This window comes from Stegostoma tigrinum, unplaced genomic scaffold (assembly GCF_030684315.1).
Source record: "Stegostoma tigrinum isolate sSteTig4 unplaced genomic scaffold, sSteTig4.hap1 scaffold_316, whole genome shotgun sequence".
Lineage (NCBI taxonomy): Eukaryota > Metazoa > Chordata > Chondrichthyes > Orectolobiformes > Stegostomatidae > Stegostoma > Stegostoma tigrinum.
Window position 1 is genome coordinate 1 of NW_026728244.1, and position 101,459 is coordinate 101,459.

Here is a 101,459-nt window from a genome sequence, read left to right on the forward strand (position 1 = left end):
TTCCCGCCAGGCGGTGGGGGGGGCTTGGCGGCGCACGACGGGAAGTGTAGTTCCCTGCGCAGGGTCCGGCTGAAGGAGACCGCCACGCCCGCCGATGGTGAAGGGTCAAGGCCCGAAACGTCAGCTTTCGTGCTCCTGATGTGCTGCCTGGCCTGCTGTGTCCGTCCAGCCCCACGCTTTGTTGTCACGGATACAACGCCCGTCGAGCTCTCTCGCGGGCCCGTGTACCCCAAGCCGGCTGAAGGGACGCTATGTTAGACGTGGATGGGTTGGGCATGACGGGAGGTGTAGTTCGCTCTTCCACTTTCGTCTATTAGAGTCCATCGAATGACCGGGTGAATGGGACGACAACTCCCGTCATGCTCACTTGCGGAACCGCGTCCTAACGCTCGTGTCTTAGGCGTCTGCCGTGACGTCATTGGCGTGGCATGACGGGAGGTGTAGTTCTCTCCCCGACCTTTGCCTATTGGAGTCCGTTTGAAAGAGACTACACCTCCCACCGTGCATCTCCTGGCATAATCTAAACAGACCAACACACGTTGGAGGTACGTGACCTGAACCATTGGAATCCATGAAGGGTCCGGGTGAGCTTCCGTCGGGCTCTCTTCAGGGCCCGTGTCCCAGTGATGACGTCTAGGATGCCATCTTTGACGTTGTTGGCTTGGCATGACGGGAGGTGTAGTTCTCTCCTTCTCCTCCGGGCATGGGGGTCCATTGAAGTTCCGGGTGAATAAGACTACAACTCCCGTCGCGCCCTCTTGCAGGCCCCCTGTCCCAAAGCTAGAGTCTGGGAGGACACCTTTGACATGGTTGACGTGGCACGGCAGGAGGCTTTGTTCTTCCCACATCAGGATCCGGGTGAAGCCGAGTGCAGCTCCAATCGTGATCGTCCTGCCATAAGTTAAACAGAGACGAAAACACGGCTGGCGGTGCACGCATGGATTTGTAGCTCTCCCCTTCGCCCACTGGATTCCACGAAGGGTCCGGGAGGAGGAGACTACAACTCCCATCGGGCTCTCCCTTGCGGACCCCGCGCCCTACCCGGCGTCTGGAAGGCCATCCTTGGCATGCTTGACCCGGTTTTCACTGGAGATGTTATTCACCTCCATTCCCCCCCCGGCTCAATGTTAGCCCACGGAGGTTGGGAGTGAAGGAGACTGTAGCCTTCGCCGGGCTCGCTTGCGGCCCCGTTGCCCCAACATCAGCGTCTAGGAACTGCAGGTGCTGGAGAATCCCGAGATAACAAGGTGTAAGAGCTGGATGAACACAGCAGGCCTAGGAGCAGGAAAGCTAACGTTTCGGGCCTAGACCCTTCTTCTACTAAACCCCTTTTCTGATGAACAGTCTCGGCCCGAAACGTCAGCTTCCCTGCTCCTGAGATGCTGCTTGGCCTGCTGTGTTCATCCAGCTCCACAGCTTGTGATTACCAGTGCCTAGGCGGCCATTTTTGACATGGATGGTGATGCATGACGGGAGATGTAGTTTTCACCTCGCCCATCACCCACCGGAAACGATGGCGAGGTCAGCCTGAGGAAGACTACAACTCCCGTCGTGCTCACCTCGCCATCATCTAAGCAGACCATATGGAGGACCAGTGACCCTCAGACCTGCTGAGCTTTTCCAGCAGCTTTGATGTTGTACACTTTTTATGTGTTCAGTTATTTAGGGAACAGCCGTTTAGCTAGAGTCAAGTGCCCTTTAATCCCCTTGAGCCACAACTCTCATTCGGCTCTTTTTGTTCCCGATTTACAGCATGCGCAGTTCTTTCGTAAAATGTGTGGTCTTTGTCCTTTATTGTAAGGTCTCTGTGCAAAAGACAATGTTTTATTTTCAACGATAATGGGAACTGCTTTTCAATGCGGTTGTTGACTTCAGCAAAGATTTGCAGTCCCCATTGCTTACCCGTAAGACACTGGAACAGAAATTGAGCCACTCGATCATGGTTGATAGGTTTCTCAATCCCACACTTTCTCCCCATTACCTCTGATCCCCTTGTCAATCACGAACCTATCCATCGCTGTCTTAAGTACACGCAACAGCCTTCTGTGGCAGTGAATTCCAGCTGACGGGAGTTCTGGTGGTATCGTCCCCACCTCTGAGGCAGGAGACCCAGGGTCAAGTCTCAGCTGTTCTCAAAGTATCTCACAACCCTGAGAAGGTTGATTAGAAAATGAATAGCAGGATCCAAAAACAAGCTGCTAATCGTTGTGGAGGTGTCAAATGACAAGGGGCCGGGGGGGGGGGGGGGGGGAAGCATCAAATTGGAGACACAGGTTGTCACTTGTGGCAGCGTTGGGGAGGGGAGGGGGAGGAGGTGGACAGAATTGGGTGTCAATAACAGGGTGCCAGATGCTGGTGGAAGGAGCAGTGTCAATAATGGGGTCGCATTTGTTCAGGGAGGGTCATTGTCAATGATAGGGTCCCAGATGTTGTGGTTGGGGGTGGGGGAAGAGTTGGGTGTCAATAACAGGGGTCCCAGTTGTTGGGGGTTGGGTGTGGGAGTTCAGTGTCAATAACAGGGTCCCAGTTGTTGGTTGATTATCAATAGCAGGGTCCCAGTTGGTGGGGGTTGGGTGTCGATAACAGGGGTCCCAGTTGTTGGGGGTTGGGTGTCAATAGCAGGGTCCCAGTTGTTGGAGGTTGGGTATCAATAACAGGGTCCCAGTTGTTGGGTGTCAATAACAGGGGTCCCAGTTGTTGGGGGTTGGGTGTGGGAGTTGGGTGTCAATAACAGGGTCCCAGTTGTTGGCGGTTGGGTGTGGGAGTTGGGTGTCTATAACAGGGTCCCCGTTGTTGGGGGTTGGGTGTCAATAACAGGGTCCCAGTTGTTGAGGGTTGGGTGTGGGAGTTGGGTGTCTATAACAGGGTCCCCGTTGTTGGGGGTTGGGTGTCGATAACAGGGTCCCAGTTGTTGGGGGTTGGGTGTGGGAGTTGTGTCGAAAACAGGGTCCCAGTTGTTGGGTGTGGGAGTTGTGTGTCGATAACAGGGTCCCAGTTGTTGGGGGTTGGGTGTGGGAGTTGGGTATCAATAACAGGGGTCCCAGTTGTTGGGGGTTGGGTGTCGAGAACAGGGTCCCCGTTGTTGGGGGTTGGGTGTCGATAACAGGGGTCCCAGTTGTTGGGGGTTGGGTGTCGATAACAGGGTCCCCGTTGTTGGGGATAATGGGAACTGCAGATGCTGGAGAATCCAAGATAATAAAATGTGAGGCTGGATGAACACAGCAGGCCAAGCAGCATCTCAGGAGGACAAAAGCTGACGTTTCGGGCCTAGACCCTTCATCAGAGAGGGGGATGGGGTGAGGGTTCTGGAATAAATAGGGAGAGAGGGGGAGGCGGACCGAAGATGGAGAGAAAAGAAGATAGGTGGAGAGGAGAGTATAGGTGGGGAGGTAGGGAGGGGATAGGTCAGTCCAGGGAAGACGGACAGGTCAAGGAGGTGGGATGAGGTTAGTAGGTAGATGGGGGTGCGGCTTGGGGTGGGAGGAAGGGATGGGTGAGAGGAAGAACAGGTTAGGGAGGCAGAGACAGGTTGGACTGGTTTTGGGATGCAGTGGGTGGGGGAGGGGAGAGAGCTGGGCTGGTTGTGTGGTGCAGTGAGGGGAGGGGGCGAACTGGGCTGGTTTAGGGATGCACTTGGGGAAGGGGAGATTTTGAAACTGGTGAAGTCCACATTGATACCATTGGGCTGCAGGGTTCCCAGGCGGAATATGAGTTGCTGTTCCTGCAACCTTCGGGTGGCATCATTGTGGCACTGCAGGAGGCCCATGATGGACATGTCATCTAGAGAATGGGAGGGGGAGTGGAAATGGTTTGCGACTGGGAGGTGCAGTTGTTTGTTGCGAACTGAGCGGAGGTGTTCTGCAAAGCGGTCCCCAAGCCTCCGCTTGGTTTCCCCAATGTAGAGGAAGCCACACCGGGTACAGTGGATGCAGTATACCACATTAAGCAGAGGTTCACCTGCACATCTGCCAATGTGGAATGTCATCTTGGGGCCTGGGATAGGGGTGAGGGAGGTGGTGTGGGGGCAAGCGTAGCATTTCCTGCGGTTGCAGGGGAAGGTGCCGGGTGTGGTGGGGTTGGAGGGCAGTGTGGAGCGAACAAGGGAGTCACGGAGAGAGTGGTCTCTCCGGAAAGCAGACAGGGGTGGGGATGGAAAAATGTCTTGGGTGGTGGGGTTGGATTTTTCCAGCCCCACCCCTGTCTGCTTTCCGGAGAGACCACTCTCTCCGTGACTCCCTTGTTCGCTCCACACTGCCCTCCAACCCCACCACACCCGGCACCTTCCCCTGCAACCGCAGGAAATGCTACACTTGCCCCCACACCTCCTCCCTCACCCCCATCCCAGGCCCCAAGATGACATTCCACATTAAGCAGAGGTTCACCTGCACATCTGCAAATGTGGTATACTGCATCCACTGTACCCGGTGTGGCTTCCTCTACATTGGGGAAACCAAGCAGAGGCTTGGAGACCGCTTTGCAGAACACTTCCGCTCAGTTCGCAACAAACAACTGCACCTCCCAGTCGCAAACCGTTTCCACTCCCCCTCCCATTCTCTAGATGACATGTCCATCATGGGCCTCCTGCAGTGCCACAATGATGCCACCCGAAGGTTGCAGGAACAGCAACTCATATTCCGCCTGGGAACCCTGCAGCCCAATGGTATCAATGTGGACTTCATCAGTTTCAAAATCTCCCCTTCCCCCACCGCATCCCAAAACCAGCCCAGTTCGTCCCCTCCCCCCACTGCACCACACAACCAGCCCAGCTCTTCCCCCCCACCCACTGCATCTCAAAACCAGTCCAACCTGTCTCTGCCTCCCTAACCTGTTCTTCCTCTCGCCCATCCCTTCCTCCCACCCCAAGCCGCACCCCCATCTACCTACTAACCTCATCCCACCTCCTTGACCTGTCCGTCTTCCCTGGACTGACCTATCCCCTCCCCACCTACACTCTCTCCACCTATCTTCTTTTCTCCATCTTCGGTCCGCCTCCCCCTCTCTCCCTATTTATTCCAGTTCCCTCCCCCCATCCCCCTCTCTGATGAAGGGTCTAGGCCCGAAACGTCAGCTTTTGTGCTCCTGAGATGCTGCTGGGCCTGCTGTGTTCTTCCAGCCTCACATTTTATTATCCCCGTTGTTGGGGGTTGGGTGTCGATAACAGGGTCCCCGTTGTTGGGGGTTGGGTGTCGATCACATCCTTCCCCTTCATTTGTTACAGTGGTGGATGTGGGCCTGCCCTGACACCTCCCAGCAGGTTTGTGCCACAATGCAGCCAGGAATGGGAGGTTTGAGTAATCTGGATAGGCGGTGACGTTTTCCAGCACAGTGTACGATGTTGAGAGGTGACCATTGTAAAAGTTCCTAAAATAATGAGGGGTATAGATGGCTGATCATTGTCCTTTCCCTCGGGTGAGATTTTAAGACTGAAGGCACATCTTTAAGGTGAGCAGAGAGGATTTTTTTCCCCACACAAGAGTGGTTTCTGTCTGGAATGAACTTCTCGTGGAAGTGGTGGATATGCTCCAGTTACAACATTTAAAAGACTTTTGGATAAGTACATGAATAGGAACAGTTTGGAGGGACACAGGTCAGGAGCAGGCAGGTAGGACTCGTTTAGTTTGGAATTGTGTCTGGCACGGACTGGTTGGGCCGAAGGGTCTGCTTCCATGCTATGTGAAACCAAGAAAACCAGAAAATTGTGGATGGGCTCAGCAATGTTTGGTGGTGTCTGTGGAGAGGGAGGGAGGGAGAAACAGTTTGTGTTTCATGTCCAGTGTCACAGTTGTAAAGCAGAATCAGTGGGGCTCAAAATGTCAACTGTTTCTCTCTCCCCACAGACGCTGCTGAGTTTCTCCAGCATTTTTCTGGGGGTTTTTTTGGCTGGGAGCTAGGATAAAATCCTTCCAGGAGCCCATAGAGCAAATCACGCCCCCCCCCCCCCCCCCCAACACCCCCTTGCCAAGCAGAATCTGCTGCTCTCGCTGTAGCCTCCTCTCCATCAGTGAGACCAAGCAGAGGCTGGGGGACTGTTTTGTACACCACCTGTGCTCTGTTCTGCAACAAGCGACAACATGTTCCAGTGACAAACAATTTCAACTCCCCCTCCCACTTCCTGGGTGACACGTCCATCCTGGGCCTCCTCCAGTGTCACAAGAACGCCACCAGCAAACATATTCCACCTTGGGAGCCAACGCCCAATAGCCTAAACGTGGATTTTACCATTTCAAAATCTCCCCACCCCTGGCTTCATCCCATGACCAACCCAGCCTCTCATCCCCATTTCCTTGACCTGACATACATCTTCCCTCCCACTGAACAATCCCCAACACACTCTAAATAAATTAGAAAGAACTGTGGATGCTGTAAATCAGCTACAAAAGCAAAGTTGCCGGAAAAGTTCACCAGGTCTGGCAGCATCTGTGAGGGGGAAAAAAAAACTTAAATGTTTTGGGTCAGGTGAGCTAAGTCAGCATTGTCTGTCCACCCCTAATTGCCCCAATGGCAGTCAGGATTCAACCACATTGCAGTGGGTCTGGAGTCACATGTGGGCCCACACCGCGTAAGGACAGTGGTTTCCTTCCCTCAAGGGAACTGGTATACCCGACAGGAAACCGAAAGAACTGCGGATGTTGCAAATCAGGAACAAAAACAGAAGTTGCTGGAAATGCTCAGCAAGTGCGGCAGCATCAGCAAAGAAAAAAAAAGTGTTAATGGTTCAGGTCTGGTGACCCTTCCTGAGAACTTTCCTGAACCCACAGGCTTTTCCCCAGCATTGAAAGTGGTTTCAGGGTCACCGCTAGATTCTTAATTCCACCACCTGCTGTGCTGGGATTCGAACTGGGTCCCAGGATTAACAGGCCAACGGTAACCCCAAAGGGCCATCCCTTTTCCTAAATAGACAAAGATGGTCTCTTTTATAGGGGTCAATATCTTTAGAGCTATAAAGAAGAGAATTGGGGCGGGGGGGTGAATTTGAGGGGAAATAAGATTCATCCAAGGCGTTATCGACCCAGAATGTGCTCCAGTTTGCATTGATGTTCGTGTGGACACCTGCCCCGAACCTTTTCATTGACAGCTGAGGTTTTGATTAAAGAAACGCCAACTGTTTTTCTCCGGATTGCTGCCTGAGATTGCATGGTTTCTTTTACCATGCAATAGTTTGAGATAGCTACAGATTGGCGTTGCCTGCAAAGTGACCTGCCGAAGCAGTAAGGGGCAACGCGAGGGAACTTTTTCTATCCCCTGCCTCAAAATGTGGAGCAGGTAGCTCCCACTGAGACACTGGCCGATGGAGTGCAGGGGTAGCAGGGAGAAAGCTGGACGTTGGTGCTAAGCAACTATACTCTGTTTCGAAGAGCAGGGGTGAGCATGATGGGCTGAATAGCCACATTTGCACCCTGAACGAGTGTGAGGGCGTAATCCCGGACGCAAATTAAGACGGCTCGGCTACATCGGTGAGGATACAGCAAGCCCTCCCCTGTGCTGAGTAAATATCTGACAGTAGTCAGACGGCAATGCCAACCACAACCGCCACCCCCGTCCCAAAACCCTGAGCCAGAGAGAGAGAGAGGGGGGTGCAGGAAGAGCTCTGCCTCCTTTCCTGCACACCAACATCAGCGTCTGGCACTGCGTACCCATCTCCAATTGCCCCCAAACTCAAGCTCACCTCTGCGAGGGCTGTTTCAGAGAGGCAGCTGAGTGGAACACATCGCCGTGGGGGTAGGAGATCTGGACTCTCACCTACACCGCCAAGCCAGGACAGCAGATTTCTTCTGCCCAGGACTGAAGAGGATGGGTTTTTATTTCTCACAGGCACCGCCATTCTTAAAGTCTGAGACTCGAATCGGGGTCCCCACGTGGGCTGCTGGATTGTGAACCCAGTGACGTGGCCTCTGCCCCCCAAGTGTCCAGAGTGAAAGTGGGAAGGGAAACTTTAAGTGGGGGGAGGGAGGGGAGAGAGAGAGAGAGAGAGAGAGAATAAAACATACAGGTTTATGGGCAAGTCTGGTACAAAACCTCTGCCCAAACCAGTTGTGGCCAAACTGAAAGGAACAGATCATTAATTTTAAACATCTACAACGGAGGGTGTGAGGTTTAAAAATTACAACTCTCCGACTAAAGATTTGGGGGGGGGGGGGTATTTTTGAGATTGATCTGTGAGTATTATCATACCCAGCAGGGAGTGAAATCTGGGTCATTGGAGGCCAAATTCAATTGTTTTTCAATGAATGAGAGATGCACGGGCAGTTGGGGAGAACAGATGTGGCAACAGAGAAAGCACCGGAGGTTAAAGGACCGCCTCCTGTTTCTAGTTCTCGACCACGTTTAGACTTGTCAATGTGCCCATGTGCTCCTTCTCACTTTTGCATCTGTGTTCCTTGTAAGGACTGAACAAGAGCCAGGTTTGGCCCTCATTCTTTTAATGCATGCTTGTGTGTAATTCTATCTGTAAATAAATCTGACTTGGGGGCTTAGCCTGTCCAGCAGATTGTAACCTGTACCCTGTTTGTTACCAATCGACAAGGGCCTCATCTGCTTTGAAGTCAGGGCCAGCCCACCAGGGCCGATGAAAACTAGGGCAGGTCAGGGAGGAAGCTCCAAAGTGCAAGGTAATGGAACAAGACACGTGTGATGAGGTTCCCATTTGCAGGGGGCAGGTGGAGATGTTGGGAAACCAGCAACTTCCAATGCTCAGACAAACTGAACCAGGAGACAAAAGAAATCAACACCGAGAGTTTTGGTCAGGTTTTTTTTTCTCCTTTCTTCCCCCCACCCCACCTCTAATTTTACAAAGGTACAAAAGTAATCTCCCACATGCAGCTGAAACATTTGAGGAATGTTTTGACTTTCGGACATTTCTTTCCCCCCCTCTCAAACATGAAACAGCCTCTTTTTCTCTGCACCCCCACCCACCGCTAGGCCACCTCTCTGGGGAGAAACGAGGCATTAGTTTATAAACACAGTTTTACTTTCATAGTATATAATCTCTTCCTTTTTCTTTAAAACAAACACAAAATAATGCTCACAGGCAACACAAAAACAAACAGACGAAGAGGGTCGGGGGGGAAAAGAAAGAAATATCACAGTTTTGAGTTTACTGGTAATACTGTTTTAGTTAACCCTCCTCACAAACACCTGCTTGGCTAACACAGGACGACAAATGGAAGATTATCATCACCCCTCCCTGACTGATTCAACAGATGGTGCAGCAGAACCAGCAAATCTAATTGCAGGCTCTGTCTGACCCCCTGCTCCAAACTCCTCTCCACTATACCATGGTGAACATATCATTACTGGTGCGTCCAGTGCTTGTCAGAGTTGGTCAAAGTCGTGCAACAAAGACTGAAGAGTCCCCAAGACCCATCCGAAACACCCAGCCAGTCAGAGATGTCCTTCTCATCTGCCAGCAGCTTCCTTCCACCCCCCCCCCGCTCCACCCCCCAGCCCCCACCCAACCCTCTCAACATACACACTCAAGCTGGAAGCAGTAGAGGGATAGGGGAGTAGCACTGTGTCCCCCCCCAGAAAACAATCCATTCCCCTAGGGCTGGGGGGGAACAAAACTGGAAGGGTTTATTATCAAGGCACTGCGAGTCTGCAGGGGTCTTTTTTTCCCAATATATAAATCAGAAGCACATTTGAGAGGACTGCGCATATACAGTGTTAGAATGCGAGGGTCACAGTTATGACACGGTGTAAGCACTGACGCGGAAATGTCGCTCTCTCGCATGGAAACACGACACAGCACCATCCAGACAGAGCAGCACGGTTCAGCTCTCAGGCGCAAGATTACAGAATGGCTTCTAACCAAAGCTCAGTAAGTGCACTGGCATTCATATTCACATTTACAGTATACATGTCTGCATTATGTTGCATACGCAAAACTCAAATTGTCTCAGTTCAGTGACCTGTCCCCACCAGTACTGTATCCCATCGTTATACAGCAACAGACCCGTCCCCCACCGGTACCGTACCCCAGTGTTATAGAGGGACAGACCTGTACCCCAATGTTATACAGCGACAGACCCATCCCCCACCGGTACCGTACCCCAATGTTATACAGCGACAGACCTGTCCCCACCAGGACTGCAGTCTGTTTAAAAAAAACTCAAAGTGCATTTCTTAAAAGCAGACACAAACAGATTTGCAAAGACAGAAACATGGAGTTACACTGCTGGGTGTCTTTCACAGTTTAAGACAGAATGGTAGAAAATATTGCACACCCTAGCATGGAGGAGCAAATTCCCATCCTGGGGCAGACCAACTTCAGAACAGGGACATAAGCACAGAGTAGGTCCCCCCACATCTCACAGCACATCCCCATCCCCCAGACAAATCTGCCCACTCCCCAGAGAACTGTGATCCAGTAAACAAGTTACAATGCAATACCAGGTAACTTACAGCTTACAATCAAACAACACAGTATTGAAAAAAAACATTAGCAACACAGAACGCTGCAGATAGAATTCTCAAACTGCAACCCTGGACAGAGGTTCCACAGATCGCTCAGTCACCATTGACAGTTTTGCTTCCTGGGGTAAAAAAACAGAAAGAAGAGGTGCAGGATAGTAGCAGAAGCCAGACTGCACTCAGCTGCAGTCACTGGGTTAGTGTAACCACAATGGCAGGCATCACTGAGAAAGAGCAGTCAGACAGAGCTACTTAGGGAAGGAGTGGGTCAGTACCACCCAGAGGGGAGAGGAAATGACAGAGAAATATGATGGGGGGGAAGAGACAAGCAGACAGGGAGAGGGAGAGAGAGAGCGAGACAGGCTGGGGAGGGGGGCGGGGAAGAGAGAGACAGGCAGACAAGGGGAGAGAGAGCATCAAGAGAAAGACAGAGAACAGAAGAGGAGGAGGGGAGAGAGACAGACAGAAAATTATGATGGGGGAAAGAGAGCAAAACTTCAGGTGTCCATTCAGAGAGGATTGACCCAACTGAAGATGCACAAGGCAGCAAGGAAACAGAGCTAGACTCGGAGCCTTTGAGCAGCTGCCTTCCTCTCCCCTGGCCCCATAACACCCAGGCATCAATTTTAGCTTCTCTTTTCACACACCCCTCCAATTGCACCTCCTGACTGTTGATTTAAGCAGAGGCAATGCGCCTGCTAGAACAGCAACATTGTCAGGAAGCAGCTTAAGAAAATACATATCTACAGCTATCCCTCCAGGTAACAAACTCCCAGCAATTAATTACCAAAACATACAGCCTCACATGGACATTTTTGAAAACAACTCTTCGATGAGTGTGAAAAATCTAATATGCCACCAGAGGCTGACAAGAAAAGCACAGAGAAGTTTGTCTTTTCAAAAAAAACATGCACATTTGTAGCACACACACCAGTCACAGTACAACATTGTTTTCAAGTAAGTTATTCACAACACAATGCTGGAGTTGAATATGAGAAAGAACACACCAGGGGGAGGGGAAGAAATGCTGGGAGCATAGGGACAGGGTATCGCTGGGAGAACGGAGCGGGTGCGTGTGTACAGGGTATCGCTGGGAGAACTGGGAGAAGGGAGCGTGTCTGCGTGTACAGGGTATCGCTGGGAGAACGGAGCGTGTCTGCGTGTACAGGGTATCGCTGAGAGAACGGAGCGTGTCTGCGTGTACAGGGTATCGCTGAGAGAACGGAGCGTGTCTGCGTGTACAGGGTATCGCTGAGAGAACGGAGCGTGTCTGCGTGTACAGGGTATCGCTGAGAGAACGGAGCGTGTCTGCGTGTACAGGGTATCGCTGAGAGAACGGAGCGTGTCTGCGTGTACAGGGTATCGCTGAGAGAACGGAGCGTGTCTGCGTGTACAGGGTATCGCTGAGAGAACGGAGCGTGTCTGCGTGTACAGGGTATCGCTGAGAGAACGGAGCGTGTCTGCGTGTACAGGGTATCGCTGAGAGAACGGAGCGTGTCTGCGTGTACAGGGTATCGCTGAGAGAACGGAGCGTGTCTGCGTGTACAGGGTATCGCTGGGAGAAGGGAGCGTGTCTGCGTGTACAGGGTATCGCTGGGAGAAGGGAGCGTGTCTGCGTGTACAGGGTATCGCTGGGAGAAGGGAGCGTGTCTGCGTGTACAGGGTATCGCTGGGAGAAGGGAGCGTGTCTGCGTGTACAGGGTATCGCTGGGAGAAGGGAGCGTGTCTGTGTGTACAGGGTATCGCTGGGAGAAGGGAGCGTGTCTGTGTGTACAGGGTATCGCTGGGAGAACGGAGCGTGTCTGTGTGTACAGGGTATCGCTGGGAGAAGGGAGCGTGTCTGTGTGTACAGGGTATCGCTGGGAGAAGGGAGCGTGTCTGTGTGTACGGGGTATCGCTGGGAGAACGGAGCGTGTCTGTGTGTACGGGGTATCGCTGGGAGAACGGAGCGTGTCTGTGTGTACAGGGTATCGCTGGGAGAAAGGAGCGTGTCTGTGTGTACAGGGTATCGCTGGGAGAAGGGAGCGTGTCTGTGTGTACAGGGTATCGCTGGGAGAAGGGAGCGTGTCTGTGTGTACAGGGTATCGCTGGGAGAACGGAGCGTGTCTGTGTGTACAGGGTATCGCTGGGAGAAAGGAGCGTGTCTGTGTGTACAGGGTATCGCTGGGAGAACGGAGCGTGTCTGTGTGTACAGGGTATCGCTGGGAGAAGGGAGCGTGTCTGTGTGTACGGGGTATCGCTGGGAGAAGGGAGCGTGTCTGTGTGTACAGGGTATCGCTGGGAGAAAGGAGCGTGTCTGTGTGTACAGGGTATCGCTGGGAGAACGGAGCGTGTCTGTGTGTACAGGGTATCGCTGGGAGAAGGGAGCGTGTCTGTGTGTACGGGGTATCGCTGGGAGAAGGGAGCGTGTCTGTGTGTACAGGGTATCGCTGGGAGAAGGGAGCGTGTCTGTGTGTACAGGGTATCGCTGGGAGAAAGGAGCGTGTCTGTGTGTACAGGGTATCGCTGGGAGAAGGGAGCGTGTCTGTGTGTACAGGGTATCGCTGGGAGAAGGGAGCGTGTCTGTGTGTACAGGGTATCGCTGGGAGAAGGGAGCGTGTCTGTGTGTACAGGGTATCGCTGGGAGAAGGGAGCGTGTCTGTGTGTACAGGGTATCGCTGGGAGAAGGGAGCGTGTCTGTGTGTACAGGGTATCGCTGGGAGAACGGAGCGTGTCTGTGTGTACGGGGTATCGCTGGGAGAAAGGAGCGTGTCTGTGTGTACAGGGTATCGCTGGGAGAACGGAGCGTGTCTGAGAGTACTGGGTAACCCCAAGGACAGGGAGAACGAAGCACATCCGTAAGTAGAGTGTGACCCCAGTCCAGTAGGATGATACCAGGCATTGAGCGGAGGTGGAATGGGCAGTCTGAGGAATCCTGGAGTGTTCAACTTCCCAGAAAAGTTAAAATAAAACTCTCAACAACCCTGGGAAATGGAGATGAGTTTTTTTTTTGGGTGGTGGTGGTGTGCAGGAGACAGTCAGTTCCCAGTGTACCAGGGAGATCGCTGATTTGAGCCCCTCACTGCTCACTCTGGTATGGCAAGGAGACAAAGACAAGAGTGGGGATTCAGTGCAAAGGGAATGCCCAGCCTCTGTGAATGGGTTTCAGTTGCACAGAGTGCCCGGAGCTCTCCTGCAGGTTTGGTTTGCGTTTGAGGGGAGGGAGCGGCAATTAGGAACGCTCAAACAACCTCCCATCTCCCCACCTGACTGTGGTATCCTTTCAGCTCCCCTCGCTGAGTCCCTGAGGGTGCAGCCCGCTGCGTTACAGGCCTCCACTCCCTCCCAGTACCCTCACCCAAGCAGGAGACCCTCGACTGGTTCCAGGCTCCCCTCTCTCCATCCAGTGTACCATTTTAGAGCAGGGACGGGGGGAGGAAGGGGATGGGGGTGGTGGTGTGGATGGCAGTTGTTCAGTTGGTGGATGGTCTATCCTCGCTTATCCTCCTCTTCCTCCGCTGCGGAAAACGATGCATCTGCTGACAGCCGGCATCTTCTCTCTCTCCCTCCCTCCCTCTCTCTCTACACCGTCCAGTGTCATGCCTCTCACTTGGAGCGTGGAGTGGCCGCCAGTGATGTCTGAGCAGCTCCCCCCACCCCAGTCAGACATGGGGCCATCGACGGCTGCGTGGGGGCAGGAGGAGGAGGTGGAGCTGCCCCATGAGGAGGGACACTGCAGGCCGAGCCCCCCGACTGCTGAGCATGGTACGCTGCTCTGGCCAGACCCGAGTACGGGCAACGGTGCGGGACGGAGTAGGGAGCCGCGGGGCTGGGGTGACAGTTCGGAGGGGTGATACCAGAGGGCTGCAAACCCTGAGCTTGCGACGTGGGCGCCATCCAGACTGTACACGATTGAGAGACACCCTGAGGGAAAGGAGAGAGAGAGAGAAAGAGATGAAACCCAAAGTGGCCATTCTGCCCCTCCACCCAGCTCACGGATGCAATCACCACCAACTAATAACTTCAAGCCCACTTTCAAAAGTACACCCACATTTCTGACAGGGCAATAACACATCTCAGGAAGTTTCTGTTATGATGTATAATTCTGTTATGATGTATAATTCTGTTATGATGTATAATTCCATTTGACATTTGTGTTTGATTGATCTGGGTACAGTGTCCCAGCAGGGGCTGCCTGTTCCTTCCATGTAATGGTTCTGGAAAGGACCCAGGGAGCTTGTATTTTACAACCATATTGTGCCTGTCCAAGAGGTATTGTACGGGATTGGTGCAAGGAGAATTTTATTTTCTGTTACCCACTTGTCGTTGCTGCCCCAGGAAGGTTTGATGAGGACAGAGCTGAGGGAAGTTTGTTTTATTTTCAGTTGAGGCAACACAGTGCGAGGGCGGGGGGGGGGGGGGGTTGCACAGAGGGGCAAGGCCGAGGTGGGGGGGGGCACGTGCAGAGAGGCAAGGCACGAGGCTGGGGGAGGGAGGTGCACAGAGGGTCAAGGCCAGGGGAAGGGGAGGAGCGCAGCACAGAGGGGCGGAGCCGTGGGGGGGGGGTAAGCACACAGAGGGGCGAGGGCGGGGGAGAGGGCGCTCAGAGGGGCCAGGCCATGCGGTGGGGGGGCGGCGCTCAGAAGGGCCAGGTGGGGGGAAAGAGAGCCACTCAGAGGGGCGAGGGGAGAAGAGAGTGAGGGAGCAGTAAGGGGTGGAGCAGGTGGAATTGGCAGTGTGGGCACACCCCCCCCTCCCGTGCCCCCCCCGTGTGTTTGTGTACCCTGCTATAACATGCTGCTCAGACTCACGTCACACAGCTGCTGCTGCTGTTGCCAGCATTCCAGGTCCTGGCGGTTCTGAATTTCACGGATCTCATTCAGGCTGGGCTTCAGGCAGGCAGCACCGATCCTCTCCTTGGCCCAGTCATCCACCAGCTTGTGCAGGTCATCTGTGAAGGTGCCCTTCTTGGCTCCTGCCACCTGCTGCGGGCTGCATGGAGCTGGGTAACAGAAGGAGCCTGCAGTAGGGGGAGAGCACAATGTGGCACGTCACTGCCCGTCCCCGCTGGGATCACAGCGCAACAGGAGAAACCGGGACATTGAGGAAGTGGAACCAACGTCACAGTTTTACGGCACAGCAGGTGGGCATTCGGCCCAGGCTGGGACTTTCAGACAACTTCCCAACAGGATCCCACTGTCTCAGTCAATTGGGGCTCAGTTTCATGGTCTTGACGGGGCATTAGGTACAAGAGTTGGCAGGTCATGTTACAGCTGTATAGGACTTTGGTTTGACCACATTTGGAATACTGCATTCGGTTCTGGTCGTCACATTGCCAAAAGGATGTGGATGATTTGGAGAGGGTGCAGAGGAGGTTCACCAGGATGTTGCCTGGTATGGAGGGTGCTAGCTATGAGGACAGATTGAGTAGATTAGGATTATTTACATTAGAAAGGCAGAGATTGAGGGGGGACCTGATTGAGGTCTACAAAATCATGAGGGGTATAGATAGGGTGGATAGCAAGAAGCTTTATCCCCCCCCCCCAGAGTGGGGGACTCAATTACTAGTGGTCATGAGTTCAAAGTGAGAGGAGGAAAGTTTAAGGGAGATATGCATGGAAAGTTCTTTCCACAGAGGGTGGTGGGTGCCTGGAACACTTTGCCAGTAGAGGTGATAGAGGTGGGCACGATAGCGTCATTTAAGATGTATCCAGACAGATACATGAATGGGCAGGGAGCAGAGGGATGGAGATCTTTGGAAAATAGGCAACAACAGATAGAGGATCTGGATCGGTGCAGGCTTGGAGGGGCCAACGGGCCTGTTCCTGCACTGTAATTTTCTTTATTCTTTGTCTTCATTATGTCATGCACTGAAAGAGACAAAACCCTCCCAACAAGCCAACATCAGCCTCCTGCAACTCCCCACTTCATCAGGTCACCCCACCAGAGACAGGCATAGGGGTGGGAGCGGGTGATAGAGATGGGAGAGTATGGGGCGGGGGGGGGGGGGGGTGGTGGTGGTGGTGGGCGGGTGACAGATAGGGAGATGGTGTAGGGGGCTAGAGGAGGTGAAGCAGATGGGGAGGGCATGTAGGGTGTTGCACAAGGTGACTGGGATAGGGAAGGGGTGTGGGGGGGCTGGAGGTGGTGACGCAGATGGGGAGGGGGCTGGATTAAATCAGTAGCAGCCTGGCATTGATACACATCCTTTCCTGGGGATGACAGCGCAGCTCAAGCCCTGCGGTGCCCACTGCTCACAGTGTCCTGGACTGTGCCTGGGCACTAGCCTAGTCAACTCACCTGTACTGGTGGGGGTGGTACTCAGAGAGTGAGACTTGAGTGTGCGGCTCTTGGCCTTGGTGGTCTTTTGGCGCCGGCCTGGCAGTGAAGAGGACTGCAGCAAGTCCTCGTACATATCCTTGGGAACCCGGAGTCGTTCGTACAGCTCCTGCAGCTCCTGGTTCTGTTGTGCCTGGAGACACACAACTTCCTTGATGTGCCTGTTTCACAAAGACAGGGAGAGAGGAGGGGTGGGAAGGGAAGAGAGAGAGAGGGGAGAGGGGAGAGAGAGAGAGAGAGAGAGAGAGAGAGATAGGACAGTGCTGAGCCCAGATACGTTCACAGCCTCCTGCCACCCACACCCCGTCCCTGTCCCACCCACTTCCTCTATAACAGCATCCCTCGCCACCTCAATGCGGACAGGAGCTCACCGAACACACTGCCAGCCAGGCATCCCTCAAACTCTGACCAAGTCCTCATCACCGACCTTCTTGCTTACTCACCCTGGCTCAGCGGGTGGCTGAATGACCAATGTCAGCCGTGTGCTCACGGCATTCAGAGCCTGGTTTAAACACGCTGGTGCCTCACACTTCGCGTAAACCCAGCGAGCACATAAACTCCACCACCACCACCAGCAGCCAGGTCCTAAAATTCACAGTCCTGTTCATCCATTACCCCAAGAAGAGAGAGACAAGGGGCAGGAGAGAGAGGAGGGGGAATTGCGAGAGACAAATGGGGGTTGGGGACAAGAGAGAAAGAAAGAAAAGGACAGAACTGTGGGGGGTGGTGAGAGACTGGAATGGGTGTGGGGTAGAGACCAAGAGGAAGGGGCGAGACATTGGGAAAGGGTACGCAAATCGGAAGAGATTTGGGGGTTTCAAGAGGGGAGAGACTGGGGCGGGCTGGTTGTGAGAGAGCTAGAGACTGACCCCAAGGGATGTGAGTGAGTGAGACCCAGACAGCAGCATGAGGTATTCGACAGTCTCACAGTGACCGTTCTCACCCTCCTCGTCCCTTGAGCCCCCAACACCGAGCCACTCACTTCTCCCGGAGGTTCTGTAGTTCCCGTTTCAGGTCATCGTCCTCCACCTCGGACTCATTGTCACTGCTCATGGGCGAGGGGGAAGTGGGCGAATTGCAGGCAGGCAGGTCAGGCTGGACAGCCTCGGTAACATGTAGGGAGCCCACGCACGGCGGCCACTCGCCTGGCTCGGCCAGGGCAGACAGCTCGCTCTCGGTGCTTGGCTGCTTGCAGATGATGCCAGCCCTCCGCACCTCCATCAGCCACTGGCCGGCAGCAGGCCAAGCATTCCCAGTCCCACCATCCTCCCAGCTGATCTGGCCCTCACTGCAGCCCAGCGGCACTGCGTCCTGGTCGCCCCGAGGGTCCAAGGTGCTGCCTGATTGGAAAGACAGCGCTGCCTCCATCTGCACGTAGTCCCCGATGATGCTCCCTGTCCTGGGCTTGCTGTCAGCCCCGGCATCATCCTTCGAGCTGGCTGACGGGGCTTCGAGCCTGGCACAGAGCTCCTGGTCATCCGAAGGAACAGCACCTTCAGGGTGCAGGGCAGCTGCAGAAACCTGAGGGCAGGAGAGACCGAGATGGGGAGGGGCAATGTTAAACCAGTTACCAATACCTGATTTGAAACACAGCTGCACGAGTAGGCCATGCGGCCCTTTGAGCCTGTACGATCATGGCTGATCATGCAAACTCAGTATCCCATTCCCAGCCAATGCCCATACCTCTGATCCCTTTAGCAACGAGGGGCACATCCAGCTCCTTCCTGAATATATCTAAATGAACTGGCCCCAACAGCTTTCTGTGGGAGAGAATTCCACAGGTTCACAGCTCTCTGACTGAAGAAATTCTTCCCCATCTCAGTCCTGAATAGCTTATCCTTTATTCTTAAACTGTGATTCCTTATTCTGGACTTCCCCAATATTGAGAACATTCTTCCCATACCTGGCCTGTCCAGTTCCATCAGGATTTTGTGTTTCCATGAGAACCCCCTCATTCTTCTAAATTGCAGTGAGTACAAGCCCAGGCGATCTGGTCTTTCCTCACCTGTTAGTCCTGCCATCCCTAGAATCAGTCTGGTGAACCTTCACTGGACTCCCTCAATAGGAAGAATGTCCTTCCTCTTGCTATCAAGGCCAACACACCATGAACTTTCCTCACCGCCTGCTGCACCTGCATGCCAACATTCAGCGACTGTTCCACCCTAGCACCCAGGTCTCAGCGAACCTCACCATTTCCTAAGCTTCCCCCGTTCAGATCATAATCTGCCTTCCCGTCTGTTTTTGTCACCAACGTCTAGAATCTTACATTTATTGACATCACATTGCACTTGCCCGCTCTGCCAGTATGCCCCAGTCACCCTGCAGCCTCTGAGCATACTCCTCACAGCACACACATGCCACCCAGCTTAGGGTCATCTGCACATTTGGAGATATTGCATTCAATTCCATTGTCCGAATCATTCATGTATATTGTGAACAGCTGGGGTCAGTACTGAGCTGCGCAGTACCCTACTTGTCATTGCCTGCCACTCTGAAAAGGACCCATTTATTCCAGCTCTCTGCTTCCTGCCTGCTAACAAGTTCTCCCGCTCCACAGCAATACATTACTCTGATACCGTGAGCTATAACTTCCCTTACTAACCTTTTGTGTGGAACCTTGTCAAAAACCTTTTGAAAGCCCAGATATCCAACATCTACTGATTTACCATTGTCTACTCTACTGGTCAAATGCTCAAAAAATTCCAAAAGACATGTTAAGCACGATTTCACTTTCATGAGTCCCTGCTGACTGGGACTGATTCTGTCCCCGAATTCCAAATGCTTAGTTATTACATTCTTAATGATGGACTCCAGCATTATCCCTCCCACTGACGTCAGGCCAACTAGCCTATAATTCCCCATTTTCTCTCGCTCCTTTTTGTTTTCCAAGAAAAGAGTGGAGTTACATTAGCTATCCTCCAGTCCATCGAAACTCTTCCAGAATCTACAGCATGCTGGCAAATGATCACCAATGCATTCTTTATTTTAAGGCTGCTTCCTCAAGTACACCAGGACACAGAACAACAGGCCTTGGGGACTTATTGGGTTTGAATCCCATCAATTTCTCCAATACCATTTCCTGACTAATAAGGATTTCTTTCAGTTCCTCCTTCACACTTTACTCTCTGTCCCCTAACATTCCCTGAAGATTATTGACGTCCTCCTCAGGGAAGAGGAATTCAAACTACTGGTGCAACTAGCCTGCCATCCCTTTGTTGCCCTGATTGTAACTGCAAGGGGCCTACATTTCACTTCACCAGTCTTTTTCTCCTCGCCTATGTAAAGAAGATTTTGCAAACAGTTTTTATGCTTTCTGCAAGCTTAGTTTCATATTCTAATTTCCCTTTCCAAATTAAACCCTTGGTCTCCCTCTGCTGAATTTTAAAGTTCTCTCAGTCCTGTGGTTTGCTGCTTCTTCTGGCTGATTTATATTCCTCTTCATTATCCCTTATTTTCCTTGTTAGCTGTGGTTGAGCCACATTCCCTGCTTTACCTTTACAACAAACAGGGATGTACAATTGTTGAAGTTCATCCACGCACTCTTTAAATGTCTGCCACTGCCAATCTACCGTCAACCCCTGAAGTATCGTCGGCCAGCTTATCCTGGCCAATGCATGCCTCATACCATCAGTTAGTATTGAGTTCAGGGCCCAAGTTCCAAGTTTAATTATGTCACTCTCCATCTTAATAAAGAAATCAACTGCATTGTGGTCACTCTTCTCCAAAGGATTTTGCGCAATGTTGCTAATTTATCCTCCTTAATTACACATTCCTCAGTCTAGGACGGCTTGCTCTCCAGTTGGTTCCTGGACATACTGATCAAGGAAACCACCCCTAATAATCCCAGGAAATCCTTCTCTATTGCATTGCGTCTAGTTTGGTTGGTCCAATCAATGTGTACATTGAAGTCACCCATAACAACTGCTATACCCTGACTGCATGCATCTTTAAATTCCTGTTTGATACAATCCACAACCTTACAACTACTGTTTGGTGACCTGTGCTCAACTCCCACTAATGCAGAACGCCAAAGCAAAAAAGACAACTCCATCCATATTGATTCCACATTGTGCAGGCTAATGTTTCCCTCCCCACCCTTATTATTGTTAATTCCTTCCTTAACTAGCAATGCTATCCCACCTTCCGTTCCTTTCTGTCTGTCTTTCCTGAAAACCAAATACCCCTGGCGACTCAGTTCCCATCCTTGGTCACCCTGGAGCCAGTTCTCTGTGACCCCAATTATATCAGCACAGTGCACACACGCCTCCAGTGCTCCCTCCTCCACATCAGTGCGCACACGCCTCCAGTGCTCCCTCCTCCACATCAGTGCGCACACGCCTCCAGTGCTCCCTCCTCCACATCAGTGCGCACACGCCTCCAGTGCTCCCTCCTCCACCTCAGTGCGCACACGCCTCCAGTGCTCCCTCCTCCACCTCAGCGCGCACACGCCTCCAGTGCTCCCTCCTCATCAGTGCGCACACGCCTCCAGTGCTCCCTCCTCCACATCAGTGCGCACACGCCTCCAGTGCTCCCTCCTCCACCTCAGTGCGCACACGCCTCCAGTGCTCCCTCCTCCACCTCAGTGCGCACACGCCTCCAGTGCTCCCTCCTCCACATCAGTGCGCACACGCCTCCAGTGCTCCCTCCTCCACATCAGTGCGCACACGCCTCCAGTGCTCCCTCCTCATCAGTGCGCACACGCCTCCAGTGCTCCCTCCTCCGCATCAGTGCGCACACGCCTCCAGTGCTCCCTCCTCCGCATCAGTGCACACACGCCTCCAGTGCTCCCTCCTCCACATTGCAGTGCACACACGCCTCCAGTGCTCCCTCCTCCACATCAGTGCTCCCTCCTCCGCATCACTGCGCACACGCCTCCAGTGCTCCCTCCTCCACATCAGTGCGCACACGCCTCCAGTGCTCCCTTCCTCCACATCAGTGCTCCCTCCTCCGCATCACTGCGCACACGCCTCCAGTGCTCCCTCCTCCGCATCAGTGCGCACACGCCTCCAGTGCTCCCTCCAATACATCACAGTGCATACATGCCTCCAGTACTCCCACCTCCACATCACAGTGCATACACGCCTCCAGCGTACACACCCCACACCCCCCCAAACCCCAGATTAAAGTGTAAACATCTCCAGGGCTCACCAGCCAGAGAAAAGAACCAATTGGCTGATGTGATGTTTGTATCAGAATCCAGTCTCCGCAGAGACAAGTTGTGTTCTCCCGGAGTGTGTGTGCGCGCGCATGTATTTAGGGGAACTATTCCTGTACATAATAACCGGTTATTACATTATTGCTGAGATCACGAAACCAGGTGGGATAGTTTGTACTTGAAAAGCCACTGCAGGCAAGTTACTTAGTTTAGTCACCTTGAGAACATGTATGTATTTTGATGCTGAGAACTATGGGCGCAGGGGGATGGCAGCAGCTGGTTCGGTCACAGTGACAGATGTTAAAAACCTCCCATTCCCACCGAGCTTACACACTTCAGTGTCAAGTACAGGTGACAGTCAGGATATGCCCCGGGAAGTTCTCGGAGGTGGGCCAACACTCTTGGGAGAGTTCCAGTGTGCAGCTCCTACCTGAAAGCGCCCGGTCTGCAGCGGCACAGTTGGCTGGCCGTCCGGGAAGACGCTAAACAAGCTGCCTTGCTCCGACGGGCTTGGATCGATGGCTCCTCTGGTGCTCCGACTGTCTCCAGCTGCACCAAGCACAAAGAAATTAAAAGGAGGGCGATGGATGGGCACTAGGAATCAAAGCCTACGGGCAGGCAGGGGGAAGACGGGAAGGGGACAAACGAAAACATGCTCCTGAATGCAGAACAGGCCGAATGACCTTCTTCCATCTCCCACCTCAAGTGAATGATCAGTGTGTTGCAAGTGCTCCCAGCGGCTCTAACCCTCTGGAAGGACGAGCGGCAGCAGACACGAGGGCAGCACCACCCCCTGCAAGTTGACCCCCTCCTAGATGCCTCTGCACACATCATCCTGACTGTTCCTCCAGTGTCAGTGGGGTCAGAATCCTATAGGGAGAGGCTGAAAATTGGTGGGGCAGTGGACAGTGAAGTTTACCTCAGAGCACAATGGGACCCCGATCAGATGGGCCGAGGTGTGGCAGATGGAGTTCCATTTAGATCAATGTGAGGTGCTCCATTTTGGGAAAGACAAACCGGGGCAGGACTCATACACTTAATGGTAAGGTCCGGGGTAGTGCTGCTGAACAGAGAGACCTTGGGGGGCAGGTGCACAGTTCCTTGAAAGTGGAGTTTCAGGCAGACAGGGCGGTGAAGGTGTTTGGTACATTTGCCTTTATTGGTCGGTACATTGAGTATAGGTGTCGGGAGGGTCACATTGTGGCTGTACAGAATATTGGATAGGCCAATTTTGGAAAACTGCCAGCAGTTCTTACCCAGTGACCATAGGAAAGGTGTTGTGAAACTTGAAAGGGTTCAGAAAACATCAGAGGGTTGGAGGATTTGAGCTATTTTCCCTGGAGCATCAGAGCGTGAGAAGTTTATAAAATCATGAGGAACGTGGATAGGATGAACAGTCAAGGTCTTTTCCCCAGAGTAGGGTAGTTCAAAATCAGTGGGTATGGGCTTAAGGTAAGAGGGAAAAGACTTAAAAGGGACCTGAGGGGCAATTTTTTTTTTTTTTTTTTTTTTTTTTTACACACAGAGGGCGATGCGTGTATGGAATGAGCTGCCAGAGGAAGTGGTGGGGGCTGGTACAGTTAGAACATTTAAAGAGTATCCACATGGGTGTATGAATAGGAAGGGTTTAGAGGGATATGGGCCAAATGCTGGGAAATGGGACTCGATTAATTGAGGATATCTAGTCAGCATGGACAAGTTGGGCCAAAGGGCCTTATTCCATGCTGTATGACTGACTACCACTCCCGCCCACCCCAACAAGACACAGAGAGGTGTCCCTACACCGCATGGGGAGGAGACTGCAGCAGGTCAAGGTCGCAGCTCACTCCCCTCTAACCTCTCTGGGGCAATTAGGGACTGGGGTGGTAAAAGCCAGTCTAGCCAGTGACACCACTTTCAGGCCACATGAGCGGTCAGTTGATCCAGAGATGCATCAAATGATTCCTTGGAGACAGACCAGCAGAATCGGTTACAGACACCCCCACTAGTTGGCAAATATACAGACTCATCGCACCAAACCCCACCCTCTCAGTCCACCTAACGAGGCTGGAAATTAGCAGCTCTCCCCCTGGTTCTGCAACCCTGGTCCCCAAACTTTAACCAAACATCGTTTCACACGTTTACATAATTGGAAGACGCGGCCATTTCTTCAATATTCTCTGCTGGCCTGTCATAGCAGTCTGCAGAACAACTCTTCTGCAAACAGAACAAACTAAACAAAGAGATTCAAATTCCATCGTATCTCCTTGTGGACCTTCTGGATGAAACCAGAACTCCGAGTGAGGACTGCAAGGTGGGGGCAACAGCTGGAGGCTGTACCCGCAAACGGAATCAGCCAGCGTCAGTGAATCGCCATGAGGTCCAGAGAAAGGATCTACACTGACCCCCAACAAACACATCCAGTACAGCATTATATATAGAGGAAAGCTTCCTCTACACTGTTGCTCATCAAACACACCCAGGGCAGGGACTACATGGGCTTAGATATAGAGTAATGTTCTCTCTCCACTGACCCCGGCCACCAAACACTCTCAGGGCAGGGACAGCACAGGGTGAGAGACAAAGTAAAGCTCCCTCTACACTGTCTCTCATCAAAAACTCCCAGGATGGGGCAGCACAGGGTTAGATACAGAGTAAAGCTCCCTCCAGACAGTTACCCCCCCCTTAAAATACTCCCAGGACAGGGACAGTTCAATTGGGAGGTGTGTGTGTGCGTGTGCGTGTAAAACTAGAAGAAGAACAGGATGCTGACGCGGTTTCCGTGGCAGCCAGTTCAACACAACAGCCACCCTCTGATAAACCCAGACTATGGCAAGGTCGCTACCTGATGGCTAACTGGGTACTCATCCACCCATGCTGCAGTCCATCTTTTGTGAATGGAAGTGCTAGTTAAAAATAACAATGACAGGTTGCACGGATTAAACCCCATTCCCGCAAGGAGCAGGGATAACAAACCTCAACAGCCAGTCGGATGCTATCGAAGATGAAAAATGATGAAAGCAAAAGAAGTGGACGTTGGAACCTCGATGTACAAGTGGAAGGGGCTGCAGGCTGCAAGTTTAATATGCGACAGGAATGGGTCCTGTGGCCCCATGTGCCTGCTCCATCTTCCAACAAAGTGACACGCTGATGTGTGTGTCATATCAATTCCGATTCTGCCCTGCCCTGTAACCGTCAATCAACGAAGCAGCTAAAAAATAAACTGACTACACTCGAAGACTGAGATAGATTGACACAGCTGCCCCAATCCCCACTGCTCCCTGTGGGGACAGCCCACAGACTCACCGACCCTAGGACAGAAGACATTGCTCCCCATTTCTCTCTCGAGCAGGAGGTGCCTTACTCTGAAGGTGCATGCCCCCTGCTCTGTATTACTCCCATCATCGCGGGGGCAGGTGGGTGGCACATTCCCTCAACACCCACTTTTGTCAAGGTTTCTCAGGGTCTTTAGACACTTCTGTAAGGTTACCTCTCATCGTTCTGAGCTCCCAGCCAGAACCCCGCTTTCTTTCTAGACGCTGCCTGATCTGCCGAGCATTCTGCGACTCGTTCCTTGTGTACGGCCAAGTGTGCACCAAGCTTGAGGCCTCCTGCTAAAATGCCAGGATCAGGTACAGCAGTAGGTGAGGGAAAGGGGAAGAGATATAAAGCGTGCGAATCTCCCCCACTCCCCGTTGCCCTCTGGCCCCTGCCGTTTACTTTTCCTGCTTCATCCCGACAAGGAGTTCAGCCAAATCAGGAGGGAGAGAGAGAACCCATGGTAGGTTTATTTTGAAATCCAGAACACATGATGCCGCAATGCTTTTACATAAGACAACAATTCAAATGTGGAGCCGATGGTGGGTGAGCACGAGCATGCCACAAGCAGACATGAGGTTATCGAGTTGTCAGTCAGCGTGAAGGATCTCTCAGTCTTGCCCAGGCAAGCACTACATCTACAAGCCTCTATTTATCGGCACCTAGCCACCTCCTCCCTGCCTGCTGCATATACACTACCTTTGTGGGCTGACGATTTTTGCAGGGAGGCGACTGGATGGAGCAACTTTTCAGCCCATCTCTTAATTCTGATTGTCCAGGATTTCCTACCCATAGCATTTTGACATTTGAGCGTGTATTATTACTAGAATAAGATATGGCATGATATCCACCTCCACTCTGGTGCTGCGTTGCTCCACCTGGCGGCTGGCAGGCCAGGGCCCCGGGGTCTGATGGCTCACAGATGCTTTTCTCGGCCTGCAGTGGGGGTTGCTGGAAGGAAGCACACACACATACAGAAAAAGAAGAGGGAGATGAGAAAGGTTGTCTGTAAAGTGGGGTACAGGAGAGCATGGCAGCAAATTGAAATCGACAATGGACTAGCAATCCTGGGTAAACGCAGCTGAAAGGTCTGAGACAACGGGATAAAAACACTCGCTCAAAGCGCGCCACAAGCCTGGCACAGGTCACTATTGTCAGGGCACTCTGCAATGAGAGGAAGTGAATGGAAACATCCCTAAGACCACTGCGGGTGGAAGAAGTTCAGTACCTCTCTCACTGTAAGCAGCGAGATGGCTGACAGTTAAACATGCGGGCCATCAGCTGGTCCCTTTACAGTCACTTCAGACTGATGTCATCGGGACTTACCATGGCAGGGTTGGGGGGGGGGGGGGGGGGGGGGAAGAGTTATCAGCCGCCAGAGGATGACAATGCAACTCAGTTCTAGTCTCCCTGCTATAGCAAAGGTTTTGTGAAACTTGAAAGGGTTCAGAAAAGATTGTCAAAATGTTACCAGGGTTGGAGGGTTTGAGCTACAGGGAGAGACTGAAAAGGCTGGGGCTATTTTCCCTGGAACATCAGAGGCTGAGGGGTGACATTATAGAGGTTTATAAAATCAGGAGGGGGCACAGATAGGGTGAATAGTCAAAGTCTTTTCCCCCAGGAAAGGGGAGTCCAAAACTAGAGGGACATAGGTTTAAAGTGAGAGGGGAAAGATTTAAAAGGGTCTTGAGGGGCAACATTTTCATGCAGAGAGTGGTGTGTGTATGGAACGATCCACCAGAGGACATGGTAGAGGCTGGTACAATGACAACATTTATAAAGCGACTGGACGGTTACGTGAATAGAAAGGGTTTACAGGGACATGGGCCAAATGCTGGCAAATGGGACTCGACTCATTCAGGATATCTGGTTAGCATGTACAAGTTGGGCCGAAGGGTCTGTTTCCATGTTGTAGGACTCTGACTCTAACTAATAAAATCTGGAATCAGAAGGCGATGGCAAGAACTGCAGATGCAGGAGCCAGAGTCAATACAGTTGTGGAGGGTCCGGACCCTGGACAGCCCCAGGAGCAGGCCCCCTCCTGCAGTCAGGCAGTATCACAGGAACAGGAAAGTCAACGATTCAGGTTTACATCCTTCATCAGGGTCTGAATCCTGATGAGGGGTGTAAACACAAAACATCAACTTTCCTGCTGTCCTGATACTGCCTAACCTGCTGTGTTACTCCAAGCTCCACACTGTACTGACTCTGAAAGCAGATGGACTGGTTGATAACTACCACCTCAAGCAGAAAACAGCAGTGTCTGGCTGGATCACAGGTTGCTGCCTGAATATTTTTTTTTACAGCAGCCAGAATAGACAGACTGTCGTCACACAATCCTTTGTGTTTGCCAGTGTGCTGCAGGGAGGGGAACTGTGCAGTCCTCAAATATAGTGTCTCCAGGCATCTAAGCCCACCCCGTCCCCCTTACACACAGGGCGATGCGATGGATTTTCCAACAGCCTGGGTGTGACAACTCAGTTCAGGGGGCAGTTAGGGAAAAGCGTCAAATACCACCTGTCCCCTTTCAGGCCCTACAATAGGATTTAAAGAGAAAGAGACGGTGAATGATCTCAAGGAGAAGCATGTGCGCATGATGATCTAACTCTCCCAGGACAGGGTCAGCATGTGGTTAAATGCAGAGTGAAGCTCCCTCTACACTGTTTCTCTCCTCCCCCCTCCCCCCCCATCATACACCCTCAGGGACAGGGGCAGCACGAGGTTAGATACAGAGTAAAGCTCTATATACTGTCCCCCATCGAGCACTCCCAGGGACAGGGACAGCACAGGGTTAGATACAGAGTAAAACTCCGTCTACACTGTCACCCCATCAAACACTCCCAGGGACAGGGACAGTATGGGGGTTGACACAGAGTAAAGCTCCCTCTGACACTTCCCCAGCCTCAGAATTGCAAGTGAGATAAGGGAGATGCTGAATGACCGTGAGGAGGGGGTGTGCACACATGCCTCTCACCTTTTCGGGTAGACTGGCAGATGGACACCCAGCCAAGGGGGTGTCCGCCTCCTGGGCGTTGTGGCTGGTAGGCAGAGGGGAGGCCTGCTCCAGAGGCTGTCCGGGATCTGGACCCTCGCCAGAACAGGCCGGGCGTGGAGAGTCAGAGGCACCGGGCTCCGGGAACAGCAGCGTGCGCAGCTTCTCGTCCAGGGTCCTGATGCGGTTGTCAGCGAAGCCCATCTTGGGAGGCCTCTCACTGTCTGGCTCGGGCGCAGAGGAGGATGAGGAGGACGATGATGAGGTGGAGGTGGTGAGGTCAGCTCCGGGTGGTACAGATGGGCGGCACTCGAGGCTTGGTGTTGGGCAGGGAGTGGTGCTGCAGTCAGCTGCTGGGCAGTCGTCACCGCAGGAGGAGGAAGACGAGGAGGAGGTGCCACAGGACTGCATCACTGACTGGTCCAGCTGGTCTGCGCTGGTCACCGAGCAGTCCAGGGGAATCTGCTTGATGTCCTCCAGGGAGTTGGAGGTTGTCAACTGGCTCATTTCTTGGCTCAGATTGTCAGCATCTGTGTGAACAACGGCAGAACAAAGCAGGAGTTAATTTCCCACTGTAGTTTTAACAATTCCGAACACACTGCTTCACCACCCACCCCAACCATTAACATCTAACACAGGTTGATGGACTTTGGAAGGGTCCCGAGTGTAACCAGATTGGTGCTGTTCTCTGGAAAGATGCTGCTCTGGGAAATACGGATATACTCCCTAGCCTAGGGAAGAGTCTGAGGGAGCTTGACACATCTTTTATTTAATTTTTATTTAACGGACTGAGGGCATCACTGGCTAGGCCAGCATTTATTGTCCATTGCCTAGAAGGAAGTTAAGAGTCAACCACACTGCTGTAGGTCTGGAGTCACCTATAGGCCAGACCAGGCAAGAATGGCAGTTTCCTTCCCTTAAGGACATTAGTGAACAAGATGGGCTTTTCCTGACAATCGACAATGAATTCATGGTTATTAGACTCTTAATTCCAGAAGCATATTGAATTCAAATTCCACCATCTGTCATGGTCGGAGTCAAACCCAGGTTCCCAGAATATTACCTGGGTCTCTGTATTAACAAGTCCAGTGATAATACCACTACGCCAATGCCTCCCCATATCAGTATCTAACCCCATGCTGTCCCTGTCCTGGGAGCATTTCATAGGCACAGCGTAGAGTGAGCTTTATTCTGCATCTAGCCTGATACTGCCCCAGTCCCAAGAATGTCTGATTGTGAGTAACAGTGTAGAGAGAGGTTTACTATGTATCTAAGCTTTGAGAACCTCTGTTAATGAAGGAAGAGAGCTCTAATCCAAAAAATTGTCTTGGCACTGCAAGTGGCCATTCAGCCCAGTGTGTCTAAACTGACTATCCAATGAGCATTATAATTAGCGCCAATCTCCTGCCTTTTCCCCCATACTCCCACACATAGCTCCTATCCCATAATGATGAATGCCTCAGTTGAACCTGGCCCCACCATATTCTCAAGCAGTGCATTCCACATTCAAACCAAACTGGCGAGAAAGGTTTTCTCAGATGAGACTTGCCACTGGTGGAACAGAAAGTCGGATGGTGAACCACAAACAGGAGCTTAATCTTCAGAACTTTAGTTCCCAGGCTTCACTTTATTGGCACACAGCTCCAAACCCAGAAGATCCAGTTTCAGTCTGTCCTGGGACGTTGTGGGAGTAGGAGAGCACTGCAGCAGTGAGAGGGAAGCGGAGTTATCTCCGATACCTGGCTGCTTAACCACTGTTTACTCACGGTGCTTACCCGCCTCTGTCTGGGTCTGGGTTAGTGGGCCCTGGTGTGCCACATCCACCTGCCCATCCGCCTCACGGCTCTTTATCTTCTGGTTGATGAAAAATCGCCAGCGGCCAACAGAAGACGACTGCTGGATTCCTTCACCTGAAACGCACAAGAGATTGACAAGCGAGGCCAGTGGGACTATGAGCATGTGAGACAGAGTAGGCACATGCACAAGGCCGAGGGCGGGCGCGAAAACCTCAGACTGGGATTGGCTGCGAAACACCTCAAGGCCTTCCCAATCTCTCGCCCCTTCCAACAACTATGAACAGGCCCTGCCTCACAGGTCACCCACCCTGCGACAAAAGAAAGACACTGCAGGTTCCCACTCCAGCCATCCTCTGTAAGTTGGACTGTTACACGCCAGTGGAAGGATGTGTTTTCTGAACGCCACACGGTGGCCACTCCTGGGAGGAGCTTTCCAATTTCACACCCCCTCCTCCCAGGTACCACCCCTCTCCCAGGTGACTGCTGGGATCCTTCTGGACCACGCACACGCCATCACTCCAGCGAAGGAGCAGGGAGAACTCAGCGCAGGAACCGGCGTCCCGTTTTTCCACCTCACTAAGGGCCCCAAACGGTCGGAGCAGACAGTAACAGGCCAACTGCCTGTGAAATAGAAAGGAACGGGGCAGGGGGAGGTAGAGGCTGGCGTGCATTTGCAACACTTGCTCACCATTGCAACCATTGTAAACCGTGGAAGAGGGACTAAGCAGGTGCCTGACTCATTGGAAGTTTGATTCCACAGTACTCACCGCACGTCTGAGAGATTGCTTGGTTCATCTGCAGCTGCTCTGCACCCACATGCTAAATCCACAGAAAAAAAACATGAGTTAATATCCAAGCCAGCAGCTGAAATCAAACTCTCGCGCGCTCTCTCCATTTATTTTTCGAAAGACACTCACCTGAAGTGAACGCCGGTTGTATTTTTGAACTTGGGCAGGGACAGAGAGCGCGAGTTGCAGGTGGAGGGACAGTGGTCTTCCCACGTCCCACCCTAAACTGCCTCCTCTCCTGCAAAACTCGGGAATCTGTTCCTCGGTACCATTATACTCAAGATGGTGCCAGGAGCGGTGACTCGTAAGCTTTTCACCGTACTCACGTGAAGACATGACAATATAGCTATTTGGTTCAAAACGGCAGCTGGCCTGAGTGAGCAAGTAGTTGCTGTTTTCAGGTATTGCAAGACGGTAACTCACCCTACTTGCAAGGCCACATAATATACAACCAGATCGATGCTCTTCTGACATAGAGGATGGCCACATGCACGCACAGTGATCGACAGCAGCGACCAGGGCTGGATTCACTGCCGACAAGCCCACCCAGCACCCCACCCCAAACTCATCGTCAGCTGGACACTGTCAACACCAACCTCACTAGCCACCGCACTGGGCAAAACCAGCTGACACGGGCACAGCCAGGTTCAACCAATGCCGCCTGTCAGACCTTGAGCCGAAACCAACTGCACAGCAGCAGAGGTACCAGATGGTGAAATGTTCACTAAGTGTAAGGCTCTTTAGGGAGAGGTGGCTGACGGGGCAGGAGATCGACAATAAAACAAAGAATGATACAAACTAAGCAGTTTGGTTCAGACTGGAAGGTGATGAGTGTGGGGAATGAGCTGCCAGAGGAGGTGGAAGAGGCTGGTACAGTCACAACATTTAAAAGGTAACTGGATAGGTACATGAATAGGAAGGGTTTAGAGGGATATGGGCCAACTGCTGGCAAATGGGACTCGATTAATTTAGGATATTGGGATGGCATTGACAAGCTGCTTCTGTGCTGTATAATTCTATAAAACTAGAAGAGCAAGTAAATCCTCCATCTTGTTGTTTCTTGGAGGAACTGAAGTGAAATAAATGGCTCTGGTTTTGTAATCAAGCGTTTCACTTTACTTTTGTTAAAGTTAAATGAGTCTTTTGCTTTTTGAAGAGAGTAGATGAGAGCAATCTACACGGACATTAGTAAGGCCTTTGGCGAGGTTCCACATGGTAAACTGGTTGGTAAAGTTAGATCACATGGGATCTAAGGACAGATTTCCAACTCGATATAAAACTGGCTTAACAGAAGGAGACCAAGGGTGGTGAAGGAGGGTTGTTGTTCAGACTGGAAGGTAGCAACCAATAGTGTTCCACAGGGATCGGTGCTGGTTCCAACTTTGTTTGTCATTTATATAAACTATTTGGATGAGAACATAGGAGGCATGGTTAGTAGGTTTGCGATGACACCAAAACCGGTGACATAGTTAAGAGTGAGGAAGGCTCTCTAAGATTATGAAGGGATCTTGATCAGTTGGGTCAATGGGCTGAGGAGTGGTAGATGAAGTTTAATTTGGCTAAATGAGAGATGTTGCATTTTAGTAAAACAAACAAAGGCAGGACTTACATAGTAAATGGTAGGGCCCTGGGGAGTATTGTTGAACAGAGAGACCGAGGAGTTCAGGTACATAGTTCAATGAAAGTCGCATCACAGGCAGACACAGTGATCAAGAAGGCGAGCAGCATGCTTGCCTTCATTGTTCAGACCATTGAGTATGGGTGGAATGTCATGTTGTTGGGACCTCTTCTGGAGTTTTGTGTCCAGTTCTGGTCACCATGTTATAGGAAGAATATTAGTAAATTGGACAGGGCTCAAAAAAGATTTCCAAGGATGTTACTGGGAATGGATAGGCTGAAACTTTTATCCCTTGATTGTGGAAAGGATGGCCTTATAGAGGTTTAGAAAATCATGAGGGGCATGGATAAGGTGAATAGCCTGCCATTAGCCATTTACAGTCTCGATTAACAACTAAAAACAAAAAGAACCGTGGATGCTGTAAATCAGGGACAAAAACAAAGTTGCTGGAAAAGCTCAGCAGGTCTGGCTGCATGTGTGAAGGAGAAAACAGAGTTAATGTTTTGGGTCCAGTGACCCTTCCTCAGGACCCGAAACGTTAACTTGGTGTTCCCCTTCACAGATGCTGCCAGACCTGATGAGATTTTCCAGCAACTTTGTTTTTGCTCCGTTAACAACTATTCACCCTTCCAGCCTGATGGTTAGCAACTCCTCTGTCTGTCCAACAGTCCCTCTCTCTCTGGGCTCTGTCCTATCGTTTACTCACCCACCTCCCTATCTTCTGCATATAAACTGACATTTTCACAGCCACTATCATTTCTGAGGAAGGGTCACCGGACCAAAAACATCAACTGTTTTCTCCTTCTCAGATGCTGCTAGGCCTGCTGAGCTTTTCCAGCAACTTTGTTTTTGTTTGTGCTTTACAGCATCTGCAGTTCTTTTGGTTTTGAACTGCAGATGTCTTTTCCCTAAGGTAGGAACGGGTTCAAAACAAAGGAACCTGAGGGACAAATTTTTCAAGCAGAGGGTGCTTGATATGCAGTATGAACTGCCAGAGGAAGTGGTAGATGCAGGTACAGTCACAATGTTTAAACAGGTACCGAGGCAGGTACATGAATAGGAAATGGTTAGAGGAATGCGGCAAACACTGACAAATGGGACTAGTTCATCCTGGGAAATTTGGTGGATAGAGATAAATTGGACCAAAGGTTCTGCTTCGTGCTGTATGACTCTGACTATGACTTCAAAGACAGGACAACATGGGATTAAATCAAGAGTAAAGGTCTCTCTACACACTCCTCCCCCCCCATCAAACATTCCCAGGGCAGGGACAGCTCAGGGTTAGGTACAGTACAGAGACAAAGGGAGAACGTGCAAACTCCACACAGGCAGTCAACTGACGGCAGAATCAAACCCGGGTACCGGGCGCTGTGAGGCAGCAGTGCTAACCACTGAGCCACCGTGCCGCCCTAAATTGATCAATTGAGGGACAAAACAGGTACGGTCCAGTCGCATCCAGAACTTTCTCCCGAGTGAATGCGCAGGATAGAGAGATGGTACTCTTGCCCATTTCAGAAACGTGAGCAGGAGCAAACCATTCTAGCAAAGCCCAGCAAGGTCAGGGTGGCCAAAACGGGCAGGGCAAAAATCCCCTCCCCACTGCAGCAGCATGTCACGTTCACAAGGACGTGGGCCCGGTCTTGGCACTCTATTTTCTGGGGGAGGTGGGGAGGAGATGAACCGATCCAAGAGTGTGCAGGAGAGAAACACAGACGTTCTCTCTCTCTCCACTCTCCTCTTGAAGAGGGTTTAGACCACTCTCAGAGGCCTATTCAGCCGCATGTGCGGCACCTTCCAGAGGAAGATCCCATTGGTAAAGGCAGCCACTGAAGCCTCAACATTCTCCGAATCCCCCGCTAACACACCATCCTGCCTTTCAGCGATGCCATTCCGCTCCTGGTCTCTCGTGCCACATGCTCAGACTTACCGCCCCACTGTCGGACTGACCCAGGTCGGCCGGGGGGTAATGGGCAGCCACGTCTGTACCCCGCTCACCCTCCACCGAGTTTCTCAGCATTTCCTGGGAACTCGTAATGATAGCTCGCATTTCCTCGATGAACTTCGGCTTCTGAACTTCTAGCATGAAGTTATTTTCCACCTGGTAGAAGAAACAGGGAGCCAGTTAGCAGCCGCTCTAGCCAGTTAGCAGCCGCTCTTGGGGGGGTGGGGGGCTTCTCAACACTGGGGAAACAGCAGGGCGGTGGGGGGTACAGGACAGGGATAGAACAGAGATAGGAGATGGGAGAATTGTGGGGTTCGGGGGGGGGGGGGGGCATAAAAGGGCAGGCAAGTGGCAGGGGGAGCACCAGCAGGATAAGACAAACGTAGGGAGGAGTAACGAGGAGGGGAGGCCAAGAGAGACCGAGGCAGAGTGTTGGAGGGGATTATTGGGAGGAGAAAGTAATTGAGGGAGCGAGCGAGCGAGGGAGGGAGCGAGCGAGGGAGGGAGCGAGCGAGGGAGGGAGCGAGCGAGGGAGGGAGCGAGCGAGGGAGGGAGCGAGCGAGAGAGGGAGCGAGCGAGAGAGGGAGGGAGCGAGCGAGAGAGGGAGCGAGCGAGAGAGGGAGGGAGCGAGAGAGGGAGGGAGCGAGAGAGGGAGGGAGCGAGAGAGGGAGGGAGCGAGAGAGGGAGGGAGCGAGAGAGGGAGCGAGCGAGCGAGGGAGCGAGCGAGCGAGGGAGCGAGCGAGCGAGGGAGCGAGCGAGAGAGGGAGCGAGCGAGAGAGGGAGCGAGCGAGAGAGGGAGCGAGCGAGAGAGGGAGCGAGCGAGCGAGGGAGCGAGCGAGAGAGGGAGCGAGCGAGCGAGGGAGGGAGCGAGCGAGGGAGGGAGCGAGCGAGGGAGGGAGCGAGCGAGGGAGCGAGAGAGGGAGGGAGCGAGAGAGGGAGGGAGCGAGAGAGGGAGGGAGCGAGAGAGGGAGGGAGCGAGAGAGGGAGGGAGCGAGAGAGGGAGGGAGCGAGAGAGGGAGGGAGCGAGAGAGGGAGGGAGCGAGAGAGGGAGGGAGCGAGAGAGGGAGGGAGCGAGAGAGGGAGGGAGCGAGAGAGGGAGGGAGCGAGAGAGGGAGGGAGGGAGGGAGCGAGAGAGGGAGGGAGGGAGGGAGGGAGCGAGAGAGGGAGGGAGCGAGAGAGGGAGGGAGCGAGAGAGGGAGGGAGGGAGCGAGAGAGGGAGGGAGGGAGCGAGAGAGGGAGGGAGGGAGCGAGGGAGGGAGGGAGGGAGCGAGGGAGGGAGGGAGCGAGAGAGGGAGGGAGGGAGCGAGAGAGGGAGGGAGGGAGCGAGAGAGGGAGGGAGGGAGCGAGAGAGGGAGGGAGGGAGCGAGAGAGGGAGGGAGGGAGCGAGAGAGGGAGGGAGGGAGGGAGCGAGAGAGGGAGGGAGGGAGCGAGAGAGGGAGGGAGGGAGCGAGAGAGGGAGGGAGGGAGCGAGAGAGGGAGGGAGGGAGCGAGAGAGGGAGGGAGGGAGCGAGAGAGGGAGGGAGGGAGCGAGAGAGGGAGAGAGGGAGCGAGAGAGGGAGCGAGAGAGGGAGCGAGAGAGGGAGCGAGAGAGGGAGCGAGAGAGGGAGGGAGAGAGGGAGGGAGGGAGCGAGAGAGGGAGCGAGAGAGGGAGCGAGAGAGGGAGCGAGAGAGGGAGCGAGAGAGGGAGCGAGAGAGGGAGCGAGAGAGGGAGCGAGAGAGGGAGGGAGGGAGCGAGAGAGGGAGCGAGAGAGGGAGCGAGAGAGGGAGCGAGAGAGGGAGCGAGAGAGGGAGCGAGAGAGGGAGGGAGGGAGCGAGAGAGGGAGGGAGGGAGCGAGAGAGGGAGGGAGGGAGCGAGAGAGGGAGGGAGCGAGAGAGGGAGGGAGCGAGAGAGGGAGGGAGCGAGAGAGGGAGGGAGCGAGAGAGGGAGGGAGCGAGAGAGGGAGGGAGCGAGAGAGGGAGGGAGCGAGAGAGGGAGGGAGGGAGGGAGCGAGAGAGGGAGGGAGGGAGGGAGGGAGCGAGAGAGGGAGGGAGCGAGAGAGGGAGGGAGCGAGAGAGAGAGGGAGGGAGCGAGAGAGGGAGGGAGGGAGCGAGAGAGGGAGGGAGGGAGCGAGAGAGAGAGGGAGGGAGGGAGCGAGGGAGGGAGGGAGCGAGAGAGGGAGGGAGGGAGCGAGAGAGGGAGGGAGGGAGCGAGAGAGGGAGGGAGGGAGCGAGAGAGGGAGGGAGGGAGCGAGAGAGGGAGGGAGGGAGCGAGAGAGGGAGGGAGGGAGCGAGAGAGGGAGGGAGGGAGCGAGAGAGGGAGGGAGGGAGCGAGAGAGGGAGGGAGGGAGGGAGCGAGAGAGGGAGGGAGGGAGCGAGAGAGGGAGGGAGGGAGCGAGAGAGGGAGGGAGGGAGCGAGAGAGGGAGGGAGGGAGCGAGAGAGGGAGGGAGGGAGCGAGAGAGGGAGGGAGGGAGCGAGAGAGGGAGGGAGGGAGCGAGAGAGGGAGGGAGGGAGCGAGAGAGGGAGGGAGGGAGCGAGAGAGGGAGGGAGGGAGCGAGAGAGGGAGGGAGGGAGCGAGAGAGGGAGGGAGGGAGCGAGAGAGGGAGGGAGGGAGCGAGAGAGGGAGGGAGGGAGCGAGGGAGGGAGGGAGGGAGCGAGGGAGGGAGGGAGCGAGAGAGGGAGGGAGGGAGCGAGAGAGGGAGGGAGGGAGCGAGAGAGGGAGGGAGGGAGCGAGAGAGGGAGGGAGGGAGCGAGAGAGGGAGGGAGGGAGCGAGAGAGGGAGGGAGGGAGCGAGAGAGGGAGGGAGGGAGCGAGAGAGGGAGGGAGGGAGGGAGCGAGAGAGGGAGGGAGGGAGCGAGAGAGGGAGGGAGGGAGCGAGAGAGGGAGGGAGGGAGCGAGAGAGGGAGGGAGGGAGCGAGAGAGGGAGGGAGGGAGCGAGAGAGGGAGGGAGAGAGGGAGCGAGAGAGGGAGCGAGAGAGGGAGCGAGAGAGGGAGCGAGAGAGGGAGCGAGAGAGGGAGCGAGAGAGGGAGGGAGGGAGCGAGAGAGGGAGCGAGAGAGGGAGCGAGAGAGGGAGCGAGAGAGGGAGCGAGAGAGGGAGCGAGAGAGGGAGGGAGGGAGCGAGAGAGGGAGCGAGAGAGGGAGCGAGAGAGGGAGGGAGGGAGCGAGAGAGGGAGGGAGGGAGCGAGAGAGGGAGGGAGGGAGCGAGAGAGGGAGGGAGGGAGCGAGAGAGGGAGGGAGGGAGCGAGAGAGGGAGGGAGCGAGAGAGGGAGGGAGCGAGAGAGGGAGGGAGCGAGAGAGGGAGGGAGCGAGAGAGGGAGGGAGCGAGAGAGGGAGGGAGGGAGGGAGCGAGAGAGGGAGGGAGGGAGGGAGGGAGCGAGAGAGGGAGGGAGCGAGAGAGGGAGGGAGCGAGAGAGGGAGGGAGCGAGAGAGGGAGGGAGGGAGCGAGAGAGGGAGGGAGGGAGCGAGAGAGGGAGGGAGGGAGCGAGGGAGGGAGGGAGCGAGAGAGGGAGGGAGGGAGCGAGAGAGGGAGGGAGGGAGCGAGAGAGGGAGGGAGGGAGCGAGAGAGGGAGGGAGGGAGCGAGAGAGGGAGGGAGGGAGCGAGAGAGGGAGGGAGGGAGCGAGAGAGGGAGGGAGGGAGCGAGAGAGGGAGCGAGAGAGGGAGCGAGAGAGGGAGCGAGAGAGGGAGCGAGAGAGGGAGGGAGAGAGGGAGGGAGGGAGCGAGAGAGGGAGCGAGAGAGGGAGCGAGAGAGGGAGCGAGAGAGGGAGCGAGAGAGGGAGGGAGGGAGCGAGAGAGGGAGCGAGAGAGGGAGCGAGAGAGGGAGGGAGGGAGCGAGAGAGGGAGGGAGGGAGCGAGAGAGGGAGGGAGGGAGCGAGAGAGGGAGGGAGGGAGCGAGAGAGGGAGGGAGGGAGCGAGAGAGGGAGGGAGCGAGAGAGGGAGGGAGCGAGAGAGGGAGGGAGCGAGAGAGGGAGGGAGCGAGAGAGGGAGGGAGCGAGAGAGGGAGGGAGCGAGAGAGGGAGGGAGCGAGCGAGAGAGGGAGCGAGCGAGCGAGAGAGGGAGGGAGCGAGCGAGAGAGGGAGGGAGCGAGCGAGAGAGGGAGGGAGCGAGCGAGAGAGGGAGGGAGGGAGCGAGAGAGGGAGGGAGCGAGAGAGGGAGGGAGCGAGAGAGGGAGGGAGCGAGAGAGGGAGGGAGCGAGAGAGGGAGGGAGCGAGAGAGGGAGGGAGCGAGAGAGGGAGGGAGCGAGAGAGGGAGGGAGCGAGAGAGGGAGGGAGCGAGAGAGGGAGGGAGCGAGAGAGGGAGGGAGCGAGAGAGGGAGGGAGCGAGAGAGGGAGGGAGAGAGGGAGGGAGCGAGAGAGGGAGGGAGCGAGAGAGGGAGGGAGCGAGAGAGGGAGGGAGCGAGAGAGGGAGGGAGCGAGGGAGCGAGGGAGCGAGGGAGCGAGGGAGCGAGGGAGCGAGGGAGCGAGGGAGCGAGGGAGCGAGGGAGCGAGGGAGGGAGGGAGCGAGGGAGGGAGGGAGGGAGGGAGCGAGGGAGGGAGGGAGGGAGCGAGGGAGGGAGGGAGGGAGGGAGGGAGGGAGGGAGGGAGGGAGCGAGGGAGGGAGGGAGGGAGGGAGGGAGGGAGGGAGGGAGGGAGAGAGCGAGGGAGAGAGCGAGGGAGAGAGGGAGGGAGAGAGGGAGGGAGAGAGGGAGGGAGAGAGGGAGGGAGGGAGAGAGGGAGGGAGAGGAGGAAAAGGAGGAAGAGCATGTGCTTTCCAGAGAGAGGTGTGCAGAATCAGTATAAGACTTGGTGAGAAAACCACCCAGCCACAGGATGGATGTAGCTAAAGACAGCAGTGAAAAACAGAAGGACACCAACATCTGCTCTGAGCCACATGGCCGATGCACTGACCAATGCATGTGCCGTGCACGAGCCTTGGAAGTGGAGTGTGTTGGTGGTCGGAGGTGAAAGGTCGCCTCAGCTTCTAGGCACTGAGACAGAGCCACCAATGCTTTCTGGTTCACACCCACTCACTCACCATGTAAATAGCTATGTCTTCTGGATCATCGCCGTCCACATCAAACTTGAAAGTGACCATTTTGTTGTTATGGGTCTCGAGCTGACACTCCACCATATTGTCTCCCACATTGGAAACCTGCAGAAGCAGTGCAGGGAAATGCAGGAGTAAATGTGTGTTAGAAAGGTTCTTCGCCTTCCCACATCCAGGAGTATCATCACCCAGCTCAGAATGCACCCTGCTAACTGCTGCTCCAACCAGTAAGGAGACCAGTGCTAAACAGACAGCCACATGGGGGTGAGGGGTTGGGTGGGATGCAGCTCATAGAAGGTTAGAGAGGTGGTGACAGAGACAGGGCAGGGGTGTAGGGGGCTGGGAGGTGTGACAGACATAGGGAGGGGAGTGTAGGGGGCTGGAGGGGATGACAGACATAGGGAGGGGAGTGTAGGGGGCTGGGAGGTGTGACAGACATAGGGAGGGGGGTGTAGGGGGCTGGAGGAGGTGACAGAGAAAGCGAGTTGCAAACAGGGACAAGCTGGGACATGCGACAAATGTTCATCGACTGCAGACAGTGATGGGGAAGGGAAAATGGTAACAAGAGGGCAGAGGAGTTTTGTTTTTGGGTTGGGAATTGAGGTGGGGAGACAGGAGGGGAGATCTGGGGTTCCACCAACACAAGCCCTGCCTCTGCACAACTTTGACTTCCGAGGGGGGTGCAACAAAGCCGAAGGTGTCTGCATGAAGTGAACCAACGAAACAAAGGACAAGGGGGCACCGATTGAAGCCGCGAAAGGAACCGATCACATCGATTAAGAGAAACCAATTCCCTTGAGGCTGGCTCCTTCTGCACCGAATTTACAAAGATGTTGCCTGGTCCGAAAGGTTTCAGTTATAAAGAAAGGCTGGGGACACAGACGTTTTTCACTGGAGCCTAGGAAGTTCAGAGTGACCTTATAGAGGTTTATAAAATCATGAGGGATATAGGTAGCTTTAATGCTGGGTGTCTTTTCCCTAGGGTGGAGGATTTCAAGTCTAGTGGGCACATTTTAAGGTGAGAAGAGAGAGATTTAAAAATGACATGAGGTGCAATTTAATTTTACACACAGAATGGTTCATGTGTGGAACCAAGTTCCAGGGGAAGTGGTGGATCTGGGTGCAGTTACAGCCTTTAAAAGACATTTGACAAAGTACATGGAGAGGAAAGGTTTGGAGGGATATGGGCCAAGCACAGGTAGGTGGGACTAGTTTAGTTTGGGAGCATGGTCAGCACGGACTGGTTGGACCAAAGGGTCTATTTCTGTGCTGTATGATTCTATGTAATACATCCACCGCCACACAGAATAAAAACCTCCTGAATCCAGCTCATCACGTCTTTTAAAGTTAAGGCAGTTACGAGTAGAGGATGAGCAGGTTGGGTACGTCCCCATTGGCATTTAGAAGAACAGGAGGGGTATCAGTCAAGAGGCAGCGGGAAATTTGATAGAGTGGAAGCCAAGAGGATGCTTGCCCCTCATGATGGAGGGACAACAGCCGAAAACAATGGTGGTGGGAGGGGGATGGAGGAGTACTGGCAGTGTCTCAGAATGAGAGGGTCTCCGTCCAAGACAAACATAAGTTGGAACATCTTCCTCCAGAGGATGGCAAGTCTGTGGGATGCTCCCTCCGTCTGGGCAGCAGTGGGGGCTGTGATTATTGATCATGGACAGAGTTGGGGCAACAAACAGGAGAGTGGAGCTAAACCGCACGTGGACTAGCCACAACCTCATCAAATGGCAGGGCAGGCTCGAGGGGCTGAACAGCCTCCCTCTCTGACAGCAGCAGACAGAAGGGTATGTGAACTCAGGGTGGGCCACTCAAGACTTCACCACTAATCCAGCAAAGAAGGTGGACATCCTTAGCCAGTCTGGCCCACATGGACCAAACGGGCTCCTCCTGCACCCAGGATATAGAGTCATATAGCACCGAAATAAACCCTTCGGTCCAACCCATCCATGGTAGCCAGGTATCCTAAATTAATCTAGTCCCATTTGTCAGCATTTGGCCCATATCCCTCTAAACCCTTCTTACTCATGTACCCGTCCAGATGTCTTTTAAATGTTGTCACTGTACCAGCCTCCACCACCTCCTCTGGCAGCTCATTCCGTACACGCACCACCCTGTGTGAGAAAAAGTTGTCCTTTAGGTCCCTTTTATGTCTCTCCTCCCTGTCACCTTAAACCTCACCTCCTCTACTTTTGGCCTTCGCTACCCTGGGGAAAACATCCTTGTCTATTTACTCTAACCAAGCCCCTCAAGATTTTATAAATATCTATGGAGGTCACCCCTCATGCTCTGACTCTCCAGGGAAAACAGCCCCAGCCTATTCAGCCTCTCCCTATCACTCAGACCCTCCAACTCTGGCAGCCGGTTCTGCTTTCTTTTCATTGTGGCAGCCGGGGTAATAAAAGGGAACTGGGGTCAGGGCGGGCAGACAGAGTTGTGACACTGGCCAATCATGATTTCACGGGAATGGTGTGACAGACCTGAATCCAATCCAACACCTCTCCCTCCCTCAGCCACGCCGGGATTACCTGCAGGACAGTCAGTTGGAACTTGGTGGACCTGTCCAGACGGTCGCGAGTGCACGACGTCCTCCGCAGTGGGGGCTTCTGAGCTTTCTCCGGCTTCCCGTTTGCCGGTTCGCTGCCATTGGACCCCTCCTTCACGGCGTCAGGGGTCCCGCTGAGGGGAAACAGAACGCAGCAAAATGAAACAAAATATAAAAATGCTCAGCGTACAGGCCTCCCAGAGATGGCGACCATCTGGCTACCACCAACCGTAGGGGCTAGCAGCATGCGAATTGGCTGCCACGCGTGCATGAAAGGCATTCAGACAAGTCCTCTCTTCACATTGAGCGTAACTCGCTGGAATCTCCAGGGCTCAAAGAGGTGGCAGAAAGGGAATGCAGCTGGAATGCGACGCTTGGAATGTACAGTGTGCCTCTCCCAACCCCCACCCTCCGAAATCTTGTCTCGCAACCCCAGCCACTGTTTGGGAAGCCAGGCAAGTCTTTGCCCACAGCAGCATCCTCCCCTCCACGCCCCCCGACAAGCGAAGGCGAGAGACTTGCGGACTATCAGAGCAACGACGTGTGTGGCTGTCGATAGCAGTCCCTACCCAAGAGGATCCTGCCCGTGTCTTGCCGGTCGCTGTGGCTCGGGGTTCACCTGGTGCGGGGCGGGCTGCAAGGGAGAGCGAGAAGGTGAATGAATGAATGAATGGATCAATTAAAGGATGAATGAATGAATTATTCACACACCGCTGGTGGAATTTAAAATTAATGAATAGAAGCAGAAATCGAGAACTCGTCTCGGCAACGACGACCAGGATAGCCGGCATCACTGTCGGAAAGTCCAGAGTTGGCTCTCATTCTCGTGGGACAGAAATCTGCCCCGTTTTTACCCAGTCTGGCCTAGACAGCTCACCAGAACCCAGGGCTGGCTCTTTAACCATCCCCTCAAATGGTCCAGTGAGACCACCCTCGCCCAGTTCGAGGGGCAATTACAAATGCTGGGCTCACCAAAGGGAAGAATGGCATGGGGAGGACGCTGCCCAAGTGGCAGTGCGTGAGGGGATGCCATGACATCACCAATCCAATAGCACACTCTCAAATGCTGCAGATGATCCACAAAGTTCAGAGTCTCGAATAGCCCAGGTGGCAAGACACACCCAAGAATTAAGCCGGGGTATGTTGAGGAAGCTGCCCATACCCCTCAGTCAGGGAAGAGTGGAGCTGTTCTTACCACAATGGATTGCGGGTAGCTGCCCACCACTTGCTGCTGCTGCTGAGATGGCTGGAGGCTCACAGACGGGGGATGAGACTCCACACTCGAGCCCGAGGACAGGTGCAGTGGGCCCAGGTTTTCCTCTGAGACCATGGTGTGCCCCACAGCTCCTGCCCGAGATTCAGAACAGGCTGCGGGTCCCAGGCCGCTATCAGCAACGGCGTCCACTGGGAAAGTTGGGGGGAGACGGTTAACGGAGAGAGGAAAAGAAAGCGAGCATTAATCAGAGCGAGCGAGTTTTGTGTACAATCCTCACCGACGCAGCAGACCAGAGGCTTGAGGGGCTTCTACTGGGGGCGCAGCCTTGACTGAACGACCTGCAGCCACATCCATCCCACATCCCTGAATACTTTGGAAGATTCTTAGCCAATCTCTCAGATTTTAACAGTAATAATTGATAGAACTTCAAGTGATGACACATCAGTCACGTTTGCAGTAAGGTGTTCCAAATGGAATCACTGGTGCTCTTCTTTCATATTGTGAAATTTGGCCCATCAAGTCTGCACTGACCCTTTGAAGAACACACCACCCAGACCCAGGCTCACGCCCTATCCCTGTAACCCTGCACTGCCCATGGCTAATAGCACATCAATCCACCCCCAAACTATGGGAGGAAACCGGAGCACTTGGAAGAAACCCACGAAGATACAGGGAGAACATGTGACCTCCACAGAGACAGGCACCCGAGACCGGAATCGAATCTGGATCTCCGGCACTGAGAGGCAGCAGCATTGACCACTGAGTCATCGTATTAGTCCCTTACTTCGGGGATGGAAACCCGCCGACCTGACCTGCTCAGACCACTGCAACGTGGTTGGCTCTTATATGCCACACTGAAATGGTACCAGCGGAAGATTCTATACTAGGAGCAATTTAAGTGCTGGACTTGCCAATGACACTGCTATCCATGTGGAGCTATCGCCCTCGGAGTGTGGGTTGGGGAGGGTGCAGGTGAGAGTTGAAGGAGGAAGGAAACTGCTGCAGGCTCACGTGAGGTGGTGCCCTTCAGCAGCTTGCTCTGCTGCGCGTGTTGGTCAACCTCAGGATCCTCAGACTCCGGCAGGCTGGGCTGCCAGCCGGTGGCGGACTGCTCGATCTGGGACCGCTGCCTCTCATGCCCCTCCTGCTCGCGGCGCTCCTCCACCTCCTTTATCTGCTGCGTCCTCTGCCGCTTCCTCTTGATGAATGAGACCCGGTCTCGGATGGACTTGGACAGTAGCTTGGAGTCGTTCTCGTGGAAGAACCCCGACTTGACCTGGAAAGGTTGAGGGTCAGTCGTTTTAGCGCGTTGCAGCACACCCAAACCCCACCTCGCCTACAGCTAAGGAACAGTTGTTGGGAGTGATGAGTAAATATGTCACTCTGAGACAGGCAAGAAAGGGTAAGATTAAGGAACCTTGGATGACGAGAGCGGTGGAGCTTCAAGTGAAAAGGAAGAAGGTAGCTTACATAAGGTGGAGGAAGCTAGGGTCAAGTTCAGCTAGAGAGGATTACACGCAGGCAAGGAAGGAGCTCAAAAATGGTCTGAGGAGAGCCGGGAGGGGGCACGAGAAAGGCTTGGCAGAAGGAATCCGGGAAAACACAAAGGCATTTTACACTTACGTGAGGAATAAGAGAATGGTCAAAGAAAGAGTAGGGCCGATCAGGGATAGCATAGGGAACTTGTGTGTGGAGCCTGAGGAGGTAGGGGAAGCCCTAAATGAGTTTTTTGCTTCTGTCTTTACGAAAGAAACGAACTTTGTAGTGAATGAAACCTTTGAAGAGCAGGTGTGCAAGCTGGAATGGATAGAGATAGACGAAGCTGATGTGCTGAAAATTTTGTCAAACATTACGATTGACAAGTCGCCAGGCCCGGATCAGATTTGTCCTCGGCTGCTTTGGGAAGCGAGAAATGCAATTGCTTCGCCACTTGCGAAGATCTTTGCATCCTCGCTCTCCACTGGAGTCGTACCTGAGGACTGGAGAGAGGCAAATGTAATTCCTCTCTTCAAGAAAGGAAATAGGGAAATCCCCGGCAATTATAGACCGGTAAGTCTCACGTCTGTCGTCTGCAAGGTGTTAGAAAGGATTCTGAGGGATAAGATTTATGACCATCTGGAAGAGCATGGCTTGATCAAATACAGTCAACACGGCTTTGTGAGGGGTAGGTCATGCCTTACAAACCTTATCGAGTTTTTTAGAGGATGTGACTAGAAAGGTTGATGAGGGTCGAGCTGTGGATGTGGTGTATATGGACTTCAGTAAGGCATTTGATAAGGTTCCCCATGGTAGGCTCATTCTGAAGGTCAGGAGGAATGGGATACAGGGGAACTTAGCTGCTTGGATACAGAATTGGCTGGCCAACAGAGGACAGCAAGTGGTAGTAGAAGGAAAATATTCTGCCTGGAAGTCAGTGGTGAGTGGAGTTCCACAGAGCTCTGTCCTTGGGCCTCTACTGTTTGTAATTTTTATTAATGACTTGGACGAGGGAATTGAAGGATGGGTCAGCAAGTTTGCAGACGACACAAAGGTTGACAGTGTAGAGGGCTGTTGTAGGCTGCAGCGGGACATTGACAGGATGCAGAGATGGGCCGAGAGGTGGCAGATGGAGTTCAACCTGGATAAATGCAAGGTGATGCATTTTGGAAGGTCGAATTTGAAAGCTGAGTACAGGATTAAGGATAGGATTCTTGGCAGCGTGGAGGAACAGAGGGATCTTGGTGTGCAGATACATAGATCCCTTAAAATGGCCACCCAAGTGGACAGGGTTGTTAAGAAAGCATATGGTGTTTTGGCTTTCATTAACAGGGGGATTGAGTTTAAGAGTCGTGAGATCTTGTTGCAGCTCTATAAAACTTTGGTTAGACCGCACTTGGAATACTGCGTCCAGTTCTGGGCGCCCTATTATAGGAAAGATGTGGATGCTTTGGAGAGGGTTCAGAGGAGGTTTACCAGGATGCTGCCTGGACTGGAGGGCTTATCTTATGAAGAGAGGTTGACTGAGCTCGGTCTCTTTTCATTGGAGAAAAGGAGGAGGAGAGGGGACCTAATTGAGGTATACAAGATAATGAGAGGCATAGATAGAGTTGATAGCCAGAGACTATTTCCCAGGGCAGAAATGGCTTTCACGAGGGGTCATAGTTTTAAGCTGGTTGGTGGAAAGTATAGAGGGGATGTCAGAGGCAGGTTCTTTACACAGAGAGTTGTGAGAGCATGGAATGCGTTGCCAGCAGCAGTTGTGGAAGCAAGGTCATTGGGGTCATTTAAGAGACTGCTGGACATGTATATGGTCACAGAAATTTGAGGGTGCATACATGAGGATCAATGGTCGGCACAACATTGTGGGCTGAAGGGCCTGTTCTGTGCTGTACTGTTCTATGTTCTATGTTCTGTGTTCTAAACGCAAGCCCTCCCAACCATTCCCCCTCCCCTCTGCATCACCCCTGTCACAGGAAGGTCTTTTGCTCAGGAAGCTCTCCCGTGTTCATCATCAAAGTGGGCCCCGAGTAAAGGAAAATAGGGTAATGCAACCCCAATGAAAAACTTCACCCACACAGCCCTGCCAGAAACAGGGGCTCAGACTCAGTCAAGGGTCCAACCTAGTGCTTTTCCCTGTCATTGAGTCAAACACCACATAAACAGACCTTTCAGCCCAACCAGTCTGCACTGAATATAATCCCTGCCTGCTCCTGGTCCATATCCCTCCAAACCTTTCCTATTCATTTACTTATCCAAACATCTTCTAAACGTAACTGTACCTACATTCACTACTTCCTCCGACAACTCATTCCAAACACACCCACCCTGGGGAAGAGACCCTGGTCATTCAGCTTATCTATACCCCTCACGATCTTATACATTACTATAAGGTCACCCCTCAACCTCGTGCGTTCCAGTGACAATAGTCCCAGTCTTTTGTAGTCTATTTTTATTTCTCAAACCCGCCATTCCCAGCAACACCCTGGCAAATCTTTTCTGAACCATCTTCAGTTTAATAATATCCTTCGCGGATTTGGGCGACCGGAACTGTACAGAATACTCCAGCAGTGACCTGTCATTTTATACAGTTACAACATAACATCCCCCCACTGCTCTTAAACTCTGCACCTCAGCTAATTAAGGCAAGTATCCCAAATACCTTCTTGACCACTTTATCCGCCAAGCAGGGACCTGACTGGATGGATGCTTACTCTTGTAGGACAGTCTTGTACTGGGGATACAGTTTAAAAGCAAGGGGGGGGGGGGGGGGGGTTACAACAGATATGGAGAATTTTCTCAACCTCTGGCTACTCTATGTATCTTTCTTCTCTGGCAAGCACTGGAGATTTAATTTAAGACCGAGGCCTCTTCTGGAATACTGTGTACAGTTCTAGGTCACCCTGCTGTAGGAAAGACATTATTAAACTGGAACGGATTCAGAAAAGATCTATCAGGATCTTGCTGGGAATGGACAGTCTGGGACATTTTTCCTCGCTGGATCAAAGGAGGTTGTTTATACAATCATGCAGGGCATAGTTAAAGTGAATGGCAATGGGCTTTTTCTGAGGGTAGGGGGCATATTTTTAAGGTGAGAGGAGAAAGACATAAAAAAGATATGAGGGGCAACTTTGAGGGTCATGTATGGAATAAATTGCCAGAGGAAGTAGCGGATGCAAATACAGTTCCAACATAAATGCATGAATAGGAAAGGTTTGGAGGGATATGGGCCAAACGCAGGCATATGGGAGTGGTTTAGTTTGGGATTATGGTGGGCGTGGAGTAGTTGGGCCAGAAGGTCTGTTTCTGAACTAAATGATTCTGTGACTGTGTTAGACACATTGGTGATCTACCCCAGAGGAGCTGAAGACCAACAGATTCTGTGTCGTCATGGCCAACTCTGTTCCATCTGCAGATACTGCCCCTTCCCTAAAGAAAAAAATCAAACCTTCTCTCTCTCAAGTGCATTCAGAACTCAGAACACCCATGTACAAGCCAGGCTTTGCAGCCGGGAGGCTGCTTTTTGTTATTTTGTTTACATTAGTTCAGAAAACAGCACAGACTGCACAGGAGGAGAGGGGCACAGAGTCACAAGGTACAAGATGCACAAGACAGGGCGTGAGGCTCCATTAAACACTTGCCATTTCCTGTGCCACCTCCTCAGGGGTGTCCCGCTCCAGGTCGAAGCTGAACTCAATGGCCTCATTATCCTTGTGCTTGCCCTTCAGCTTCTTGGGGTCCTCCACCCAGATCCGCAGGGCCAGCGAGGTGTCCTGCCCACTATCCTCCTTGGCCAGCTCAATCCGCAGGCCGGTGTCCTCGGCAAAGAAGGCATAGCTCAGCAGGTCTTTGATGGCCAGCCTGTGGGAGGGGAGAACACAGGAACATCAGAACCTGGAGGCAGCTCAATGAGCTTCCTTCTTCCTTCCTGACCTTGGGCTCCAACTCCACTTTGCCACCTGTCATCTACTCTCTTGCCTGAAAATTAGCTCAAGCTTCATCTCTCGCTCCTTGGGAAAACGCAGCTCAAGTGCAAACTCAGGGGGATCCTTCTCTAAATTACTCCCCTTCAAACTTTACTCATTCTCAATCTCAATACGCCACACTGACGTCTGAAGCAGGGAAATGCCTCTCTACCCATGGTGGGTAGCGCCACCAACCAGAGGGAGGACAGAACTGCAGCATGACCAATCTTCACCTGACTTGGGTAATGTAGCTCAGTGTGTTTCCTTTCTCAATTAATGGACTGTACTGAGTTGGAAGTACACTAGCAGCCTCTTGCAAAAGTGAGCCTTTACCATTTTCAACAGATCTTGTGGGAGCTGGGATCATAACAGACTGATGGGAGGTTGTGTCATCTTGGCCACCTTGTCCCCGCCAGCCCCTCACATTCTGCAGTTTGAGACATGGGGAGTGGAAGGGGTGGTGGGGAGTTAGTGGGAGGGCAAGGAAAGGTGGGGAGGGAAACAGGGGTTGGTGGGGAGGGAGATGGGGGGGGGGGGGTGAGGGGTAAACGGGAAGGTGAGCATGAGAAAGCACGAAAAGGGAAGTTGGCGGGGGTGGGGGAGAAGTAGTTGTTGCTGTGAGGGTGAACTACCTGAAGGATACTGTGCACACCTACCTTTCCGTCTTGTTCTGCCGGATACATCCTTCGATAATTTCTTTGATTTCGGGGTCACTGACTTTGCTGAAGCTCGCTGGCTTGATGCCCTGGGGAAGGACAGGACACACCAAACCAGGTGATCAAGGGGACACATCAACATTCAACAAAAGTCTTACCCCACCAACACCCCCCCCCCCCCGCCCCGACCTACTCCCCAACACTTGGAGGAAACAAAAGACACTCAAACAGGCTGGAGTTACGAGCAGAGGGCACAGCGGGGCTCCAGTCAGTCCCTTCAGTGGACTGGTAAAAGGTGCTATCCCCTGCTGCAGCAGCAGCTCCTGCCCCCCAACAGCTGAATGGCAGCCTCTCACTTGCAGTAGGAAACAACTGAATTCAGAGCAAGAGTTGCCCATTCAGCCCCTTTCAGCCTGCTCTCTGGCACCCAAGGAATGGGGTTACGTGAAAGCAAAGAATGCTCAGGGTTCAGCGAGGGGCAGGGATGTGACACTCTCTGTCTTGACTCTACTGTCGTGCACGGTACAAACTGCCTGTTGTGAATCCGTCGACCTCACCCCCAAATATATTTAATGATGAGGACCCTGCCGCTCTCTGAGGGAGACAGCTCCAGAACTGCCACCCTCAGAGGGAAAACATCTCCCTCAGGCCGTCTTAAATGGGAGCCCCCCCCCCATATCTTAGGCAATTTGCAGACTGTGTTAACTCTGAGCGGCACGGAGTTCGCCCCTCCACCCTGGGTACAGTTTCGCCATTGTCGTTTCAAGAGGGCATTGCGGAAAATCCCAATGTCAGCTCTACCTCAGCATCTCAAAGGGATGTGAAAACAAAATGATGGGAAGGGAACGGCAGCTCTTTAAGCCAAGCCATGGTGAGATTTTAACAAGTTATTTTGTTCTGTTTTTTTTGTTTGGAGAGACGTTGTAAGGCGGAGGCACGAAGCAGTATACCAGAACCAATGGTTTGGGATGCCCCGGTTTTTTTTTAAAACAGTCTGAATGGGTGTGGCTAGCTATCACAGATCAGGGTTTCTGAGTTTTGGTTTTTTTCCAGTAGCATAAGCAGCTTTTGGGGTCTCAAAAGAGTCAGAAGCTTTAGTGAATGTCACCTAGCCACTATTCTCTCTGAATTTTCTCTATGTTTTTCTCCTCCTGGATTTGAGAACTGCATTTAAGAATCTGTGTCTAAATTTGCCTTTTTGCTAAGGGGTGTGTTCATGGGATTTTATTACTTTGGGACTGTTCATTTGTAATAGTTACGGTATCTATTATTCGGTTAAGTTATGTTTGCATTTTAAGTATAGTGGTTAAATTAAACTGTGCTTCGCTTAATTTCACGTAGTATGACTAGTCACACTGCATCTAGAACATAGCACTTCCCATCTCCCTAGAAAATAAGAAAACATTAGGGTCTAGGCTATCTTCCTAAAATATTTGGAGGGGGTGTGGTCTGATCCCTAACAATGGTTTCCTCTCCCCACTGACCGGTGAGGAGCCACCAGCCCACCAAGAGGTGGGACAGCATTCCTTGTGTTGCTGCTGCTGCGGGGGTGGGGGGGTGGTGGGTGGGTTTGGTGGGTGTCACAGAAACAGAGAAAGCACCGAAACAGAGCGAACGCACTCACGCTGGTGACTTTGCGATAGATCTGGGCAGGGTTCTGGCACTCTGAGTAAGGGTATTCAGAGGTAGCCATCTCCAGCATGCACATTCCAAAGGCGTAAACATCAACCGACTCATCGTAGTGTTCCTCGTACATCTCCGGGGCCATGAACTCTGGAGTGCCTAATGTGGATAAACCAGTGATAGGTGAGCTGCAAAGGAAACTGACAGCCCACTGTTACCCTCCTCTCCCTGTGTCCCTGCAACAGGTACCTTAGCTCTGACTAAGTGAGGAAGCAGCTAAAGACCAGAGAGTCCCGGATTGGGAGCCCCAGAACCATGGGCCAGCAACTCAGGAGATACAGCAGTCAGTAAGGAGGCCCGAGAGTGGAAACCAGGCCAACCCATCTAATTCTGTAACAAGAGAGCGCTGCACAACTGGAAGTGGCCCTCTCTCAGACCAAGATAGTCTGGAGAAGTCCAGTGTGAATTAGGGTCGCCAGACTCCAAAACATCAACTCTCCACACATGCCACCAGACCTGCAGGGCTTTACCAGCCATTTCTGTTTCTGCTCCCCCAGGAGGAATAAAAGGCACGGCACTAGTTTGAAGAGGAGCAGCTCTTCCCCCCCCCGGCACTGCTACTCATCCCTTGGGCAACACTGAAAGCAGATGGCTGATCCTGGGAAGCTCGCTGAGCACAAAGTCAGAGAGTTGTACAGCACGGAAACAGACTCCTTCATCCAACTTGTCCATGCTAACTAGATATCCTAAATTCATCTAGTTCCATTTGCCACAGTGGTTCATATCCCTCTTAAACCCTTCCTAATCATATACCCATGCAGATGCCTTTTAAATGTTGTAACTGTACCAGCCTCCACCACTTACTCTGGCAGCTCATTCCATACATGCACCACCCTCTGTGTGCTAAAGTTGCCCCTTAGGTCCCTTTTAAATTTTTCCCCTTTCACCTTAAACCTATATCCCCTTGTCTAGGACTCCCCTACCTCAGGGAAAGGACCTTGACTATGGATCCTAACCATGCCTCTCAAGATTTTATAAACTTCTGTAAAGCCTCCAATGTTCCAGGGAAAATAGACCCAGCCTATTCAGAGTTTCCCTATTGCTCAAACCCTCCAATCCCTGTAACATCCTTGTCAGTCTTCTCTGAACCCTTTCAAGTTCAGCAACATCGTTCCTAGAGCAGGGAGACCAGAACTGAACACAGCATTCCAAAAGTGGCCTAACCAACATCCTGTACAGTCGCAACATGACCTTTCAACTCCTACACTCAACACACTGACCAATAAAGGCAAGCGTACCAAACACCCTGTCTACCTGCGGCTCCACTTTCATACTGCCTGCCGTGCTCCCTGCTACAACAGCATCTCCTCACTTTGGCAAGTGGGTGACTGTTAACGTTTGAGCACACACCCAACTATGTCCGTAACAGAGATAACAAGGTGCAGAGCTGGATGAACACAGTAGGCCAAGCAGCATCAGAGGAGCAGGAAGGCCGACATTTTGGGCCTAGGCCATACTTCAGAAAATTTTCATCCAGCCCTACACCTTGTTATCTCAGATTCTCCAGTATCTGCAGTTCCTGCTATCTATGTCTGTAACAGTATCGATTACAACTGGGGGGGGGAGTTTGAAACGATAAAAGACCGAAAGCAAAACTTACCAATAACACTTTTGGCAAAGGACGTGCGCATTAAGGTAGCGAGGCCCAGATCGCCGATCTTAACTGATCCGGTGGGTCCAGTGATAAAGATATTGTCGCACTTCAGATCCCGATGGACGATGGGCGGTGTGCGGGTATGGAGGAAGTGCAAGCCCTTCAGGATCTGCCGGCACCAGCTGCGCAACACCTTCGGCTTCATCACCTTGAACCGCTTCAAGTATCTTTAGGAGGAGGAGCAGACAGATCACATCAGTCAGAAGGCACATGGCCAGACCAGCCTATAACCCACCTGTCCACCTATCTGTGAACGTGCCTTTTCCTGCGCATGAGCAAAGTAGAGTATGTGTCGGGATCAACAGGTTTTAACAGTGGTGCCAAGGTAGGAGAAGGCTTTTCGGCCCATTGTTCCAATGCCAGCTCTTTGAAGGAGCCGTGCAATGAGCCGCACTACCCAGTTCTTTCCCAGTTCTGCTGCAGTTGATTTTTTTGCGCCCCCCCCCCCATGTATTTATCAGACTGCCTCCCCCCTCTACTTCGACAAAGTTCCTGTTGAATACTGCCCCACTGCTCTTTCAGGCAAGGCATTGTAGATCTCAACTGCTCAAAAAATGAATGCTTCCCCGTCCGTTACCATCTAGTTCTTTGCTCTCTTGATCTTAAAGTTGTGGCCCTCCGATTACCTGCTGCTAGAAACATTTTTGCTTCGGGTTGCAATTGCTCCCTGTGGAGCAGAGGGCGACGCTGGGACATTGGCCAGGAGTTCAGAGTTAGAGGTGTCCAGAGCCATGACAGCCAATCACCAATCGGGGACACTGTTCTAAATCTGTTCACAGGATGTGCGCATCGCCATTTGTTTCCCATTCCCACTCATCCTTGAGGTGGTCCTGGTGGTGGTGGTGGTGGACAGTATGAAAAGAGGAAGAGTGAATAAACCCCACCGTGGTCCACAGCGTCATTCACTTGCTGCACGGTGGCACAGTGGTTAGCACTGCTGCCTCATGGCACCTAGGCCCCGTGCTAGATTCCAGCTTCAAACTATGCTCTGTGTGGAGTTTGCACATTCTCCCAGCTTCCACTTGGGTCTCTGGTTTCATCCCATAGACCAAAGATGTGTACGGTAGGGTGGACTGGCCGTGCTAAATTGTCCCATGGCGCCCAGGGATGTGCGGGTTAGGGTGGGATTGGCCGTGGTAACTGCAGTACTACAGGGATAGGGTGGGATGCTCTTCGGAGGGTTAGTGCTGACTGGATAGGCTGAATGGCCTCTTTCTGCACTAGGTAGTGAGGAGAAAAGAGAAAAGTAGTAGTAATTAAAAGGATAGCAAGGTTAGTGGGTGGGATAGATACTTTTCTCTGCAGCAGAGGGAGTCAGTGACCCGAAGGCTGTGTTACTGTCCTGTCACCAAGGTACAGTGCATCTCCTACAGGTTGGAGAGGAACTTGGAATGGGACAGAAAGGATTTGGTCATCTTGGTTTCAGTCAGTGCAAATGAGTAGGAAAGCTGAGGAACTGCAGGCATGAAAGACGAGTTAAGGGTAGGAGAGTCATGGTCTTGTTGAGTGGGAGGATAAGCTTGAGGGGCCAAGTGAACCAACGCCAGCTCCTATTTTGTAATGTTCTTGCGGACTGTTGTAGTCCATGCTGTGTACGGACACTCACAGCACTGTCAGGGAAGGAGTTCCAGGAATGCGACATAGTGGCAGTGATAGAAGAGCTGATATTATTGGAGAAACCCAGTCTACACATACCACAGGCCACATTTGACTACTTCTGTGGGGCACCATTCTGGGATGCAATCTTCGAGTAGACTCCCGAAATTAAGCACAGGCTCAGTCGCAAGTGAGAGATTACAAAATCCCAGCCAGTGCCTATGCATCAAACCAGTCACTTAGGGGTGGTGTGGTGGGAAAAGGCTCCGGATGAAGGTGTAAACGAGGCCACAAGAGCTATATTCATTGACAGGCGTGCAAGCAGACGGAAGCAGCTCACTCCTGAGGGTTTATAAAGGCATCTGAACTCAAACAGACCTCTGACTGGGACACTGTTCTCCCCCCGTACTTACTCCTCCACCCCACTCCTCTCTTTCTCAACTCCCCCTCCATTAGAAATAAAAAGCCAGCACTAGACTTTCCAGGCAGCAGCAGATTAAAGCAAAATGTGATGCCAAGTCAAGAGCTATTTCTGACTTGCAGCCTGAAGTCTGACAAGTTAACGCCAATCCTTAAAATCACCCTTGTGAGATTGCTGCACCGAGATTACTGGATTTTTCATGCATATTTTCAAATACTTGGTTGCCTGCCAACATGCGATTTAGGCCCATCACTAGTTATCTACAGCCTCATCTCCAAAGGCCGGAAGAGAAGTTGCAATTTCTGTCAGATAGTGGACTGCAATACCACGAATTTTTGTTTGTTTTGAGAGGGGGGAAAAAGAACACATCTGTTGCAATAAAGCTCACATAAATTTCGCAACTGTGATTCATAAACTCGAAACTGAGTGAAGATGACAGTAATGAGGCCCCCAAATTACACTTCAGAAGGAAACTGAAAGCTGGGAACACGTCTGTTCACACAGAAGTTTCACATCATGCCAGTAAGTGTCACTGGATTATTATTCCAGAGAGCCCTGGCACCTGGAAAGGATCAACTCATACCAAAGCGGAATTTAAACATAATTCATAGAAGTTGAAGCCCGGAGCTCGCCTCAGGGAGTCCGACTGTGACGACAAATATAGAATCCTAGTGTGGAACCAGGCCATTTGGCCCATTGAGTCCACACTGGCCCTCTGAAGAAGATCTCACCAGTCCGACCCCATCCTTGCATTTCTCATGGCTAATCCATCTAAACTGCACATCTTTGAACAATATGGCGCAATTTAACATGGTCAATCCACCCAGCCTGCACATCCTTGAACAGTATGAGGCAATCTAGCATGGCCAATCCACCCTAACCTGCACATCTATGCACTGTGGGAGGAAACCAGAGTACCCGAAGGAAATTCACAGTTTGCACAGTCACACGTGGCTGGAATCAAACACAGGTCCCTGGTGCTGTGAGGCAGCAGGGCTAATCACTGAGCAACCATACTGCCCTTATAGCTCAATGAGAAAACCCATCTGGGTCACTTCGATCTTCAGTGATAATCCACCATCTTTACCTTGCCTGGCCAATGTAACTCTGGACCCACGGTGATGTAATTGGCTTTTAACTGCCCTCTGAACTGGTTCAACAGCTGAAAGAGGCAGTTAGGGATGGAGCAATACTTGCCAGAGACGCCCACCCCACAGAACAAGCAAAAACAAATGAATGCTATACAGGTACGCCCATAGAGCTGATAGCATGAGTAAAACCCAGAGACTTAGAGGACTGTAGGCCCCAGACAAAGTGGAAGTATGGTCATCTATGCCAGGGCAATTAAAATGAAAGATACTCAATATAACAAATATGAGAGGAATACTGATATCTCTGGGGGCTGAAAAAGACTGGACAGTCATGGAGGGCTGGTGGATTGAAGGGATTTGAAAACGAGGATGGTAATTTTAAAGGAAAGAGCACAGAGGTGACAGAGGTAGGAAGGGGCAGTAGGGACTGGAGATGGGGACAGAGATAGGGTGGGGGGTGTAGGGGACTGGAGGAGGTGACAGAGATAGGGAGGGGGTGGGGGGGACAGATAGGGAGGGGGTGGGGGGGACTGGAGGAGGGGACAGAGATGGGGGGGATTGTAGGGGCTGGAGATAGAGAGAGTACATTGAGGTTACAGAGGAATGTGAAAAAAATGAGAATTCTAAAACAAAAGGGATTGCTCAACTGGGAGCACGGATGGGGATGGGGATGGGTTAGGGGTGGGTGACAGGGTAACTACAGCCTTGAATCTCATCATTCCAGGGCAGGAAAAAACAAGATTTTCTTTCTTAAATGGATATTAATGAACCAGACAGGTTTGTTTGCTTTAGTGACCATCAATAATGGCTAGTTTCAGAGTTTCTATTAATGAGACTAGCTTTCAGTTGTAGGTTTTATTTCCACCAGGTGTCTGCGGGGATGCAGCTTGAACCCCTGTACTCAGATCTTCAGCCTGAATGACTAGCTTACTGACGTTACCACTGCCACCTCCAACTTAAGCTGAGGGGGGGCCTCATTGGGTTTGAGCACCTAGGAACCAGCAGCATTCAAGCAGGGAATCGACAGCAGACCAGCATCCAAAACTAATGAAAGCTCACAGCCAAAGTGCTGCAGGGACTCCCAAGCAGAGGAAGGCTGGCTGGCGCAGGGCTCTCACTCACGTCTTTAAGGTTCCTGACGTCATCAGCTCTGTGACCAGCACAATGCATTTCTTCCCTTTCAGTGTTGACTCCCAGGAATCGTAAAACCGCACGATGTTCGGGTGCTGCAAACCCTTCAGCATTTCAGCTTCCTCTTTGAATCGCTGCTGCTCGGCTTTGGTAAGCTTCCTGTCCTGCACAGAGAAAGAGAGAGAGAGAGAGATTTTTCGTTATAAGTGAGGGATGGAGAAGGGGCCAGGAGTTTACCCAGTTGCAAAAAGGTCTTAGCGAGCTACCAAGTTTCTGCAGCATCAGGGAAGGTTCATGCGCTAAATGGTGACACCAACGTGGCCTGAGCTGCTACCCTCTGATCACTGCTGGGTACCGTTTAGATCGAGTGGAGTGTGCGCAGGTAAGAGAGAGACAGGGAGAGAAAGAGACAGAGCACCTCCAAGTTTTTAACCAAGTTACAGTCCAACAGGTTTATCTGAAATCACAAGCTTTCAAATCTCTGCTCCTTTACTTCATCTGACAAAGGAGCACCACTCCGAAAGCTCATGTCAAACTACAACCTCGCGTCATCTCAGGAGCACAAAAGCTGACGTTTCGGGCCTAGACACTTCATCAGAGAGGGGGATGGGGAGAGGGAACTGGAATAAATAGGGAGAGAGGGGGAGGCGGACCGAAGATGGAGAGTAAAGAAGATAGGTGGAGAGAGCGTAGGTGGGGAGGTAGGGAGGGGATAGGTCAGTCCAGGGAAGACGGACAGGTCAAGGAGGTGGGATGAGGTTAGTAGGTAGATGGGGGTGCTGCTTGGGGTGGGAGGAAGGGATGGGTGAGAGGAAGAACCGGTTAGGGAGGCAGAGACAGGTTGGACTGGTTTTGGGATGCAGTGGGTCGGGGGGAAGAGCTGGGCTGGTTGTGTGGTGCAGTGGGGGGAGGGGGCGAACTGGGCTGGTTTAGGGATGCACTTGGGGAAGGGGAGATTTTGAAACTGGTGAAGTCCACATTGATACCAATAGGCTGCAGGGTTCCCAGGCGGAATATGAGTTGCTGTTCCTGCAACCTTCGGGTGGCATCATTGTGGCACTGCAGGAGGCCCATGATGGACATGTCATCTAAAGAATGGGAGGGGGAGTGGAAATGGTTTGCGACTGGGAGGTGCAGTTGTTTGTTGCGAACTGAGCGGAGGTGTTCTGCAAAGCGGTCTCCAAGCCTCCGCTTGGTTTCCCCAATGTAGAGGAAGCCACACCGGGTACAGTGGATGCAGTATACCACATTGGCAGATGTGCAGGTGAACCTCTGCTTAATGTGGAATGACATCTTGGGGCCTGGAATGGGGGTGAGGGAGGTGGTGTGGGGGCAAGTGTAGCATCCCCTGCGGTTGCAGGGGAAGGTGCCGGGTGTGGTGGGGTTGGAGGGCAGTGTGGAGCGAACAAGGGAGTCATGGAGAGAGTGGTCTCTCCGGAAAGCAGACAGGGGTGGGGATGGAAAAATGTCTTGGGTGGTGGGGTCGGATTGTAGATGGCGGAAGTGTCGGAGGATGATGCGTTGTATCCGGAGGTTGGTAGGGTGGTGTGTGAGAACGAGGGGGATCCTCTTTGGGCGGTTGTGGCGGGGGCGGGGTGTGAGGGATGTGTTGCGGGAAATACGGGAGACGCAGTCAAGGGCGTTCTCGATCACTGTGGGGCAAAAGTTGTGGTCCTTGAAGAACTTGGACATCTGGGATGTGCGGGAGTGGAATGTCTTATCGTGGGAGCAGATGCGGCGGAGGCGGAGGAATTGGGAATAGGGGATGGAATTTTTGCAGGAGGGTGGGTGGGAGGAGGTGTATTCTAGGTAGCTGTGGGAGTCGGTGGGCTTGAAATGGACATCAGTTACAAGGTGAAGTGGATGAACTGTTCGAGCTCCTCTGGGGAGCAAGAGGCGGCGCCGATACAGTCAGCAATGTACCGGAGGAAGAGGTGGGGTTTGGAGCCTGTGTAGGTGCGGAAGAGGGACGGGGTGGCCATGGGCACACGCATGGGCCCCAGCTATGCCTGCCTCTTTGTAGTTTACGTGGAACAGACCCTCTTCCGCACCTACACAGGCCCCAAACCCCACCTCTTCCTCCGGTACAGTGATGACTGTATCGGCGCCGCCTTTTGCTCCCCAGAGGAGCTCGAACAGTTCATCCACTTCACCAACACCTTCCACCCCAACCTTCAGTTCACCTGGGCCATCTCCAGCACATCCCTCACCTTCCTGGACCACTCAGTCTCCATCTCAGGCAACCAGCTTGTAAATGATGTCCATTTCAAGAGATGCTGCTTGGCCTGCTGTGTTCATCCAACCTCACATTTTGTTATCTTGGAATTCTCCAGCATCTGCAGTTCCCATTATCTCTCACAACCTACTGTCGAATGACTTTTAACTTTGCCCACCCCAGTCCAACACCGGTGCCTCCATGTCATATCTTGAACCACTCGACCTTGTGGAAGTTAATCTATGCCTTGCAACAAGGCTGGGGCTTTAGAGGTTCTGTTTTAAAAAGAGAGATTTTAAGACAGAGGTATCACGCCGTCTAGTTGGAGAGCCAAAAAACAGCTTGTGAGGACTTGGTTTTTTTTTTAAAGTGGTTTGAACAATAGAAGCAGCCTGGATGGGTGTGGCCAGCTCTCTCAGACCAGGTTTTCTAGTCATTTTTAAGCTTTTCAGTTGAGCAGAAACTGCTGGAGTTTTGAGAAAGTGGAAGTTATCTTTTCCCTCTCTCAATTACAGCTAGAAGCTGGGGTTTCTCTCTGCTGCTAGGTTACCTGTGAGACAAATCTATTTTCTGAATGTAGTGGGGATGAAGATGTTCTTGAATATGTTGTACGTGTGTTTAAGCTTTTGCATCTTCTGCCTGACAGATCAGGTTGGAACAGATTATAATTGGGGTAGGAAGAGTCTTTGACAATGTTGGCAGTCTTTCCAAGGCAGCAAGTAGTCTCGATGGAGTCAATGGATGGAAAGTTGACTTGTGACAGACTGTTTCAGATAGAAAGTCACGACACCACAGACAGAAAGTCAAGGATATCACAGGGTTAGAAACGTACTTCACATGTAAAACCACAGCTGGTTTTCAACACAAATGAACTCAACTGCACATTCGATAATTGGTCTGATGAAAGGTCAGCGACCAGAAATATTAACCCTTTCTCTCACTCTACGGATGTTGCCAGATCCAAGTACTTTCCAAGATAACAAAATGTGAGGCTGGATGAACACAGCAGGCCAAGCAGCATCTCAGGAGCACGAAAGCTGACGTTTCGGGCCTAGACCCTTCATCAGAGAGGGGGATGGGGAGAGGGAACTGGAATAAGTAGGGAGAGAGGGGGAGGCGGACCGAAGATGGAGAGAAAAGAAGATAGGTGGAGAGAGTATAGGTGGGGAGGTAGGGAGGGGATAGGTCAGTCCAGGGAAGACGGACAGGTCAAGGAGGTGGGATGAGGTTAGTGGGTAGATGGGGGTACGGCTAGGGGTGGGAGGGAGGGATGGGTGAGAGGAAGAACAGGTTAGGGAGGCAGAGACAGGTTGGACTGGTTTTGGGATGCAGTGGGTGAAGGGGAAGAACTGGGCTGGTTGTGTGGTGCAGTGGGGGGAGGGGGCGAACTGGGCTGGTTTAGGGATGCACTTGGGGAAGGGGAGATTTTGAAACTGGTGAAGTCCACATTGATACCAATAGGCTGCAGGGTTCCCAGGCGGAATATGAGTTGCTGTTCCTGCAACCTTCGGGTGGCATCATTGTGGCACTGCAGGAGGCCCATGATGGACATGTCATCTAAAGAATGGGAGGGGGAGTGGAAATGGTTTGCGACTGGGAGGTGCAGTTGTTTGTTGCGAACTGAGCGGAGGTGTTCTGCAAAGCGGTCTCCAAGCCTCCGCTTGGTTTCCCCAATGTAGAGGAAGCCACACCGGGTACAGTGGATGCAGTATACCACATTGGCAGATGTGCAGGTGAACCTCTGCTTAATGTGGAATGACATCTTGGGGCCTGGAATGGGGGTGAGGGAGGTGGTGTGGGGGCAAGTGTAGCATCCCCTGCGGTTGCAGGGGAAGGTGCCGGGTGTGGTGGGGTTGGAGGGCAGTGTGGAGCGAACAAGGGAGTCATGGAGAGAGTGGTCTCTCCGGAAAGCAGACAGGGGTGGGGATGGAAAAATGTCTTGGGTGGTGGGGTCGGATTGTAGATGGCGGAAGTGTCGGAGGATGATGCGTTGTATCCGGAGGTTGGTAGGGTGGTGTGTGAGAACGAGGGGGATCCTCTTTGGGCGGTTGTGGCGGGGGCGGGGTGTGAGGGATGTGTTGCGGGAAATACGGGAGACGCAGTCAAGGGCGTTCTCGATCACTGTGGGGCAAAAGTTGTGGTCCTTGAAGAACTTGGACATCTGGGATGTGCGGGAGTGGAATGTCTTATCGTGGGAGCAGATGCGGCGGAGGCGGAGGAATTGGGAATAGGGGATGGAATTTTTGCAGGAGGGTGGGTGGGAGGAGGTGTATTCTAGGTAGCTGTGGGAGTCGGTGGGCTTGAAATGGACATCAGTTACAAGGTGAAGTGGATGAACTGTTCGAGCTCCTCTGGGGAGCAAGAGGCGGCGCCGATACAGTCAGCAATGTACCGGAGGAAGAGGTGGGGTTTGGAGCCTGTGTAGGTGCGGAAGAGGGACGGGGTGGCCATGGGCACACGCATGGGCCCCAGCTATGCCTGCCTCTTTGTAGTTTACGTGGAACAGACCCTCTTCCGCACCTACACAGGCCCCAAACCCCACCTCTTCCTCCGGTACAGTGATGACTGTATCGGCGCCGCCTTTTGCTCCCCAGAGGAGCTCGAACAGTTCATCCACTTCACCAACACCTTCCACCCCAACCTTCAGTTCACCTGGGCCATCTCCAGCACATCCCTCACCTTCCTGGACCACTCAGTCTCCATCTCAGGCAACCAGCTTGTAAATGATGTCCATTTCAAGAGATGCTGCTTGGCCTGCTGTGTTCATCCAACCTCACATTTTGTTATCTTGGAATTCTCCAGCATCTGCAGTTCCCATTATCTCTCACAACCTACTGTCGAATGACTTTTAACTTTGCCCACCCCAGTCCAACACCGGTGCCTCCATGTCATATCTTGAACCACTCGACCTTGTGGAAGTTAATCTATGCCTTGCAACAAGGCTGGGGCTTTAGAGGTTCTGTTTTAAAAAGAGAGATTTTAAGACAGAGGTATCACGCCGTCTAGTTGGAGAGCCAAAAAACAGCTTGTGAGGACTTGGTTTTTTTTTTAAAGTGGTTTGAACAATAGAAGCAGCCTGGATGGGTGTGGCCAGCTCTCTCAGACCAGGTTTTCTAGTCATTTTTAAGCTTTTCAGTTGAGCAGAAACTGCTGGAGTTTTGAGAAAGTGGAAGTTATCTTTTCCCTCTCTCAATTACAGCTAGAAGCTGGGGTTTCTCTCTGCTGCTAGGTTACCTGTGAGACAAATCTATTTTCTGAATGTAGTGGGGATGAAGATGTTCTTGAATATGTTGTACGTGTGTTTAAGCTTTTGCATCTTCTGCCTGACAGATCAGGTTGGAACAGATTATAATTGGGGTAGGAAGAGTCTTTGACAATGTTGGCAGTCTTTCCAAGGCAGCAAGTAGTCTCGATGGAGTCAATGGATGGAAAGTTGACTTGTGACAGACTGTTTCAGATAGAAAGTCACGACACCACAGACAGAAAGTCAAGGATATCACAGGGTTAGAAACGTACTTCACATGTAAAACCACAGCTGGTTTTCAACACAAATGAACTCAACTGCACATTCGATAATTGGTCTGATGAAAGGTCAGCGACCAGAAATATTAACCCTTTCTCTCACTCTACGGATGTTGCCAGATCCAAGTACTTTCCAAGATAACAAAATGTGAGGCTGGATGAACACAGCAGGCCAAGCAGCATCTCAGGAGCACGAAAGCTGACGTTTCGGGCCTAGACCCTTCATCAGAGAGGGGGATGGGGAGAGGGAACTGGAATAAGTAGGGAGAGAGGGGGAGGCGGACCGAAGATGGAGAGAAAAGAAGATAGGTGGAGAGAGTATAGGTGGGGAGGTAGGGAGGGGATAGGTCAGTCCAGGGAAGACGGACAGGTCAAGGAGGTGGGATGAGGTTAGTGGGTAGATGGGGGTACGGCTAGGGGTGGGAGGGAGGGATGGGTGAGAGGAAGAACAGGTTAGGGAGGCAGAGACAGGTTGGACTGGTTTTGGGATGCAGTGGGTGAAGGGGAAGAACTGGGCTGGTTGTGTGGTGCAGTGGGGGGAGGGGACGAACTGGGCTGGTTTAGGGATGCGGTGGGGGAAGGGGAGATTTTGAAACTGGTGAAGTCTACATTGATACCATTAGGCTGCAGGGTTCCCAGGCGGAATATGAGTTGCTGTTCCTGCAACCTTCGGGTGACATCATTGTGGCACTGCAGGAGGCCCATGATGGACATGTCATCTAAAGAATGGGAGGGGGAGTGGAAATGGTTTGCGACTGGGAGGTGCAGTTGTTTGTTGCGAACTGAGCGGAGGTGTTCTGCAAAGCGGTCCCCAAGCCTCCGCTTGGTTTCCCCAATGTAGAGGGAGCCACACTGGGGAAACCAAGCGGAGGCTTGGGGACCGCTTTGCAGAACACCTCCGTTCGGTTTGCAATAAACAACTGCACCTCCCAGTCGCAAACCATTTCCACTCCCCCTCCCATTCTTTAGATGACATGTCCATCATGGGCCTCCTGCAGTGCCACAATGATGCCACCCGAAGGTTGCAGGAACAGCAACTCATATTCCGCCTGGGAACCCTGCAGCCTAATGGTATCAATGTAGACTTCACCAGTTTCAAAATCTCCCCTTCCCCCACCGCATCCCTAAACCAGCCCAGTTCGTCCCCTCCCCCCACTGCACCACACAACCAGCCCAGCTCTTCCCCTCCTAGATAACAAAATGTGAGGCTGGATGAACACAGCAGGCCAAGCAGCATCTCAGGAGCACAACCACCCACTGCATCCCAAAACCAGTCCAACCTGTCTCTGCCTCCCTAACCTGTTCTTCCTCTCACCCATCCCTTCCTCCCACCCCAAGCCGCACCTCCATCTACCTACTAACCTCATCCCACCTCCTTGACCTGTCCGTCTTCCCTGGACTGACCTATCCCCTCCCTACCTCCCCACCTATACTCTCTCCACCTATCTTCTTTTCTCTCCATCTTCGGTCCGCCTCCCCCTCTCTCCCTATTTATTCCAGAACCCTCTCCCCATCCCCCTCTCTGATGAAGGGTCTAGGCCCGAAACGTCAGCTTTCGTGCTCCTGAGATGCTGCTTGGCCTGCTGTGTTCATCCAGCCTCACATTTTGTTATCTTGGATTCTCCAGCATCTGCAGTTCCCATTATCCCCAAGTACTTTCCAGCACATTTTACACTTATTTCAGATTTCCAGCTTCTGTAGTGTTGTGCTTTGCCATCAGAATTTAAAATGTACATTAATGTCACCACTTCACAAGAAGCTCAGCAGACAATGTTTGTACCCATTCGGGATTCATGTAAGACAAGCAACTTGAAAGTAATGACTGATAACCACATGTACATCGTAAGCTTAAAAACTGTGGCAAGCCAGAACCACAGGGGTATTAAGGACTTCCTTCAAGCAATTGTTTGGAAAAAAAACAACCATTTTTATCAGCTAGAGGATGCCAGGCTGTTTAAAACTCTGTGTACTGAGTTAAGGAGACATACTGCATTTCAAGACAGTTCAAGGAAGACCAGGGAGTCAACAGCAGGGCATTACGAGGTTCAAAGAAACAGAGGGATCTTGAGGTACTTGCCTACAAATCCCTGAAGGTGACTGAACAGGTTAATGGGGTGGTTAAGGCAACATGCAGGACACTTGCCTTTATCAGTCATGACATTCACAGCACTATGTGTAGTTCTGATCACGACTCTAGAGCAAGGATATGATTGCACTGGGATGTTGCCTGGGATGGAGAGAGGTTGGATAAGCTCAGGTTGTTTCCTTTGGAGCATAGAATGTTGAGACAACCAAATCTTCCCCTTTCAACAACATAGAGCCGAAAAAGTGGAACAAACCTCACCAAAGGGCAACATGTCAAAGCATAAAGCCAATATAGCACTCTGTCCACCAATGCAGGCCCTGAAGGCGACAAATACCCAAGATACCACTGCCCTCCTGAGGTGGTAAAAGAATCCCATGAGAATATTCCAACAATAGGCATTGGGATTCTCCCCAGTCACCTCGCTTATTCCTTAACTGACACGTTCCTTAAAAAAAGACCTGGTCGTTGTGACACAGCTATTCCTGACAGCTCGCAGTATATGCACAAGTCACAGTGAGGGCACTGTTCTTGGTAAAGTCAATTCTGAATAATACTACCAAGGCCATTGCTTACATTTCTCTGTCAGTGTGTCTCAGGATCATCACGTGTGTGTGTCTGTGTCTCTGTCTGTTGGTGTGGGGGCAGGGGGGCAGAGAGGAAATAGGGCAGTGTGCCTGTGGTTGTATGCGTGGTGTACAGTCCTGTGAGCATCAAATAAAGAACAAACAGTGGTGGGGAAGCTGCTATAGAAGATACTGAGGGATTGGATCTACGTACATTTAGAAGAAAATGGGCTTATTAGTGATAGGCAGCATGGTTTTATGCTGGGAAAGTAATTTCTTACCAACTTGATAGAACTCTTTCAGGAAGTGACAAAGTTGATAGATGAGGAAAGGGCTGTAGATGTCATATACATGGACTTCAGTAAGGCTTTCGATAAGGTTCCCCATGGTAGGGTGATGGAGAAAGTGAAGTCGCATGGTGTCTAAGGTGTACCAGCTAGGTGGGTAGAGAACTGGCCAGGCAACAGGAGACAGACTTCTGATGGAAGGGAGTTTCTCAAAATGGAAAACTGTGACCAGTCGTGTTCTACAGGGATCTGTGTTAGGACCACTGTTGTTTGTGATATACATAAATGACGTGGAGAAAGGTATAGATGGTCTGATTAACAGGTTTGCAGATGACACTAAGATTGGTGAAGTAGCAGATAGTGAAGGGGACTGTTGGAGAATGTAGCGGAATATAGATAGATCGGAGAGTTGGGCAGAGAAATGGCAGATGGAGTTCAATCCAGGCAAATGCGAGGTGATGCATTTTGGAAGATCCAATTCAACAGCGAACTATACGGTAAATGGAAAAGTCCTGGGGAAAATTGATGCACAGAGACATCTGGATGTTCAGGTCCATTGTTCCCTGTAGGTGGCAACGCAGGTCGATAGAGTGGTCAAGAAGGCAAATGGCATGCTTTCATTCATTGGACGGCATATTGAGTACAAGAGTTGGCAGATCATGTTACAGCTGTATAGGATCAGAGATAATGGGAACTGCAGATGCTGGAGATTCCAAGATAATAAAATGTGAGGCTGGATGAACACAGCAGGCCAAGCAGCATCTCAGGAGCACTCTCTGATGAAGGGTCTAGGCCCAAAACGTCAGCTTTTGTGCTCCTGAGATGCTGCTTGGCCTGCTGTGTTCATCCAGCCTCACATTTTATTATCTACAGCTGTATAGGACTTTGGTTTGACCACATTTGGAATACTGTATTCGGTTCTGGTCGTCACATTACCACAAGGATGTGGATGATTTGGAGAGGGTGCAGAGGAGGTTCACCAGGATGTTGCCTGGTATGGAGGGCGCTAGCCATGAAGACAGATTGAGTAGATTAGGATTATTTACATTAGAAAAGCAGAGATTGAGGGGGGACCTGATTGAGGTCTACAAAATCATGAGGTATAGACAGGGTGGATAGCAAGAAACTTTTTCCCCCCCCAAGAGTGGACACTCAACTACTAGGGGTCACAATTTCAAGGTGAGAGGGGAAAAGTTTAAGGGAGATGTGCATGGAAAGTTCTTTACACAAAGGATGGTGGGTGCCTGGAATGTGCTGCCAATGGAGGTGGTAGAGGCAGGCATGATAGCGTCATTTAAGATGTATCTAGACAGATAGGTGATTGGATGGGGAGCAGAGGGATACAGATCCTTGGAAAACAGGCAACAGGTTTAGACAGAGGATCTGGATCGGTGCAGGCTTTTGGGGGGGGGGGGGGCGCGAAGGGCCTGTTCCTATGCTCTAATTTTCTTTGTTCTTTTTGTTCTAAACCATGCATGCACGCGTATGTGTATACACACACACACATTCCTCAACGCCACACTGAAAAATTCCAGAAAAAAACGGAATCTGTGCTCATGCATCACACAAACCACAGCACTGGTATATACCTCCAACAAGGCCATGTGAACCCTGGCTTAACAACAAAAGCTGGTGGCCCAAAGTATGGCTTCACCACTTGGCACAAAATTTTAGGCAAAGGGACAAGTCACAGCTTTAGGGATAGCTTCCAAGGTTCGTCACTTGAGATGTTTTCTTCAAAATTATTTCACAGGATCTGGGAGTTGCTGGACACCTCCTCGCACCCATCCCCAAGTTCCTCCTTGAAAAGGCAGTGGTGAGCTGCCTTCTTGAACCACTACAGTCCACCTGTATCAGGAGACACAAAGTGCCCAGGAGGGAGGGAGTTCCAGGATTCTTTGATTCTGCGACAGTGAAAGAGCAGCCAATATCAGCATAGCACGTAGCTGTGCATGTATACATACAGATACAGATGGGGGACACGGTGGCTCAGTGGTTAGCACTGCTAAATTGTTCTGTAGCCTCCAGAGTTGTGCAGGCCGGGTGGATTGGCAATGCTAAATTGGCTATCATGTCCAGGAATGCGTAGGTTACGTGGATTAGCCATGGGAAATGCAGGGTTACGGGGATAGGGTTGGGGGTTCTGGGTGGCCTGCTCTTCGGAGGGACAGTGTGGACTTGATGGGCTGAATGGCCTACTTCTGTACTGTAAGAACTCTATAATTCTATAGATGTGCACACATGGGGCACTTGTAGACAGTGGTGCTCCTACCTTCTTCCTTCTAGGGGGTCGTCATGGTGGCTTGTTAAGAAGATGCTGTCAAAAGAAACCTTAACAAGCTTTTGAAGACCTCCCATCACCACAAAACCTTTTTCCAACGAAGAAGAAGGGGTGCATCCCTCAAAACTCTGTAGGAAGAACATTTTGCGTGCTGTACAGGCATGCTAAAAAACAGAACAATGCTCTACATGGGTGGTATCTCCTTGATTTTTCTGAACATTGGTGCCTCCTCACACCCACACCCTTCAAAAGCAACTACACAAACAGATTTTAAAAATAATTCACCTCACAAGCCTTCCTCTGATGTGGGGATGCAGAGAGGTGAAAAAAGACTGAACAGCCGTGCTGGGAGCAGATAAAGAAGTTGTGCAGTAAAGTACTCAGAAGCTTCACGCCTATTATGGACGAGTGAGAACCTCAACAGGGACAGGAAGTTCAGCGTACTGCAAAGTCGCTCTTGGCAAACAGCGGGAGTGGATTTTTTTTCTTGAGCTCTACATATCTCGTCCATTTGACCTCATTTCACAACCACAATAGATAGGAAATAGAGTTCAAAGTTTGCTACAGTGGTGCAGCACACTGTACATGAAATACAGTCTGAGTGACAGAGTGGATTAGGTAAAGACAGAGTGAGATAAGATACATACATACATACAGAGAGGCAAAGGAGGAGACGGGCTAGAGAGCAAGACACTGCAGCTGTCTTTGCAATTACAAGCAATCAGATATGACATACAATCATCAGACCAGGTAGCCACATACCCTCAGCTGCAATCTATAATCAAAAGGTGGAGAAGTTAATTTCCATGACAAGAGTGGAGTATAACATTCAGGCGACCACTCAGAGTCAAGGCCAGTACCAAGGGGGTGCCACGTTGTCGGAACATCAGCACAGAGGGAGCACCACCCTGTTGGAGAAGGTAGTGCCACTGTCGTCAAGCTACATAAGGCCACAACTTCTGGTTACAGACAGAGTCAGATTCAAAGTTCAACCCAGGTGAGAAACAGCAGTATTTGTAACCAATGCATCATTTAGTCCACCTACCACCTTCCCGCACCTTCCAAACTAACAACAATCCCAGAAGGCAGGGAGCACAGTGAGAGAGCAAATGGGGTAATCCCACTACATTTCAGGTAATTGGTCGTTATCCAGCTGGGGGTCACTTTTCCACCCTCACTCCAACCCCATCCCTGCATCCTTCTTCCCTGCTGGCTTCCACTCACTGCCTCAGAGGCAGGCACAGAGGAAGGACGAGGCACATGATTGAGAATGAGGGAATAATAAGTCCCAGTCAGTAACAACAGATACTGGGTAAAAGAAGGAAATGGAGGAGGTTGAGGCAGTTGGAGGAGTCAAGGTCAGACAGCACAGAACCTGGCCCATGCCGATTTGGTACCCTAAAGTAATCCAGTCCCATTTGCCAGCATTTGGCCCATATCCCTCTAAACCCTCCCTATCCACGTACCCATCCAGAAGCCTTTGGATCTCGTTTTTGTACTAGCCTCCACCACTTCCTCTGGCAGCTCATTCCATAGTTAATCCATTCAAGCTCCGTCCAGCGAAAAAGTTGCCATTTAGGTCCCTTTTAAATCTTTCCTCTCTCACCTTAAACCTATGTCCTTTACTTTTAGACACCCCCACCAGGGGAAAAGATCTTGGCTATTCACCCTGTCCATACCCCTCATGATTTTACAAACATCTGTAAGATCTCCCCTCAGCCTTCAACAGTCCATGGAAAATAGCTCCAGTCTATACAGCCTCTCACTATAGCTCAAACCCTCCAACATCCTTGTAGATAACAAAGTGTGAAGCTGGATGAATACAGCAGGCCAAGCAGCATCTCAGGAGCACAAAAGCTGACGTTTCAGGCCTAGACCCTTCATCAGAGAAGGGTCTAGGCCCGAAACGTCAGCTTTTGTGCTCCTGAGATGCTGCTTGGCCTGCTGTGTTCATCCAGCTTCACACTTTGTTATCTAACATCCTTGTAGGTCTTCTCTGTGCCCTTTCAAGTTTCACAACCTCTTTCCTATCACAGGCGGACCAGACTTGAACGCAGAAGTGGCCTAACCAATGCCCTGTATTTAAACAAAAATTCAATGAATAATTCTGGAATCTCAGCCTGGCAGAGGAATATGGCAATGATCATTGACTGAACCAGGTGCCTGGTTCATTAATGTTCTTTAGGGGAGGAAATCCACGATCCATTCATGGTCTGGCCTATGTGACTCCATACCCATAGCAATAGGGTTAACTCTTTAACTGGCCTCTGAAATAATCTTAGCCAAGGGGGCCATTAGGGAACGGCAACAAGTACCAACCATGCCCACATCCCACCAGAGAATAAAGATAATCAAAAGATGTTCCCACACCCGCCCCCCACTAAAACAAAAGGTCAAGTTCCCTCCTGAAGATCTGACACAACTTTTCACATGAACCAGAACAGAAACTAGACTGAATAAAATGCTACACAGAATTTATCAATCCTCACATTTTCCGGTTTTGATAAGTACATTGTTACTGAATGTCGTTCACCATCGACATTCAAAACCATGATAACTAGGCTGAGCAAATTCCATCAATCCATTCACCTCATCGCTAAATACTAACTGGGGAGCACTTAACGGTTGAATAACGAACACATAATAAAAGCCATATATTCTCATGATGCCACGTTACAATTTAGTACAGTCTATACAGTATTCAAGACTATAGGAACAACAGGTAACCAGAGGATGGTTTGTTTTTAAAAACACAAAGTGCTGATTTGGCCAGGGGTGGGGAATGGGAGAACAACTGTACAGTGATGAAGTTACTAGGCTAGTGCTCCAGGATGGGGTGGCACAGGTTCGAATCTCACCGTGGCAGGTAGCGACATTTAATATTAAATTAATTCTGGATTTAAACTGTCATTGAATGTTATCAAAACATAATCAATTGACAGTTTTGTCCTTTAGGGAAGAATATTACAGACCTGACTTAGTCTGGTCTACTCCAGACCCACAACATGGCTGGATTGAACTAACCTCACTGGGCAATGAGGGATGGGCAAAAAACGCCAATGATGTTCACATCCTGTGAGAGACTAAACTTTAATAAATAGCACACTCCCTCAAGGCCAGGTTGGGTGGGGGGAGGGATTGCAGATTGTTTCAATATCAGGATAAGGTGAATGTATAAACACTTTTGAAAAAGAAAGAACAGGCTATGGGGAACAAGTAGAAGACTGGAGAGAAATGGACAGCTTTTTCAAAGCATTGGCCCAGACTCGGGGACGATAGTTCCCTCCACCCCAGAACTGTGTTGCTCTAAGATTCTCTAACGAGCCTATGAAAAATAGGGTTAAACTGCTGAATTTAGCTGCCCGAAAGGAACAATAACTGCGCCACTTTCTGTTCCTGTCAGGGCATCCCTCAGCCAGATCCTCTCACTGGAATCATTGGTAGTGATTCTGAGAAACCACCCAATCAGGAGAAAGGACATTTCGTTTAAGTAACCAAGGACCCTCAGAAAGTTGGATCTGCTGAGTCAAGACCTGACAGAGTTGGGAGAAGTGGCACAGAACAGCACGCTGATTACCGTTTTAAAACATTTGTCAGGTTTCACCACAAATGGAAAGTTTCCGACTTTTAGCAAAGCATCTTTCTCCTACACTTACTGTGCAGACCAACCAGCACCTGCTCCCCAATTGCCTGGTTCAAGATACCACCTATAGCCACAGAAACACAATTCTTGTACATACCTTGTTGAGCTCCGCAGGAATTTTGTACTTCGTTAGACAGTGCCACCATCCCAAGAATCAGTGCACTGAACCTCAATAGCAAGCATCTCCTTCCAGAGACCCATATTGTACCTAATGCTGCAGATGCAGTCTCACCAAGATTTTACACAAGACTTTGTGAATTCTGCAATCTGTAGCTTTTGTCACAACTACCAGACCTCTTAGAAGCTCTTTACAGTTAATGCTAAACCTCTCGAAGCATGGCCACTATTGTAATGAAGGAAATGTGGCAGCCAATTTGCATGCTAGTCATGGGAACTTACTGCCATGGCCAGGCAGTTTGTTTTTTTTTGAAGGAAGTGATAGAGGGATAAATATTGGCCGGGACACGTCTTTGGTTTGTTGCAGCGTCACTCTTAATTTTTTTACTCAAGCTCTGAGTAAGGTTTAAAGCAAGGCATGGCTTGTGACCCACAGTGTACTATTATCCCAATCCCAGAACCAGGACGGAGTGCTCAGACCTCCATCCCAGTTCTGTTCCCTCCAACATGCCTCAGCCATAGCAAACCACCCCGGGCAGTCAGTCATCTCCAACAGTAACGGGATACTTTTAAGTTCAAGACTGAGGTTGTGTAGCACCATTCCACATCCTCAGTACGTGCCTTTGTAGCCAATGCATTGCTTCTGGCAATTTACACGTAGGTGTGGGGTTAATCTGCTTTCGGTAGGTTGGTTTGTGGGAGGACGCTGGTCATCAGAGCTGAATGGAAGGCCTCTGCTACTTACACAGTACTACAACTTCTCTTGGAAAGACTGGTTGGAGAGATTAATTGAGAAACAACATAGCACACCCGTTGGCATAAAGTGTTGGTTTAGATTCGGCTTCGTTTAAAATGGAGAGTTCACTGGGTATTTTCTAAACAGAATACTGCACTCAAACACCAATTTTTTGGCTTGAAATCTGAATTGGGAAAGGGTGCTTCTGGCCAAAGCATTTAGCCTGCCGGACAGAACAGCTGTAGGTAAAGCCCTTCATTACGTATTGCTTTTGTAGCTGTATTGACAGAGGTGATGAATTACGCAAAGGACACACTCTGTTTTTCCTTTCTGGGTCAGGTTCTTCCTTGGTAAGGTGTGACTGAGTGAAAGGATTGGCATAATCTTTGGGCTTTATCAAAGATGATCGGCCCAACCAGCAGGACATGATCCCCACACCCCGTCCCTAATTTTCTACCAGTAAACCCCCTGAAGCTGGTCCTAACAAGAACCACCAACATGATTCACTATTAACGGCTCTGACATTGACAAAGGGCTGGAATAGCCCTAAGTTTCCACCAGTAAAACCCGTGAAGCTAGTCCAAACCTCAATGTAATTTGCACTTCCCTCCAGGATGACTGTTATTAGGTAGTTTCACAGACATCCCAGGAGCTGCTTAAAAAAACTACCAAACTCACACCAGCACTGCAACAGTCAGGCAGCCCAATGGTACGCGATAGAAAACCACTTCGAAGACATTTGTCAAAAAACATACAATAACAGCTAACTCTCATCACCACCAAACAGGCATGTAGTAATTGTACCAGCCTCCAGCACCTCATCTGGCCGTGAGCTCCTCATTCCAGTTGTCCTTTTGGCGGGCTCATTGCGATTTTCTACATTTATACATTCTGCGACAGCATTTGGAACGCGATTACTGATGCAATCTTCCCTCCAAAGTCATGTCACTTATTGACTAGGTTTACAAGGCTGCAAAGCATACGGTCAACTGGCAAGCAAGCCACGAGAGACACAGAACCTAGCCATTCTGTAACACAATTCACTCAGCAGATTGGAAGCACAAAGCCCGATGCCACGCTGGTGACAGGGTTTGCACTGCTGTTGCTTGAATTTATCCTTTGCACATGGTCCCCGGGTCAGCAGGCTTTGCCTTCAAGCCCCATTCCAAAACTCTGACACAAATTCTAAGCCAACACCCCAACGTGTGACACCAAGGGAACTCCCTGCTGTTGGAGGGTCAGCACTGAGGGAGAGTTAGAATTTATTAAGTTAGAGGTGTTTTCTTCAAAAGCAAGCAGATGGATGTATAATGCAGAACTTGTAGATTTCGTGCCTTTCGATTTCCCCAAAAGGCATTTCAGAAGATGCCACAAAGCTTACTGTAAAGGTAAGAGCTCATGGCATAAGACTTAATGCATTTGGAACACAGAACTTGAGAAAGAGCGAGTTTTTCAGTCCCTTAAATTTGTTCCACCATTTAATAAGGTCTGTCTGGTCCCTGCAACCCTCAACTCCTTCACCAATCGGAAATCTAATTTGGCCTTGAATATATTCAATGATCCAGCCCCCCAGCTCCTGAAGGAAGAGAATCCTGCAGGCACACAACCCTCAGAAGAAATTCTTCCTTATTTCCATCTTAAAATGTGAGACCCCTCATTCTCAAGCCAAGTCAAGGTTTGAAATAACCCCCGACACATCCTCTCAGCATTCATCCTGCCTCAGTATCTTGCGTGTTTAATGCTCCCCTACCTGTATTTGAGAGGAGGCACCACACAATTGCCCTGAAGCATTGAGAAACTACACTAGAGAATGAACTGCCCTAGAAACTGGTCCTACCACATGTCAAGCCTGCTAGTTGATGTTAATGTAACATCTTATTATGTAATGCAATCATGTGCAGCTTGCGTATAGGGTTCCTAGCAAAGGCTGAGCTCAACGTTATGGTTAAGGAGAACACTGCACGAAGCAATCTAAACAGATCCCACATTTTTCACTTCCATCGCCCTGCCAGCAGTATGTGTAGCCTGGTAAACACACCCCAATTCAAGCCCACAGAATCATGTTCATCGCCACAAGCTCTGTATTTGCCAGCTGCACAGAGGAAGTTTTTTTGTTTAAATTTATATAAATCTGCACTGAACGCATCACTGATTGTTGGTGCCAGAGCCAAAGGGTCGGACATCAGTCCAGGTCCTGGAGCTCCCTGTGCCCTAGCCAAGACACTCAAACTTGACTAATCATGTCCCTACGACACATGAGAGACACCAAGGCTCATTGAAACTAATCTCTTTGAAACGTATACAGTTCTGACTAGGTTGGGCAGACGTTGTTTATTCATTATTCACTACATGTGGGCGTTGCTGGTTGGGCCAGCATGTATTGCCCATCCTTAGCTGCCCTCGAGCAGATGATTGTGAGCTACCTTCTAGAACCACCGTAATCCATTTGTCATAGTAAAGTGCCACTAGGGACGGAGCTCCAGGATTTTGCCCCAGTGACTTTCTGAAAGAACTTAGAATCCCTACAGTGAGGAAGCAGGCCATTTGACCCATTGAGTCCACACCGCCCACCCAGACCCTGCCCCTGTAACCCTGCATGTCCCATGTCTAATCCACCTAGCCCTCCGGGCCACTTAGTATAGCCAATCCACCTAACTCGCACATCCATGGACACTAGGGGACAATTTAACATGGCCAATTCACCTAACCTGTGCATCTTTGGACTGTGGGAGGAAACTACAGCACCCGGAAAAACACGCAAACTCCACACAGACAGACTGTCTGGAATCAAACCTAAGCCCCTGACACGGTGAGACAGCAGTGCTAACCACTGAGCCACCATGCCGCCCCTGCGACTTTTGGTGTTTCCCATTATCCAGAGTTTCCTAAGCCAACTCAATGTGCTAAAAGCGGTCTTAAGACAGATGGGAAAGGGTAATTGCGACACTCCAGTCCCTGTCCCCCAAGTTTAACCACCCAAAGGAATCACCTGAGGATTGTATCTGTGCTGTCAACTAGCCAACATGTCGAGGTAATTTGCAATCACTGAGTGCATAGAAAACAAAACCCAGAGAAGTGCGGCACTAACCTGCAGTTCGCACCAAGCAACCTCGACCCAGGTCTCTGTATCCAGGCCTTTGTACACTGTCTTAAAAGCCCCTCGTCCGAGTTCAATGTCAAACTTCAGGAAGCGGCCTCCTGGAGAGGTGGCGACTGCCTTCATCTCAGCCTCCTCCTCGTTCTCCTTCTCCGTTCTCTCGCGGGCCACCTCCCTGGGGCCCTCTGGGGCGGGCCCCCGGGGAGCTGCCAGCTCACTCCGGCCCTCGGGGGTGCACGGGCAGGCCTGGCTATCAGGCTGTCGGCCTCCCGCCTGTTCCCGGTCGACCAGCTCCACACTCCTGCGCACGAAGCGGTGGTTCTCGGCACCCTGTTCCGGTTGCACCTGGAGGCCAGGGGGGGTGCTGTCACCAGCCTTCTCCATCTTGCCAGGCATGGGGGACGAACCCAAGCCAGTAGGCGCCTGCCCAGAGCTGGTGGGTACCCCTCCCGGTTTGCTGGAATCCTCTGGGCCGGCAGGGTCTCCTGGGTCCGTGGCCATCACTCCGAAGAAACGAAAAAACAGAAAATTTCGGGGATTCTGAAAGAAAGAGAGACCTCTTTCTCCCCCACTGTTGTCAAGGTCGGATGATCTCCGAAGCTGGTCCTTTAACTTAAGATATGGCCGCTGAACAGTTCCTTGGCACCTTCGACACCGCCATCTCGACTGACACTCAGACACGGTTTGCCCTTCGGAAAAATAAAAGCACAGCCTTCCTCTTCAGATTTCAATCAGGTGATGGACAGTCACAGGACACCACATTCTCTGTTAATGATAAAAGGAGAGCGCATTAGGGATGTAGATGAAAAGAGAACAGTTAAGAGCACTAGGGCCTGCCTTACTGTCAGGCAAGCAGCGAAATAAACTGAAAACTGCTCAGCGCAAACATAAGATATAGCAGTCACAGTAGGTCATTGGGCCCATCGAACCTGCTTCACCATTCAATAAGATCATGGCTGACCGCTATTTGGAGCCTATACCTTCTAGCTCTAGTTTCAACTGCCAGTGGAATCAACCTCCCTGTTTCTATCTTATCTATTCCCTTCATAATTTTATATGGTCCTATAAGATCCCCCCCTCATTCTTCTAAATTAAAAAGAGTACAGTCCTTGCTTACTCCATCTCTTCTTATTAGCCAACCCCAGTCTAAAATCAACCTAGTGAACTTCTTCTGGACCCCCTCCAGTGCCAGTTCATCCTTTCTCAAATAAGGAGAACAAAATTGTACACAGTACTCCAGATGTGGCCTCACCAGCACCCTACACACAGTAAACTCCCTAGTTTTAAACGCCATCCCTCTCGCAATGAAGGACAATATTCCATTTGTTTTCTTAATTACCTGCTGCACTTGCCAACCAACATTTTGCGATTCCTGCTCAAGGTCACCCAGCTCCCTCTGCATGAAGATGGCAGATTAACTCAGTGGTCCCTCACCATCAATCATCTGGCTTGGTGAGAAGTTGATTCAAGGGATGCACACAGTGGGCCCCTGGGCCTTCTAGCTTGCCCTGCCATTTGATAAGATGGTGGATGACCTGATTGTGTCTTTAATTCCACTTCCCTGCCCACCCTCTTTTTGTATTCCCATGGTTACTCAGGCACCTCACCACCACTGCCTTAACGAGCCAGCCCTCCACCATTCTCTTGGGGAGGGGACTGGCATTCCCAAAAACCCCCCAGGACCCCCCGAGTAGATCAAGAGAAGGATTTCCAAAGATTTTACTGTTTCCTTTTACTATGTTCGCTCTCTGCCTCAGATATAATTTTCTCCTCTCTTTTCAGATAGACAATTTTTCAGGTAGATATTTTCTGAACAAGCTGTTTGGAGTTTTTATTGTACATCCTTTGGAGCAGGTGGGCCTTGAACCCAGGTCTACTGGCTCAGAGGTATGGCTGCTATCACTGTACCAGGTAGCTGGTGTCGAGCAATAGCTGCAAGCAAGCATTCCACTACACACACCACGTTACATGAATCACAAGAAAGTGCAACCGATGATTAAGAAAGCAAAGGGAATGCTGTTATTTATGGCAAAAGCGATGGTGTATAAAGTAGGAACTGCCACTGCAGCCACTTGTGGCCTTTTGGGGCCACATTTGGAGGAACGCAAATAGTTTTGCACATTTTATTTTGAGGATAAAGAGGGGGAAATGATGGCCTAGTGGTATTACCACTGGATTGTTAATCCAGAAACTCGGTTAATGTTCTGGGGACAAGGGTTCAAGTCCGGCCATGTTGGAATTTGCATTCTGTAAAAATGTCAGGAATTAAGAATCCACTGGTGATCGTGAAACCATTGTCAATTGTTGGAAAAACCGATCTGGTTTACTACTGTCCTTCAGAGAAGGAAATCTGCCAACCTCACCTGGTCTGGCTTACATGTAACTGCAGATCTACAGCAATGTGGTTGACACTCAATTGTCCACTGAAATGGCCTACCAAGCCTCTCAGTTCTACCAACTGCTACTCTTCATGGGCAACTAGGAACAGGCAACAAATGATGGCCAGCCACATGCTACGATTATGAAAAGGAAATGCACTGGAGGCAGTTCAGGACAGGTTAACGCAGCCGATTTCTTGAATGAAGGGGTTGTCATATGGGGAAATGCTGATTGGGTTGGGCATTTGGAAGAATCACAGATGACTGCATCGAAACAGATCAGATCTGGGGTGGTGGGTGCCTCATCACCCCTTGCTGGTGAATATTGTTTAAAAAGATGAGGTCTTCTGCTTAACACAGAGATTTGAGGAAAAATTCATTTCTCAAAGGCCTTTGAATTATCTTCCCTCAAAGATCAGTGCAGGCAGAGCCATGGAAAAGGTTTTAAGGTTCAGGCAGTTAGATTCTTGATTGGGAAGGCAGTCAAACAGGTTTGAGGGTGATGTGGGGGAGGGAACAACTGGATCAGCCACGATCAAATCAAATGACAGAGCAGGCTCAAGAGGCTGAGCTGCCGACAATTTTTTTCTTCCGTGGGATGTGGGTGTTGCCAGCATTTTGTGCGCATCCCTATTGGCTACTTGAACTGAGCATCTTGCTACAGCACTTTTAACAGGAGTCATTTAGGCCACACAGGTAAGGATGGCAGAACACCATTCTTGAAGGCCTTAAAGTGTACGCAACAGGTTTCTTGCATTGCTCTCATCAGGACCTTTTATAAGAATACCAACTTCAAGGGAAAATAAACACAGACTGCCTGAGAGGAGATAACAAGGCGTAGAGCTGGATGAATACAGCACACAAAGCAGCATCAGAGGAGCAGGAGAGCTGACGTTTCGGGTCTAAACCCTTCTTGATTTTTTTTTCCTGAAGAAGGGTCTAGGCCCGAAACGTCAGCTCTCCTGCTCCTCTGATGCTGCGCTTATCCAGCTCCACACCTTGTTATCTCAGATTCTCCAGCTTCAGCTGACCCCACTATCTCTGCCTGAGAGGAAACTGCTGATTGGTTGGTAAATGGACTCTAATTATTAGAGGCATTCCCATGGAGAATGCTGAATTAACACCTGTAAAACCACTCCTGGCCCTCCCAGACTGGACAAGAGCCAGTGCCTAAACCAGCAAGCCAACAGCGTGCTCCAGGGTTTGCCAAGGGAGCCTGGGCTCGATGGATCTCAGCTACCTCTGGGGGATAGCGCAGTAGACTCCAACAACAGAGGCGACGAGCTTCTAACCAAGGGGATATTTCGGGGAAGAGTCACAATTCTCCCCTGCGCTTCAGACACGGAGTAGCTTCCATGGGTTTTTTTTTTAAATGCTCCCTTTCAGACACCCACATTCAAAGTTATAGGTGCAGCCCTCATCATAGCTGCAGTCGGTTAGTTTCAGTCCCTCAGATAAAAATGTCTTTCTGGTTTGAAACCCATTTCAATATTACATCAGACAAATTCCTGTTATCCTAATCATATTTTATGAATCTGACACAGCAATGGGAGAACAGAGACAGGAAGTTGCTGCTTGTCTGCAAAGTACTAATTAACAAATTCAGGAGCAAGAGCTAATTTCTAAATGACTTGACTGCAGATAGGGGATCTCTGTAATAGGACTGCGCAGCCAGCAGTTTAAGTTCGAGACCTCAGACTGCTGTACATTTAGAAGGAAGTGGCAGGGGCAGGAACCACTTCCGTTTTTAGTGAGTCCTATGGCAGAGAAGGCTGTTCGAGTCATTGAAACCATGCCAGTCCTAAGCTCGCCCCCTCTCTGCCTGTTGCTCTCTCACGCACCCATGGTTCTCCCCACTCTCATTTAATTTCCCCGGCCTTCTCAAAACCCTTCTTTTTCCAAGTCCTCAGTCTCTACATCAATGGGTACTTCAATGGCCATTCTGAATCGGCAACAGGCTCATTACCATCTGGTCCGCTAATACCAAACTAGATACTGCAGTACTGTGGACAAAATCAAAATTTAAGTCAAGAAAGTGCTGTTTGGGTGATACTACACAAAAGGATGATAAACCTTTGGAACTCTCTTCCACAAAAACCAGTGTATGCTGGATCAGTTGTCAGTGTTAATCTGAGAACAGATAAATTTTTGTTCAGTAAAAACATTAATGGATATGGGTCAAAGGCAGGAATGTGGAATTTGGGTCACGGATCAGCCATGACCTCACTGAACTGTGGAACAGGCTCGAGGGGCTGAATGGCCTACTCCTGTTCCTGCATACATACATTACTGGAAATGATCCTGAAGCCCAAGCTCATGCTGCAGGTATACAGGTGCAGTCCCACATTGGAAACTACCAGAATTTAACTTTGTTCTGGTAGCACTTTTTTGGCCGTTGAGATTTGATGGACTGAAGGGCTTCTTTTTTGCTGAATGATTCTGTGAAAGATGACACCGTTGCTCTCCTCCCAAATGAAAGGCTGTCCCTTCGGACTGGCGTATTTCACACAGCACCCAACCCACGCACTGCTGCCAGTGCAACGCCGAAAATTCAGCAGGATATAGGCAGGAGTACGTTTCGCTTGGCGGGGCGGGGGGTGGTTGGTAGATGTGAATGAACACATGCGGTGCAAAATGGAGTTTCTATCTCTCCCTTCAAACAGCTGGTGCTTGGGAATGGCTCTAGTCATGGAGGCAGTCAGTGGTCATATTACATGAACCACAGTTGGCATGCAGGTAGACCAGGCGATTAGGAAGATAAATGGAATGCTGCTGTTTATCATGAGGCAGACATAATGAGTTATTCCAGCACAGAGATAGACAGATTAAAGACAGTGCCTGATAAAGTGTTGAGGGTGGACTTGAGGGACCAACTGTCACCTACGCAACGAGGAAAGGAGCCGTCACACAGGAACAGTCACGTGCTTCTGTTACGGCGAGGGCAATGACATGGGCTGGTGAAAGACACCAGACCTCAGCAGCAGGCCATGACCCTAGTCATAGGTGCCAATGAATCAAGAAAGGACGTGCGCGCGGTTGGGGGGGGGGGGAGAGAACGAGTGACAAAAGGTAGGGTGAGGAGGAGTTGAAAGAAAGGGAAGAACAGGCAAAATCTGATGGATCTGCAGGAGAAACAATGCCAAAGCAAGGAGGAGCAGAGAGAAATTGAACATGTCACACCCTCCACTAACAGAAGGAGACAAGACAGCACTGCTGAATTCGCTTACTCATCAATGGGGGTGTACACACAACCTCAGAGCCTAAGTTACATCAGTGAGAAAAGTACTGCAACACAAAGCTGGTGACCAACACCAGGGCAAGGTGCCTCAAGCTGCGACACCTTCAGCTCCTACACTCTGCCACTTGTACCTGCATCTTTGTCCCATTAGGTAACTGGCTTCCCTTTGGGGCAGCGTGAGATTCCCAGACTTCCTCTACACTGCAATTAGCCAGGAGGCGATCAGCAAAGTGCTTGTGTGCTTTTTTTTGAAAGTATGACGAGCGTTTCAGTAGGAGGGAAGCACAAAGCAGCTGAATCGTGACACTGGTATTTAATTCTCAAAAAACTGGTCCCTTTTCACCCTGTGCAGTACTTTAGGGCTGCTTAAATCACTCCAGCTTTACACCCCCTGCAGTGTCTCACAACTGTGCCTGCTTGGGACTCTACCAGATGGAAGGTTCTTCTGCCTTCTCAAAGCATGGGCAGACAAACAGCTCAGAGCTATCATCACAAGTCGAAATGAGGGATGGTCAGCCTGGTTTTGGGAGGCCCCAAGACCTGGGCAATGCTGCCTTCCAATGTAGGGAAACTGCTTCACAGGACCAGGGACCCAGGTTTGATTCCACATTTGGACAACTGTGTGGAGTTGCACATTCTCTCCATGTCTATGTGTATTTTCTCTGGTTTCCTCCCACAGTCCAAAGATGTGCAGATTAGTTGGATTGGCCATGCTAAATTGCCCCATAGTGTCCAGGGATGTGCAGGCCAGGTGGATTGGCCATGGAAGATGAGGGGTTACGGGCATAGGGTGGCGGTGGTGGGGCTGCATCTAGCTGGGATGCTGTTTAGAGGGTCGGCGCAGATCCAGTGGACTGAATGAACACTATTTGTGCTGCAGGGTTTCCTCCTCCTCGTGAAGGTACACTCACAGATGAGGTACGAGCGCCTGAATGGAATGTGTCCAGATGCTAAAGCAGACTGATCTAGGGATGTCTAGGGATTTACTCATCCTTCGAGGTGAACAGGCAAGCTGGGATCAGCAGTAAGGAGCTGGAATGTGATCCCTGACCTTGTCAAAGCAAGCATCAAAGATGGCAGCACAGTAGGACTCCTCAGCCAGAGCTCATCCACTTGATTCATTTCTCTTCTCTTTTCATGTCCTTTTTATCCTTCTTTCTTTCTACCTGCTGTCCTTGAACCTCGACATGAAACAAGTGCACCCTCCCGGCCTAAAGGCGAAGCCAGCACAGCCTCCCGGCACACACAGCTTTGATAGTCTTGAGGTAAAGCGTGGCCTGGAGACTAGGGGCTGGTGCAGACTGCAATGGAAGGATTTTCTATTCTGAACATTTTCCTTACTTTTCATACTTTTCTCATTTATTCCTACGATTTTGCACTTTTGTACCAAGATGGCGTAAAAGTCTGCAATGTTGGACCTTTTCTTTATTTTTCTAACTTTTTCGCTAAGAATTTGTACTTAAGAATCAGTACCCAGGTACGTTTGTACCTAAGATGGTGCTGCAAGAGGTGACTTGTAAACTTTGCACTCGTGACTACATATGACAATAAGGTCATTTTAATTCAATAGATGACAAAACAGGATTTCACTGAAATCTACTTGACCAGTTAGGCCCCAACTCTGTGCTTCATTCTGGATTTCTGCTCTTCAGTAATGACGTCCAGCTCTTACAGAGGGAATACAGGGAGATCTAACAGAACTGTGCCAAGTGCTAGAGTCCTCCGTATGCAGGAAGAGACTGAAGAAAGCAGGGTTATTCTCTCAAAGCAGAGAAGGGGAAGAAGGAATCTGAATGAGATGTTTCAGATAGAGAGAGGGAGAGACACAAGGAAGGAGGGGCAAATGATTGCTTTGGACAAGTCGGTTTTTTCAGAGCATCATAATGATCTGGCAGGCAGAAGGTGAAAGGACACAGGAATGAAGCTTCACAGGTCCCTCTAAGAGTGAGATGGACACATCAGTGAAGGGCAGGTCAGGGAAACGTAGTGTTAGGGAAAGGACTGGGGACTGCAACTAAACTGAGGAGGACATGGATATGAGAGTCAGAACAGCCTCCTCCTGGTGCTACAAAACACTACAATTCTATGCAATTGCATTCAATGTATCAGACAAGTCCCAGTAGCTGGAACACCCACTGAGCAGACAGAGGTTGCCAAACAAGAAAACACCATTCTGTAGGTGACATTACCTCCAGAATGGCAAGCTAGGGGGGGAAAACCATGTCGACCGCTCCAGTCAATTAGCTAGCTGGCACTCAGTGTCTCCGAACACAGGCCAAGAAAATGGGAGCTTGGGAAATGTTCCTGCCCCGTCCCCCAACCTCTGCCGAGAGAAGTCAGCTGCCACTTTACAGCACAGTGTGAACAGGAGGAGATTGGGCTTAGGGAACGACAAACACGATAAGAAAAATAAAGCTGTCACCCTCACACAAAAACAAGAGATTTCCACAATGCCGGAGCTGACCACGGGATGTTAAAAGCACTTGCACACAATCCAAACCACTTCATTAGGACACTAAAAACTTTGTCCGTCTGTGTGCGCGTGTGTCTGCACATATATTTATATATATTGTGTGTCTGCCTGTCTGTGTATGTGTGTACACGCGCGCAAGAGCATGAGACAGTGATGCAGAGCTGGGGTTTCAGACTTAGCAACACTGACTTTGCCTCAAACAGGAAGTGCAGCCGATTGAATCCAGCAGATGACCAGCTTTAACACACCACCACAGCCACTGCAGGATATTTCAGGTCCATTCCTTCCTGACATCCCCAGATATTTCATGTGTTAACTACAAGCCCCAGTGATGGCTCCTTCCTCGTACCTAGGGTAAAACTTCAAAACAGGAGAGATTTCCCCCAAGGCTTCATTACACACTGCACAATCCAAAGTTTCTGAAACAGGGACAGACCCTGGTTAGCACCATCACACCTGTCACAATCCACCGCTCGGCTTGTACAACTTTGCCACTCAGCACACCCTAACGTTTAAAGACCCATTCATCTAAACACTGGCTGGTTTTGGTAAGGAAAGCAGGAAGGGCCAAACAGTAAAGACTGAAAATTGACAGTAATGAAGGAGGCGGCAGTGCAGATTTCGCTGTATCGAATGACACCCACCTCAACAACCCTCGCGCAGGCAGTCCATGGGAAGCAGTGCCCATCGTAAGGGGTACAAGGTGCCAGGGTCTGCTGCGCACTCAATCATTCACAGATTTCGCCAGGTCCCAGCAGAACATGACAGCCGCTTGTGATCTAGAAAGCCACAGGAGGAAGTGGATGGGGGAGGGAATTTAAAAAACTGACAAGGCGGTGACTGTGTGTGTCACCTACTTTCGGAAGGGGCGGCGAGGAGGCATCAGGTGGAGCTACAAACAGTAAAGTTTGAGGACAAGATCTTGTGCCAGGCAAATCCATTAGGGCAGGTGCCTGACAAGAGCAGGACCATCCTGAAACCTGACTTGCCATATGCACTAGATGCCTGTAGGTGCACTCCTACCTCAGTAGATAACAAAGCCCATACACACACACACGCGCGCTCCTGCAGGCTTTTTAACATCAAAAACTCAAGCAGAGACATGCTGTACTTACAAGCTACTGTCGACCTTCCCAAATACAAAACTCCACCTCCACAGCCGAGACGCAACTTTTCAAATATCATAAAAACAAAAGGCAGACTGGCAAAACAAGGAGGAGAAAGGTTACTGGTCAGCCACCAAGTCAATTTTTTTCCAGTCATTTGCAATCAACAAGACAAATACACAAATACACTTTAAAGGTAAACTTGCAAACTACTGAACATCCATACGCAACACCAACACTAAACTCAGATTATATTTCGGACCTAGAGACAGTCACACAGCACGGAAACAGACTCTACAGTCCAACTTGTCCACGCTGACCAGATATCCTAAATTAAACTAGCCCCATTTGCTAGTCCATGCTGACTATGTTCCCAAACATAATTAGTCCCACCTGTCTGTGGTCGGCCCATATCCCTCCAAACGTTTCCTATTCATGTACTTATCCTAATGCTTTTTAAACGTTCTAACTGTACCTGCAACCACCACTTTCTCTGGCAGTTCATTCTACACACAAACCACTCACGATGAGGAAAAAATATTCACCCTCGCGACTTTTTAAAAAATCTTTCGCCTCTCATCTTAAAAATAGAACATAGAAAAGTACAGCACAGTACAGGCCCTTCAGCCCAAGATGTTGTGCCGTGGAATAATCCTAATCCAAAAATAAAATAACCTAACCTACATTCCCCTCAATTCACTGCTGTCCATGTGCATGTCCAGCAGTTGCTTAAATGTCACTAATGACTCCGCTTCCACGACTACCACTGGCAAACTATTCCATGCCTCACAACTCTCTGTGTGAAGAACCTCCCTCTGACGTCTCCTCTATACCTTCCTCCTAACACCTTAAAACTATGACCCCTCGTGGCAGTCAATCCTGCCCTGGGGAAAAGTCTCTGGCTATCGACTCTATCATGCCTCTAATTACCTTGTACACCTGAATATGTCCGCCAAGTTTTGAACTTCCCCAGCCTAGGGAAAATACCCTTATCTAAACCCTTCATGATTTTATAAAACTTAAAATGGTCACCCTTCAACCTCCTAAGTGCCAGTGAAAAATGTTTGTCTATTTTATAATGCATACCCTCCATTCCCGGCAACACCTGAACTCAAACCAAAACATGCTTCTGCACACATTTGCAATGTTATCACCAATTTGCACAAACATACGTTAAATGAACAGCTGAGAGAGAAACATACATTGACACTACATATCACCCTTCCAATACATTTGTTCCATAGATACAAAACAATTATCATCTAAACATAAACTTGTACTTATTTGCAACACATATCATAACAATTCACAAGATTCCAACAAAGTGCAAAACATGAAAACAGCACAAGATTCACAGCCAATGCAACTAAACATACGCAGCAAAATCCCCAACAGTAACAAAAATCAAGACTGTATTGTTTTGATATAAAAAAAACCAGATAATTGGAATTTTTATTGTTCTTATTCCTCTTTCGTTTTACTTACTAAATACAAGAAGGCACACGCGCTGCAAAGGACGGGTCTCAAAGCAGCCCAGGACCCGCAGTCTGAATCCATTCTTGCAGGCATGGAATTTGTTTTAAGCAGAGGGCCACACTGATGAATGGGAGTGCAGAAATTTAAAGGGGGTTGTGAAAAATAACATTAATAAAAGGCCTTTTCTCAGAGCTTTTGCTGTCCTGCAACTTTCTCCAGAGATTTTTATTTAAAATAATGATCGGCAGCTTTCCTTCAGCTGCAAAAAGTGAAGGTGGGAACCACAATACAAAAATTATTTAAGGACTGTTTACTCCCTCTCTCCCCTCAGGGTCTTATCCTTGATTTGTTCTGGGAGGTTTCTTTTGGAGAAAAATTCTCTCAGTGAAAAAAGTGTGTTGGAAAAGGAAAAAGAAACAAGGCAGGGTGCGAAGGAAAGAATCTCATGCACACAAAATTTTAAGACCATGTACTGCCTCCCCTTATTCTTCAAAGTTCTTTCTTTCACTTGTCCCAGAGGTTTCCTTAAGATATCTAAAGGGAAAAAGGGTGGAAAGAAAGGCTTTTCAAAAACAAAAGCAGGAAAATAAAGAATGAGAAAGTTAATTCCCTCTACCTCTTTGGAGGTTTTGCCTTCATTTGTCCGAGAAAGTTTCTAAAGGGCTGAGAAAAGGAGAAACTGAGGAGTGATGCAGGAAAGGGGTGAAAATCACAATAAAGGACTTTTTCAGTATAAAGGGGGAAAAAAGAGATAAATAACAATGCTGACAAAAATAAATAAAGAATTTAAAGGAGGAAGAAAATTTACTCTCTCTACCTCTTCCACAGAGTCTTTTCCTTCATTTCTCCTAGAAGATTTCTAAAGGAAAACAGAGGGCAAACATTACACTTCTTTTAAAAAGAATAGAAGGGGGATAGAAATCCCAATAAAATTCTAAGAACTTTAGAAAAACTTCAACACAACTGACACCTTCCCCCTCAGAGATTTTACCTTCATTTCTTCTGAAATGTTTAAGGACAACGTGGACGGAGGGAAGACTTTCTTTTAAAAAGAAACTGAAGATTTAGTCACTGCTCCTCAGCGGATCTGAGCTTCATGAGTTTTTGGTGGGGTTGAGGTTTGAAGGAGGTAGAGAGAGTGGGGGGGGGGAGGGAGGGATTGAAATTAACAAGGGGGGGGCGGTAAGAAATGAATTAGGAAATTAATGAAGATAAATTGAGTAAATTAAAAGGGGGAAGAAAATTTTGGAAAGGGGGGGAGCGTCAGAGATCCTTGCAGCTGAGCCTATGCTTCCTGGTAAAAGCACACACCTTCATGACTGAATAAAACAAATAAAAACGGGAAGGGGGGGGAACTAGTTAAAGATTAATTAACGTTTTATATTGCCTTCCAAAAGATAAAGGGGGAAAGCGAGCTGCAACAAGGGCCTTCGACACAAGAGACCCGCGCTCAACCCCAGTGAGGGGGGAATATCAAGAAGCATCGAAGGAAAAGAGGATTTTTTTTTCTCTATTTTACCACCCCTCCACTTTCTGTTTCTTTTGCTTTTTTAAAAAAAAAAGTTTTCGTTCTGTTTTATTATTTGAAGCGGTTGAGGACACAGCAGCAGCAGCCGCCGCCGCCTCCTTCTTCTTCGCCCGCCGCCTGCGCGCTCGAGCCGAAACTGCCAACTGCGCACGCGCAGGCACGGCCGTGTGGATCGGTCGTGCGTCTGCGCGATGCCGGCGGTCCGTCGGGTGAGCGGCCTCAGCGCTTGCGCGTGGCCGCGGTTGCGCCGGCAAGGTGAGGCGGTACGCCTGCGCCCTGCCGTCGCGGCTGGACACTGCGTGGAACGCCTGCGCAGTGCCGGCCGTCGTCCCAAAGGACGTAGTCCGCCTGCGCACTGCCGACGCTATTTGAATGTGTTGCGAGGGCATTCGGCGATGTGTCCTGGGCGCCTGCGCAGCACCGGCGGTTTGCCGGCGTAAACCTGGAGCGCCGGCGCTTTGCCGTCGGCCCGTCCAAATGAACATAGTACGCCTGCGTGTTGCCGGCGTCCATTTGGTTGGGTGAAGTGAGCTTACGGCGATTGTGTCCAGGACGCCTGCGCCAAACCGGCAGCCTGTCCGAATGAACATCTCGAGCGTCGCCGGTACAGCGTAAGCACGCTAAGGACATCGAGAGCGCTTGCGCTATCCAGACGTCCCGCCAGGGAAGGTCTTGAGGTCAGAAGAACTACATCTCCCTTCGGGCGTTGCGCTTCACTGCCGGCCTCGGGGCTCACCTACACCAATCAGCGGGCGGCCAGTGCGCAGCCGCACGTACGGACCAATCAGAAAATGCCTGGCAGAGGTCAAATGCCCACCAGCCATTCGGAGATACAGACCCTTCAGCCCATCTAGTTCCATGCTGACCAGATATCCCAGATAAATCTAGTCCCATTAACCAGCCTTTGGCCCATGTCCCTCTAAACCCATCCAGATGCCTTTTAAATGTTGTAATTGTACCAGCCTCCACCACTACTTCTAGCAGCTTTTTTCGTTCACACACCACCCTCTGTGTAAAAAAAAGTTACCCCTCGGGTCCCCTTTAACTCTTGCCCCTCTCACCTTAAACCTATGCCCCTCCAGCTTTGGACTCCCCCACACCTGGGGGAAAAGACCTTGTCTATTCACCCTATCCATGCCCCTCATGGTATTATAAACCTCTAAAAGATCGCCCCCTCAGCCCCTGACGCTCCAGGGAAAATACCCCAGCCTCTCCCTGTAACTCAAACCCTCTGACATCCTTAAGTCAATCTTTTCTGAACCCTTTCAAGTTATGCAATAGCTTTCCAACAGCGGGGAGACCAGAACTGAACGCAGTATTCCAGAAGTGGTCTCACCAATACAGCCACAGCATGACCCTCCCAACTCCTACACTCAATGCACTGACCAATCAAGGAAAGCGTACCAAACACCTTCTTCACCGACCTGTCTATCTGCAACTCCACCTACAAGGAACTGTGTACCGGCACCTGAGGGCCTCTTTGTTCAAAAACACTCTCTAGGACCCTGCCACTAAATGTGTAATTGATTTGCCTTTCCAAGATGCAGCACCTCACATTTATCTAAATTAAACTCCATGTGCCACTCCTCGGCCCGTTTGAACAAGATCCCGTTGTACTCTGAGGTAACGTTCTTCGCTGTCCACCATACCACCAATTTTGGTGTCATCTGCAAACTTACAACTCATACCTCCTATATTCACATCCAAATCCATTCGAAAAAAGACAAAAATCACCCAAAGTCTTTTCTGAACCCTGTCAAGTTATGCAACATCTTTACTACAGCCTGTCCTGTACAGCCACAACATGACCTCCCAACTCCTGTGTTCAATGTACATTCCAGTGCGTAACTCAATGCCAGGGATCTGCCATGCTGTAAATAAACCATCCTCAATGGCTTGCTTGAATTACGGACTGTAACTCACTTCTAGATACCTGCTCATTGATTCCCCCCAGTGGGGAAGCACACCATTTGGATCATCAAGTCCAGAATGACCCTCCAAGGAGCACCCCACCTAGACGTACCCCAAATCCTATTCCTGTATTCCCCATGGCCAATCCACCGAACTTCCAAACAGAATCACCCAAGAGAGGACATAGAAGCTGAGTCCCTGGCACTGTGAGGCAGCAGCGATAACTACTGAGCCATTGTGCTGCCCTGTTATTCTGTATATAAACCGCCCCGAACCCCCTCGATCAGATTCCAGTCTGTAACTCCCTCCCCAGGGGGTATCTGTTAATCTGTATATAAACCGCCCCGAACCCCCTCGATCAGATTCCAGTCTGTAACTCCCTCCCCGGGGGGTATCTGTTATTCTGTATATAAACCCCCCCGAACCCCCTCGATCAGATTCCAGTCTGTAACTCCCTCCCCAGGGGGTATCTGTTATTCTGTATATAAACCCCCCGAACACCTCAATCAGATTCCAGTCTGTAACTCCCTCCCCGGGGGGGGGGGGGGGTATCTGTTATTCTGTATATAAACCCCCCCCGAACCCCCTCGATCAGATTCCAGTCTGTAACTCCCTCCCCGGGGAGGGGTATCTGTTATTCTGTATATAAACCCCCTGAAACCCCTCAATCAGATTCCAGTCTGTAACTCCCTCCCCAGGGGGTATCTGTTATTCTCTATATAAACCCCCCCGAACCCCCTCGATCAGATTCCAGTTTGTAACTCCCTCCCCGGGGGATATCTGTTATTCTGTATATAAACCCCCCCGAACACCTCGATCAGATTCCAGTCTGTAACTCCCTGCCCGGGGGGTATCTGTTATTCTGTATATAAACCCCACCAAACCCCCTCGATCAGATTCCAGTCTGTAACTCCCTCCCCGGGAGGGGGGGGGGATCTGTTATTCTGTATATAAACCCCCCCGAATCCCCTCGATCAGATTCCAGTCTGTAACTCCCTCCCCGGGGGGTATCTGTTATTCTGTATATAAACCCCCCTCGATCAGATTCCAGTCTGTAACTCCCTCCCCGGGGGGTATCTGTTATTCTGTATATAAACCCCCTCCCCCGAACCCCCTCGATCAGATTCCAGTCTGTAACTCCCTCCCCGGGGGGTATCTGTTATTCTGTATATAAACCCCCCCCCCCCCCCCCAAACCCCACAATTAGATTCAGTCCATAACTCATTCCCGGGGTATCTGTTATTCGGAATATAAACAGCCCTGAACGCCACAATTAGATTCCAGGCTGTAACTCCATCCCCCCGGGGTGGGGGGGGGTTTCTGTTATTCTGTATATAAACCCCCCCGAACCCCCTCGATCAGATTCCAGTCTGTAACTCCCTCCCCGGGGGGTATCTGTTATTCTGTATATAAACCCCCCCGAACCCCCTCGATCAGATTCCAGTCTGTAACTCCCTCCCGGGGGGTATCTGTTATTCTGTGTATAAACCCCCCCCGAACCCCCTCGATCAGATTCCAGTCTGTAACTCCCTCCCCAGGGGGTATCTGTTATTCTGTATATAAACCCCCCCCCCGAACCCCCTCGATCAGATTCCAGTCTGTAACTCCCTCCCCGGGGGGGGTATCTGTTATTCTGTATATAAACCCCCCGAACCCCCTCGATCAGATTCCAGTCTGTAACTCCCTCCCCGGGGGGTATCTGTTATTCTGTATATAAACCCCCCTCGATCAGATTCCAGTCTGTAACTCCCTCCCCGGGGGGGTATCTGTTATTCTGTATATAAACACCCCGAACCCCCTCGATCAGATTCCAGTCTGTAACTCCCTCCCTGGGGGGTATCTGTTATTCTGTATATAAACCCCCCTCGATCAGATTCCAGTCTGTAACTCCCTCCCTGGGGGGTATCTGTTATTCTGTATATAAACCCCCCTCGATCAGATTCCAGTCTGTAACTCCCTCCCGGGGGGGTATCTGTTATTCTGTATATAAACCCCCCGAACCCCCTCGATCAGATTCCAGTCTGTAACTCCCTCCCGGGGGGGTATCTGTTATTCTGTATATAAACCCCCCCGAACCCCCTCGATCAGATTCCAGTCTGTAACTCCCTCCCGGGGGGGTATCTGTTATTCTGTATACAACCACCACTCCGCTCCCCGCAACTCCATGGTTCGATTTGATAGGGTACCTTAGTCCTGGCTGTGCGGTTTCTGGTCTGCTCCAGGATCAGAGTGAAGAGCTTGTGCCCGTGATGTCACATAGACTCTCACTCGTGTAGTTATGATGTAAAATTGCACCGTCTGATCCAAACTCTCCTGCTGAATATGAGAGTTTTCGACCATGCCTCAGCTCCTGCTGCGGTCACACAGGTGGCTGCTATGTAAGGCCCACGGCTGTATGACAGACCAAGCTGGGCTGATCGGCTGAGAGATATTTGGCGATATTGGAAGGTCTAATCTGCACTAAGGTGCAGGAGGATATTAAAACTTGCAAAGACTCACCCCTCCCTGTCACTGTCACCGCCTCCAGCCCCCTCACCCCCTCCCTATCTCTGTCACCCCCTCCAGCCCCCTCACCCCCACCCTATCTCTGTCAGCCCTCCAGATCCTACACCCCCTCCCTATCTCTGTCACCTCCTCCAGATCCTACACCCCTCCCTATCTCTGTCACCTCCTCCAGATCCTACATTCCTCCCTATCTCTGTCACCTCCTCCAGATCCTACATTCCTCCCTATCTCTGTCATCTCCTCCACCCCTCCCTATCTCTGTCATCTACTCCGATCCTACACCCCCTCCCTATCTCCATCACCTCCTCCAGATCCTACACCCCCACCCTATCTCCGTCACCCCCCCAGCCACCTACATCCCCTCCCCATCTCCGTCGCCCCCTCCAGCCCCCTACACCACCTCCCTATCTCTGAGACCCTCTCCAGCCCTTTACACCCCCTCCCTATCTCTGTCACCCCCTCCCTATCTCTGTCACCCCCTCCAGCCCCCTACACCCCCTCCCTATCTCTGTCACCCCCTCCAACCCCCTACACCCCCTCCCTATCTCTGTCACCCCCTCCAGCCCCTTACACCCCCTCCCTATCTCTGTCACCTCCTCCAGCCCCCTACACCCCCTCCCTATCTCTGTCACCCCCTCCATCCCTTACACCCCCTCCCCATCTCTGTCACCTCCTCCAGCCCCCTACACCCCCTCCCTATCTCTGTCACCTCCTCCAGCCCCCTACACCCCCTCCCTATCTCTGTCACCCCCTCCATCCCATTACACCCCTTCCCTACCTCTGTCACCCCCCCCTCCATCCCCTTACACCCCCTCCCCATCTCTGTCACCCCCTCCTGCCCCCTACAGCCCCTCCCTATCTCTGTCACCCCCTCCAGCCCCCTACACCCCCTCCCCATCTCTGTCACCCCCCACGCCCCCTACAGCCCCTCCCTATCTCTGTCACACCCTCCAGCCCCCTACACCCCCTCCCTATCTCTGTCACCCCCCTCCTGCCCCCTACACCCCCTCCCTATCTCTGTCACCCCCTCCAGCCCCTACACCCTCTCCCCATCTCTGTAACCCCCTCCAGCCCCTACACCCCCTCCCCATCTCTGTAACCCCCTCCAGCCCCTACACCCCCTCCCCATCTCTGTAACCCCCTCCAGCCCCTACACCCCCTCCCTATCTCTGTCATCCCCTCCAGCCCCCTACACCCTCTCCCCATCTCTGTAACCCCCTCCAGCCCCCTGCACCCCCTCCCTATCTCTGTCACCCCCTCCAGCCCCCTACACCCCCTCCAGCCCCCTACACCCCCTCCCCATCTCTGTAACCCCCTCCAGCCCCTACACCCCCTCCCTATCTCTGTAACCTCCTCCAGCCCCTACACCCCCTCCCTATCTCTGTCACCCCCTCCAGCCCCCTACACCCCCTCCCTATCTCTGTAACCCCCTCCAGCCCCCTGCACCCCCTCCCTATCTCTGTAACCTCCTCCAGCCCCTACACCCCCTCCCTATCTCTGTCATCCCCTCCAGCCCCCTACACCCTCTCCCCATCTCTGTCACCCCCTCCAGCCCCTACACCCTCTCCCTATCTCTGTCACCCCCTCCATCCCCCTACACCCTCTCCCCATCTCTGTCACCCCCTCCAGCCCCTACACCCTCTCCCTATCTTTGCCAATTTCTATCTGTGCTTCAAGCTCATTTACCTTGTTCCGTGCCCCGCCCCTTTCTCACAGTTTTCCCAATATTACGGCCGATGAAACGGAATGTTGGTCTTTATTTGAAGGGGCTTGGAGTCTCACCACATCTGTACGAGGTGCTGGTGAGACCACATCTGGAGAACCCTGAGCAGTTTGTGGCACTTTATCTAACAAAAGTATTAAGTGATTGGAGACAGTTTCACTCGGATGATCCCTGGTACGTACAGATTGTCCTATGGCCAAAGGTGAAACAGGTTGGGTCTCTACTCACTGGATTTTGGAAGAATGAGAGGTGATCTCATTGAAACATTCCTGGAACTGGTGGAAATCGAAGCCAGACTTTCTGGCTCAGAGGTACAGAACTACCACCGTGCCATAACAGTCCTGATGAAATGTAGCCAGTGTAATTGAGATGATCTTCAATGAATACTGAGATGTCTTTAATCTGCATCTTCAGACAAATCTCACCAACTGCATGGTAGGGTTCGAATGTATGAGTCCCAGCACAACATCTTGGTCTCTCCACATCACCTGATGATTAGTCCATCACTTTGAGTGGACACTCCTCAGTCATGGAGAGCAACAAATGAGAACGGGTTTGATTCCAGCCTCAGGTGACTGGCTGTGTGGAGTTTGCAATCCTCCCTCTTGTGTCTGCATGGGTTTCCTCCCACAGCCTAAACATGTGCAGGGTAGGCTGTGCTAAATTGTCCGTAGCATCCACGAATGTTTAGCTTAGGTGGGTTAGACGTGAGCAAATGTAGGGGTAGGGGAATGAGTGGGATGCTCTTCAGAGGTGTGGTGTGGACTTGTTGGGCCGAATGGCCTGTTTCCACACTGTCGGGATTCCATGAATCTATGAAAAGCGAGGAGATCTTGATCAGTTGGGCTGAGAATGGCAGATGGAGGTTAATTTAAATGAATGCAAGCTGTTGCATTTTGATAAACACCGACAAGGACAGGACATGTACACATAAAAGTGCGGGGGGGGGGAGGGCATTGTGGAACAGAGAGCCGTCGGGGTTCAGGTTTGTAGTTCTTTGAAAATGTCATCACGTAGACAGGGTGGTCAGGGGCATCTCTCCTTGTTGTCCAGCTCCTGGGCCTGGCCAAGCTGGCTGTAAACAGGTTCAGGCAGTCAGCAGTGGTCGGGCTCTTTGTCTGCTCCTCGTCTGAAGCTAGTTGTCCTTGGAAAGGGAGCACCAACACTCTAGAGGTGGACACTAGTGGGGTGGGGGTGGTGAAGTGCTTTATTCCTCTCTCCAGTTCCGTTTTGATTTGAATCCCTACCCCCTCCCACCCCCCTTCACTGCTTTTTCAAGTAAGTGCTGCTTGTTACTGGTTCGGTGGCCACACGGGTGTTTTAGCTCGAACACTATTCACACAATAGTGCTTTTCGCTGGACCTACACATGACAGGCGCTCTGGGGAAAATAAGCACCACCACTGTATCGCAGAAGTGTAAGGGTGAGCAAGACAAAAGGAGGCGTTCGGCGCATTGGCCTTCATCGCTCAGACCCTTTGAGTGTACGATCTGGGGTTGAGGTTAACAGGGACGCTGTTGAGGCCTCTGCTAGAGCACTGTGCCCCAGCTCTGTTCGCCCTGTGGTAGGAAGGGTACCATTCAGCGGGAGAGTGTTCAGAAGTGATTTACCCAGAATAGAGGGTTTCAGTTATACGCAGGGGCTGGCGAGGCTGGGACTTTTATACACTGGAACGTAGGTGGTTGGGGGGGGGGCGGTGAGCTTATAAAATCATGAGGGGTAGGGTGAATGGCAGCTGTCTTTTCCCTAGAGGAGGGGATTTTTAGACAAGGGGGTCACATTTTTAACAGGGAGAGGAGAAAGATGACGGGAAATTTATTTACACAGAGAGTGTGTGGAATGAACTTCCAGAGGAAGTGGTAGATGCGGTATAGTTAGACATAAACAAGAAATATTTGGAGGGAAGTGTGCCAAGCACAGGCAGGTGGGGGCGAGCTCAATTTGGCATCGTGGTCAGCATTGGCTGGTTGGACCAAAGGGTCTGTTTCCATGCTGCATGATCTCTAACTGTCCACAAGTGCTTTATCCAGGTCTTCCCACAGCACAGGTCCGCAATGGGTTCTGCTGATGAAATTTGAGGGTCAGGACTGTTATGGCTGATCTGATAATGCTGAGCTTTATTTTCCTGAGATGACAAGGTGTAGAGCTGGATGAACGCAGCAGCAGAGGAGCAGGAAGGCTGCCATTTCGGGCCTGGACCCTTCTTCAGAAATCCTGATTTCTTTTTTTTCCCTTCCGATTAGACGTCTACCTCAGGCTTGTCTATACTTAACGGCCTAGCCTCGACAGCCTGCTGTGGCAAAGAATTCCTCAGATTCACCACCCTCCAAGGGAAGGAATTCCTCCTCATTCGTGTCCAAAATTGGTGACCTCTTCCTCTGAAATGATGCCCACTGCCCCTAGATTCTCCCACAAGGGGGAAACTGAACTGGATTGCTGGCCTTTATTTGAAGGGGGTCAGAGTATCAGAGTAGGGATGTCTTACTTCAACTGGACAAGGTGCGGGTGAGACCACATCTGGAGAACTGCAGTTTACGGCACCTTATCTAAGAAAATGTATTGTATAATTGGAGGCAGCTTCACTTGGATGATCCCTGGTATGTACTGATTGTCCTCTGAGCAAAGGTTAAAGAGTTAGGACTTTATTCACGAGATTTTGGAAGAATGAGAGGCGATCTCCTTGAAGCGAAACAGATTCTCAAGGGGCTTTACAGGGTAAACACTGAGATAACTTTCCTCCTCGTGGGAGAGTCAAGAGCCAGAAGCTACGGTCTCACAATTAAGGGGTGACAATTTAAAAATGAGCAGAGGAGGAATTTGTTCTCTCAGATGGTGTGTGTGTTTGGAAGCCCTTGCCACAGGGAAATGTGGGGGCAGAGTCCTTCAGGCCTGAGGTAGAGAGACTGTTGACCAGCCAGGGTTGGGGAAAAGCAGACGTGAAAATAAGAACTGAAAGAACTGCGGTTGCTGTTATTCAGAAACAAAAATAGAAATTGCTGGATAAGCTAGCCGTGGAGAGAAGTCAGAGTTAACACTTTGGGTGGAATGCCCTTCCTTAGAAGTGCTCAGAACAATGATGAGTGTCAAATCGGCTGCAACCCAATTGAATGGTGGAGCAGGCCCAAGGGGCCGAATGGCCAGCCTCTACATCTTGTGATTATCATATCAAACTCCAAAGATGGGACTTAGGCTTAGTGGGATTGGCCGTGCTAAATTGTCCCGTAGTGCCCAGGGATGTGTGGGTTAGGGTGGGACTGGTCGTGCTAAATTGTCCCGTAGTGCCCAGGGATGTGCGGATTAGGGTGGATTGGCCGTGCTAAATTGTCCCGTAGTGCCCAGGGATGTGTGGGTTAGGGTGGGATTGGCCGTGTTAAATTGTCCCGTAGTGCCCAGGGATGTGCAGGTTAGGGTGGGATTGGCCGTGCTAAATAGTCCCGTAGTGCCCTGGGATGTGCGGGTTAGGGTGGGACTGGCCGTGTTAAATTGTCCCGTAGTGCCCTGGGATGTGCGGGTTAGGGTGGGATTGGCCGTGTTAAATTGTTCCGTAGTGCCCAGGGATGTGCGGGTTAGGGTGGGATTGGCCGTGCTAAATTGTCCCTTAGTGCCCTGGGATGTGTGGGTTAGGGTGGGATTGGCCGTGCTAAATTGTCCTGTAGTGCCCTGGGATGTGTGGGTTAGGGTGGGATTGGCCGTGCCAAATTGTCCCGTAGTGCCCAGGGATGTGCGGGTTAGGGTGGGATTGGCCGTGCTAAATTGTCCCTTAGTGCCCTGGGATGTGTGGGTTAGGGTGGGATTGGCCGTGCTAAATTGTCCTGTAGTGCCCTGGGATGTGCGGGTTAGGGTGGGATTGGCCGTGCTAAATTGTCCCTTAGTGCCCTGGGATGTGTGGGTTAGGGTGGGATTGGCCGTGCTAAATTGTCCCGTAGTGCCCAGGGATGTGCAGGTTAGGGTGGGACTGGCCGTGCTAAATTGTCCCTTAGTGCCCTGGGATGTGTGGGTTAGGGTGGGATTGGCCGTGCTAAATTGTCCCGTAGTGCCCAGGGATGTGCGGGTTAGGGTGGGATTGGCCGTGCTAAATTGTCCTGTAATGCCCAGGGATGTGCGGGTTAGGGTGGGATTGGCCGTGCTAAAAAGTCCCGTAGTGCCCAGGGATGTGTGGGTTAGAGTGGGATTGGCCGCGCTAAATTGTCCCATAGTGCCCAGGGATGTGTGGGTTAGGGTGGGATTGGCCGTGCTAAATTGTCCTGTAATGCCCAGGGATGTGCGGGTTAGGGTGGGATTGGCCGTGCTAAAAAGTCCCGTAGTGCCCAGGGATGTGTGGGTTAGAGTGGGATTGGCCGCGCTAAATTGTCCCATAGTGCCCAGGGATGTGCGGGTTAGGGTGGGATTGGCCGTGCTAAATTGTCCTGTAATGCCCAGGGATGTGCGGGTTAGGGTGGGATTGGCCGTGCTAAAAAGTCCCGTAGTGCCCAGGGATGTGTGGGTTAGAGTGGGATTGGCCGTGCTAAATTGTCCCTTAGTGCCCAGGGACGTGGAAGCCAGGAACGGACACCGTGAGTCTAAGATCACGTTGCTGATTCCCCATAAAAAAAGCTGGAGCAGAGATGATGGGCTGAATGGCCGCCCATTGTAAGCATCTGGAATCGCCTTTCGGAGGTGTCGGCCACGGGGAGGATGCTGCGCTGCTTGTTCCTCCTCCAGGACACTAGGGGGAGCTGGAGGACCACGCAGGTGTCGTAGCCGCGCATGCTCGGAAGGTTTCCGTCGGGCCCTCGGTGTCATGGCGGCGCTGGCTGGGCCGGAGGACCGCACGCTTTTCACCGAAGGTGTCCGGAGCGTTCTGGAGGCCTGGCCCGCCTTGCAGGTGATGTTAGAAAGCCACTGGGGCGGGGGTGTGTGTCCCGGACGGTACCGGAGGGAGGGTGGGAGAGAAAGCGCGGTGTCCGGGCCGGTTCGGTTCTTACTCAGGTCCGCGATGCGGCCAAAGAAGATGGCGGCCCCGTTCCTGCCGGCGGCGGAAGTGACGCACACGACCGTCCCCGGAAGTCGCTCTGCTGGGCCGCGCCCCTTCAGCCCATCGTCGTCTCTGCTAGCCACCCAGCAACTGTCCATTCTAGGCGAATTTCCCAGTGTTTGCTTCATGGTCTTGGCCCCTCTCGGGCTTCAAATGATCAGCTGAACGATTTTCAAGGTCTCGAAGGCTTTCTGCCTATTTGTTCAGAACATGAAAATATTTACATCAGTGCTGGGGGAGCGCTGCAGTGCCGAGGGAGTGGGCGCTGTTGGGTGGCTTAGCATCGAGAGAGCAGATGCCGTCGGAGCACCAGGGCCGAGGGAGTGGGCGCTTTCGGAGGGTCGGCACCGAGGGAACCGGGTGTCATCAGAGGATCGGCGCTGAGGGAGCGGGCGCTGTTGGAGGGTTGGCGCTGAGGGAGCGGCCGCTGTTGGAGGGTTGGCTCAGAGGGTTGGTGCTGAGGGAGCGGGCACTGTTGGAGGGTTGGCTCAGAGGGTTGGTGTGGAGGGAGCGGGCGCTGTTGGAGGGTTGGCGCTGAGGGAGCGGGCGCTGTTGGAGGGTTGGCGCTGAGGGAGCGGGCGCTGTTGGAGGGTTGGCGCTGAGGGAGCGGGCGCTGTTGGAGGGTTGGCGCTGAGGGAGCGGGCGCTGTTGGAGGGTTGGCGCTGAGGGAGCGGGTGCTGTTGGAGGGTTGGCGCTGAGGGAGCGGGCGCTGTTGGAGGGTTGGCTCAGAGGGTTGGCGCTGAGGGAGCGGGCGCTGTTGGAGGGTTGGCGCTGAGGGAGCGGGCGCTGTTGGAGGGTTGGCTCGGAGGGTTGGTGCTGAGGGAGCGGGCGCTGTTGGAGGGTTGGCTCGGAGGGTTGGTGCTGAGGGAGCGGGCGCTGTTGGAGGGTTGGCTCGGAGGGTTGGTGCTGAGGGAGCGGGCGCTGTTGGAGGGTTGGCTCGGAGGGTTGGTGCTGAGGGAGCGGGCGCTGTTGGAGGGTTGGCTCGGAGGGTTGGTGCTGAGGGAGCGGGCGCTGTTGGAGGGTTGGCTCGGAGGGTTGGTGCTGAGGGAGCGGGCGCTGTTGGAGGGTTGGCTCGGAAGGGTTGGTGCTGAGGGAGCAGGCACCATTGGAGGATTGGTGCTGAGGGAGCGGGCGCTGTTGGAGGGTTGGTACTGAGGAGCGGGCGCTGTCGGAGGGTTGGTGCTGAGGGAGCGGGCGCTGTTGGAGGGTTGGCTCAGAGGGTTGGTGCTGAGGGAGCGGGCGCTGTTGGAGGGTTGCAGTGGAGGGAGCGTGCGCCATTGGAGGGTCGGCACTGAGGGAGTGGGCGCCGTTGGAGGATCAGCGCTGAGGGAGCGGGCGCCGTTGGAGGATCAGCGCTGAGGGAGCGGGCGCCGTTGGAGGGTTGCCGTGGAGGGAGCGTGCGCCATTGGAGGGGTCGACACTGAGGGAGCGGGCGCTGTTGGAGGATCAGCGCTGAAGGAGTGGGCACTGTCAATGGTGCCCTCATCCTGACAACCCAAACAGAAAAGGAGGCGAGCAGCCAGCGGCCTGACTTATAGCTTTATGGTTGTCCTTCAGGTGGCGGTAGAGAATGGATTCGGTGGAACTTACAGCCAGCAGAAGGCAGCGTGGATGGTCTCAGCTGTGGCTGAGTATTTCCATGACAACGGTGAGTCAGAGGGTCCTGAAACACACTCCCACTTCATTCCCCCCCTGTCTTGCTCCTTCACAGATGTCTTATCAATATCTCAGGGAGGTAGTGGCACACTATTAATATCAGTAACACAGAAACGGGCCAGTGCTCTAGGAATAATACTGTGGGGAGCTGGAGGAACACAGGAGGCCAGGCAGGATCCGAGGAGCAGGAAAGTTGACGTTTAGGGTTGGGACCCTTCTTTAGACTGTGTTACCTCCAGCTCCAGCATCGGCAGTTCTTGCTATCTCTAAATACTCTAGAAATGTGGTTCCAATCCCGACGGGGGACTGGTGGAAGTTAAATGCTCTTGATCCAATATGGAATGTTGCTGCCCACCAGAACTAGCCCAGTGCATCTTGTGTGTGGTACACATTTCTTCACTGTGTGTTGGTGCTAGAGGCACAGAGTTTTGGAGCTCAGCCAAGCATTCTTAATGAGGCCATCTGCTGCTGTGCATTGGTGGTGGAGGGAGTGAGGGTTGAAGGTAGGGGTTAGCGTGTCAATCGAGTGGGAGGGGGTGGGGGTTAGCGTGTCAATTGAGTGAAGTGTGTAGGTGGGAGGGGGTGAGGGTTGAAGGTGGGGGTTAGTGTGTCGATCGAGTGGGGGGGTGTAGGAGGGAGGGAGTGAGGGTTGAAGGTGGGGGTTAGCGTGTCGATCGAGTGGGGGGGTGTAGGAGGGAGGGGGTGAGGGTTGAAGGTGGGGGGTTAGCGTGTCGATCGAGTGGGGGGGTGTAAGTGGAGGCAATGACGGTTGAAGGTGGGGGTTAGCGTGTTGATCGAGTGGGGGGTGTAGGAGGGAGGGGGTGAGGGTTGAAGGTGGGGGTGAGTGTGTCGATCGAGTGGGGGGGTGTAGGAGGGAGGGGGTGAGGGTTGAAGGTGGGGGGTTAGTGTGTCGATCGAGTGGGGGGGTGTAGGAGGGAGGGGGTGAGGGTTGAAGGTGGGGGGTTAGCGTGTCGATCGAGTGGGGGGGTGTAGGAGGGAGGGGGTGAGGATTGAAGGTGGGGGGTTAGCGTGTCGATCGAGTGGGGGGGTGTAGAAGGGAGGGGGTGAGGGTTGAAGGTGGGGGGTTAGTGTGTCGATCGAGTGGGGGGGTGTAGGAGGGAGGGGGTGAGGGTTGAAGGTGGGG

The 101,459-nt window shown here is 51.5% G+C and overlaps 1 protein-coding gene across 7 annotated transcripts; it reads right to left on the reverse strand.

Moving 5' to 3' along the window:
- Positions 1 to 13,989: 13,989 nt before the first annotated feature.
- On the reverse strand, positions 13,990 to 87,636 carry LOC125450025 (serine/threonine-protein kinase WNK3-like). 7 transcript variants are annotated; one of them, XM_048525958.2, is made up of 24 exons: positions 86,970 to 87,636; positions 86,796 to 86,837; positions 84,512 to 84,597; positions 75,299 to 76,072; positions 56,752 to 56,924; positions 52,468 to 52,688; positions 50,809 to 50,966; positions 49,185 to 49,273; positions 48,205 to 48,424; positions 44,099 to 44,363; positions 43,067 to 43,275; positions 42,441 to 42,505; positions 41,855 to 42,005; positions 39,306 to 39,422; positions 34,302 to 34,472; positions 30,736 to 30,787; positions 29,948 to 30,082; positions 28,155 to 28,702; positions 26,032 to 26,131; positions 22,314 to 22,432; positions 17,711 to 18,249; positions 16,690 to 16,889; positions 15,201 to 15,409; positions 13,990 to 14,313 (listed from the first exon to the last, which is right to left on the reverse strand). In XM_048525958.2, exons 4-24 carry the CDS (start codon positions 75,806 to 75,808, stop codon positions 13,996 to 13,998), a joined length of 4,569 nt encoding a protein of 1,522 aa, XP_048381915.2. In that variant the 5' UTR covers positions 75,809 to 76,072; positions 84,512 to 84,597; positions 86,796 to 86,837; positions 86,970 to 87,636; the 3' UTR covers positions 13,990 to 13,995. The 7 variants fall into 7 exon arrangements, with proteins under 7 accessions (XP_048381915.2, XP_048381911.2, XP_048381912.2 ...); XM_048525954.2 differs by having other exon boundaries at positions 85,988 to 86,837; XM_048525955.2 differs by adding an exon at positions 85,988 to 86,098 and having other exon boundaries at positions 86,796 to 87,636.
- Between the last annotated feature and the right edge of the window lie 13,823 nt (positions 87,637 to 101,459).

Bases quoted from the DNA above. Each gene is read 5' to 3' on its own strand.
- LOC125450025 (XM_048525961.2), bottom strand. From the start codon at position 75,808: ATGGCCACGGACCCAGGAGACCCTGCCGGCCCAGAGGATTCCAGCAAA. The intron at 50,967-52,467 runs GTAAGTTTTGCT...TATCCACATTAG, and splicing joins CTTTGCCAAAAGTGTTATTG to GCACTCCAGAGTTCATGGCC. The intron at 39,423-41,854 runs GTAATCCCGGCG...CTGCTTCTGCAG, and splicing joins TCCAACTGACTGTCCTGCAG to GTTTCCAATGTGGGAGACAA.